General features: G+C 43.4%; 5 protein-coding genes across 16 annotated transcripts; 4 read left to right on the plus strand and 1 right to left on the minus strand.

Moving 5' to 3' along the window:
* Positions 1–315: 315 nt before the first annotated feature.
* Positions 316–15,190, minus strand: rell2 (RELT like 2). 5 transcript variants are annotated; one of them, XM_034222849.1, is made up of 7 exons: positions 15,089–15,190; positions 9,193–9,272; positions 5,471–5,683; positions 5,007–5,069; positions 4,681–4,744; positions 3,880–4,056; positions 316–3,794 (listed from the first exon to the last, which is right to left on the minus strand). In XM_034222849.1, the coding sequence occupies exons 3-7, from the start codon at positions 5,667–5,669 to the stop codon at positions 1,928–1,930; spliced, it is 2,370 nt and encodes a 789-aa protein (XP_034078740.1). In that variant the 5' UTR covers positions 5,670–5,683; positions 9,193–9,272; positions 15,089–15,190; the 3' UTR covers positions 316–1,927. The 5 variants fall into 5 exon arrangements, with proteins under 5 accessions (XP_034078740.1, XP_034078738.1, XP_034078739.1 ...); XM_034222847.1 differs by having other exon boundaries at positions 9,096–9,272; XM_034222848.1 differs by lacking the exon at positions 15,089–15,190 and adding an exon at positions 12,746–12,802 and having other exon boundaries at positions 9,096–9,272.
* A 1,614-nt stretch (positions 15,191–16,804) lies between these two features.
* Positions 16,805–35,833, plus strand: trappc11 (trafficking protein particle complex 11). The gene is made up of 30 exons (XM_034222842.1): positions 16,805–17,195; positions 17,829–18,057; positions 19,815–19,984; positions 20,349–20,419; positions 21,164–21,278; positions 21,624–21,723; positions 23,474–23,547; positions 23,901–23,997; positions 24,176–24,309; positions 25,927–26,068; positions 26,234–26,321; positions 26,399–26,478; positions 26,970–27,048; positions 27,261–27,315; positions 27,481–27,626; positions 28,236–28,297; positions 29,364–29,496; positions 29,727–29,857; positions 31,150–31,275; positions 31,348–31,541; positions 31,628–31,776; positions 32,127–32,248; positions 32,377–32,496; positions 32,586–32,651; positions 33,760–33,916; positions 34,004–34,118; positions 34,201–34,292; positions 34,928–35,061; positions 35,281–35,448; positions 35,530–35,833. Exons 2-30 carry the CDS (start codon positions 17,851–17,853, stop codon positions 35,572–35,574), a joined length of 3,372 nt encoding a protein of 1,123 aa, XP_034078733.1. The 5' UTR covers positions 16,805–17,195; positions 17,829–17,850; the 3' UTR covers positions 35,575–35,833.
* Positions 35,834–36,780: 947 nt separating this feature from the next.
* spdl1 (spindle apparatus coiled-coil protein 1) lies at positions 36,781–72,816 on the plus strand. Of its 4 annotated transcripts, none has more exons than XM_034222858.1 (15): positions 36,800–36,866; positions 40,591–40,787; positions 45,343–45,504; positions 47,366–47,542; positions 47,743–47,937; positions 49,280–49,429; positions 51,031–51,129; positions 51,846–51,956; positions 52,122–52,262; positions 53,448–53,554; positions 53,696–53,816; positions 54,690–54,756; positions 66,636–66,848; positions 66,945–67,008; positions 72,563–72,816. In XM_034222858.1, exons 3-15 carry the CDS (start codon positions 45,343–45,345, stop codon positions 72,708–72,710), a joined length of 1,755 nt encoding a protein of 584 aa, XP_034078749.1. In that variant the 5' UTR covers positions 36,800–36,866; positions 40,591–40,787; the 3' UTR covers positions 72,711–72,816. The 4 variants fall into 4 exon arrangements, with proteins under 4 accessions (XP_034078748.1, XP_034078751.1, XP_034078749.1 ...); XM_034222859.1 differs by lacking the exon at positions 40,591–40,787 and adding an exon at positions 37,942–38,048 and having other exon boundaries at positions 36,825–36,866; XM_034222857.1 differs by lacking the exon at positions 40,591–40,787 and having other exon boundaries at positions 36,781–36,866.
* Positions 72,817–77,878: 5,062 nt separating this feature from the next.
* On the plus strand, positions 77,879–87,177 carry sil1 (SIL1 nucleotide exchange factor). Of its 3 annotated transcripts, none has more exons than XM_034222862.1 (12): positions 77,879–78,102; positions 81,796–81,918; positions 82,346–82,466; positions 82,775–82,880; positions 82,977–83,070; positions 83,220–83,306; positions 83,825–83,920; positions 84,006–84,127; positions 84,993–85,089; positions 85,170–85,334; positions 86,475–86,639; positions 86,733–87,177. In XM_034222862.1, exons 2-12 carry the CDS (start codon positions 81,823–81,825, stop codon positions 86,928–86,930), a joined length of 1,347 nt encoding a protein of 448 aa, XP_034078753.1. In that variant the 5' UTR covers positions 77,879–78,102; positions 81,796–81,822; the 3' UTR covers positions 86,931–87,177. The 3 variants fall into 3 exon arrangements, with proteins under 3 accessions (XP_034078753.1, XP_034078754.1, XP_034078752.1); XM_034222863.1 differs by having other exon boundaries at positions 81,821–81,918; XM_034222861.1 differs by having other exon boundaries at positions 77,883–78,102; positions 81,810–81,918.
* Positions 87,178–92,394: 5,217 nt separating this feature from the next.
* Positions 92,395–136,370, plus strand: uvssa (UV-stimulated scaffold protein A). 3 transcript variants are annotated; one of them, XM_034222843.1, is made up of 15 exons: positions 92,395–92,579; positions 93,101–93,232; positions 93,929–94,082; positions 94,269–94,445; positions 94,959–95,079; positions 95,159–95,794; positions 96,253–96,362; positions 98,528–98,656; positions 114,705–114,825; positions 125,794–125,995; positions 127,233–127,361; positions 128,051–128,234; positions 129,186–129,297; positions 135,703–135,877; positions 136,014–136,370. In XM_034222843.1, the coding sequence occupies exons 2-15, from the start codon at positions 93,123–93,125 to the stop codon at positions 136,105–136,107; spliced, it is 2,454 nt and encodes an 817-aa protein (XP_034078734.1). In that variant the 5' UTR covers positions 92,395–92,579; positions 93,101–93,122; the 3' UTR covers positions 136,108–136,370. The 3 variants fall into 3 exon arrangements, with proteins under 3 accessions (XP_034078734.1, XP_034078735.1, XP_034078736.1); XM_034222844.1 differs by having other exon boundaries at positions 92,402–92,579; positions 93,054–93,232; XM_034222845.1 differs by having other exon boundaries at positions 92,402–92,579; positions 93,120–93,232.
* Positions 136,371–144,179: the final 7,809 nt, after the last annotated feature.

The following is a 144,179-nucleotide window of genomic DNA, read 5'->3' on the forward strand; positions in this document are numbered from 1 at the left end:
GTATTTTGAGGCTCTGAGCCCCATTTATTTTCCTCACAGACGACAAAAAAAGTCAGACATTATACGATTTAAAATAAAAACAATAATCGTGGCTTGATATTGAGTAAGAACATGTTTTTATGAACCACACAGCTTCCCGTCTACCAAGACCCGACCGGACAAAAAGACGCGGTGCAGGCACGAAACATACTACCAATACAAATACATTGCTTTTCAATTGTTCTATGTGACACGAAAAAAAGGGGAAAATCGTGTTGGTGAACACAAATCAATAGATTAAATGTCGTGACTATAACACAAAATGCAGTGAGACTGTTATTTCAGGTATGGGGCTCCCACACTGCTTTATAATAAGATATTCAGCAAAGAGTACACAGTCTGTTGCTTCAATGGTAAAACAATAGTAAAACCGATCACACAATGACATTATAACAAATAATCTTCACTGGATGTACTCATCTCAGAGTCCCATAATACTAGTTTGTGATTTGAGTGACTAGTATACGGGAAATGTGGTATATTTAGCATTGAAAATGTCTGATTAAAATAGTAAAATAACTTACTATTAATATAGTGATATTGCTGGAGTGACTTTACTATGTGGTCACTTCAATGACTGCTACGGGTTGTACATTAAATAATAAATATAATGGCAATCAAAAAATAAAATGAATTACTCTTGTTAACGACTCTAATGGAGCCATTATGTTAGCAAATCAATTAAACACCTTAGCATGAATTTGTTTTTCCACCAGCCAAGGTGTAAGCCAGTGACATATTTAACATGTTGTCAAATGTAGGAAAACACCAACTGAACACAAGGCAAACTGAAAAAATATATACAAAAAAAGATTGTAGCTGTTAGCATTTATGCTAACAGGCAACCCTTACCCTGCAATGCACTGGAAATCAGACATTAACTGAAGGACTTTATCAGCATCTACACATTTTACCTTCTTAACTACAAAACAGAAATACATTGACCATTCTCAAAATGCATTCTGTTTTAGTTTTAGATTAGATGACACTTTCATAAAATGTGTAAAACATGACAATTTATATCAAGCCCAGTAATTGACTTGTAGCTATATTGTGTCAGGGCTCTAAAAATGGCCATACGAGTCTGACTTTAACCAGACTTGAAATATCTTGAAAATATTACTTGGATTATTATTTACATTAATCTTTCAACTGATTTCCGTGAGCCTGTACATTGTCCTGTAGCTTAAAGGACAACCAGCGGCATAGCTAACCAAATTGAACGGCAACTAGCAGGTACTTTAGCCAAAAGTTAAGGTATCTGTCCATCGCTCCATAAAGCACATGATCAGTACTCTTTTCTGTCTTCAAACTGTCTATAATATCTTATGACATCTTAATTAAAACCCCAAACAGTTTCACTGGTGAAGTCTAGAGACAGTTAACTAGTTCTAATTGTACCGCTTTAGTTGAGGTCAAGGAAAATATGAATGACCCATTTATATCAATCCAATGAAAGCCAATATCAAACCCAGCCCATATAGCATTGTGATTTAATTAAAACATAAAGCCCTTAGTTCAATTTTGGTATGACAGGTTTATGGTGATGTTCTCCTGGGTGATGTGAAGTTGTCAACAAAGACATCTTAAACAATGGCAACTTTGCATTACAAATAACATAGTCGACCAAAGGACTCCTTTATGTTTAGGTGTCAATCCAACCCCATCAAAAAAGTGTTACCCAAATGGTTATGACATTAAGTATAAGTGGTTTGGGGTGGAAAGGCTAACACATCCTTTAAATGGAAGAAGAGTATCTGATGATTTTACATTAGTCAGTTAAGCATTTATCTTATTCCAACATTCCGTCTTTATAGTGCACTGTGTGGGGCCACTATTTACTTTGTTAATCACATCGATGAGCCTACATCTGTCAGTTACATTTTGACTAAATGTTTCCTATCTTCTCCAACTCCTCCTCTACCCGCTCTGCTTCTTCCTCCTGCGATACTTTGCAGTCCCTAATATCTTCCATCTCCACCATATCTTCCTTCTCTTGGACCACCCTTGGCCTAACCTCTGCTACAGGGGTCTCTCTACTTTGACTTGCAGGTTGAACAACACCTGAAACAAAGACATCTCCCCCCTGACCAAAGGCTAGACTAATTATTGCTCTTTCTGATTCAATCCTTGTTTCAGAAGTCTCTCCTTTCTGGTCTTTTATTAAGGTAGAGGATTCTACAGAAAATTCTCGGCTGCTGTCAGGGCTGGCTTTAACAACGGTCACACTACTTATTCTGCCCCCTACAGGTGAGGAGGGGGACAGAGTTGTGCTAGGGGACGGAGGCAAACTGCTCAGTCTGTCTTTAGAAAGCTGATCAGGTGGAGAGTAAAGGGCAGAACCTGGAGAATCGCCCTCGACTGGCGAGAGTTTAGCCGTTTTGAGAATCCCCACCCTCTGTAATTCTGTCTTTTCTTCAGTCGTTGGGGTTCTGGCTCCTTCCAGCACTTGTTCCTTTGGAGATAATGGGATAGAAAGCATATCCTGTTTGGTCAACGATGTTATGGACGTCAGACTTCCCGACTTTGAATTTGGACCCGGTGAACTTCTGGAGGACCGGTTTCCGTCGGCTGGAGTAGAAGAAGGGTTTTGTGGGGATACTGGAACGGTGTCAAGTCTGGGGCTACCAATCATAGCAGGTGAGGGAGTTCTGACTTGTAATGGACTAGCACTTTTTCCAAAGGATGAAGATGGAACGGGTGATTGGCTAGTCAACGCTCTGCCTGATGGGAGTTTGGGGCAGGGAGTGAGGGCAGGGGAAAGAGTTGTTTTTGCAGCCTCTGGTGGAGTATTTCTTAAACTTAGTTTAGGGCTCGCTGTGACCACGGGTGAGATATGAGTTTTTAATGAAGTGTCTGAAGAGGGGGTCTTGATTGGGAACGAAGATGGAGAGGATGAACCTAAGCTTATTAAAACTTGGCTGGCACTCAATCCTGATTCCAGATCAGCGCTGGAGCTTGGGTCCGTGGGAGTTTTTGTAACTGTAAAACCTGTGCTAGAACAGGGTTCAGGTCGAACATTAAGAAGGACAGGAGTTAAACCCGGAATGGATCCATGCATGGGGGCAATTGGAGTAGAGGTCTGTAGAGGTCCAGGATCAAATGCATCTTCATTTTTTGACATCTTATCCTCGGTCGTAGATGCTTGTCCAAAAGATGGAATGGCAAGAGAAGTGGGTGCCGAAGCTGATGTAATCCCAACGGAAGGTTTGATCCCCAGGCTCGTATGAGGTTGAGGACTAGGCTCATGTTTAGAGCCACCCTCTGGACCAGACTTGGAGCCAGGGGACTGATCCTTAGCTTTGGAATAGGGAGAATTAACAGAAGCTGAAGTTGTATTCTCATATTGAGGTGAAGCAGGCGTTTCATTCTTTAAGTTCTCCGCTTCAAGTTTGATACCAGGTTTAGTACCACGTTCAAATGCGACTTCAATGTTCTCTGCCGGCAGAAGTTCCTCTAGAACTACAGGTTGCTGCTGAATAGCAAGTCTTACAGCTGCAGTGTCCCTGCCTGTCCCCTCTCTGACTTTAATGCCGCTGGGGTCGCTGCCACGCCTCAGCCCGAATATGCTAACACTCTTCTTGCGTTTCCCCACATTCGGAGCCACCACGTTGGAGCCGTCGAACATGCTTCTTAGATTGTAAACACCCTCCTTCCGCTCCTCGCTGTCCTGGGATTGGTCCAGCTGGTCCCCTGAACTGCCCAATGGATTAGGGCCTCCATGGAGCTTCTTATCAGTGTGTATCACCCTGAACCTGAATAGATTATGATACATTCAGGATTATGAGTTTTGCTACCCCTTCCCAACATGCACTAATTACAAAGTAGTTGAATTGTTACCTTCCAACAGAGAAGACAGTCTGCTCTCCAGGTCGTTGTTTAATACGGGGGGTTCGGCTTTGTTGCCGGCCCTTTTTAGATCGGACCTGAGCACACAGGTGGCAGGAGTTGTGGCCGGTGCCTGAGTGGACTGTGTGGTGATGGGGAGGAACACCACCAAGGGACTCCTTACGTAGCCTGAGCATAAAACATCATCAGATCAGTAATATGAGATATAAGATAAGAGTTATTTTGTTGATGTACATACGTATTTATACACTCGCTTCCACATAACCATATTGTTTTCCACTGGACCAAGAGTGAAATCTGGAATAGGTGTTGGCAGTGTGTTCTCGGTCAGGGAGGTGGAGTTAGGACTTCAACAGCAATGGTCACACCAAAATAATTGGTGCACTGGACTCTTGATAGTTTATAATACAATTGTGTCATATTTGTCTGGGTAGTCATTGGTCATTTTATCATGAAAAGTGTTCCTATTATAGTGGTATGAGTATTGTTTTGGATGTGTGTAGTCTAAAGCTAGAACTAAACTCCTCCTGGTTGAATGTAAGCCAACATTTGGGTGTTGTTTGGTCCCATTGAGAATAACACTTTGGCAATGTTTAAAGTACTTCAAATGCTTTACTTACTACTTACAGGGAAATCAGTGACATTATGATTCTTTAAAAAAAAAAGACAATGTTTACATTAATTTAGGGGATTCCAGTATTTAAGGAGCTAAATTAAAAAAAACATTTTTCCCTCTGACATGCAGTAAACAGCAAATGTGTCACACTACTACAGACTGCTGGACCAGCTTACCTGGGGTCGTGGCGCACACACACCTTCTGGTTTCCAAACATCTCATTGAAGGCTTCCATGTTAGCTAGAGGTGACAAAAGGAAAATACATATGAGGGTGGTACTTACGTTTAGAAAGATTTGCTAATGGAAACCTTTTTTATCTGAATGGAATTATAATGTAGAATAAATACATGATGCATTGAAGGGTTTACGGCAGTGAAAAAGAAGAGTAAAATAGAACACAGTAAAGGAGAAGGATAAAGGACTAATGGAAAGACTTATGTTGATTCTTTGGAACTTTAACAGAAATGAATCCAAAATACTATACAGAAGTTATTTAGTCACCTTCATTTTCAATAATGCATTTGAGGATCTGCTCCACAGTGTCCTGGTTCTCCTCATCATCTTCTGAAACACAGTAGAACAAGGAAAAGGATAAACTTTTAAATATTGCAGAACATATAAAATGAACTGCTTGCAGTAGTGTGAAAAGGGCCAAGACTGAATTGAAGTTCTTTCAGTTTGTCTATCAATGCTGCAGGAAGTGTACCAGCAATCTCAAAACAAGGATTTGAGATAGAGCAATAGTATGTTTGTTTGCACTTTAGTTTGTGGGATTTGTTCCATTACTGCCACTGACGGAGATGAGTCAGATTCATGTTTTTTTCTTGATGTTAACACCAGGCCGTTGCTCAGTCCTGTGCATTAGAAGGTTGGCTTGGTCTGAGCCCTTCCATTCTGTCCATTCACAGAGCAGGTGTATTAGTGTGTGGACTTATTTAGAGGTTCCATGTCTATTCTCAACCCACCGTCTGCATTTATGCCGATCTTCTCCTCCTCCCCCTCTTCCTCATCCAATTCTCCGGTGCGGCAGCGGTAGCCCTTCTTCTTCAGGAGGTGGCAGACAAGGAAGCCAAACAGTCCGGTGAGGAAGAAGAGGAAGACCACCACAAAGATCATGTAGGGTGGGGGCTCATCCCCCCCTTCAGAGACGTCTAATTCAGTCATAACGCCGGTTTAACCTGAGACATGGAGAGACAGATAAGAATAATCATTTCTGCGTACTTTCAGCAATTTCAGTTTTATCTACTAAAGTGAAAACATGATGTTCAGCTCAGCGTGGGACAACTGGGACATTAGAGTAAAAAACACATTTGTGAGACTGTACTCTGTTGACAGTGGCGTTTTTATATGTACAAAAGTGGTGGGGCACAAAAAATGTAGATGTCTATATATAAGCTTCTGCAGTGAGGTTCATGGCTGGTGAGGCACTGGCACTGACTCTTCAGGTTTACAAATATTATATTTTGACCTAAATCAAAATATAATATTATTTTCAAAAGCTTTTTTTGTCTGATGATTCAATTAATTTTAAACAGACAGTTCAACAGAAGGATACCCAAAAAATGTAATTTTATCATTTAAATATTGAATTGTTCTCTCTTAGTAAGATCCCATTTTCAATCAAATTGCAGTCTTACCTTGACTTGAAGATTAAGTCCATTTGCCTATCCCTCTGGACAAAAATCTCTATTACTTTTTTGTAAAAGTCCTCCTTATGTTCTTGTAGTTTCAAAAGTCTATCATAAATCTAATCTAATCAATAGATTTATGATTCGAAAATGATAAAAGTAGGGTAGACATGTGGATATTATCCGGCTGAACAAAACGTGCATTTATCTAACAGCTACGTTTCCCACAGACCTTATTTGGAGCTATTTTCTAAAATCCTATGGAGAAATCTCATTGCTTTTTTGTCGAGGGAAGCCATGCGCAGCTTACTTCCGGGTTTTAGGATGCGTCACTGCAGCTCTCTCGTCTCCTCTTCACACACCACACTTTTCGCGGCACACGTACTTACAGCCAATCAGCTCTGAATTATGTGAGATGACGTATGGTGGGGATGGTAGCTATTTTTTTGCCACACACAGTAAATAGGAAAATATTCTGAGCATGCGCAGTGTAGTTTTTACAGTCACCATTGACTTAGACAGTGAGAGGGAGGGGCATGATCGGGTTTTGTCCCACATGGCTCTAAACAGCTCAATAGGCACACACTGTAGACACTAATTAGAAGAGTACAGACTAAAAGGAGTATTTGGTCATAAAGCAAAGTATAAATCCATCCATAATAATGGAGGCATTTCACTCAAAACCACATACCTCAAAGTGGAGCAAGAGTAAATATGTGATGTGTGTCTTATTAGCTTAATGCTATGTTGCTTGGCCCAGATAAAAAACATGAGAAAGACAGCCACTTACATTATACAACATCCACATAATACCCACATATTACAGACACATTATATATTATATATATATATATGTTGTCTTACCAGATAAAAGCTATAATGACAGAGTAATCAGTAAGGAATCTAGTCAGTGTGAGGACATGCTGTTGCTTAATGTGTGGAGAGTTCTACAAGCTGAATAGGAGATACCTTACTTTGAGTATCACCCCCCACACCTAGCCTCGGTTTAGAGAGTTAAACCAATCAAAAGGTACTGGCTTGGGGGTTGGTTTAAATTGCCTTATGTTGCAGAATGGTTAACATCAGGAGTCTGTCAAAAAAACTGAATTAGATCAAATTAGCCTTCTGGAAAATGTTCACAAACCAGATAGACCAGCCGTCATCAGCAGTTATTTGTCTCCTATCCTCTCTGCCAATGAGATTCTCAGCCAGAAGATACAAATGATACTCTTTTCAACCATTCTGTCCTCGGTAAGTGCCTCTTACCAAATGTGTTTATTCTAGAACCTGTACAAATATTATCAAACCAGAGAAACATAATTCTGGGGCATGGAGTGAGACAGGAGTCCTGTCTGAGACCAACACAGTTTCTTAATTACATCAAAAAACAATCCCCAGTCCTACGTCTCCTTGAGATTAACATTAAGTTCCTGCTCAACGCCAATTAAATAGTTCCAAATGTCAACAGAAGAGGGTTTACAACGACGTCATGGTAATCCAGAGGAGAGAAAAGTCTCAGTGAAATAGACACAACTGCACCCTGGGTAACACCGTGCCAGAACAGAGCTCAAACTTCTATCAGGTGGTTCCAACCTGGCCATAAAACAAAGTGTTAAAAGGCTTGGGGAGCTTTGAATGCAAATAAAAGCGATTTGGAAAAATATTTCATGAATATTGCTCAACATCTACGATTCTCTTTCCAGGCCAATTTTGTTCCCTGTTTTAAAACAAGAATTTGAAAACCAAGTCTGAAACACCCTGAGTAATGCTTGCAGAAATAGCTACCCGATAACAATTATCTTGCATGCAAAGCTCAACTGAGCAATCAGCAATCTCCAAGTGTAACCCCCTTCTGGACCAGCTGATAATACGTTAAACACCTCAGTCAGAAGCCAGAGACACCGTCCTCCATCATACCAGACTAAGCTATTGACAGACGTTTAAGCTTTATTTCTTTTTTATCTTCCACTAGTTTTCTTAGTCAGCTTAAAAAAATGAATAATTACATAAATAAAGAATATTTTTAAGCACAACAATGCAGATATACACACACGGCATAGTATTATGCCTGATATTGCTGTGATGTTCTTACTTTAAATACCTTTTTGTTATGCAATTGCTATAGCTATAATCCCCTACAAATGCAGTACATTATAAAATACAGTAACCTAGCAGTATTATTCCTCTATCTTCCTGTATGGCTGATATTGAGGAATACTACATATTTCTTACCATCTCCCTGCCGGTCCCAGTGAAAACATCGGAACATGTCAAAGTCAGCATGATCAATGTGAAATATGTGTGTTGAATAAGAAGCTAAAAGCAGCAGTGTGTGCCCCTCCTGCGTAGAAAGGGTTCCCCTCAGCCCCACCTACCTGTCTATCTACAGATGACGTGTGTGAGTACACACAAATGTACACAGACATTTAATAACAATATTTGCTCTAATTATAGGTACATAATAAATGATGTCCATCCATTTATGTATATGACCTGTTTATGTACAAAACATGAAGTTTTAATAGTGTACATGCACACACACAGTTAGAGCATGACTCAACATATAGCAGCTTATCTTGGCCCCCCCTACTGACTTATCACACACACACACACACACACACACACACACACACACACACACACACACACACACACACACACACACACACACACACACACACACACACACACACACACACACACACACACACACACACACACACACAGAGAGAAGAAACTGGGATGTTGGGGTTAATATTAAATTGAACCTCTTTTTTTCATTTAAATTAATAGTATTGCTTTCAACAATCCTAACACAGTTAATGTCATTTGTTGACATTATACATTTCATTAGAGTCAACATTTCAGTTTTTTCAGTGCACTGACAAACACACACATGCACACACACTGGATTGTTAAGCATTGATATCATTTAGGATGGGATTAGCGCAACATTAAACACCTTCAAAATGTAACTTCGTCATTTTTCTATCCATCCGTCCGTCCGTCCGTTTATCCATCCATCTTTTATGACTGTAACAGGGCACCGTATATCTCACCTGGAGCAGGCGCCCCATGAACTCCACAGAAGCCTTCACTGCGTGTCCCCCTCCCGCTTTCCTGTCTTGCTGTGCTGATCCTATCAGATAAAGGCAAAAAGACATAACCCTGTATTGAGTGAAGGAGAATAAGCTGTACCCAGCATGCCGTTCTGCAGTGTAGCAGATCATGCTTGAAACAGAGGGTGTATCAGGGTACTTCTGTGTGTACTGTCAGTCACTGTGCTCAGGTATCACACCGTCTCTGTAGGACCAGATAGCTCTGGCTCTGTGCTTTAGTTTGTGTGTTCCAGTTGGGGATGTGGTTTGGGTTCTAGTCTGTTACAATTTGGTTGAATCTTGACCTGTTGTCAGGCTGCTAGCAGAGTGAGGGGATTCTTCTCTTTGCTCAGTTCCTGGCATTGTATTTTTTTGTTGGCAATAGCAGTGGGGGTCACTGTTTCTAAGTTTGAAGCAGGTATTTTATTTCTCTTAGTTTGATTTTGAGCTGTAATGGGATTTCGCCTTATTTAGTAGGCTTTAATTGTAGTTTTTTGTGCACCTACAAGATGTTTTGAAGGACTCTGAATCCATTATGTTGTCCAATCTGGCCGACACTTGGTATGTGCCGGATTGGAATTGGTTCTTTGGCAGATTTGAGTAATGTCAGCCAGCTTTTTATAAACATTTGACAGTAAATGTGACTTTTTGTTTCATAGAATGCCCTGCATGCTTTCCTTCTCATGTACATTTACTGATGGGTTAAATATTTCCCAGTTCTGTTGTTTTTCTATTTTCTATGACTCAGAAAGTGTCTGTGGTGTCTTGTAAAAGATGCACAAAATGGCTGGAAAGAGGACAGCAGCTGTGGACTTCCAGTAAAGTGCATTATTTGATCTTTATCTGAAGGCTGGTAAACAGCACTGTTTGGTCTAGCTGCAGGCAGTGGCAAATCAATTCATGTTTCACCCTGAATACAAGTTTATTTTTGACCATTTTTCGTTATGTCAGCAGGTTTGACTGAAACACAACATCCCTTCTTGTTATATCTAATTAATGACCATGGATGTGATTTAATATAATAAAGCTACAGATGCAGGAAGAAACACAGGTCTGACACTGAGAGGAGATACTTATACACATTCTCTCTCCATTAAACACACACAGCTTAAAGAGGCAGAGAGGTGACTCAGCATAATCATGACCTCCGCAGAATGCTCTCTCAGTGACGTGTGTGTGAGTGTGTGTGTGTGTGTGTGTGTGTGTGTGTGTGTGTGTGTGTGTGTGTGTGTGTGTGTGTGTGTGTGTGTGTGTGTGTGTGTGTGTGTGTGTGTGTGTCATTGCGTCACTATAACAGTGTGCTCCAGAAGAGGGGGTGAGCTGGCTAAACTTGGTATATGAACACCATGAGCTGAAATGATGCAGCAAACCATGGCCTCTGTAAATGGTATTACGTGTAAACTTTAGGTTTAGTCAGGTGTATTATATTACATGTGCCTCTTAGGCTTAAATGAGAAGCACATACAAGCGTAAGTGGGTTTTATTTTGATTCTAAGATGTTCGAGGGCGGCACAATGATGCGTTGACAGCAACCCACCGTAGACTCCCCTGAAATCTTTTACTTCTAACCAGTGATGTAAAGTAACTCAGTACATTTACTCAAGTACTGTACTTAAGTAAAATGTTGAGGTGCTTGTACTTTACTTGAGTACTTCAATGTTTTGCTACTTTCCTTCTACTCAGAGGTACTATTTCAGAGGTAAATGGTGTACTTTTACTCCACTTATTTGATACCTTTAGTTACTTTACAGATGTGGATGAATGATGTGAAATATAATCAAGTATTAAATCAGACTTTAGTTCCACCTGGAGTAAATCCACAAGCTACCCTGCAGTATACAAAGCCATTCAAACTAGCTGCACCTTTACCAGCTTTGAGAACACTTTCATGATCAATCATTATAAAACATATCATATATATTATTCTGAAATGGACCAATCTGCACAATGACTACTTTTACTGTCGCTACTTTCACTATAATACTTTTCTACTTTTACTTGAGTAGCATTTTGAATGCAGGACTTTTACTTGTAACAGAGTATTCCTACACTCTGGTACTTCTACTTTTACTTAATGACACACTCTGAGTACTTCTTCCATCGCTGCTAGAGTTAAATGTACATTGTGAACTGACTACACTGAATGACCAGTGTTGAAGCAGTGGAAGTGACTGACTCACATTGTTGAACTTTTCTCTTAGACTTTAATTAAAATACCATGGAAATAACTAATCATGATGTGAAAGCTCTTTAGTAAATGATTGACTTTTAGTATTGTATGAAGCGGGACAGCAAGAACAGAAATCCAGTATCCATGTATTATGTGAATATTGTGTCAGACAGCTCAGAGAGGTTCCCTTGCTTTGACCACTTCCTCTGGTTTTTCACCCTAAGCTTTAACATCACCCACACTGTCAACTCCACCATATCAATCCTGACTTCATCATCACCAGCAAGCTTCTACTTTAGGGAATCCATATGTGTGTCCAACTAACACTTTTGCAGGAAATCCAACTTCGCCTTTAAATATTTTTCTGAATCCTTCACTTCACCCTTTAGAAGATAGAATGACCTCAGCTAACAGTATGTCATATGGATTTTTTTCCCCTAACTGTTTAGCACTGTCTGTTAATGGTCTGTATGAAAGTCTGACAAATCTGTCAAACAATTAAACAGGTAGCAATACTAAAGTGTAGAAATACTTTGGAAGAAGTTAAAGTACTGCATTACAATCTTACTTAACTGAAAGTACAAAAGTACGGACATCAAAATGTAGTATACATTATAGTAAAATTACTTGTTATGTTAAGGTGCACCTATCATGCTATTTTTAGGCAATAGCATAGGTCTCAGATATATACAAATATATAAAAAACATGTCTATGAAGTGTTTTTCTCAAAATACCAAACAGATCACCCATTCTAGCCATGCCTCATATCCCTCTATTTTCACTTCCTGTTTCAAAAGGGCATGCTCCCCCGGGAAGATGTTTTTTAAAATATTGAAGTTAAAAACATCAATCTGGTGCACTTTGAGAGCAACATTGAGAGATCTATGGATCAGAGTCCTGCATCGGGTCGGGTACCGCGGGTGTTATTTTTTCAAACGCTTTTTTCCGGGTTCGGTTCTGGGTAAAACAAAGATGATGCGGGTCGGGTCGCGGGTATTGCATAATAAATATATTAAAATAATAATAATTTAGTTTAATGTTTTAAATCCTCAGACCTCTCCCCCGCGGGACCGCGCATAATCATAACCTCTGCAGCGCATCAATCTGCTGCTGAGGTGAAGCTCTCTAGCGGAGAATACAGCATTTTCAATAACACTTCCTCAAGAGCGAAATCCAACGTCTGGGATGCTTTTGGTGTCATCCTTTTTATTTATGGATATTTATTATATTTATTGGGGGAGGGCAGGAATGTCAAATGGAAGGGCCCTCCCACGGTGCCGGGTCTGAGATAGATAGATGGATAGATGGGGTTATTAAGCCTACATTATTTTGTGTGACTGTACCTGCAGTTCCTCCCTGACTTCCATCACTTTCTCTCTCTCTCTGCCAAAGCTGAGCTTCGAATGACGTAGTCTTTTCATCATATCTGAGTCAGTGTAAAAAGAAAACAATACAATGTTATATCTTCAATGTTTTACTCAAATTGAAATGAAAGAAAGGCATTACAAGGTTTGTTAAAAGGTAATCCTTCTGACATTGGATGAATGTAATTAACTTTAGCTCTCTAGCTAGTTTATTCACGCAATTTAAACCAAAGTATAGCCTATAGCTGCAATATAAGTTAGTGTGCATGTTGTCGGACGTCCACTGACTAACGTAGAGCGTTCACACAGGATCTGCTGGTCATATGATGTCCTGATGAACAGAAACACAAGTAGCCCGCTGGACTCAGATCTCTAGATACCTCATCACTCCTTCGCTGCTCCGGTACAAGTCCGGGCTGCGGTGGTTTGTTGATACATGTCGTCTTCTCCTGTTTGCTTTAATCGAGGCTACATAGTTATGCAGTGCCCCCATCGTCAGTAAATGGAAGTACTACAATGAACCCCGTTTAGTGCAGTTATTTCACAAGTTTTGTTAAATACACAGCTCGGAAAAAATTATAGAGGTCCGGACCTCGGTGACCTCAATGGTGGATACGGCCCTGTGTGTATCTAATAACGTCATCACAATCGGCACATTGATATGCAAATTAGGCGTTAACTATAGTTAACGCCTAATTTGCAGTTACTAGTTTTATTTCCATTAGAGTGAAAGAAAACATGGAAGCAAACAGTAACTTCATAATTTTGATTGTTGGCTGCTCATTTAATAACTATTAATTTGACTCGTTTGTTGTCTGCTCTTGTGCATTGTGAATACTAAAGAAGACCATTGTCTCTGTGTTAGCTGATTATTTTTGTAGAATTCTGTTGAGTATTAAACAATTGCTTAAGTGTGAGGGTATTACAAATAAATTGGTCAGTAAGTCAGAGATGTGCAACTATATTTAACTTTTTGTTTTAAAACATTTTTTTATAAATGATTATGGGAAGTGCCCTTTTTCTCACTTGAACACACGCCCCCCAAAATGTCTGTGCACGTCCCTGCCGGTGACACATATGTATGTATAAAAGACATCAAAAAGTGCATTTTGCATGATAGGTCCCCTTTAAGTCTAAGATAGCCATAAGTCTATTTCTTTATTTAGAGATGAATGTGTTTGGTGTGGAAGATTTCCTTACACGTTTTTGTCATGTCAAACATCACTTTTCCACGCACAACTCCCTATCAACTAGCCGCAGTGAACAGAGACGGAGACAGTTCTAGCGAAACTTGTATGCGTGACTTCCGCTCCACGTTACTCCATCAGCACTGACATGAGCTCCATCTGATGAATATTTGAATAACGTCCCGTGGGAGGCCTGGGAACTGAGCTCTCTTCCCCCCGACTGAAGCGACTCCTCTACATTCCAGAACATGCTATTCTGTCCATGTTCTCAGTACTGAATACAAGTCCACAGTTAATGGAAGTATTTCAGTCCTCTTCACCTTGGGCCGTCCTACAGCAGCCACTCCTCTCCCAACGTGCCGCTGCTCTTTAATTATGTAAAATATTCTATCTACAGCGGCTTTACGTTCGACAGCTAACAAGGTCTAAAACAAGGTATATGAATACTTTAATTAAATCATTTGGCGCTGCTCTTGTTCGGCTCACACAAAAAGCCAATTACCACTATTCCCAAATGTAATTCACATTGCCTTTAACAAGGTAGCACGCAGTTTGTCAATGGCAAGTGAGGCGCAGTGTGTTCCGCGGCAGGAATAATCATACGAAACATTTCCAAACTTTTAACGTTGATATAAGAGGATATTATTGTATTAAATCATATCTACCTTTTTCTGAAACATTTTGGGTTTAATATTTTTGTTACATGTGCCTACCTATAGGCAGGGGCAGACTGGGACTAAAAATAATTTCACGACGGGGGTGCATAATTTGACACACCACCGGAACCCGGTCCCGATGGCCAGTCCGCCACTGCCTATAGGTAGAACCATCAAAGTGCGAGATTTTCCCAATGGAGTTTGGCTTGTCACTTTTCATGCAGGACACAGGATGGGGTTTATACACCGTATAGCACCATCACCGTAACGCTGATTCACTGCATGATCCTCCCCACCCTGTCCAACTATACCAAAACCACATCGTCATTTACATCTCTAGAACTGCGACCAGCCAAAGGGTCGCACACAGGGAGACCTTATCTAACCTTATCTGAAGGTTAAATAGCTAATCAGACAGTATATTAAAACAACTGCTACCTATTGGAGCACCAAACAGAGAGATGTAGCGTGCGACTCACCTTCAGGCAGGCAGGGGCACCGCCCGCTCCTCGGATGCTGTCCCATGCTGCAGCCTGCTCATGTCCTCTGGAGCAGGGGCTGCGCTGCTGAGCAGGGCAGGAGCACAGGAAGCTGCAGGGCATCTCTCGGGCTGCTCCATAGGATACTCCTGCTGCAGACCTACATGTAGCATTTGTTTATGCAGAGAGTCAGATGAGCTCCACGCAGCCTCATGTGCTGTTTTATTCCCTCCTTTATTCCCTCCACCCATTCTAACTATATCCAGAACACAAAACATGTATCAAGTTAATTATTTAGATAAACCCAATTAAATGGGTTTTGCACAATTTAAAAAAACCGTAAACATAACAGATAAGAAAATGTGCAAGAGGCACAAAAACCATTTACCTAAATAAAAGCTTAAAAATCACAATTTTATACAAAACACAAGGACAATATACAAACAATTGCTTGTGTAAAATGGCAAACTTTAAGAACAACATACAATACTTAAAACTTCAAGAGAACAACACTGATGTGAATATGAAAACCAGGCATCATACTGTGGTCGGATAATTGTTCAGGTGTTTTTAATGCGAGGTACAGGTATTTGCTATGATTGATATATTTGAATAATTTCAGTATATTTTTTAGTTGTTTGAAAACATATATTTTCATCAGAAGTACACTGCAAGTGTTAGGCAAAATTCAGCTGAGAACCCTATCAGTGATAGGGTTTAGTTTGAACCTGGAACCAATGTGTGCATATGCCAGAGCTGAATCTTTTTTGTTTTTAATTCTATCTATCCGTTTTTCTGTACCTCATGTAATCCTTCTTGACAAGAACTTTGAATCCCTGAAAACACTAATTCTAGATCTCAAACTGATTTCTCAACAACTATGTATTAGACCAATCTTTTTCTTCAACACACCTCCTGGATAATTTATGGTTTTTCACCGCCCTTCTTCTTCCCTGCTCAGAAGATAACACAACGTGCAGGACCTGAGTTGTTCTGCTGCACCTCAAGTAGATACAACATCTTCACCTTTTAAGGCGCTGCCCAAGGTACATGTCATCTTGGGAAATGTCTTGCATGAAGTGGTGCTCAAACATTCAGTGCAATACTCCTCCACAGGGCACCGAGCTGCAGCACAGAGCCCCACAGGAAGTCATTCCTGCCTGGGGCCAAACTGTTTCACTCCTCCCTCAGAGCATCACACTCTTAACAGACTGGCCATTGGACTCCCCCCCTCAGCAGCCATACACCCACACCAAACTGTGAAATACTGACTTTACCTACAATAACTTGTGCAATTATCAAAACTCTGCAACTATGTCATAATAATTTAAAAATAACTGATAAACATGAAACACATCTCATATGTTATCAAAACGAAATCACATAAACCATACATTGCAATAATACTGTACATATTTGTACATGCTGTTTTATATCGCAGTACAATATCCACATTTTTACTTATAGGTTATGCATGTATATTTTATTATTTATTGTTATTATATTCTCTAAGTATTTCTGGTTTAGATTGATTTGTATTCTTCATGGAAGCCGTGTCGATCTGGAGGAATATTATTTTGATCATTATTAGAGTCTTAATTATTCTCACAATTATTTTGAGTAGTTTTTCACTGCCTTCTTTGTTTAAAGATAATGTACTGAGCTGACTGTCATATGCAAATAATGACGTTTGTCAGGGAGTGCTTTATTTTGAAAAGCAGAACCGGAAGTGTTAGTAAAGGTCCGTCACCGATAGCTAACAAGCTAGTTGTTGTTGCTTCATCAACAGCTTCTAGATGAGCTAACTATTCTTTTGTGCTTCTGTCTAATGTGGCAAGTCGGTGATTGACATAGCCGTGGGACGTTGCCCAGCGCTGGGACCTGGGTGGAACTAGGCCAGGAGGCCTGAAGCTAAACGGGCATTTGCCAGTTACACTTTAACCTCGCCCACAGCTAACCTCTCTTGCTAGCGTTTACTCTGAACAACAGCACATCACAACCGCCTATGAAGTGCAGCTAGCTAACTCTACCAAGTTAGCTGTACCTAGCCCCACCAAGTTAGCTGTACCTAGCCCCGTTACCAGTCCTTCGAAGTAATGCACCTGAGGTAACGTCATGTTGTTTGATGTATCCTTTTTTTATTGCGGCTAGTAGCGTTAGCCGAGTCGGGTTATTCCACTTCCGCTTTCTTCCTAACGGCTTCTGTATTTACTTTGCCAACAAAAAAACCGTGTCACTCTAATTTTGATAAGCTAATTTAAGTATCCGTGTCATATCATTTGTAAATCCCGGTGGGCTTGGGTTTAACAGGATGTAAACAATTCACCTGTCACCATTAGCAGCTACCTAGCTCAGCTAGTGCTAAGCTTTAAGTCTTGTGACCTGCAGGGTGATCTGCTGTTCATGTTGGTGGTTCAATGACAACTTTGTTTTGAAATTCCCTTTTTGATAATTGTACCCCCCCTTTTTTTTGTAAAAAATAATATGTGTTTTCTGTATTTGGTGGAGCTGTGTGCAATTGACAATAACGCTTTTTTTTATTTGGAAAAATAAGTATATTATGTAATAACTACTTGTTATCCCTTAAATATGTAAACAGAAACACATCCCAATTATTGATAGAACATCTCTAAGCTCATTTAATAGACATGTCTAACATGCTGTAGCTTTGTATTCAGCACAGTAAGATCATCTCATAACATATGTTTCTTTTACAGTAATGTTGTTTTGTCCTGTGTAGGTGGATCCATTGATAACCCATCATGATGGCAGGTTCCCAGTGGGAGCTTCCTCCAGAGCTATGTTGTCGTCCCATGGCCTTCGTTGCTCTAACCGGTCTGGATGTGGTGTATAACGCCGTGCACCGGGCCATCTGGGACGCCTTCTGCGTCAACCGGCGAGCTGACAGAGTTCCCATCTCTTTCAAAGTCCTCCCAGGAGACCATGAATACCCCAAATGTCGCACTAAGGTGAGCAGTAGATGGAGATAAGAGAGTTTTTTCCTTCTTTTACAAACAAATTCCTCTTACTGTGTTTGTGTATGCATCGTTATATACAAAATCTAATTTATTGTATGTGTAAACGTGCTGGGCAAAAATCATGTTTTGGATTCTGTAGTCCATGTACTTAAAAAGACAATAAAATATCCCAACAAACTCAATTTACAGTATAACATTTATTTGCTTACTTGCAAATCACCTCCATCTGTGTTAAGATTAAGGGTGCAAAATACAAATTATTTCCGTTATCGAAAATACTTAAATTATTCATTTACTATACAAAATAGTTGGAGATCATTTTTGTATCAATGAACTTAGGCTGGAGTCACACGAGGACGATAACGCAAACGGACCGAAATCGATATTAGGGATGGGAACGATTAATCGAATATTCAAAATTATTCAGGTATTCGAATAATTATTCATGTATTCGAATATGAGTTATGAATATTTTTATTTATTCATTTTGTTTTTTTTGTTTTTTTGGGAGTGATGCCTAAGTTGATTACATATTATCAAATTGAATAATTCAATGTGTATATATATATATACGACAGTGCCATAGCTGAATGTGTTAGTTGACGTCTAAAGGTGTGTTTTGCTCCGCTCACCGGTCCCTCACAGCTGCAGGTGCTGATCTCTCTCTCTCTCTCGCGTCCGGTTATACTTCACTCGCGTTTATGTCCAAATCTATCAGATCTAGCTAGTTCTAGCCAATGATATGGCTGCTGCCCCTCCCTACACGCAGATCAGGCAGACTCAAACTTCATCTTAGGCCCAAATGTGGCGCAAATGCGCTCCGCAGCCGTTGCGAGGTTCCGGTGTTATGCCGTAGGTTGAAGCCCTGCCGTGGATTGAAGCCCTGTTCGCGGGGACGCGCAAGGGTGACGTCATCGCCTGTATTGAGCTTTTGCCGTTTTTTCACCCTTTTCTAAGCTTTTTTCTCTCTTTTGAATGATATATCAGATTAAACAGCAAACGGCTGAATAAATAATGTGCATACAATTGCGAGGAGGCTCGTTTTAAGGACACGTTTCTCAGATCTGTCACAATCTTCGTATTGGAATAAACTTCCGTTTTTGAGTGTATAGTCCCACTCTGTTATATTCCTCCTTCCTACAGAACAGACAATGACGGGATAATATGTGATTTGTCAATAGTCCTATTTCTTAAAAACTTCTCTGTTGTTTAAGTGTCTGATAACCACGAATAGTAAGCAATGATATAAAAAAAAAAAGTGCCGGTCAGAGGTCTTCTTTGTTATTTATTGAGCTTTAAAACAAATGAATAACGACTCTATATAATAATATAAGAATAAAAAACGGAGCCTCTCTTTTCCTCCCCCTCTTCTTCAGCCCAGCAGCTGATCTCTGAGCAGGAGAGGCGGGGCTATTTCTTCAACGTTATCAGGACATGATCGTATAGGCGTAAACACAGAGCCGTTTGGCCCCCCAGAGCGTTTCGTTTGCAGATCTACCCACCTAGGGACCCGTTATCGTTTTCTGCGTTTCCATGTCGGCCTCGAGTGGCCGAACCGTCTATCTGATAGTGAACTGTAGCAGATACGACCGTTATCGTCCTCGTGTGGCCGGGGCCTTAGTGTTTCAGTTTGAACTAAGATGTTGAAAAACACCAAATGAATCCAGTTGTGAAGTCCCCATGTGAGATAAGCGCTGCAGTCTGTTCAGTATGTATCTTTACCAGTTGTTCTCTGTCTGTCTGTGTAGCGGACATCCTATGAGTGGTACATCCCTAAAGGCATCCTGAAAACAGGATGGATGCATAAACACCTGAACCTGGTACCAGCTCTGGTTGTTCTGTTCTACGAGCTGGACTGGGACGACCCAACATGGAAAGAGAAACAATCTGAATGTGCCACTAAAGTGGAGATTGTAAGGTAGGTGAACATTATTTTAGTTTTAGAAAGGATGTTAATGGGTGACTAGGGTTAGAGTGCTGGTTGATGCCTCAGGCTTCTGTTTGATCAGGCTTACCATCATCTACTTCCACTTATTATGCTGACAAAGTAATAACTTTGGATACATGCTAGGTAATGCATCTCTGCCAGAAGACTGTTGTTGTAGCATTGTTAAAGATGTTTGTAATTCCACTTTATTCAATGACTTATAGCTTTCAAACCTGGGATATAGTGTACAAGAAAAGCATTGGGAATGGACACTATCCTGCAGGTCATCTCTTCACACCCCTAGCAGAAACATAACAGCAGCACACTTAACTGCAGTCATCTGTGTTGTCTTTAGGACCAGCCTTCAGGGCAGGAACACCAAGGTGGCTGTGGTTCTGATCCAGAAGAAAACTCCTCTACCTCCAGGTAAACATACCTACTTTTGCTCTTCTTCTCTTTCCTGCTTTAAGTCACTGCTTCTCCCTTCAGCCTCAATGCCAGCCTGCATGGCCATTCTTCAGATCAACATTGTTAGAAAGAGCAGCTAATATTGGCAACGAGAGCCTCTGCTGGTAGAGTGCAGAGCACAGGAGAGGTAGAGAGGGAAAGCAGAGAAACTAGCACAACAGCAAACACAGAATACATGGAATAGAGTGCACTTGAAATGGTTCCATTGAATATGTTGCTTTGCTTTTTCCAATGGTAGGGTAAATATTGTATTTCCCTGCTTTCCTTTCTGGCGGGAGCAGTACAATAATGTCTGGTACATTTCATTAACAAGGCTCCAATGTGTTCTGAAAAACCTCAGAAACATTTGATCAGTTCTGTAATGATCTCAAAACTCAGCAAAACCTCTTGTGAATCATATCATCATAACGGATGAAGCTTTAGACATTAGGCGGCTAATGACTGCATTTCTACGCTATATTCATAGAACACTTGTATATCTTTGAGACCACTCAAAGCTCTTTTGCACCACAAGAAAGCATTCGCCACACACTGCTAGCCATGCCTTAGGGATCTATTTGGGGTTTAGTATCTTGCCCATGCTCAAATATTAACCACAGGAGCCAGGGGTTGAACCACTGACCACTCTACTTCCTGAGCCACAGCCTGCACAGCAACTTGACAGCTTCTCATCTACGTTACACCCCTTGTGTTCCTGCCCAGGAGAGGACCTGGTGGCTTCAGAGAGAGCAGCGACTCTTTGTAACGCCTGTGATCTGTCCGGAAAGAGTCTGTTCGTGCTGCCACACACCGACCACTTAGTGGGCTACATCATAAGGTAGTTACCATCTCACTAATGCCATATGAATACATCTTTTTCAATGTATGAGAAATCATCCAAATGGCTCTCCACTTGAATTCAATGGAAATGGTGTTTTTAATTGAAGAGCTTAGCTGACAAAACCATAAGAGTGAGAAACAATGCATTCATGGATTCACACAGTGATGTAAATATATTTTCTAAATGCATTCTTATTCTTATTGTGAAACCAATAGTCCATTAACCTTTGTGCAGTCTTCACACAAGGAAATGCATGTCGAACAGGTGCAGCAAATACAAAACAGGAACATTTCTTCCAGATGATGTGTGTGTGTTAATGTAATCGTCCCTGTAATTCTGCAGGTTGGAGAATGCTTTCTATGAACATTCTCAGACATACTACTACACTGAGATCCGCCGAGTCAAATCCCATAAAGAGTTCCTCAACAAGACAACACATCAGGTAACAGTACAACCCAACTAGAGCAAATGTAACTACAGTTTCTATGTGTGCACAGACTGACGGACAACTTCTCACTTCAAAAAAGAAGAAATCTAGATCGCAAAATAATTAAACAAGCGAGTGCCTGTTTTTCCTGGCCAAGGACCGGTTCCTTTAACACAACACGAGTGTAGCGTGGTTATGTCTCGTCTGAAAGGAGTGTAGACTAGAGTGCTGACGGAGAGCACCGGAACGCCGCTCCAGCTCTTCAAATATTGCAGTACCCATAAGGAGCCGTACACATGCCGCAGTGTTTGCGTGGCTGTGTCTTTAGTTGTAAGCACAGTGGCGATCTGTTATTAGCATCTGGTTAGCTAGCTATGCTAACGAATTTAAAGAGCTTTTCTACAACCAGGTGGAAGAGAGCTCTCTCCTGAGAGGCTCAAATGACCTCAGCTCAGTGAGGTTAAGGCACACCTTGATATGATCATTATAGTTATTAATGAGACATTAGAGACTAAATCAAAAACAGGTATAAAATACTATATGACAGTAACACAAAAGTTGTTAAAAATAACAAGAATAGTTTAAAAGGGGAGTGATTTGTAAAATATCCAAAAAGAAAATCTGCTTACAGTTCTGTTTCATATGGGTGTTGAAAGATGTATCCATAGATCTCTTAATGTTGCTCTCAAAGTGTACCAGATTGATGCTTTTAACTTCAATATTTTAAAAAAAAAAATCTTCCTGGGGGAGCATGCCCCTGGACAGAGGAGGTTAGGTCCCCCCCCACCACTTAAATCATGTTCACATGGATAGGATACTAAATACATTTGCACACATCTTGTGTCCATATCTTTCTGTGTTGGTGGTCATGCCACACCGTGCACATGCATACGTGAGTCATGGTGAGATATCTGGATTCAGAGGTTGCTTTTTCTTTGCACAGCATGAAAGAAAGGCGAAATGAATGGGCTGTGATTTTAGTTTTTTTAAGCAGAGGTTGAGTTCAATCATTTGTACGGCCCTCGGAGGATGTTGTAAAAATTGAAAGGAAGAAGGTTCCCCACCCCTGCTGTAAATCATAATAAAAACCCTAGATTTATAACTTAACATCTCTGTCTCCTATTGATCTGAGTATATTATAAAGAATAGCAGTTAATTGAAGCATTATAGCACAGGCCTTTGTCAGATGGTATATTACGCTGGTTTATTTCTGCTTCCAATAGTTCTCTCTTTTTTCACCATACCTGTGTTTGCATCCCTGATAAAATACACCAGTAATTACCCGGCTGTTGTATTTTCAAAGCTTCTATATGTCTTAAAAAACGGTGGCTGCGAACAAGTGACTAAATCTGTAAGTCTGTAAGACTACTGAACGTCATCATGCCAAACATTAGCCTCCTTTAGCTTAGCATGATGTAGTTCATTTAGGACATCGCAAAAGCTTTTTACTGCTTTTTTGCTTCAAAAAGGATAAAAGTAGTATTAATATGTGGAGACTCTCCTGATGAACACTATAGGTGTACGTCTCATACAGTAAGCATGTGTCTGCCACAGAGCTTATTTTCTGCAATATACAATGGAAAAATCCCATCGCTTTGAGTCAAGGGAGCCCTTCACTTAAAGCGATGCTAACTTCTGGGTCGGACCGCAAATATACATCACTGCACCACACTGAGCTGTTTGGGATGAATGAAATACATTACTCTGAAATGCCCGCTCCTCACAGAGTCCTTGTTTCTCTTTTCTCCCCCTTTGATGTTCCCAGCTGCTGTTTGTCAGACACCAGTTTAAAATCGCCTTCTTCAGTGAGCTGAAACAGGACACCCAGAATGCTCTCAAGTAAGTCTGAGCCTATAAATGAATGATGGACTGTTCTTTGATAAGTGTGATGTCTCATCAATTCCTATCCGGAACTGATCGTAACCAACACCAAAGGCAGATTGAATTCACACAAATCCAGTTTCCCCGTTTGTTGTCTTAATTGAAAATATAAAAGGAACTGTGGCTTCCTACTTAAAATAGAATTGTAAAGGATCCTGGCTAATATATATCTTAATTGTTTGACCTGTATGGTTTACCCTAGCTGTCCCTCTTTATCTTATTAATTGTGAGGTTTATATATATATTGCACATTTAATACGACAGACTCAAAGCCCTCAAACAAAGTGTTGAATGTTTGTTTGTGTCTGTAGGTACTACAGAACTGCATACAGTCTGGTTCATGAGCTCCGGGCCCACGAGACCAACATGTTGGAGATCAAAACTATGGCTGGATTCATCAACTACAAGGTACATTTTGGACTGTCTGTAGGAAAATGTTCTTTACTAAGTGATTTGACACAAAGAATGTGATTCAAGTTGGGGGCTTAGTGTCTGATGATTGGAACAGTTAAGGATTCAGCCCAAACCGGCAGTTGGAAGTCTTTAGTTACTGAGCGTTAATCACCTTTTTTGTCTCTCTCTTCAGATCTGCCGTCTGTGTTTCCAGCACAACACTCCTCTAGACGCCATCGCTCAGTTCAGGAAGCACATCGACCTGTGCAAGAAGAAGATCGGCAGCGCTGAGCTGGCCTTCGAGCACTCTGCATGGATGTCTAAACAGTGAGGATACATACTGGAATATACTTTATTAGAAATGATAGAGACTAAAAATGGAATAAATAGGTTCTATCTACCTTGCTGCATTTAAAACAAATCTTAGTTAAAGGTCCCATGACATTTCTACTGATCATAATTCCATTGTTGAGGTCTACTAGAATAGATTGACATTGTTCAATGTTCCAAACTCACATTGGCTTCCCATACAGCATCTCTGTAAAGTATGTGTATTCACTCTCTGTCCTACACGGCTTGTTGGAGCTCCTGCAGACCGTTTACATGCAGAACAAGCTACATAACACACAAGGGGACGGGTAATAACCGGGAAAGCATGACATGGGACCTTTTAAACAAGAAAGCAGGAGTTATGCACATTGCTGAGGATGCAGCTTGTTGTTGAATTATGAGTGTGTGAGAAAGTGTCTGTCATGTCAGAGGAGTCATTTTGTACCAGAACATAACGGGTGGAATGTAATACAGTACAGTTACTCAAGTACCTAACTTTACTTTAACTTTGAGTATTTTCATTTTAAGATACTTCTTATACTATAAGCCAATATTATACTTTCTCTATTACAATTATTTGAGAACTTTAGTTACTTTACAGGTTTAGATTATTTGCTAATGCAAAATATATGTCAGTTGATAAATAATATTGACAAAACCAGCAGCTATAGGCGCTTTCACACCGGAGTACTTTTCCCAGTATAGTTCCGATAGTTCTTGAAATGTTGCGTTCACACCAAAAAATCCGGAACTAGAACTTAGTTCATGAGAACCTTTCCACCCCCTTTTTAGTCCCTGCTAGAGAGCAGGTACTTTCATGGGAGGAAAAGGTTCCCATTTCTGATTGGCTGGAAGGATTGCAAACCACGCCCCGTAAAACTCGGGAAAGTTTTGTGAAGCCGCCATTTTATTTGCTGGCATTAGCCATATTAGCATTATTAGCATTAGCCCAGCGCAGAAACGCAGAGAGACTAACTTATGGCAACACAAAATAAAACATGGGAGTGGTGGAGATGAGGAGGTGTCGGCATTCTGGCGATTTACTCGGAAGGCTTCAGTAGAAGCTGCTGGGAGTCCCAGCAGCTTCTACTGAAGCCAGTCCCCAACTCCGGGGACTTCCGGCCGGGGACTTTGGGCGGCAGTATACGCCGTGAAGTGGTTTGCGGCCTGCCAGTAAACCCAAAGCAGCAGAAGAAGAAGAAGTGACGTCAGCGGCTTCATTTGCCTAATCCTCCCCCAGGAATCTGCTCTTTAGTTCTGATGAACTAAGTACGGCAAAGTACTTGGTGTGAACGCGCCTATTAAGTAATTAACATTAGCTCCACATTTCCCAGCTGTGATGAACAGGTTAATGCACCAGTAATCATTATCCAGTCATTTAATATGATTCTGAAATGGGTCATTATGTATAAGATACTTTTACTTCTGTACTTTCACTTACATTTTGATTGTAGGACATCAACTTGTAACAGTCTTCGTAACATTTGGTATGGGTACTTACTTTCACTGAAGTAAAACATCTGAGTAGTCTCTCTCCACTGGGAGCTGACTTTTGCCTGTATGTCTTTACGTCTTAACCCTAAACCTGTCTGTGTTCCTTTTTGCTTTCCACAGGTTCCAGTCGTTTGGCGAGCTCTTTGATGAAGCCATAAAGCTGGGTCTGACAGCAATCCAGACCCAGAACCCTGGCTTCTACTACCAGCAGGCGGCCTGTTACAGCCAGGACCGCAAACAGCTGGCCCAGCAGCTCTGTCAGGTGAGACAGCTGCTGTGACTGCCCATCAGAGGGTTCATACCTGCTGCACACAGCCAGCTGTCATGGATACATCATGTTCAGAAATAGTTGTGTGAAGATTGAGATTAAGATTTGAATTGCTTATGACAATAAAGTTTTCTTGAAACTTGAATCTGGTTGTTCCAGGCGAGTCTTCCCAGCCCTGAACCAGTGGACACCCAGAGTGGGGGACTGGACTTCTACGGCCAGAGAGCATGGAGACAAGGACACCAGAGTACGTACACACACACACCACACACACACACTGTTAGAATTGTACGGCTAATGGCTCCTGCTTTTTTGTATCTCCAGGTATCGATCCTCCAGATGCCGAGAAGGAGAAGACGGGGATTCTGGCCCAGCAGATGAAAGAGAGAGATGTGCCACACTCTGTAAGAGCACACAGCTGTGGCCATAATGTAGCTCACTGCTTCGTGCTTTCAGTTAGAACATTTCAAACCACTGGCACTATCAAGTTAGCTTCTTCTGATGGTGTTTCAATCCCTGTGAAACGGGTGCACTTTCTGCAACAATGTTAGTTCAAAAGCATCTTGTTTCTTTTTTACCACTGGGGAGCGCCAAACGGAACATTTCTGAAATCCTGCACACAGTGGCTTTTTATACCAATACACAGAATTCTTCAAACAAAATTTGAAATACTGTTGTGTGTGAGTTACTAAGTTTAAAATGATTGAAAGATGGTCAGTGTTGTGCTTTGATTGTAGAAAGTATGGTGGTAGCAATGTTTTCATTAGGAGAAACCTGGCAAAGGCTCCTCTGTCTTCAGAACGACGCCCCTGCTGTCAAATATTGTATCTTTGTCGCCACAGCCCAGATTCATTATGTGCTATTGAAGATGCTCCTCCATGTCTCTGCCCAATAGGAGCTGATTATAGCACTCCTCAGTAATGCTGTCGCCCAGTTTAAGAAGTACAAGTGCCCCCGGATGAAGAGTCATCTCAGTGAGTATCATGGAGCCTCCCTCAGTCATTGAAGTGTCTTCATTTGACTGCTGGTATCATCAGGTAGACATGTCGATGCTTTAGTGTAGCATGTGAACATTTTTCACATTATGTGGATGCAGTCTGATAAAGTGAGCTCATCAAAGCATCCTTTTTGATCATTACATTGTTGCCCTGGTTTTGTTTTAACCTTAACTTTGTTTATTTTGTAGTGGTGCAGATGGGAGAGGAATACTACCATGCTAAAGACTACACCAAATCCCTAAAGTAAGAGCTTACAGTGACGCTACGCCTGAAGTATAACCATGCATGCACGTGTGGATGGTTTTAAGCGATGAGCCAGTCTGGAGACGTATTTAGCAAACAGCACTAGGTAGGCTGTTTCCTTAACGTGTGTTTGTGAGCAAGATATCTGGGTGTGTTGTGTTGCAGGCTGCTGGACTATGTGATGTGTGACTACCGCACAGAGCGGTGGTGGGCCCTCCTGAGCGCCATCCTGACCACAGCGCTGCGCTGTGCTTATCTGATGGCCAGTGTTAAAGACTACATCATATACTGCATGGAGCTGCTGGGCCGGGGTGAGGCGTTGTTCACCTCTGCTGCCATGGAGCTAATGCACATGTTTTGATCACAATCATTAGTAAAGAAGATAGAGGAGATAGGATACAGGAGAGCATTCAAATGAAACTGTAAAACCACAGGTACAATGTGGGACATACAAGCACAGACATGATGGCATTGTTCTGAAACATTCAAACATGCCATGTCATCAGTGGAAAAACAGAAGAACAAGTCAATGACAAAAAAAAGTCATTCTTGGTCCTGTGAAATAATGAACGATTGATTTAGTTAATCAGAAGAAGTTGAGATCTCTAAAAATATAAACAAAGAATACACATGTATTTAGTTCAAAAGAATCCCATCACCTCATTTTAATTTATATTCAACTCATTATTTTCTAATACAACTGATATTTAAGTGGACCACAAGCCAGTGGAAGAACATGCCACTCACACAATGTTGTACTGTGTACGGTAAAGCTTGTTTTCATCTGCCAGTGCCTGAGGCAAATGTCCATTTGATGTACATTTCATGGACGATAAAGTATTCTGAGTCTGAAAAGCACCTGACAGCAATGTAATAGCATTAGGTGGAAGAGGTCATGGTTAAGTCATTCTCTCTTGCAGCTTCAACCTTGAAGGAGGAACAGAAGTTGAGGATTGAGAAGAACCTCCTCAAAGTCCTGAAGGTGAGTAGAAGAGCTCAACACAACATGCTCAGCGAAGCAAACACTGTGGCCGTTTCTCAATGTCGAGTATACCTGCTGCCGAGCCACTATTTCAAGTATACTACGTCATCGAGTGGCGCCGAATGCCCAGCAGCTTCTCCTGAAGCCTTCCGAGTAAATCGCCAGAACGCCGACACCTCCTCATCTCCACCGCTCCCATGTTTTATTTTGTGTTGCCATAAATTAGTCTCTCTGCGTTTCTGCGCTGGGCTAATGCTAATAATGCTAATATGGCTAATGCCAGCAAATAAAATGGCGGCTTCACAAAACTTTCCCGAGTTTTACGGGGCGTGGTTTGCAATCCTTCCAGCCAATCAGAAATGGGAACCTTTTCCTCCCATGTAAGTACCTGCTCTCTAGCAGGGGGTGGAAAGGTTCTCATGAGAGGATTCAGGCACTGAGACACGACACCATGTTGCTGTGGGGGGGAGGCTGTGAGCATGCAGGAACTGTGGACCTCATTCAAGCATTACGCTTCTATTTAGATCTCTCTGTCTGTACACACAAACGGAAAGATTGACAATAAAGTTGACTTTGAAGTTAGCCGTTACAGGAATATCAAGTGAAACCGTCATGCAAGTTATTGTAAAGTTAAATTGTCACTTATTGAATCATTGTAGCTATTTCCTACCAATAGGTATGTGCGTATGTAAAGCCTTAAACTGTTTACATGTCTCTAAAAAAGAACCTAAAGAATGGAGACTGGCAGAGTATCTAGTATGCGAGGTTAAGGAGATGGAAAGTCCGAGACAGTGCTCTTACTGATTGATTGATAGGATCTGTGGAGCCATCTAACTAGTTAAAGTGGTTTATTACTTGCTCTGTTTAGGATCAAAGCAACTGAGAATGGATGCAGAATACATGGTGTCAGACAGTGTGGCTGAACTCTCGTATACACTTGTGATTTCTGTTTTCCTTGCCTTTGAAATAAGCCCCCGTTTATCACCCTTGTTTACCAGTACTCATTGAATCAGCTGTTCCACCGGCCACACAGCAGAGCACTTGTTGATCCTAGTCTTTGTTCCAGAACGAGGTCCCTGAGGCTGAGCCGGAGTGTGACCCCTCCTCCGTCACTGCAGCCCGCTCGCTGTGGAACGACCGCATGGCCCTGGCCGGATCCAATGAATTAACTATCGAAGTGCAGGATTATATCCCATTCAGTGAGTACACTCACAGGAGCCCCACATGTCTGCTATTGCTTACGAAACCACAGCTTTAAGATCATTATAATGTAATACAGACTGCAAACAATTGCCTGAGGTCGATAATAAATGTCCTAAAACAATTTGAGTGTGGCACACACTCCCAACAAGTAGTGCGACATCTTTTCTTTCCAAACATCTGGTATAATTGTGCTGAGAGGATGTTGTCTCTCTCCTCCTGACTCCAGTCCAGTGTAAGGCCAGGTTCCACTCTCCCAGTTTCCACGTGGACCAGCCCGTCCAGCTGAAGGTGTTCCTCCGAGCCGACTGTCCTCACCCTGTGTCCTTCAACAAGCTGTCTGTCAGCCTCAGTAACCAGGTACGCTCCACACATGGAAGGTCTGATCAAAACAAACGTTTACTACACCAGCAGGTTACACGGTATCACAAAGGAAGAAGCTCCAAATGACTTTGAATCTAATAATAGCTACAACCGCTGTGATCCACCTCATATATCCAGCAATTCATGAAGATGATGTTTGGGTAAACACATTGAAGATGAAAGTTAAATGCAGCTTTTTGTTATCATACATTTTGTATTGCAACACCATCAACCAACAAATCACAACATAATACAAAACGGGTTGCAAAAAACATTTAGATTGATCCTATCCTACCCTCCATCTAACATGAACAATGAGGCTCAGGTACCAATCCCATTCTATCTGCTCTATGACCATTTCAGACATATCCAGAGTACTGATGTGTTGGGTTTTTGGAAGCACCGTAACTTTAACCCAAAGTGCATCCCAATCCGATTCTTGTCCCAAATTGGATATTTCCCTATCCCATGCTTTCATGCCTTTATGTAGGCATACCTTTCTGAGAGTTAAGATTGTTGTATATATAAATGACACTATTCGTTAAGGAGCACTCTGCACCCAACTCAGAATAGGATGGTCTTTCAAATATGACCCTCATGGAACCCCATAGGCTTCACAGGCAGACCTTATGTTAAAGTCAAAGAAAAGAGAATCAACATTGTGTTGAGAGAGCCGTTTCTGAAAGCCAAGCATATCATCGTCCCCATGAATGTCCTGAAGAGTTGGATTACCTTTGTCCTCCCAGGCTTGGTTGGTAAATGGTTTGCCCACAGTTAGAGGAGATTATTGTTCCATAAAGGAGATGACCTACACCACACACTCTTAACGTTTAGGAATCTGAACACTTTAGATAGATAGATACATACTTTTATTGATCCCATCCATCGTCTCCCGCTTATCCGTGGTCGGGTCGCGGGGGTATCAGTTCAGCAGAGAGCCCCAAACGTTCCCCTCATCAACCAGCTCTGACTGGGGCGTCCCAAGGCGCTCCCAGGACAGCGAAGAGATATAATCCCTCCACCTGGTCCTAGGTCCACCCCTCGGTCTCCTCCCAGCTGGATGTGCCTATTTATAATATTTACTTCATTGATCCCAATTTCAGAATATCTTTCAATCTTTAGATCTTTAATCCTATGAGTTAAAATTGGACCGTTAAGTAAACCAAATGTTTTGGGGGATATACTGGGAAGGGATTCATTTTCACCCTGACCAACTAGAATATCACACACATCATGTCCTAGGAATTCAAACCAGTTAAAGGTTGTGTGTTGGTGGTGTTTGTGTGTAGGAGTACAACCAGTGGTGTGTGGTGGAGTCTGCAGGGGAGGAGAGTATGAGCCTGGTGCCTGGGAAAACCCAGTGCTACAACTTCAGCTTTGTAGCAAAGACTGAAGACGTCGGCAAGAAGATTGAGGTGAGATGCGTGTGTGTGTTTGTCTTTGAGACAGAGGTGGAGAGAGAGTTGGTAGTGACAGTGTGTGTTCAGATGACAGGTGTTGAAGTGATGCTGGGCAGTGACAGTGGCCGCTGTGTGTTCCTGAGCTGGAGGGGGGCGGGTGGAGATGTGGCCTCTACCCATGAGGCCTTGCAGGCTAGCAGGTCATCTCGGCGATGGGGGCGGGGGGTGCAGGCACGGCAGGAGCCGGACTGGGACAGCCTGACCCTGCAGCCCAGCACCATGTGAGTCTTTGTTCAGTTCTCCACCATACTGCAGCTTCTACTGTCTCAACTGCAATGTGAAGTGTTTGTTCCTTTCTGTTGCTCAGGGTCATCTCACGAGTACCCAAGGTCTCTGTTCAGCTGAGCCACCAGCCTCCTGCACTCAACAATGAAATGTACTGCATCAACCTCACTGTCCAATCACAGGAGGAGGGCGTGGCAAAGGATGTCAAACTGACAGCTGGCCTCAAACCAGGTGCACTGATACAAGAGTTACTACACCAAAGTCACGCTATAACACAAATATTACAGATGAATCAAAAGAGAGCGTTTTGAGGCTTTAGGAGTTTCACTATTTTATATTTCTTTGCTGAGTCAGGCTAGCTGTTTCCCCATGCTTCCAGTCTTTATGCTAATCTAGGCTACGCACAGCTTGGAGTAAACACACTAACATTAGATTACTATCAATCTCCTCATGTCTATCTCAAATACTCGTACTTCAGTCATTAAATTCTGAAGTACAAATGACCTTTTGGAAATGTATTTAACATATTTTCCATCAAACCAATGTTTATGTTATGGTTTTGTGTTGATTGGTGTATCTAGGTCAGGATGCCACTCTGGGTCAGACCACACATGTGACCCTGGACGGCTCAAAGGTCTGTGACGACAGTGCCCCTGCCCTGCTGCCGGACCTGCCTCTAGGAGATCTGCATCCAGGCCAGAAGGTGCGCACACATTCTAAAGCAGTCTGTTGGAGGAGAGACTTGCATTCTCTGCCACTTCCTCATACACACAGCTGCCGACAGCTTCCACAGCAGTAATTCCAGTATCTATGCCAAATGTGCTTTTTTAGTTGGAGATTTCCGTACATGTGAAGTGTGTGTCAACTGGACCGAGGGTCTTCCTCTTCCACGTGGCCTACAGCATCGATACCTCAGTGGAAGGACGTCAGATTGTCTGCAAATGCCACAAAGTAAAGACCTTCCTCACAGCTGACAGTTCGCACAGGGGTCTTTTTCAGGTTTCCATTCTATGACTCATTCCTCTGTTGTTCTCTTTCAGGATGAGACGGTTACCATAGAGACGGTTGTCCCATTTGAGGTGTCTGCGAAGTTTGTGTCCACCAAGGTCTGTAACTGCTACTTTGGCTAGCTAAGTTCCTACTTTTAGGCTACATCCACTCTAACTCTCTGTGATCCCAGTGCACGAGTGTTGAGCACCGTTTCCAAACAAAAGTTGGTCCATATTAACGAGCCTGAGAGCAAAGATGACACTTCACTAACACTGTCGCACACATACTAGTGTCAACAGGAAGCAGATTGTCACACAATATTCTCTTTTGTATTTCCATACAGTGTTTCCCAAACCTTTTTCTGCATTTAGCGTTACAAAAGCAAAGTCCCCCTTCACTGCAACATGTTTTGAAAAGGGCAGGCCCTTGGCAGGGGATTCGATGAACCATCTGTCAATCACACTCTTGCTTCCAGACCGGGAGAAACACTTGTTTTCCTTTGAGGGAATTCTACAGTTCTTGTCTTGCTCTTCCGTCAGTTAAGACTCTCATATTGTTGGCAAAATGACCCAACATCAGTAGTCCTGCTGCTCATCTGCTGTGGCATGCTTTCAGACTTTCTCCCGTGTATTGATAGGAATAGAAAAAAAGTCAAATGAAGTCACGCTGTATCTTCAGACAATAAAAGTGTCCAGAAAAGCTCAGAGGAGGTTCCATAAGGATCACATCCAATTAGCCATACTTTTTCTGCATGCCTTTTCTGTTCTAGCTGAGGAATTACATTAGTGTTGAAAAGCGTTAGCTTTAGGTTATGGCTCAAGAAATTCGGTTCAAAATGTCTCTCGTGTCTTCTCGGTTTTGCTGTCTGTCTTAAAAACAGCTGTTTGGTAGCAAAGAAAATCCCCCAGCATCCATGATGCACAACACCACCCAGACTGTGTGCTGATACCTGTTGTCCAAAGACCAAAGAAAGTGTTGCTACTCCTGGACAGAAAGAGCCCAAATGTGTCTGATGAACTTAATTTGAGTTTCTTTTCACTGATACACGTTACTCCGCCGCCGTCTCTCTCTGGCTGGGTCAAGAGGAAATTGTGGATCAACTTAGTGATACACCAAGATTATTTCTAGATAACCGTGCTTTCAGAGTTGATCAATTTGGTCTAATGTTATGTATTCTTTCCCAGTGACTGACTTATTTGTCTTGTTATTATCCGTGTGTTGCAGTTTGAACAACTGGACCGGCTGGCCGTGGACATCCCCTTCCTGTTGATGACAGACATCCTGTCTACGTCCCCCTGGCCTCTGCTGCTGGCCTCCTCCTCCCTGCAGCTGCTCACTATGACCTCAAACACACCACAGCTCCAGTCACAGCTACAGGAAGGTACCTGGCACCTTCTTACCTTTGCATTCATAGCTGTGAATACAAAAGCTGATTGGACTTTGACTGACGTATTGTGTGTGTGATCAGTTGTTTTGCAGACTGACGAGTCTGCCAGTGAGTGTTTCTGTCTGCGGGTTCCCCCAATGAACAACAACAACAACAACACTGTAGCTACAGGACAGTACCTGATATCATGGAGAAGGTACACAGACAGACATGTGATCAGAGCCTTTGAACAGGTGTGTGTGTGCAGCTCCTAACTCTGTTTGATCTCTGTTGTACAGGAAGTCCTCCGGTGTGGACAGTCCACTCATCCAAACCACAGTCACTCTATCTCACGTCATCCTGGAGACGGTCCCTCTCTACATCCACGCTGGTCAGTCAAGTCAATACACACATCACATGCATTGTATAATGAACTGTTCAAACTGACTGTTAAAGGGGCTGAATACTAAATCCAGAACACAGCTAGGGTTGAGGGATTGTCTCAACATGGTGACGGCTGAAACCACGACAAGCTAACTGTTAACAGCTTTAACATTGAAAACACGGAGCTGTTCACTTCTGTTAGTGAACTGCTATTTCCTTCACTGCCAACAACTTGTACTAATTTGCGTGGTTCGTGAATTTTGATAGTGTAATGTTGTCGCAAATGACACAGGGCTACAGTCCTCTCAATGTCTAATCAATGCTGCTAGTTAGTTAGCTAGGTAGCAATGTTGTCTTTCGTGGTGCAAAATCCTTAGACTGCTCAATTGACCCAATAAAAACAACAATGGCTTCTAACAGTTCAGTCATACTTGCACATAACTCCACTATATCCTACAACAGTTGCCTGCTGCTGTTAATGCTCTGAATGCGGTTCATAGACCCTTTAATGTCTCTGATCTCGGAACTCCTTTTTTATACACATTTTGAATTTTGTCCTAATTTTCAGTCATTTCTTTTTCTGATGGGATATATTTCTACTGTGTGTTGTATGTCGGCATTCAAATGTGTGTCTTGGTTCAGATTTACCATCCTTTGGGCGAGTCCGAGAGTCCCTTTCAGTGCGCTACCACATCGAGAACAGAACGTCTCTGGTGCAGGAGGTGGAGATGGCTGTGGAGCCGTCAGATGCCTTCATGTTCTCTGGACTCAAGCAGGTACAACAGGGCTCACTCTTAAATTCCATTTGATGTGAACGTGCACACAGCTTGGAGAGGAAAGCCTAGATTCACAAAGACAGTTTGAACCTGTTATCTCTGATCAGGAAGTTTAGTTTAGTCAGAGAAATCCTGGTTTTCTGCTCACTTCACTGTATACCCCCCTGGAGTGCTACAATGCTGACTCAATTCTGGGTTTTGTTGTGTGTGTGTGTGCAGGTGCGTCTGCGCATCCTCCCTGGCTCGGAGCAGCAGATGCTCTATAACTATTACCCTCTGATGGCTGGTTACCAAACACTACCACAGCTCAACATCAGCCTGCCGCGCTGCCTGACCGCCAACACACACTCTCTGAGACGCTTCCTTCCCCAACGCATCTTCGTCAAGGTAACACACTCACAGAAACCAATCGGCCTCACTCAGAAAGCAGTCATTGTTATCTATTAAAAACTATTATTTCCCCCTCAGCCTCAGGGTCGGCAGCTGGATGAGGCCTCCATCGCTGCAGCTTGACGAGAACACAGACGTTTCCTGTAAATATGAGAACAAAGCAACATTGTGTTGGATGTTCAACAATAATGATTCCACACGGATGACAATATTAACACTATTTGTTTGTTTTGATTATTCTCTGAGTCAATATAATGAATTGATCCACTGATGTTCACTTAACTGCAAAATCATGTATGAATCTGATGTGAACTATATTGACATTTGGTGTGTTATACATGAAATGTATTGAAAGTTTAATTAAAAGAAAGCTATGTGAACAGTTGTGTCCCATGTGCATTTCAATGTTTTACTGTGTAACCCTAACATCATTCATTTAAATCTCAACACACATCTGTAAAGTTTAGTGACTGCATGTTGCGTAGTTGTGAAGCTATGTGGTAATAAATGATGTCCACACACACACACACACACACACACACCAATACCTGTGTTGTGGTTGGTCAAAAAGAAAGGGAAAAAAGAGTTCACAATGCATTGCAAAACTGGAATGTAGAAGTTACACGTGGGTGAAATAGTGCAGCAAATCCTGGTTCAGTTCCATAAACACAAATCTTACCAGTAAATAAAGTTGATATTGAGCATGTTGCCAAATTGCTGTGTAGAAGGTAATACTGCTATGTTGAGAAGCAGCATGGTTCCATGTTAAGGATCTTTTTACACAATTTGAGTTTTTGTGTGTATCCGTGCTGTTTCCAAAATGCAAAGTAAATGTATTTTAGCAACCCATTACACTAAATGTTTTCTTACATCATTTATTGACTAAAAAGAACAAAACACTTGGAAGCATCAATACGTAATAATTGTGTCGAAATTGCCAATTGGAATGAACTGAATGGCTAGAGCTCTCTATTAAAGGTCTTTTACATCTATGGAGCCAGCCATTAAACCGAAGATCGCTCTTCTATAGATGCTCCACTACTATCCAGCTCCATGAATGGATCATTGTCAATGTCTTATATGTCTTAAATGACATGATGAATTGGAAATGGGGGACCCTGATGTAAACAAGACGAAAGTCTTTCTCTGGTCTGCATCCCCTTAACAATTGTATGTTTTGTACTGTACTGTACCCAATATACAAGCTGTTAATACACTTTTCAATCAATCAACAGAAACACACACAAACAGCTTTTCCACCTTCCACGACTCTGGCCCTCCCTGGCCAATCAGAAACAACTCTCGTTTAGGCAAGCTATCGTGTTGTGTCGCGATAGTTAGTGGGACTCGGATTCAAACTGTGGCGGCTTGACAACATAACCTGTAAATACAACAGACGACTGATCACAGTCAAGGTAACTACATTTACCGTCATAAAGTGTTAACTGTATGCCATTGTTAACATGAACTCAGTAATGCTATCTAAAGTACCCTGGACGACCAACTAAAGCACATTTCACGAGTGGATGCTGTTCGTCTGATGAAAAAAATATCTGTAGACATAGCTTGCTAGTTCAGAAGCCATTGTTGTGTGTTGTGGTCTAATAGTAACGTTAAACGCTACTTTAACGTTAAATGTAGTGGACTTTGCACTCTATGTGTCAAGCAGTTGGTCAATGGACCGTTTCTATGTGTTTCTAAGTGATTTGAATATCAATGCTGAAACGGTAGTCCTAAGCTCTGTATCGAACTCCATTTTGAAAAGTTGCATGTTGTTTTGTTTGTTGGTCTATTACACACTCGTGCTCCGTGCTAAAGTCTTCGCCATCTTTAATCAAAAGCTCTTGTTCAGGTATTTTTACCTTACAAGTGGATTTAAACATAGATCACAACTATGTGGCGACACCTTGTGGTAGGAGCGTGTATCTATCTAATCAACACATCCGCCTTTCTTTGAGGTAATATAAACAAATAGTGCAACATCAATTTTAATCAAACATTTAGATTTCTCTACCATGCCATAACAAATAAACTTCTGGTCTACATTTACTCAGAATGCTAACTAGCACAAACTTGGAAATTGTCTAAACATTTACACCATTTTAACATCCATTAAACCAGTCTCTCAATTACAGATTCAGTCTATCTGGTTTTCTGATTTCCCTTGTAGATCTTCTGACCACATGTTCACTTGGAGTGTTAGTATCACAGTGTGTCTGTGGTGAAGGTGTGAACTCAGACTCAATGATGGATTCACTGAGCTGTTGACCAGCCTCTTTTGTTTTCATAAGACTGCGACGATTGCGTCAGAAGATTTGTCCTTCCTCTGTCCTCACAGTGAAAGATCGCGGTGCTACTTCCTGAAGAACAGTGGCTTTAGTTCTCCATCCATCAGGACCCTCAATCCTGACTGTCATTACTTGATAGCAATGGAAGCTGCTTAGCTGTTTTGTCATACCATGTTTTCTGCTTCATCTTTTGTTGTTGTAGTTGGTGTTGCAGCTTTGGGTGTCTCTTTTGCTTTGAATAGCTTGGCAGTGTGGTGCGCAACTTAGGATTCATCAGAAGTTCAGCAGGTGACAGTCCACACTCCAGAGGTGAGGCTCTGTAGCTGAGTAAAGCGAGGTATGGGTCTGAGCCACTCATCAGCTTTCTTTAGAAGTTGCTTGAGAATGTGAACTCCCTTTTCAGCTTTCCCATTTGACTGTGGATAATGAGGACTTGAGGTCACATGCTTAAAGTCATACTGTTCTGCAAATTCTTGCCACTCTGCTGTTGAAACACGGTCCGTTGTCACTCACTACTGTGTTAGGTATGCCATGTCTGGCAAAAATGGATTTTGAATGTGTTATGACACATGTTGATGATGAGTTTGATAGTAGTGCCATTTCAGGAAAGCTTGAGTAATAGTCAATGACCACTAAATAGTCTTTACCTTTGAGATGAAACCAATCCATTCTAACGTTATCCCATGGTGCTGTTGGCACATCAGTCACCATCATGGGCTCTTTAGTCTGTTTGTTTCTGTGTGTCTGGCATGTGTCACACGTACCAATCAGTCTCTCCATGTCTTTATTTACTCCAGGCCAGAAAACACTGTCTCTCACCCGTCTTTTGCATTTTTCAACACCCAGATGACCTTCATGTATTCTTTGTAGTACTTCCTGTCTCAATGTTTTCATTAAGATCTTTTGGGTCCATACACACTCTTAAATCACCACTTTTCTTCTTTACACAGACCATCGAGTTAACCCAGTCTGTTGGCTCCTCAACCTTTGTTATCACTCCGAGCATTGTCATTCTGTCGAGCTCTTTCTTGAAGCGATCTCTGAGTGGCGCTGGAACTCTTCTTGCAGCATGCACAACTGGCTGTGCATTTTCTTTGAGCTGAATGTTGTATGTGAAGGGCAACACACCAAAACCCTTAAACACATCTGCATAACTCTGTATTATACAATCAATAGAGTCATTTGGTGCACTCACAGTTGTGTTGATGCAATACACTCTCTTGACAAGTTCCAAATCTTCACATGCTTTATCACTCAGCAGTGAATCAAGTCCATCAGCCACAACAGAGAAAAGTAGGTGGTGCACTTTACCTTTTGAGGTTACCTTTTAAAGGTGGGGTAGGTAAGTTTGAGAAACCGGCTCGAGATACACTTTTTGTTATATTCCATGGAATGCTCTTAACATCCCGATAGCAATGAATATCTGAAGTGCTTTGACAAAAAATCCATACAAAAATGTCATCTGAAAAAAAGCCGTAGCGCTTTAAAAAGCACGACCAATCATCTGAGCCGGCCCGGCTAAAGTAACTGGATGGCCTACCTGCCTGTCAGCCTTCCATCTGTGCACAAACTTATCTCGTGCCCTCATTGGTCATGTGCGCGTTCGTGTGTGTTGGAGGAGGGGCTCTGGAAGGAAGTGGCAGATTTTTTCCGGCTGTGTATTTTCAAATTCTAACGCACTCGAGCCGGTTTCTCCAAAATGACCTATCCCACCTTTAAGAAAAAACACGTGACTTATCAGTAGCTTTAGACATTGTAAAACTATTTTTTATCAATATTTTATTGTAGATTATACATTTAACTTACACCATCTATAAAATATGTACCTTGTTCATAAAAAAAAAAAGGTATAAAATAAAAATATTTTGTAATGACAATCTAGAATGTGGGAAGAGGTGGCGCCCCTATGTGCCGCCCGCCACTGGCTTGAGATTATTCCACGTGTGTCACGCTTCTTTTAAACACCAGTTTCCGAATAAACGTCCATACAGAATTCACCAGTGTATTTTTGCTCATAGCTCCTTCAGTGTGCCTCGTCGATCCTCGATACTCACGGTGCATTTTAGGATTTTGGATTTCCTTCAAAGTGGCAAATGATTTAATTTCTGGGTCATAAGCCAGAGGATCATGGAGACTATGGCGCTTTTCCACTGCAGCACGTAGCACGGTTTAAGTGGGCCGGGCCAAACCAGGCCCGCTTTTTTATGCTTTTCCACTAGGGGTAGTTCTGGCTCAGGGCTACTTTTTCCCCTTTTTTCTGGCCCTCCAAAATCGAGGTTCTTACCGTGCCAACAACCGGGCTACAACTACAACAAAATGAACATATTTTACCATGATTTAACTGTAATGCACGTTTCAAAATGATGCCGAAGTAAGAACATACTGATACCGGTCTGCAGACAGACGGCAGGCGAAAAACCTTTTTATAATGCGTGTTTTCTGAATGGAGATTGGCTAAGCTAACGTTGTATATGCTCCGTCCACACTCACAACAACGGCCTACAGACATAAATAAACCAGCGACTGTTTTCGCCATGACACAGACAGTCTGTGGTTCTATTTCGTATATGACTTCGCCCTCTAAGGCTATCGCTATTGGGTAATCCCCCTGCGCACCTGCGCAGCACTGAAACACTTGTAGTCCACGCCCACCCACAAGGTGGGCCCCACCCTCGGGCTCCCTTCCGGTATAAATAGGAAGGAGGCCCGACAATCTGCTCCCTCTTTTCTTCAGCACCCCGTTACTGAAGCACAAGAGACACTTCAATTGCAGAGTAAACATGAGTAACAATTGTGTGAGAGATTGTCCCTCATGTGGCTCTGGGTTCATAATGACTTTTCGCGGGTGCAGACGGTCAGGAGTGACCCGATCTGGCCACGCTTCCCAGCCATCAGGAGGTTCCAGGAGGGGGGCGGCGGCGGCGAACCCGAGGACCCTGAAGGCTCCGGTGGCCACATTTGTTCCCCTCACCAAGGTGGAGGGGTTCACAGATGCTGGTTTCCCAGCCGCCCCTTCTCTGGAGCCGAGCCTGACGGCGTTTTTTTGGGGTAAGACAGGCCAACATAATCGCCAGACGGTGCCCTACATTGAGCGCCCCCAGAGAGTAGTGCTGGGGGGAAACGATTATTTTGAAAACGATTAATCGGGCGATTATTTGATCGATTAGTCGACTAATCTAACGATTATTTTTCTGTTGTTCAATTCATAAAAAACGTAATGTAAAAAAAAACGTAATGTAAACATTTTTTTTCACGATACTGTGTCTCAGGGGATCTTAATATTTAAGAACCTATTAATGTGTTATACCAGATTAACGGAAATAATCTCAGCTAACTGACGATACAAACCATGTTTACCAAAACAAAACACAAGTCTCATAAGAAGCATCTAAATGACCCCTGAGCGAAAAATGCTAACGGACATTGGCACAGAACTCAAGATAAAAGTACCCTTATTACTTATCGTAGCTGCACATACAATATATCCGATTAAAGCTGAGACTCCACAGATTATGTAGGTATATAGTATCATCACTGAGTGATCCGGACTCGCGACAGGGGAAGCAAATACAGTCATCACAACACGTACCTTCACAGAGCTTCTCGGGAGATCGTCTCACCACCGTAATCTGATCAAAAGACGTGTTCAATGGCATTACAATGAGAAAAAACGCGGCTGAATCGGTTAATCCATAGGTTTTTAACGTCTATGTATAAAAAAATGATTGAATTTATAATCCATAATTCCATTTTATGTAAAAATCGGAGAGCAAATGCTAGCTGCTAATGGTAGCCACCACAGCTAGCTGCTGCTTCTGCTAGGCTATGCAGCAGTCTCAGTGAGATATAAATATATAAATATCTTTGCGTTTTGGACTAACTTTAAAATATTCCCATGCTTTTGAAGACCTAGGGCGAGATGTTTTCGTTTGGGGGCTTCGTGCGCAATCCTGTGAGGAGGAGGTGGTAGCCGTTTCAGTCTCCATTGTGTTTGAAGTGCGATTGCGAACTGCTTGTTGCTTTGGGTGACCCACGTGTGTGTAGTGACGCGTCGACGCGGAAATATGTCGTCGACGATATTTTGAAGTCGACGCGTCGCTACAGCACTACCAGAGAGAGAAAAAGAACGTCTGCAGCAGCCGCAGCGTCCACACCGGCCACAGCCGCAGCAGAGGCCGCAAGCGGAGAGACGCCCACAGCAACCGCCTCGGCGTCAGGCTCGCCCTTCGGCGGCTGCAGGGGCTCCGTCCCACGTCTCCGCTCCCCCGCCACCCCAAAGACAGGGTCTCCCGGCGGCGAGTCAAAGGGGAGTGAGGCTCCCCCGCTCCTGGTCTGCTCCACGAGAGCCTCCGAGGAAGCAGAGCCGGTTCTGACGTTCTGGGGGTTGTGAGTAAAGTAAAGTGTGTTCATAAAATAAATCTGCAGAGCTCGTGGCATTCCTCTGTCCGAGATACGCCTCCTACACACGGTCATAATAAACCCATGAGCGCCGTTATAACGCCTCACGTGAACAGCACTGCACACACCTCCATCCATCCCCTGAGCGCAGAGGTCGCGTTAACCGAATATATTCCGTCTATGACGGAATTCTTTTGACAATGATGGAAAAATCTGAAAGCAGTCCGTCATTTTGACGGATTAGAACAAACTCAGAACAGCGCCAAAGTTTCCCCGCAGCAGGGCTCCGGTGTTATGCCCTTATGTCGTTTCCAGACCTAACTATGCCGTACAAATCATTGAAATGTCTGGGAGTTTATGCTTTACGCTGTGGCGCCCTACCCGCGAGGTGCAGTGGGCATGCACAACACGGCATAACACCGGCGCTAATCCCCCCCCCCCCCCCCCCCCCCCGTTGACAGTTCATGAGTGTGCTCTTCTGCCCCCCCCCCCCCCCCCCATCAGTTGTGTACAGACCGACGGGTAATAATGGATTTTTACGGACATTTTATGATCCTGTCCGTCAAAATGACGGGCAGCGAAAAAGTCTAGCGCAACCTCTGCCTGAGCGTGTACACGCTTCATGATTGAGAGCCGGAGTGAAACGCAGCGTGTGGAGGCTCCCTCGCAGCCCTTTCGCCTCACGGACAGCGGTGGCGAGGGCAATGGCGTGGCTCGTCACCATGACCACCATTACAGCACATCACAGAGAAGCCAGAACGGGGGAATGAGACCCATCCTTGATCTGTCAGTATTCCAGGCTGAGCACCCCCAGCGGCAGCGCCCGCAGCGCCACGGCATCAGGGCTCGCAACAGAAGCCTGCTGGTTTTAACCTGTCGGTTAAACTGCAGAGCTCGCTAACTAAGCCAGCTGTCACTAACCTGTCGTTAGCAGGGCTCGCTCCAGAAGCATGCTGGTTTTAACCTGTCGGTTAATAAACTGCAGAGCTCGCTAACTAAGCCAGCTGTCACCAATCTGTTGATTAGTAGACAGCAGGGCTCGCTGCAGAAGCCTGGTTTCAACCTGTTGGTTAATAAACTACAGAGCTCGCGGCATTCCTCTGTCCGAGATACGCCTCGTACAGCAGGGGCTCCGTCCCACGTCTCCGCTCCCCCGCCACCCCAGAGACAGGGTCTTCCGGCGGTGAGTAGAAGGGGAGTGAGGCACCCCCGCTCCTGGTCTGCTCCACGAGAGCCACCAAGGAAGCAGAGCCGTTTGTGACGTTTTGGGGGGGGATTGTGAGGAGAATAAAAGCTGTTTATTTTCCAACTTTTTGTCTGAGTCATCAGTATCAAGTGGTTCTCACTCTGTCCGAGATACGCCTCCTACACACGGCCATAATAAACCCATGAGCGCCGTTATAACGCCTCATGTGGGCAGCACTGCACACACCTCCATCCATCCCCTGAGCGTGTACGCGCCTCATGATGAGAGTCGGAGTGAGACGCAGCGTGTGGAGGCCCCCGCGCAGCCCGGGTCACAAACCCGCACAGCCCTCTCCGTGACGCAGCTGCTCCGCATTGGCGTCAGCTGGTCACGTGGGGATCCCCCTGGGTCTCCTCCACAGGTGGAGTCTCCAGAGGTGGTTCATTCGCTGCAGAAGCCTGCTGTTTTAACCTATTGGTTTATAAACTGCAGAGCTCGCGGCATTCCTCTGTCCCAGATATGCCTTACACACGGTCATAATAAATCCACGAGTACCGTGTGGAGTGGACAGCATACACACACCTCTCATCCCCTGGGCGTGTACACACCTCATGATGAGAGCCGGAGTGAAATGCAGCGTGTGGAAACTCCCTCGCAGCCCTTTCGCATCAAGAAGCACGAGCGGGGAGGGTGTGGCTCGTCACCATGACGACCATTACAGCATATCTCAGAGAAGCCTCTCCCCCCCACAGTTCCATGGGATACATGAAACACTCCTGTCATCCTAGGAACAGTGTCTTGCGCTCCATTCAGCGCTGCAGGAACTCCTGTTGAAAAAGGCATTTTTTCCAAAAGGGAGGAAAATCAGGGTTTTTTACTCCCGTTATTTTCTAAAAAACGGGGGAGTGAGACCCAGCCATGATCTGTCAAGTGTTCCACATGCTGACGATCAAACAGATGCTGGAATGTGTTCGCCAGGATGTGGTTTTATCTGGACGACCTGCTATTGCTGGCTCGCTCCAGGGAGGAAGTCGCTTTACAGACGGTACATCTCGTATCGCATCTGTCAAAGCCTGGGTTTCATAATAAATTGGAAGAAGAGCTGTCCTCTTCCCTCTCAGACAAACGTTATCTGGGAGTTGAATTAAACTCAACCAGCAGAGCGCGGCTCTCCCACCTAGCGGGTGGGCGTGGACTACAAGTGTTTCAGTGCTGCGCGGGGGCGCAGGGGGATTACCCAATAGCGATAGCCTTAGAGGGCTACGCCAATACTCATAGAAGCTGGAGTTACAGTAGGTAACTTCAGTTTGTACTTGTTTAACTTTTGTCCAGTTTCTGAACAGATATGGTGAGCTGTGAGCTCTGAGTGCTAACGGCTGATGTTTTGGTTTTGTGGTTCGCATTGAAGATGACGTCACGGCAGTTTTACGCAGCGTCGCTCCGCCCGCCGAACAGCCGATTGCCCCGCCTACACTGCGTTACTATAGTAACTACCCCAGTTACTAAACTGTAATGGAAATGCAGCTTAAAGTGAGCCTGGCCTACCAAGGCCAAACTAAGCTGTGCTAAGCCGTGCGAGGTCCTGCAGTGGAAAAGCGCCATAAGAAACACAAAATAAGAAAGGAGAAAAGCCTATTATCTTGCGGTTATTTTGTCTACCTGCCCAGTGAAGAAATATGCAACTTAGCGTAACATTTAACTATTACTTTTATTTTAGCACAAATCTGGTTTGTATTTTCAAAAATACAAACCAGATATTGCTGATCTGTCAAATAATGTGTCATTTACAAACTGTGATACTTGGAACGACTTTAGCACGCTTGCAGAGAAGAATACAAAGCTAACAAAATGTTAGTTGTTTTGGGGAGATGTTGTGTGGGGAGATATGTTGTTACGGCCATTACCAACATGAATAGAAACAAGTCTTTAAAGAAATATAAAGACAGCAAGACAGCATTGAACTCCTGGCAAACAACTTGAATGTGCATGCTTGACTTGAAGGTTTTCTATTCCTTCCAGATGGCAGCAGAAGAGGAGACCCAGCGCCTGAGGAGCCAGCTGAGGGAGCGGGATGAGCAGGTCCACCAGGCTGCTCAGGCCGGGCTGGACCTCCTCAACCAGCAGATGGAGCTGCAGAGCCGACTGGACGAGCAGAGGGTGGAGATGACCAACGCTCTGGAGGTGTGACTCCGCACCATCTGTACTGCAGTACACTCCTCACGGTTTACATCGAATCATAATGACCATTAAAGGGCATGCTTGATTTGATTTAAGAAATACATTTCTGCATGTCTTTATTAAAGGAGCAGTGTGTAATTGCAGGTCACCTGCTCAAAAAGAGGGGTAGCATTACACCTCTTGTTCCGATGTCAGTACAATCTCAATTTATAATCATCAGATATGAAAAAAAAGCCAACAAATAAGTAGCAATGTCAAGATGTTGGTGGATTCCCAAATTCTGAAAACCAGAATCAAAATGCTTTATTTCTCCAGGGGTAAATAGGTTTTGTGACAGTTCATCCACAGAACAAAATAGTGAAAGATGAAAAAACATTAATATTAGGGCTGTCAAACGATTACATGTTTAATCAGATTAATCACAGCTTAAAAATTAATGAATCATGATTAATCACCATGTCCAAAATATGCCATTTCTTTATGTATATTGTTGTGGGAATGGAAAGATAAATGAAAGAAGGCGGATATATCCATTTAACATACGTTATGTATGTGTTTATTATAAAAAATGTCTGTGTGTCAAAATGAAAGACAGCCCACACACACACCTATCAATCATCAAACCGTGGGGTCTTAATTCATTACGTGTTGATTTCTATCAACGGGGGAGTACTTCAGGAAAGTCGACGGGGGGGGGCTAGTGGAGTACTTCGTGACCACAGAGCGTGAACGTTGTGATCAGCTGTTTTAGCGCAGTTCTCCAGTGAAGGGGGGGGGGGGGGGGAGTCTCCCTCCGCAGCCGGTTGGCGTAGTTTTGGCACAATTCCGTTGTACAGACCGACGTTAACAGCAGCCCTGTCTGTGCACACGGAGACCGACTCTGTCGTCCGGTGATCTAACCGCCTTCTGGAAAAGCTTCACAAGTACGTCGGTACGCAAATGCTCTTTGTGACACAAGTGACGGTACGCATTTCAGATTACGCACATAACCTGCGTACCAGTTATGTGCACCCCTGTACTACAGCAAAAGTATTCTCCGTCGGGACTTCCTGCAACAACACAGCGCCGTTATCTTGATTCTGATTGGCCAGAAGACATTATAAAAGATGTTCTATTGAGAAGACGATCACTACGTGACAAAAGTTTTCAAAACCGTTTCTAGTCTTCAGTATTTCCAGACAAGTGGCTACTGAAATCAATCTTACTAACTGCTGTCTGTGCAATTCTCGGCGCGAGTTGGCGGGCTTTATCTTGCTCATTTTTCATGGTGGGGGTAAGCCATTTTCTGCCACTGGTGGGATGTATGGGGCGGGCCATTCTGCACATAAGTTAAATGCGTTAAATATTTTAACGCAATTAATTCAAAAAATTAATTACCGCCGTTAACGCGATAATTTTTACAGCATTAATTAAAAATATTTGTATTAACATAAGAATATATGGGAAGTGTGCAATTTTTAAATTAACGTGTATATAATAATAATAATAATAATAGTAATAAGTAAAAATGTGGACATTGTACTACGTTAATATGTATGTCACTATATAGTGATGAAATAAAACATGGTTTAACTTTTTTTTAAAGTAATTATAATAGGTGCTTGAGCATAACTTCATCTAGTGCATCTAAATGCGTTTGGGAGGAACACAGATCCTCTGGGCATTCCCTTACATTTTAAAACATGACATTGTAGATAAAACGATGCATGTTGCAGGAGAGCTAATAACGTTAGCAGTTACATGTTAGCCGTTAGCAGCCCGTGGGCTAACAGCAAGTGTGCAGCACAAATGACAGTGGCCCTGGGGATTATTCTGAATTGTTTCCAACTCAAACTCCTGTCTTTGTGTGATGCGTGTCTGAAAGGTGCTGGAGCAAGAGAAGTACTCCCTTCAGAAGGAAGTGGTGCTGAAGACTCGGATGTTTGAGTCCCTGCAGTCAGACATCGAGTGTTTGAAGAGTCAGCAGAGGAGGCAGCTGGAGGAGCAGCAGGAACATCTGGAGAGGAGCCGCACATCAGCCCTCACTGAGCTCAACAACAAGGTACAGCTTAGCATGTCAGCAGGACACGCACACACAATCAGACATGCTCAATGATGCTCAAAACATTGGTGAGACTTTTACGAGAATATCCCTTCCTTTTATGCTTTACTATAATAACAACAAAAGCTTTGATTGTCAAGTAAACATCTTCCTGCATGTTCCTAAGTACTGATGTAAATGTTTTGGTTGGCATTACCCAGTTGCTGGCGCTGCAGTCGGCTCTGGAGGAATCCCAGCTGAGTAAGAAGCAGCTGGAGCACAAACTGGAGGTGCAGACGGAGACTCTGAACAACAAGATGGAGGAGCTGCGAGCTCTGAATGAGAACACGCAGAGCTCCATGACCTCTGAGATGATGGAGGTGCAGCTGAAGATCATGGAGCTGGAGACCTTAAAGGTGAGCAGAGCTCCCAGTATCTATGGTGGAGTCAGTCTGTGTCTACTCTTTATTCACAGAGAAGGTTTACACTTTTCTGTAATGTGGTGGAAATGTACTGAGACAAACCAGTAAATAATAATAAAATGGGGAGGAAACCTTTCCGTTATACTGAAATGAAGATTCTTGGAATAATGGGGCTTTCACACCAACGCGGTTCCAGGGCCGGTTCGGAGCTAGAGCTTGAAAAGCACAATTTTTTCCTGTTCACACCGCAGTGGAGCCGCCTCTAAGCTCCGGAATCCGGTTCGTTTCAAGCACCTAAAAATTGTCGGTGTAGAAGCAAGAACCGCATGCGTCACGCTTACGTCGGAGGGTGGCGAGATTAACCTGAGCTAACAGTTAAAGGCGAGTACGGCAAATACAAGTTGTAACAAGCAGTAGTGCTGAGCAAAGTGACTAGAACGCGACCACACACTTGTAAAAAAAAAACACACTTTATAAAGTCAGGCAACACTAACAAGGCTTCGTGTGGTTCTGTTTATTTGTACCTTACTTTGACCGTTCACTGTCATTGATCATTGTGGAGAGCAGGCAGACATTTTGTTTTGTATTATAGCAGCTATCGGGAATCAATACATGGGCTGCACAGGTTGTCATGACAATCACAAGTAGAATCATAATAAAAATACGCTGCTAGTGGAGCGTCGCAGCGGCAAAACTGTGCCGCGCCACAACTGAGCCGCATTTGAGGCCCCCTTCGCAAGGTGAGGCCCCACGCAGTCTGCGTGATCGGCCTGCAGGGAGGGACGGCCCTGAGTGAGCACCGCTGGGGAGAAAATCAGTGACGTAAACGGCGACGTCATGACGCAGCAGCGGCAGCACCAGTCGGGCTCTGGGCGATGTGAACAAAACGGGGGCTGAAAAGAAAAACCGGTTCCGAACCAGAAAATCTCTAGCACGGAGCTAGAACGGGAACCGCGTTGTGAAAAGACAGTATTTTAGGGAGTTTATTCTTGCAAGAAGGTAAATCGTTACAGAGTCAAGCAGTCTGCAGCGAAGTACAAAAGTCAGGAGGTCTGCAGAGGGTCCAAGAATAGAAGAGGAGGGGCTGAGACAAACAGAAAAGATAAACATTCTTTTAAACACATCTGCTAGCAAATGGAGAAACATCATGTCGACACTCCACGAAAGGACAAGACCATTAACCTTACAACAGCTCTAACACCATTTAGGACATTTGCTGCTACCTGTTGTGAGAAATAGCTTGTCAAAGAAGAACATATGGTGAACTTGAAATGCTCCCTCAGCATGATACCATTGTCAGTTGTATTAACCAGTCTGGTGGATGTTTCTGTCTCAGGTGGAGCTGGAGCAGACGCTGCAGGAGGGTCAGTACAGGGAGCAGCAGCTGGAGCTGACCAACAGCACCCTGCAGCGCCACCTACAGCGCATCACGGAGGACAAGGAGGAGCGCGAGAGGGAGGCCGTGTCCTGCTTCAATACGTTAGAGGTAGGGGTGTAACGGTTCACAGAAGTCACGGTTCGGTTCGTACCTCGGTTTGGGGGTCACGGTTTGGTACGGGTTCGGTACAACAAGGAAAAGCAAAAAAAAAGTCCCAAATGCAGATTTTTTTTTGCTGTTATTTATTTGTAACAGTAGTGCAAGTTTAGGTATGAAAATAAGGAACTCTAACATTTGGAATCATTAACTGTATTACACAGTTAAAAACAAACCACAAACAGTAACACACACAAATGGCCATATTATCTATAATGGCTGATGTCAAACTAAAAGGTTACATAAGCTGTACAACTAAAAGGCAATACAGAACTGTATAACATCTCCTGATGTCTAAATATAAAATAAATACAATAATATAAAACAAAATAAAATCTGTACCTTTAGGAGCAATGTCTAACATGTGTAATTCACTTGTGAGTGTGTGAGGCCATTATCCTAAATAAAGGTACTCAAGCTTTACTCTATTTTCAAGTTGTTCTTCAGAAAGATGAGTTTGTCTATGTTGTCAGTAGTGAGGGCAGATCTGTTGGCGGTAACTATCAACTATGTCACCTGCCGTCGAGAAAACCCTCTCGCTGGGACTGAGACTGACTCGGAGGTGATTGAGCATGTTTGACGTGTTACCACTAGCATACCGCATCACTGTCGAACAACGCCGACACACCGTCCTCGTCCGATCCACAACTCGCACCCCATCATTGTTGTAGTCCACAGGGAACCCGAAATGTTCCCACACAGCTGATTTAAAAGAAGCAGGTGGGTCTTCTAGCTCCTGTGTGTTATGTGAACTCGCCATAGCTACTAACTGTTCTTCTTCATATATTGTGTTCGTTTTGTTGTGTTTTGTTCTTGTTCTTCATTTGTTATTTACGGGCGGCTGGCTTTTAGGCGCAATACCGCCCCCTGGACTATATATAGTGTAATACTGCCCTGAGAGACTTTTTTCCCACTCGTAAAGGCGTATTCGCCGTGTGACTGCATGTGCCGAACCGTGACGGTACGGGACAAATACGGATACCGTTACACCCCTAGTTAGAGGTGAACCTCCACTCAACCGCCCACTGTGTGTGCATTAATACGCTGTTCATAAAACAGGCCGTAACAGTCTGCTTGATTGTGAATCAGGTCTAGAGAGGTGCAGTGTGAAGGGGCCATGCGTTATAGAAGCTTCTCTCAACAGCATGCATGTGTTACTAAGAGCTTTTACCTATGGCTGGCTGATATGAGGTATATCAAATATATTTGGATTTTGTGTTGATATTTTAGGGTTGACTATTGGTGTAATTTATTGACACAATTTTGATAAATAATCATCAGAAATGTGGATAAAATGAATTGGTGATTAAAGAATTCAAATGACTTTACTGAAATGAAGCCCATTAAACTGTTATTTCAGATCATAATACTAGATCTAGACTTGTTTAGAATATTTTGATAATATGAATATGTAGCCCAGTCGTAGCTATATTCTGACTTTAGTAGAGGATAATAAGTTGCATTGTTACTTGAAAGGAATACGCCCGCAGCACCATATCTACTGTCAGCGCATGTAAACACTTCTCATGATGTTTTTGTCTCTGTCTCTTCAGAAAGCTCGTGAGGCCAACAGAGACCTGCAGGTTGAGCTGGACCTGGTTCTGCAGCAGGCCCAGGACCCCAGCAGCAGAGGGAACTCTCTGTTTGCTGAGGTCAGAAACAGAGAAAGGCTCTTCCATCAAGGAGAACACTCAATAGTTTAAAGCATGCTCATTTTCCAGTCTCAAAAAGTCCAAATTAAGGACAGTCATCTGTAATGCAAGCATATCTTTGATCTGTGTTTCATAAACCTTTAATGAAGGCCGGTAAAACTTAAACAAGGGTTTATTTGAAGTCAAATACAGCGTCACAGCAGGTGATGCCCACTTCATGATTCAGTAGTATAGAACTAGAACATGTTACCATGCCATCCAAACTTCCAGCATCTTACTAGCATACCAAAGGTAAAGAACTATTTGTGGCTATGTGCACTGAAGGCTGTTACAGCATTACCTGTCCTAACTAATAACACAGAGCACTTCAATAAAGAAGAAAAGTAAACAGAACTGTAACCTTACAATAAGTCACCTAAATCAATATGTACACAAATGGACAAAGACGGTGGCATTCATTTAGATGTGATTCAACAACTGTGTGTGTGTGTGTGTGTGTGTGTGTGTGTGTGTGTGTGTGTGTGTGTGTGTGTGTGTGTGTGTGTGTGTGTGTGTGTGTGTGTGTGTGTGTGTGTGTGTGTGTGTGTGTGTGTGTGTGTGTGTGTGTGTGTGTGTGTGTGTGTGTGTGTGTGTGTGTGTGTGTGTGTGTGTGTGTGTGTGTGTGTGTGTGTGTGTGTGTGTGTGTGTGTGTGTGTGTGTGTGTGTGTGTGTGTCAGCTGGAGGATAAGCGTGCAGCGATGGAGAGGCAGCTCATCAGCATGAAGGTCCAGAACTTGTCGCTGCAGAAGCAGCACGCCTTCAGCAAGCAGCAGCTGCAGCGCATGAAGGTACGTGCTGTACACGTGCTGTACACGTGCTGTACACGTGCTGTACACGTGCTGTACACGTGCTGTACACGTGCTGTACACGTGCTGTACACGTGCTGTACACGTGCTGTACACGTGCTGTACCGGTGCACTGTTGATGGGTGCTAACTGTTATCCCTGCTGCAGGTGCAGATAGCCACTCTGATGCAGCTGCAGGGCTCCCGGGCGGACCCCGCTCAGCTGGAGAGGCTGCAGTCCATGCTCTCTGAGAAGAACGGAGAGATCCAGAACCTCATGATGAAGCTGCAGAGGCTGGAGAAGGTGGAGGTGAGTGCTTCATCTACACTTCTTAATTTCATACTACTGCACACCATTTTGATGTTCATCCATTTTATGGGAGGCGTGTGGTGCAGTGGGTTGTGCGTTGGGATTAACCAGTGACATGTAATGTAATGTAATGTAATGTAATGTAATATACATGCTTCCAACAGGTCCTTTGAATCCTTGATGTTTTTTAATTTAAAGGGACAAACACGATTATTAACTTTTACCAATGTTTAAACTATTGGGTGATAGTATCTTCAACCAGAGGGAAATTGGACTGAAACCTACTGAAAAGTAATGTTTGAAAAGGTGGAGGAACCCTGCATCCACAGGAAATCCACTAATGTGTGAGGCGGAGCGTGTGAGGGAAGCACCAGCTGATCTTTCTCAAATCATTGCCTGCCGCTCCATCCATGAGTGCTGCGCTGGTTTCTTCTTCATTTCATTTCAAACCTTTATTTAACCAGATTGGTCCCATTGAGATCATAGATCTCTTTTTCAAGGGAGACCTGCAATCATGTGTTGATTGTGTGTAACTTAGCCAGCAGTGTCAGATAAAGACAAAGCTACACTAATTATATTAGTATTATATTATCACAAGAATGATATTCCAACACCGGGCGTCCCCTACCTGGCAGTAAACAGTGTGGTGCCTTTATGGCAGCGTGAAGCAGGTACAATTATAGCAACCTGAACGAAGAATGTGTAATATATCTATATGATATATGTTGTATCGGGAAATGAGGCTAGATATCTGAGATTTAGGATATTGTAAAAGTGTTGTCTTTGCCTGCTTTTAGAGACTGCATTACAGTAAAGTCATGCCATTTTCTGAATTTACATTTTTCATTGTGTTAATATTTGTGAAAGCATTAATGGTGAACCATATAATATTGTCACAATATGGATATTGTGGAGTATCATAACAAATATTTCGATACAGGATTCTCTTGATATCAACTAGTCCTAACTTGAATACATGTAGAAGTGATGCGATTTGTAGTGACGTGGTGACACAGAGAAAATCAGACATGAAGATATTCCCTCTCATCCAAAACATCAGTGACACCAAACAGAGGGTGGATTCACCTGGAGGGCAGATGATAAGCACAACACTACATTATACAAGTTTGTTGAATCATGCATTTGATTTGTCTCTTTGTCTAAAGACAATGTTTGTTTGTTCAGATGTTGCAGAAGTCTCAGCCAGCCAATCCTGGTCCAGCAGAAGGTGGAGAGGGCCAGGATGAGACCTACTACACCGACCTGCTGAAGATGCAGCTCAGCAACACTGTGTGAGTCATGCTGAGGAACTGTCTGCTCCTGCTGCAGTGCAGGGAATATGTACTGCTTCAAGACTGCCTGATGTCTGAAACATGAGTATTTGTCTTTGTGCTTGATTGGTTATAAAACTGTGTGTGTTGTGTGTGTGTCAGTAAGGATGCAGAGCGTCTGGGAGACGACCTCTCGCTGCAGAGGATGAAATCTCTGTCAGAGAGTCAGAGAGCTTTGGAGCTGGAGAGGAAGCTCTACTCATCTGAACGGCTGCTCAAACAGGTAACAGCTCTGTGGAGCACCACCACCCAATGCATTCTGGGTAAAGAACAGGCTCAGGGAGTAAAGTGCAGAGAGAGCATTGTGGTGTAGGGAACTGAAACATGTTTATCTGTGTGTTCTAACTGCCTGATATATGAAGTAGAACCCAATGATCCATGGTGTTATGGTGCGTTCACACAGGAAGTGAAAGATGCCAATAGATGCACATAAACATAGGTGACGAGAGTAAAGCAAATGCCTCAGCGCGAATGAAGCAAGAGACAATGCGTGTGACGCTGTCTTGCAACAGCCAATCAGCGTTGAGATTCCCCTCCTTCAGTCACTGACGTGCTGACGTTGAATCAGAAAACATCAGACAACCCAGAGCTCTACATCACCTGATATTTGTACAGAGGCCGGCTGAAAATCGATGTTTATAAATGAATGTGTACCATAGACTGTCTGGCAGGAGAAAACAAGTGGCTGGGTTAATATTTTACGCATGGAAGGAGCAGCTATAACAATAGTTTAGCCTAAACCTGATTGATCGGATCTCTTATCAGAAAACAAACAGTTTGCTTGCCGTCATGCGGACAGACCTATTACTATGCACCATTCTAAATCATTTTGATAAGTTTACTGCAAGAACATCTGCCACTTGAAACAGTGATGAAATGTTGTTGGTATCGAGTTGGCCATGGCGATAAGCCCCACCTCCTCTCTGGTGTAGATACGGGGGGCTTATTAGTTAGTTAGTTAGTTAGCTAACTATTAGTTAGTTTGAGTGACGCAATAATCACAAATGTTGCGAGGCGTAATTTCGCTTTGCGTCCTTTGTGAATGTTATAGTGTCAGAGATACAACCTAACACTGGGTCACTGCTCTCTGCCACAGACGCAGAGTGAAAAGATCAAACTGCAGCTCAGAGTGGAGGAGCTGCAACACAAGTATGAGCCTAAAGGTAAGAGGGGGCTCAGTGTGAGGCAGGCTGCCTGTAACGGGAGGTTACGTATTGTAACCCTAGTTATATAAGCACAGACGGAGCCCTCTACTGGACTCTATGGGTACTACCTCTTAACCTCACTATGCGAGCATTCACCTACTGAGATATCTATAAACGTAGCTGGCCCCGGGGGCGGGCCTACCTGAATGCGTGCGCAAGCCCACCGTATATAAGGCGGCCACGCCTCCTGACTGTCATCCTACACCCTCTTCAGCGAGCGGCATAGGACAGACAGGGCCCCAGGTAGAGGGCTCCGCCTGTGCTTATATAACGAGGGTTACAATACCTAACCCCCCGTTATATATCACACAGGCTCCGCCCTCTACTGGACTCTATGGGTACAGTGGGTGGAGCCCTGATGGATAAACGCCCTGTCGTCCAACAACATCGACCCATCACACTGCCCCTGACCGGCTTTTGGTTAACAGCCACTGCACCGCAACCTCTTCTCCTCCGGTTGACTGTGGAGAAGTCGGGCCGCAGCTTACTTGGCTGGTAGAGCACACTCACACACGCTTACCTCGTGAAGAGTGTGCATGGAAAATAGTGAGGGAGAGTCCTCCAGCCCTGCATGGGGCTTACTGCGCACCATGTTTCCCGGGTCCCTAAGGAGCATGGGAGAACACAAGTGCATTATGTCCAGGGGGGTGTCAGACATAGGCGGAGTTTGACATTTGCGCTTGGGGGGGCAAACCTTTTTTACTGACGTCAGTATACAGTCCCAACTATTGCGTGGGGTGCTAGGATACAGTAGCAATAAAGCCAGCGTTCACCGCACTGAGTATGACTTTTCCACATACGAACACAACTCGTCTCGTCATGCACGCCTTATGCCCGTCGTACACACACACTCATATGGAAGGGGCGGTATCTCCCCTCAACAACAGTGCATTACAACTGTAAAACGTATCATAACTGTGCACATCTTATACTTATTTGATAACTACTATATCCCTTGGTTACTTGAACACGCTACAATATTATTAACCAGTGTCCTACTTAGTGCAGAACTAGACCCCTTTTTGTACGTTCCGCATATATGTCCACTAGTCCCCTCAGGACGACATGACCGCACAGCTGTGCGGTCATGTCGTCCTCAATGTGAAGAACCGCAAGTGAGGAAAATCTTGTTCCTCCCATCGTTGACCGCAGCCAGTTCCGAATTCTCCTCATTGCAGAAAAACTTCTCTGAGGTGGCAGATCCGATTGGCAGAGTCAGTGCCAACTGGAGCATCTTGTATATTCTTGTAATACAATAGCTGAATGACTTATATGCAAAAAAAAAAGGGAGGGAACTTGTGTCCTTACACACACACACACACACACGTCACAACATGCAATGCCCCCCCCCCCCCCCGCAAAATCCGCCTATGGTGTCAGATACCTACTGACTAGGGATGGGAACGATTAATCGAATATTCAAATGTATTCAGGTATTAGAATATGAGAATATGAGTTATGAATATATTTATTGTAATTTTTTTTTTTTTGGGAAGGGTGCCTAAGTTGATTACATATGATCAAATGGAATAATTCAATGTATACGACAGTGCCATAGCTAAATGTGTTAGGTCTAAAGATGTGTTTTGCTCCGCTCACCGGTCCCTCACGGCGGGCAGAGCTGCAGGTGCTGATCTCTCTCTCGCGTCCGGTTATAGTTCACTCGTGTTTATGTCCAAATCCATCAGATCTAGCTAGTTGTAGCTAATGATATGGCTGCTGCCCCTCCCTACACGCAGATCACGCAGACTCAAACCTCATCTTATGCCCAGATTCCAGCTGAGAGGGTCTTCTCTACAGCTGGCCTGATTGTGAATCGTCTCCGCACCCGCCTCTCCCCTGAGTAGACATGCTCATATTCTTAAAGAAGAATGAGTATTGAATAGCTGCATTCTGTGCATAGGCCCTGTTACAGGTTGATCTCTGTTGTAATAGGGTTACGTTAGCCTAACCCGTTATGTTGTTCGTGTATGATCCCTCTTTCATTTAAAAACCAAGTTAAGTTTTAAGCATGAAAGCTGTAGGCCTATAGTTGTTGACTGTTCAAACTGTGATCACCAGTTCAATACATTTGACAAATTCGACTTGGTTTCTATACTTATTTGAACATTTATTTATTTATTTTTTGAAAATAATTTTTTTTTTTTGTAATTTATTTTCCCACATTTCTTCTTTTTTTTTTTTATAGGATATGTACATTTCGGTTAACCGTTTTTTGGGGTTCGAATATTCGAATATACATTTGTTTTCAAATTCCCATCCCTTCTACTGACCCAAAGCCCCCCCCCCCCCCTCACCAGTCCTGTGTTGCCCCAGCAAGCACAGACGATGAAAAGGAGCCAGACATGTCCAAAAAATAAAACCTTATGACGGGACCTGGCGTAGACCAAGACACCGCCGTGCATATGCCCTCCACACTCATGGCGTCGAACAAGTCTGTTGATACAGCCATACCACGTGTAGAGTGTACATGGATGGACCCCAGTGGAGAAGGCTCTCCCCGGCTGTCCATAGGCATGTGAAATGCACTCGCAGAGCCATCCTGTCTGGCGTTTCTTGGACAGAGCTTTACCGGCCACACCATCCCCAAAGCACACAAACAGCTGTTCAGTGCGCCTAATGGAAGCCGTGCGCCCTACATAACATGCCAGCGCACGCACCGGGCAGAGGAGGCGCAGTTTAGCCTCCCTGTCCCCAATATGGAGTGGAAGACTAAAGCCGTTTAACTGAATAGCCCTCGACCTGAACAAACTCCTTAGGTTCTTGGGAACAAAGGAGGGGTTCGGTCTGAGTGTCGCCCCGCTACGGTCACCCCAGATCAAAAGGCAACTCGGGTGCACCGACAGAGCGGCCAGCTCGGACACTCCCCTGGCCGAAGTCAGGGCAAACAGCAAAGCTGTTTCCAATGACAGTGCTTTCAGGGAGGAGAGCTCCAGAGGCTTCAATTAAATTCAAAACCTTTATTTATCCAGGTGAAATCCCATTGAGATCATTGATCTCTTTTTCAAGGGAGACCTGCAACAGTAGGTTCCACATGAAGACATAAAAACATAAACAACAGAACCACAAAAGGACATCATACAGCAAAAATTACAGGGATTACAATTTACATATCTATCCACATGTACAGGTACCAACAGCATCTGATTGTGTAGCATCCAACCGAGCTTTAAAAACATGTAGTGGTACCAGATTGGTAATTTTCCATTCTTTTTGCAAACTATTCCAAGTTAGTGGAGCTGCACAAATGGTTCTGTGACCAGAGCCTCGAGCACCAACGGCAGGTCCCATTGCGGGAAGGAGGAGTGCACCACTGGGCGCTGTCTCCTGACCCCCTGCAAAAGCCGCGTCATAAATGGCCGACTGAAGGCTGACCTGCCGTCAAATCTCTCATGGCAGGACGAGATGGCTGCTGCATACACTTTAATTGTGGAATGAGCAAGCTCCCTGTCCACCAGTATCTGTAAATAGGACAGAATAGAGCCCAATGTACATGATAGAGGCTCTAGACTCCTTTCTTCACACCACCGCTGGAATACCAACCACTTCGTCCTGTAACAGGCTGTGGTGGATCCTGCTCCTGCCTGGATAGTCTGTATAACTTTGTCAAACAGTCCCTCCCGTCTCAGCCAGTTCCTCTCAGGAGCCAAGCCTGGAGAGGTTGGCCCAGAGTGGGTAACGCCCCTATTGCACCTGCTTTCTGAGACAACGCCCCCCAGACCTGAGAAACCGTCCAGGGCTGGCCCACCATTATCTGTGTCACCTCGGCGTACCACGGCGCCAAGTGGCGACCTGGGGCCACTGATGACGGATAGACGTTCTCATCTCACCCTCCCCAGGAGGGGGAGAATGAGACGCAGCGGTGGAAAGGCGTAGAGCAGCTATCTTGGCCATGGCTCGTGTGCAAACGTGTCCACCCCCCAGGGTGGATTGTCCTGCCGAGCCAGTGAGAACCACCATTCGTCTGGCAGGGGCCCGCCTCTTAACATGAGGCCGGCCCCCCTGTTCTCCAGTCCCGGAATGTGGGGGGCCTTCAGAGATAAACACATTCTCTGAGGCCCACAACCACAGGTTCTCCGCTTTGCTAAACAAGGCGGCGGAGCTGACTCCTTCCTGCCTGTTGATGTAAGCCACTGTGGTGCGGTTGACGCTCCTCACCAGCACATGTGTGCCCTGTAGTAAGGGTTTGCAGTGCTGTAGGAGCAGTACTACTGCCCGTAGCTCTAGAAGATTGATGTGCCGAGTTTCTGTCAGAGGCAAGCCACCACCTATAGCTCTCTCTAGGCAGGTCCCCCCCCCATCCTGTCACGGATGCATCTTGAACACCGTGACGTAGGCGGTCACCCGCCCCAGGGGGGGGGGGGATGGTCACCAGACGTCGTTTGTGCCTCTTGGGATCTAAACGAAGGCCGGAAAACCACCTCTGCAGGCGAGTAAGTAACCCCAGCGGTACCACGAGGTCAGCAGCCGCCATGAGACCCAGAGTCTGCATGATGGTCAAAGCTGTCACCGTTGCCCCCTGTCGCAGTCTGCAAACTGCCTGCATCGTAGTCTGCCTGCATCGAGCAAAAATCCCCAGATACCCCACCTGCTGGTGAGGTATGGGACTGCTCTTCTTCCAATTGACCGGATCAATTGGGCTGTGTTTGCCTCTTCCCTGGACCTGGCCATGACTATGAGGTCGTATTATAAAACCCTCATGCCATGGTCGCGAAGCGGCTGAAGCGCTGTGGCCACACATTTGCTAAACGTGCGTGGGGATGGGGAGTAGCCGAACGGTAATCTGTTGTACTCGTAGGCTACCCCCCTGGAAGGCAAAACGCAAATACTTTCTGTGCTTTGGAGCAATTTTCGACATGAAAGTAAGCGTCCTTCAGGTCGATGGTTGTGAACCGCCCGGCTGCCCTAGTTCCAGTAATTGGTTTACATATGGAATTTTTTGCAACCTTTTTTTGCAACAGGGCCTGAGCTTCCATTCCCCATAAGACTGTGCTAGGGGACCTGCAAGCAGCTGTGGAGTCGCAGCTAAGAAACTGTAGCACTCTCTGGCGGCCCACTCCGCTGCCAAACCTTCCATAAAAGGAAGATTGGCAATGGGGGGCTGACACAGAAAGGGCCGATTTTCTACAGAGGTCCTTGAATGCACCGCGGCACGCCCTCTGGGGGACGCGTGCCCCGTCATAACGCCGGTGAAACGCATTAATCGGAGCTATTATACCAGGCAAGGTATGTTTTCTGACAACAGCACGCCGGCAATAGCGTCTCTTGAACCCGCACAGCGCTTTGACAGCATTTTCTGCGGTTTATTCCACTCACGCCCGCTATTAAAGGTCCCATGTCATGGCCATTTCCACTGATCATAATTCCATTGTTGAGGTCTACTAGCATATATTTATATTACATTACATTACATTACATTGCATTTAGCTGACGCTTTTATCCAAAGCGACTTACAATAAGTGCGTTCGACCAACAAAATACAACTTGAAGAAAACAGAATCATATAAGTACATCAGGCTTCATAGAGCCAAAACATTTCAAGTGCTACTCAACTGGCTTTAGATAAGCCAGTCCTTTATTAGTATAAAAGTGCTTCGTTAATAGTTCTATCGCTCGAAGTGGAGTCGAAAGAGATGAGTTTTCAGTTTGCGCCGGAAGATGTGCAAGCTATCTGCCGTCCTGATGTCAATGGGGAGCTCATTCCACCATCCTGGAGCCAGGACAGCAAACCCACGTGTTTTCGCCGATGGGAACTTGGGTCCCCCTCGCAGCGAGGGCGCAGCGAGTCGTTTGGCTGATGCAGAGCGTAGTGCACGCGCTGGGGTGTACGGTTTAACCATGTCCTGGATGTACGAAGGGCCAGATCCACTCGCAGCATGGTAAGCAAGTACCAGTGTCTTGAAGTGGATTCTAGCAGTTACCGGAAGCCAGTGAAGGGAGCGGAGGAGCGGAGTGGTGTGGGAGAATTTAGGAAGGTTGAAGACCAGACGAGCCGCTGCATTCTGGATGAGCTGCAGAGGTCGGATGGCACATGCAGGTAGACCAGCCAGGAGGGAGTTGCAGTAGTCTAGGCGTGAGATGACGAGAGCCTGGACCAGAACCTGAGTCGCTTTCTGTGTCAGCTGGGGACGTATCTTCCTGATGTTGTAAAGCGTGTATCTGCAGCAACGGGTTGTAGCAGCGATGTTTGCAGTGAAGGACAGGTTGTTATCTAGGGTCACACCCAGATTCCTTGCAGTCTGAGTCGGGGAAACAACTGAGGTGCCGATGTTGATTGTCAGGTCAAGAGTGGGACAATCTTTTCCCGGAAGGAAGAGCAGCTCAGTCTTGTCAAGGTTGAGCTTGAGGTGATGAGCAGACATCCACTGAGAGATGTCAGCTAGACGAGCAGAGATGCGTGCGACGACCTGGGTCTCTGAGCGGGGAAAGGACAGAATTAATTGGGTGTCGTCAGCGTAGCAGTGGTAAGAAAAACCATGCGGGCTAATGACTGATCCGAGCGAGTTTGTGTACAGGGAGAAGAGGAGGGGACCAAGAACAGAGCCCTGAGGGACCCCTGTAGTTAATTGACAAGGGTCGGACTCAGACCCTCTCCAAGTCACCCTGTAGGTACGGTCTTTCAGGTATGAGGTGAGGAGGGAAAGTGCTGAGCCTGAAACTCCAAGTTTTTGGAGAGTGCGAAGGAGGATCTGATGATTCACCGTGTCGAATGCAGCAGACAGGTCCAACAGGATGATGACAGAGGAGAGGGATGCAGTTTTGGCAGTGTGCAGTTCCTCCGTGACAGCAATGAGAGCAGTTTCTGTGGAGTGACCTGCCTTGAAACCAGACTGGTGCGGATCCAGAAGGTTGTTCTGATGGAGATAACAGGAGAGTTGTTTAAAGACAGCGCGTTCAAGTGATTTAGACAGGAACGGGAGGAGAGAGACAGGCCTGTAGTTTATAACATCAGACGGGTTGAGAGTGGGTTTCTTTAGGAGAGGGTTTACTCTTGCCTCCTTGAGACTGTTTGGAAAGTGACCAGAAGTTAGAGAAGTGTTGATGAAATGGGTGAGAAACGGTAGAATATCAGGAGCGATAGTCTGAAGGAGGTTTGAAGGGATAGGGTCCAGAGGACAGGTGGTAGGGCGGGCAGAGGTAATGAGGGTAAGAACCTCACTTGGAGAGAGAGGGGAAAAGGAGGTTAGTGTGTTGGTGGAAGGAGGGTCTGGTGACCCAGCGGTGAGTAAAGGTGAGTCAGAAAAAGAAGAGCGAATATCATCAACCTTTTTTTCAAAGTGGGTAACAAAGTCGCTTGACAGAAGTGAGGAGGGGGAGGGGCTTTTGGAGGGTCCAAGAGGGTGGAGAAGATGGAGAATAGTTTTTTAGGATTGGAAAAGGAAGATTGGATCTTATCTTGAAAGAAAGTGCTTTTTTTTCTGAGAGATCGAAGCAGAGAAAGAGGAGAGGAGAGCCTGATAGGTTAGGAGGTCGTCACGGTGTTTGGATTTCCACCGTTTCCGCGCTGCTGCCCTAAGGACGGTTCTATTAGCACGCAGTGCATCATTTAGCCAGGGAGCAGGAGGGGACTGACGAGCCTGCCGAGATGTGAGAGGACAGAGAGAGTCCAGAGAGGATGAGAGAGTAGAGAGGAGAGTTTCTGCAGCAGAGTTTGGAGGCAGGAGTTGGAACGAGTCAGAGGAAGGGAGGGCTGAGAGCACCGACGAGGCAAAGGTAGAGGGAGAGAGGGAGCGAAGGTTACGGCGGACAAGTGCAGGATGAGAAGAGATTAGTTTGTTATGTTTGGAAAGGGGTAGAGAGAATGAAATGAAGAAGTGATCGGATGTGTGGAGTGGGTTTACAGAGAGGTTAGAAGTAGCGCAGTTCCTTGAGAATATGAGATCAAGGACATTGCCAGCTTTATGAGTCGGTGGGGACGGAGACAGTGAGAAAGCAAAGGCGGTTAACAGAGATGTTAGTTCGTCTATCTTCCCCGTCTGGAGGTTGAAGTCTCCGAGAAGTACAGCGGGAGGGCCAGTTTCAGGGATGTGTGAGAGGAGATTATCTAATTCCTCCAAGAAGTCCCCCAAGGCGCCTGGTGGACGGTAGAGAACAACAATGGTTAACTGTATAGGATGGGTTACTGTGACGTCATGGAACTCAAAGGTGGAAGGAGTAAAGTTAGGTAGCTTGAAGAGGGAAAAGCTCCATTTGGGAGAGAGCAGGAGACCAGTGCCACCTCCTCTGCTAGTTGGTCTGGGTGTATGGGAGAAGGAATATGCAGTGGAGAGAGCTGCTGGGGTGGATGTGTTGGATGGAGTAATCCAGGTCTCAGTGAGAGTAAGGAAATCCAGAGACTGCAGGGAGGCGTAGCCAGAGATGAAGTCAGCCTTAGGAACAGCTGACTGGCAGTTCCACAGGCCACCTGAAACTAGATGTTGGATGTCAGTGGAGCATGTGGGATAGACGAGAGCAGGCCGGTTATATCGATTACGAGATATACGGGGCCAGTGATAATTGCGAGAAGACACATGAACAGGAATGGAGAAAATACACATGATTATAGCATGAGGGGCTAAACAACCAAATAAAATAAAACAAAATAAAAACACCAGCGATACTTAGCTCAATCAAAGTAAGATTTGCCTCCTCTTTGCCTCCCTCGTGACTCCTGTAGGACTCTAATGTCTTAGCCTGTCTGACGCTGAAGCTGATGCTCCAGGAAAGTGCTACCTAAAATGGACACCTGATTGCTGAGTTCTCACAGCTGTGGGGCAATGTCCTTTTAATTAGTTAACTCTGCAGCTGGTGGCCCTCAAAAGGAAATCTAGACTGGCTTCCTCCTGATGTGTTATTGTCTTTTAAGTCAATTACATTAAACCCTAAGTTATAAAGTTATGAGTTTAACCCTTAATACAGTTACACCTACTCAATAAAGCTCTTAGTATTCTACAAATGTTTAAATCAAAGTTAACCCTAGTAGTCAGTTAGTTCACTTTTAAGGTTTCAGTCAAATGACTTTTCCCAAGTTTCTGTCTGACAGATGCTGTAGCGGTTTTGAGTTTTAAAAACACAATTCCAGTCAGATCAACTACAGAGCATTGATACAGAGTACACACACTGAAACAGAGAAGTCTAAAAACACAATGTTACTCACACAATTCTAGAAGTCTCCAGTAGCTTTCTTGTCAAAAACGAGTTGCACACATATTGTGCAATTTTCCAAACTCACATTGGTTTCTCATACAGCATTTCTGTAAACTACGTGTATTCACTGAATTTCACTCTGCCTTTAACGGCTCGTTGTAGCTCCAATAGCTCCAGCCCCCACCCTCCCTGTGAGCACAGTGTGCTCTGATTGGTCGGGACGTTGTGAATCGCGCTGAGCTCTGTGGAGGTGTGGTTTCCTTGTTTAGCGATACACAGCGAAACACAGCCAAACTCATCCTGAGCACACACAAAGTCACAGCCGAAGTAAAAACAATAAGTGTGGCTTGATATTGAGTAAGAAAAAGGTTGATAAACGCTGTGAGAATGGGTCTGCAGAGAGAATGGGTCTGCAGAGAGAATGGGTCTGCAGAGAGAATGGGTCTGCAGTGAGAATGGGTCTGCAGAGAGAATTTCGCCGCGATCCCAACTGTCTGTTATCAGCCTGCAGCCCGGGAGGAGAAATCAGCAGAGCTGCCTGCACTGAGTGTGTGTGAGGAAGTCCGTGGATTGGTCAATTTGGACCAATCAGCGGGGGCTTAACGTAACGGCTCCGCGGCATGGATGTATGCTCCGCGGACGTAACGTAACGGCTCCACGGATTGGTCCATTTGGTTCCGGGTAACGCATGAACGTATCGTGTCATAGCTCTGGGCGCGGTTACTGGCCATTCCTACATCACAATACCCAGGAAGTAAACAATGGACAATGACGTATCTTCAACGAGGCGTTTTGGGGAGGTATTTTCTAGAGTTTTACTCGCTACAGGGTGTACTTTGAGGATTTTGACTCTGCAGACCGTTTACATGCATAAAAACCTTCATAACACACAAGGGGACGGGTAATAACCGGAAAAGCATGACATGGGACCTTTCAGCCAGGACAGGAAGGACAGGCCCGGGTCTCTAGAAGTGGCGACTCCATGAAGGTATGATAACTCTTTCTTCTTCTTTCAAACGTTTTACTGTCTCTGCTTCAGTTGTTGCTCGCTTGCTGAAGAGAAAAGGATGACAGCCAGGAGGCGTGGCCGCCTTACAGTGTGAGAAAAAGTTTTTAGAGAGTAGTTGGACAAGTGAGTTTGGCAATTTACTTGTCCGAATACATTTTTCACTTGTCCAGAATGGACAAAAATTGGGGCCACTGGAATCTTCTTCTTCGTCATCGTATTTAAACATTTTCCCACGGTTTTTACGACACCGCTAACGTACGTGAGCGGTAAGATTTTACTGCATCACACATAGGGTTGGGTATCGTTTGGATTTTAACGATTCCGGTTCTGCTTTTCGATTCCGGTTATTTTCGGTTCTCGATTCCGGTTCTTTGAGAGGGTAAAAATAAGTCAAACTGGGAGAAAAATATATTTATGAAAACATTAAGTCAAATCTGTATTCCTATTTACAAATCACTTCATACTGTTGAATTTCTTACGGTTATTGAATACAATTATATAAAAATAATCTCTGCATTGTTTAGTTAGTTCTAAGTGGTGCAGTTTGAGAATGTACAATTGGCCCAGTCTCCTCTGATGTTACACTGCAACCTGCCTGTGAGACAGAGTCCAACCACACATGTCCAACACATAGGCCTAATAATAATAATACATTATATGTATAGCCTATAGGCCTAGCGCTTTTCTACAACTCAAAGACGCTTGCACGCTTACACATGTCCTGCAATACACATGCTGCCCAGCTGTTTGTAAAAGTAAATAAATAGTATTTTAATTTCAATAATGTACTTTCTATACCCTGCTTCATAAACAATACTGACATCCCTGTGCTCCTCCGAGTCTGGGGGTCCGGGGAGGTGAGGACAGCGCGAGGACACAGACAGGGAGGCTGCTTTACTTCATAAAGGAAATGGCGGTCAATATTAACAACACAGGAGCTAAAACGCTTAATAACCTTCATTACGTGTTAGAGAAAGAACATAAGAAAGGTTGACAAAGATGAGGCTGTTAAACGGGCAGCGGATCCGCTGTGTGTAGAAAGAGAGAGAGAGAGATGCTGAGCTGCACCGTGCAGCGATCAGCTGATACGGAGCATAGAAAGAGAGAGCTGCAGTCCGCGGGGCTCGGCCTCGCTTCCTGTCCTCACAACTCTTATTAATCCCGGTACCGGACAATTGTTATTTGTTCCTACTCGGAACCGAGTTTTTACTTCCCAACCCGGCCACTGTGCTGCACTTCCCGCCCGCCCCCGTCTAACTGTACAGAAAGCGGCGACATGCATTTCCTTATGAATCGACAAGCAGAACCGAAACTAACATTTCTAAACGAACAATGGCGGACACGTACAATTTGCGAATGAGTTCTGCCTTTTGTAAACTGAATGTATCAATAATTTGTCAATAAACGTCACTTGTCCGCCGGACAAGTCAATTGACAGATCTACTTGTCCGATATTGTAAATAACACGTCCCGGACGGTGGGACGTGTACTTTTTCGCACACTGCCTTATGTACGGTGGGCTTGTGCGCGCATTCAGGTAGGCCTGCCCCGAGGGGCCGGCTACGTTTATAGATATCTCAGAAGGTGAATGCTCGCATTGTATGGTTAAGAGGTAGTACACATAGAGTCCAGTAGACGCCGGTGTGGGTGTGTGTGGGTGGGTGGGTGTCGCTGCCTCTGCTCATCTGTTCTCTGTCTGAAGCAAAACATAATCAGATCCAGAAGAGGAAGAAAGAGAAGCTTCCTTTCGACATCACGCCCCCCTCTGAGGAAACCATGCTGCACAAGGGGGAGCAGGTTGTTGCCGTGGCGATAGACGTCTCAAATGTAAACAATTCTGACGCTGAAGCAGACAGTACAGCTGAGCCAAGTACAGCTGAGACAGAGAGCTCCACAAAGACTGAGCACACTGGAGGTTAGTAGGGCTGATTATTGAAATTGTTTTACATTAAGAAATACACACATCAGCAAAATGGAGGTAAAGTAATAAGGACACGTTTTGTTTGTTCAGAGCCACGACCTGCCAAGTGTGTGAAGATCAGTGACGATAAGCCTACTGAGATTCCAAACCCCAGGTCAGTATGTGTGCACTACGAGAACAAATACATGCAACCTGTACAGGAAGTTAGTCAGTCCAACAGCACGCTCTGTTGCTGTGTCGTGATATTGTTTTATTGCATGTTTGCAGTGGTGTAATATAGTGAAGTACATTCACTCAAGTATTGTACTTATTTGGGGTACTTGTACTGTACTCAAGTATCTTTATGTTATGCTACTTTATACTTTTGCTCCACTACAATTTGGAAGCTAATATTGTACTTTTTACTTCACTATGTTTATTTCACACTTTAGTTACTTTAGTTACTAGATAGCAGAGGTGTGGACTCGAGTCACATGACTTGGACTCGAGTCACCAATTTGATGACTTTGGACTCGACTTGACAAAATCACAAAACACTTGCGACTCGACTTGGACTTGAACACCAATGACTCGGGACTTGACTTGGACTTGAGCCTTCTGACTTGAGGTGACTTGATAATTTCATTCAGAGGTCTCCAACACGCCGATCGCGAGCTGCCGCTAGAAGAGCAGACTCCCGTCGGGGAGAGCAGAATCTTCAGCCTCTCCAACTCTTTCTGTGAATCCATGCAGGCAGGGGCGGGACGTTATTTTGCTGAGCCACCATGCGGCCAATCATATGCGAGGACACATTAGGATCATACCATTATGTGAAAGAAGGGTAGGGGGCAGACACTCCAAAGACAGCAAGTGTAGTGGTACAGGCCAGCTACAGAGCGACGGGGAGCCGGATTTAAATGCAAGCGCGTCGGAAAAAGTCAAGAAATTAGCAAAAACCGAAAAAAGAAGCAGCATCTGGCTGCATTTGAATGATATTGGAGAAAGCAAAGCTGAGTGCTTTTTTTTTGGTAACCACTCAGGACTTATTGTCAGAGGTGGGTGAAGTTCAGATCTTGTACTTGAGTAAAAGTACCAGAGTGTAGGAATACTCGGTTACAATAAAAAGTCCTGCATTCAAAATGTTACAAGTAAAAGTAGAAAAGTATTAGCATCAAAATATAGTTAAAGTACCACCTGCAGAGGGATCTAGATGCAGGTGTTCTCTTCCCCATAGAGTCTGCCTCGCTGCACATTATTCCTTGCATAAAGATAGATTGTGGGTCCCTTACATGTTGTACACAGTGGAAATACACATTCTGGTTACCTCAACATCAGGGAATCTTATACATTAAACTCCTTCTGAATCAAACCGTCACGGTTAGTGCTGCGTACCGGTACGCCGAACCGGTACTGGACTTGTAAAAAGTTTCGGTTCAAGTCCGGTTAAAACCGGAACGTCGGGAACCGGTACTTGGACTCGCAAAAAAACTAGCGCTTACGTATATTCTCCTTTTTGTTCTAAACCATCTAAAACCTTCCATAGATCGAGATATTTGCGCTGAGAAAAGACGACAAACATCGTGTCGGCTTCTGATATGGCGGCCATTACTGAACTCACGAAGTCTCGCAAAATATCTCAACTGCTCGCGAGATCTGTGTGACGTCAAGGGAAGCTAGCGATGTGATGATATGGCTTAGACATAGTGGACAGCGTGGGCTGCTGGTCGCCATATTGGATATTTGGTAGTGTAACTAACTCCTTTGTTTGGTCTACGGCGTCACGGCCCGGGTCATGTAAATACAATGCCGCAGGGATTTAAATCCAGTAAGGTGTGGGACCATGTGACGAAACTGCCGCTAGATACTGCGAAGTGTAACCTGTGCGGGAACGTGAACGTATCACTGCTGGTGATATAGTGTCTGCCGAAAGAGCAACACTTCACCCAGACAATGTCAATATGCTGTTGTTCTTGAACAAGAACACATAGACTTGTACTCTTGCATATTGAGTCTTGACAGTCCACAGTCTCCTCACTGTCCGAGTGACATAGATGATAGATGCTTAAGTTAACTATATATGACATTTGTATCAAAATTGTATGTATGTACATCACTATGTATGTAGTATAATGTACACATGTAGAGTTGTAGAAAAGACATGGTGTACAGACAGTACAGTACACTCTGACTGTACAGTCACTACAGTGTATACTGTATAGTAGGTGTGTAATAGTGTAATGCGTATAGTCTTCTCTACACTCTACATTTGAGCAACAGTTTTAGGGATTTAGGCTCAGTCAGCTCAGGGACTGTTTGGTTACTTTAGTTTGATAAATGAAATAAATGTTTGAACTTTGTAGTAGTTGCTGTCATAAGTCATTTGTAGACTAAGTGGCAAAAAGTTTTTTTTTTACATTTGTACTTTGTAGAGAAATGTAGACACAAGTTGGAAGGGAGCGCAATAAACCTGATGAGTTTGAATTTGAGTTGATTATGAGTTTATTTTCAATTGATAATTAGCTCACAATAAGTTGACTTTAGTTACTCACACAACTTGACACAAGCCATGGGTTCAGGTCCGGACTTATAAGTCCGGACCTGAACCTGAACCTCTGGACTTAAGTCCGGACCTGAACCTGAATGTGAGTCCAGGTACGCAGCATTAGTCATGGTAGCCATGGCCGTATCTACCATTGAGGTCACCGAGGTCCGGACCTCGGTCATTTTTTCCGAGCTGTGTATTTAACAAAACTTGTGAAATAACTGCACTAAACGGGGTTCTTTGTAGTACTTCCATTTACTGACAATGGGGGCGCTGCATAACTACGTAGCCTCGATTAAAGCAAACAGAAGAAGACGACATGTATCAACAAACCACCGCAGCCCGGACTTGTACCGGAGCAGCGGAGGAGTGATGAGGTATCTAGAGATCTGAGTCCAGCGGGCTGCTTGTGTTTCTGTTCATCAGGACATCATATGACCAGCAGATCCTGTGTGAACGCTCTACGTTAGTCAGTGGACGTCCGACAACATGCACACTAACTAACACTAACAGCTATAGGCTATACTTTGGTTTAAATTGCGTGAATAAACTAGCTAGAGAGCTAAAGTTAATTACATTCATCCAATGTCAGAAGGATTATCTTTTAACAAACGTTGTAATGCTTTTCTTTTATTTCAATTTGAGTAAAACATTGAAGATATAACATTGTATTGTTTTCTTTTTACACTTACTCAGATATAATGAAAAGACTACGTCAGTCGAAGCTCAGCTTTGGTAAGGAAGAGACGGGACAGGCAGAGAGAAAGAGAGAGAGAGAAAGTGATGGAAGTCAGGGAGGAACTGCAGGATACAGTCACACAAAAGAATGTAGTCTTAATAACCCCATCTATCTATCTATACATCTATCTATCTAATCTATACATCTATAACAATAGTCTTTGGATAAAAGCGTCAGCTAAATGCAATGTAATGTAATGTCTTCATTTACAATAGGCATAATTTTTAAACAACATACATCTATTGCAGTTATGATGTCATAATAACATACAATTGTATAAAACACAATTTGATTACATCTTTGTTCACTTTTGAGAATTAACAAAACAGATTTAAATAAAAAAAATAATGCAAACTAACAAGTGAAATGAACTAAATTGCTGAATTGCTTTTAATTCACTGGCAGGAGCGACAAGTGAGGAGGAGCAACAAGTGAACAACGAGGGAGAGATTGAACACAGAGAAAGAGTAGAGGACAGAGAGAGTAATGAACAGGAAGAAGACAGAGAGACTCAAGAAGATGGAAGAGAGGCTGCAGGTTATGGAAAGGAGAGAGACATGGAAAATGAATGTTGACAATGCTTTTGTGATCATTTTAGCCTCTTCTGCATGTCCAGATCATTAATAGCAACAATCAACTGATTCTTATGTATTACACTTTCAAAAATAATTGATGCTGACATTGTCAGCCCACTGATATGGTTTGAAATAGATATATTATCCAATGTGTGACCCCCCACAGGACTTGAAAAGCACCTAACTAGATCATGAAAATCCCAAAAATCTCGGGGGGTATCCCCCGAACCCCCCTAGCATGTTTGGACCTCGGTATTTAGGAAATCCTGGATACGGCCCTGACGGTAGCCTTACCTTACTGATCCCTCTTAAAATAGAAAAAAACACGTTACTTTACCATCAGAGAGAACATGGATTATTAAATTATTAATGTGACTAATAAAGAGCAGTTCGATTATTAAGTATTATTCTGTTGATGGATGTCATTACATTTGTTGAAAAGCACATAATGACTTGTTTAAGACTCGTTTTGTCAAAGTTTAGGACTTGGACTTGAACTTGCCCATCCTGACTTGAGACTTGACTCTGACTTGAGCGCAAAGACTTGAGACTTGACTCGGACTTGCAAAACAATGACTTGGTCCCACCTCTGCTAGATAGTAACTACGCTTATCAGTTTATTGGCCAAAACAAAATCTAAGTAAACGAATAAATAAACTACGATATATAATTATACGTTAAGATACCCAGCAGCCGTATATACATTCATTAAAGTAGCTCCACCTTTACCAGCTGTGATGAACACATTAATGCATCAAAAAAAGAATCCACTAATTTAAAGGAGACATGTCATGCTTTTCCGGTTATTACCCGTCCCCTTGTGTGTTATGAAGGTTTTTATGCATGTAAACGGGCTGCAGAGTCAAAACCCTCAAAGTGCACCCTGTTGGGAGTAAAGCCCCAACACAGAAAATACCTCCCCAAAACGCCTCGTTGGAACTATTTGACCTTCTTCCATGTTCTTCCTGGACATTGTGACGTGTGAACACCCAGTAGCCACGCCCAGAATTATGACGCGATACGGTCATGCGTTAGCCGGAACCAAATGGGCCAATCCGTGGAGCCGTTACGTTACGTCCGCGGAGCCGTTACGTTAAGCCCCCGCTGATTGGTCCAAATTGACCAATCCACGGACTTCCTCACACACTCAGTGCAGGCAGCTCTGCTGATCTCTCCTCCCTGGCTGCAGGCTGATAACAGACAGTTGGGATCGCGGCGAAATTCTCTCTGCAGACCCATTCTCTCTGCAGACCCATTCTCTCTGCAGACCCATTCTCACAGCGTTTACCAACCTTTTTCTTACTCAATATCAAGCCACACTTATTGTTTTTACTTCGGCTGTGACTTTGTGTGTGCTCAGGGTGAGTTTGGCTGTGTTTCAATGTGTATCGCTAAACAAGGAAATCACACCTCAGAGCTTAGCGCGATTCACAACGTCCCAACTGGTCCCGACCAATCGGAGCACACTGTGCTCAAAGGGAGGGGGGGCAAGAGCTGCAGCGAGCCGTTTAGTGGAGAGAGTGAATACTGCTGAATACACATACTATACAGAGATGCTGTATGCGAAACCAATGTGAGTTTGGAACATTGCACAGTATTTTTCTATTCTAGTAGACCTCAACAATGGAATTATGATCAGTGGAAATGGCCATGACACCTCTCCTTTAATATATAGGATTCTGAAATGGGACATTACGTACACGTACTTCTACTTTTGGTACTTTAAGTATATTTTGATGCCAATACTTTTGTACTAAGATTTGAAATGCAGGACTTTTACTTGTAACACAGCATGTTTACACTGTTAAATGTCTACTTTGACTTATATCTGAGTTCTTCTTCCACCTGTGGATGTCTGTGGTTCTGCCCTCAGCTCTCCTGGCAGCGACTGTAAGGAGGTGCAGAGAGAGGAGAACCAGCAGCAGAACAAGAGAGAGGAGAGGAGAAAGAAACCAAGGACAGTGGAGGTGATTCACGTGGGCTCCACCAGCACCATGGAGAACCAGTGTGCTCAGCAGTAGCACTCGTACAGATATTGGTTATATCTATATTTCTATTTGTATTCTCTGGACTACAATGTATTTTTCTATATACTATAAATGTATTAAAATGTTACCGTATTCAATATGTTTTGCAAAATACAAGGTTCTTTATTTGTCATACGAACATAGCTACAGAGTAGTTATGTCGATGAAAATCTTAGGTCACAGGCTACACAACACAACGGTGCAACACAATAATACAGTGCAAGTGAATATTAAAAAGTAAATACAAAAAGAAAAATAGTTTAAAAAAAGTGAAATAGTGAAATAAGAGTCTATATGCAAGCTATTGGAATATGATATATTAGATAAATAATTCCTAAGTAGCAGATGAATGTTATGTATGATATGTTGTTTCAAGTTCAGGTGTTTAGCAGTCTTATGGCCTGTGGGATGAAACTGTCCCTGAGTCTGGTGGTTTTAGTCCTGATGCTGTGGTAACGCCTGCCAGACGGCAGCAGACAGAACAGTTTGTGGCTGGGGGGATGGGGGTCTTTGATAATCCTGGGGGCTTTCTTCCTGAGCCGCTGGGAGTAGAGGTCCTCCATGGATGGCAGCTCCGTCCTGGTGATGTGCTCTGCAGCTTTCACCACTCTCTGTAAAGCCTTACGATTGAGGGCGGTGCAGCTGCTGAACCAGGCCGTGATGCAGCCAGTCAGGATGCTCTCTATGGAGCACCTGTAGAAGGTCAGGATACTCTCTATGGTGCACCTGTAGAAGGTCAGGATCCTCTCTATGGTGCACCTGTAGAAGGTCAGGATGCTCTCTATGGTGCACCTGTAGAAGGTCAGGATCCTCTCTATGGTGCACCTGTAGGAGGTCAGGATCCTCTCTATGGTGCACCTGTAGGAGGTCAGGATCCTCTCTATGGTGCACCTGTAGAAGGTCAGGATCCTCTTTATGGAGCACCTGTAGAAGGTCAGGATGCTCTCTATGGTGCACCTGTAGAAGGTCAGGATCCTCTCTATGGTGCACCTGTAGGAGGTCAGGATCCTCTCTATGGTGCACCTGTAGAAGGTCAGGATGCTCTCTATGGAGCACCTGTAGAAGGTCAGGATCCTCTCTATGGTGCACCTGTAGAAGGTCAGGATCCTCTCTATGGTGCACCTGTAGAAGGTCAGGATCCTCTTTATGGAGCACCTGTAGAAGGTCAGGATCCTCTCTATGGTGCACCTGTAGGAGGTCAGGATCCTCTCTATGGTGCACCTGTAGAAGGTCAGGATCCTCTTTATGGAGCACCTGTAGAAGGTCAGGATGCTCTCTATGGTGCACCTGTAGAAGGTCAGGATGCTCTCTATGGTGCACCTGTAGAAGGTCAGGATGCTCTCTATGGTGCACCTGTAGAAGGTCAGGATCCTCTCTATGGAGCACCTGTAGAAGGTCAGGATCCTCTCTATGGAGCACCTGTAGAAGGTCAGGATCCTCTTTATGGAGCACCTGTAGAAGGTCAGGATCCTCTCTATGGTGCACCTGTAGAAGGTCAGGATCCTCTTTATGGAGCACCTGTAGAAGGTCAGGATCCTCTCTATGGAGCACCTGTAGAAGGTCAGGATCCTCTTTATGGAGCACCTGTAGAAGGTCAGGATGCTCTCTATGGTGCACCTGTAGAAGGTCAGGATCCTCTCTATGGAGCACCTGTAGAAGGTCAGGATCCTCTCTATGGAGCACCTGTAGAAGGTCAGGATCCTCTTTATGGAGCACCTGTAGAAGGTCAGGATCCTCTCTATGGTGCACCTGTAGAAGGTCAGGATACTCTCTATGGTGCACCTGTAGAAGGTCAGGATGCTCTCTATGGTGCACCTGTAGAAGGTCAGGATCCTCTTTATGGAGCACCTGTAGAAGGTCAGGATCCTCTCTATGGTGCACCTGTAGAAGGTCAGGATGCTCTCTATGGAGCACCTGTAGAAGGTCAGGATCCTCTCTATGGAGCACCTGTAGAAGGTCAGGATGCTCTCTATGGTGCACCTGTAGAAGGTCAGGATCCTCTCTATGGTGCACCTGTAGAAGGTCAGGATGCTCTTTATGGTGCACCTGTAGAAGGTCAGGATGCTCTCTATGGTGCACCTGTAGAAGGTCAGGATCCTCTCTATGGTGCACCTGTAGAAGGTCAGGATGCTCTCTATGGTGCACCTGTAGAAGGTCAGGATCCTCTCTATGTTGCACTTGTAGAAGGTCAGGATCCTCTCTATGGTGCACCTGTAGAAGGTCAGGATCCTCTCTATGGAGCACCTGTAGAAGGTCAGGATGCTCTATATGGAGCACCTGCAGAAGGTCAGGATGCTCTCTATGGAGCACCTGTAGAAGGTCAGGATCCTCTCTATGGAGCACCTGTAGAAGGTCAGGATCCTCTCTATGGTGCACCTGTAGAAGGTCAGGATCCTCTCTATGGTGCCCCTGTAGAAGGTCAGGATCCTCTCTATGGTGCACCTGTAGAAGGTCAGGATCCTCTCTATGGTGCACCTGTAGAAGGTCAGGATCCTCTCTATGGTGCACCTGTAGAAGGTCAGGATCCTCTCTATGGTGCACCTGTAGGAGGTCAGGATCCTCTCTATGGTGCACCTGTAGAAGGTCAGGATGCTCTCTATGGTGCACCTGTAGGAGGTCAGGATCCTCTCTATGGTGCACCTGTAGAAGGTCAGGATCCTCTCTATGGTGCACCTGTAGGAGGTCAGGATCCTCTCTATGGTGCACCTGTAGGAGGTCAGGATCCTCTCTATGGTGCACCTGTAGAAGGTCAGGATCCTCTCTATCGTGCACCTGTAGGAGGTCAGGATCCTCTCTATCGTGCACCTGTAGAAGTAGCAGAGTATCCTGGAGTCCATGTCTTCCTCCTCAGCCAGCGGAGGAAGAAGAAGAGCCGCTGTGATGGTGTTTGTGTGAAGAGTCCATGTCAGGTCCTCAGTGATGAGTCCATGTCAGGTCCTCACTGATGAGTCCATGTCAGGTCTTCAGTGATGAGTCCATGTCAGGTCCTCAGTGATGAGTCCATGTCAGGTCCTCACTGATGAGTCCATGTCAGGTCCTCAGTGATGAGTCCATGTCAGGTCCTCAGTGATGAGTCCATGTCAGGTCCTCAGTGAAGAGTCCATGTCAGGTCCTCAGTGATGAGTCCATGTCAGGTCCTCAGTGATGAGTCCATGTCAGGTCCTCAGTGATGAGTCCATGTCAGGTCCTCACTGATGAGTCCATGTCAGGTCCTCAGTGATGAGTCCACGTCAGGTCCTCAGTGATGAGTCCATGTCAGGTCCTCAGTGATGAGTCCATGTCAGGTCCTCAGTGATGAGTCCATATCAGGTCCTCAGTGATTTGGACACCAAGAAACCTGAAGCTGCTGACTCTCCACCGTAGTCCCATTGATGGCGATGGGGGCGTGTCCCTCTCTCTGCTACTTCCTGTAATCCACAATCAGCTCCTTTGTTTTGCTGACGTTGAGATGGATGTTGTTATCCTGGCACCAAGATGTCAGGTTTTCGACCTCCTCTCTGTACGCCGTCTCGTCGGTGATCAGGCCGATGACGGTCGTGTCGTCAGCAAACTTCACGATGGTGTTGGAGCTGTGTGTGGCCACGCAGTCGTGAGTGAACAGGGAGTAGAGGAGAGGGCTGAGCACGCAGCCTTGAGGGGCACCAGTGTTGAGGATCAGGGTGGAGGATGTGATTTTTTCCCACCCGCACTGCCTGGGGTCTGCTCGTCAGGAAGTTCAGGATCCAGTCACAGAGGGTGCTGTTGAGCCTGAGGTCTCTGAGCTTGATGGCCAGCTTGGTGGGCACAATGGTATTGAAGGCTGAACTGTAATCAATGAACAGCATTCTCACATATGTGTTCCTCTGGTCCAGGTGTGAGAGGGCAGTGTGGATGGTGTGGGTTATGGTGTCGTCTGTGGGCTATGGTGTCGTCTGTGGGCTATGGTGTCGTCTGTGGACGACAGAATTCTGTGATCAGTTTTAGAAGAAAAAAAAACGTTTAGCGTCAATTCTCTGTTAGTGTTGCAACAATAAATTATATGATGTGTAACTTGCCCTGCTTGAAATTTCTAAACGATAATTCTTTCATAATGGTGGCTGTAATCTGAAACATATCTGGGTCTGGCTGGCCTAATTAGTTTTGTTACCAGCATAGTGAACCTGGAAATGTTGAGTACCCCAAAGTTTTATGTTAGAAATGTATAGTACAGGTCCCCAGCACATAGAAACTGCCGGATGCTAACCTGCATATGTTGGTCAATTTGCACAATTTGCATTAAGTTGTGTTAATTAAAATGAGTGGACAATGGTTAAAACTATTTTGGTGGTTTTAGGGGTTATTGAGGATGCATGGAGGAGTCCATTTCTGACATATGCAGGTTAGCATCCTGCAGTTTCTATGTACTGGAGACCCTTACTATACATTTCTAACATAAAACTTTGGTGTACTCAACATTTCCAGGTTCACAATGCTGGCAACTAGACGTTGAGGTCATGTTGAACTGGATGATTTACTGTGTCCCTCCTGAGAGCAGAAAGCTTACAATGTGTTGGTGTACAGAGCTTTTAATACAAACAAGGTGAGCTTGAAATATTAGCTCTGATAAAGGTAGAACAAAGTCAACAGTTCATGTTGTGCTGTACATGTACACGCATTTAAACATACATTCTGTATTAAATCTTATTCTGGCATAGTAATACTAATTAGTACATTACTAAATTGTATTGGGTATTGGAACACACTTTATTTGTTCCTCTAGCATAATGATTAGTGGTACTAAACAGAACGGTTCTTTAAAAATGGAACACAATACATCTTCTCTAGCATAGGCCTACTAAGCAATAAAGTACAGCGGTATAGATATCGGAACGCAGTTCAAATTAAATGTATCACTTTATTTCGGCAGTATGCTTGGTGGAACACATAGTATATCTTTCTCTGGCATACTAACCTATAAGGTAGGCCTACTTAATAGTACATGGGAATCGGGAAAGCATAATAAGTGTTTCCCTGGTATTCTAAATAGTACGGTAGGTATTGGAACGCTATGCTTGTTGTCACTATCAGTTAAATGTCCAGTAGTAGAGCCATATGGAATAATAACCGCTCCCTAACAGCAGGTGGTAGTAGTGCTCAGTGTAGCTTTAGAGCGGCTGTATGGTTTTTAAAGTATAAGAAGAAGACCGGCGTGGACCAATCCGTTCCTATTATACATCCATGGGACCAATTGCAAAGCGCCAGTACATCACAAAGAAGAAGAAGAACGTGGACCAATGAGAGCTAATCAGTGTGAGGATGCGGGAAGCACAGTGTTCGGCAGGTCTCTAGATACATCTTTACGTCCATGAGATGAGGTGACAGCGCGTTTCTGACTTCTTTCTGCGTCTCTTCTGTTTCAGTCAAACAGGTGAGCTGTTGTTAAAGTTACTGCTGCTGTTTTTTCTTCTAATAATGCGGTAGTTCTCTAAAATGCTACTGGGTTAGCTCTCCTCTCAGCTGTCAGACACGAAGGCAGGCTGTCAACAAAGTGTCACTATCTGTACTGTATGTCATGTTACTACACGTGCTGGTCGCACACAGAGGCGGGGGAGCGCACAGGATGAGAATACACGCATACTGTAAGAGCATCCTATCTTTATGTTCTAATACATGTAGGCCATGCTGAGGCCAGATATTTAATGAGGGACACATTTAATTTTGGACAAAGGAGAAAAAGATAGTGTTCAATATTTCAAAATGTTGGTTCAGTTTAAAGTCCTAGCAAGCAAAACAACATGAAATACCATGATTGATGTTTGTGTTTTTGTGACAGAATGAAAAAAAACATTCACTCAGCACTATCACAAATCAGGGACGTGCACAGGTGCGGGCTATTGTTGCCCGGGCAACGGCCCGTTTGGCCTTTTTGGCTGACCTGCCCCTCTGGAGAGAGCGAGAGTTTGTTTTTATTTGTTCTGTTGTGGCCGAATCAACATGATAAGCCCACAATTAGTATCGTAGCGTCTCGCTGCGGGAAACGCACTTTGTCAGCGCTGTCATCTGCCGGTGTTCCGGATTAACTGGTTCCCCGATCAACTGGTTGACAGATGTGGAGGCGTGGCCTTCGACTGAAATACACATTTCGATCGCTTCTTCTGTCGTTTACATAAATCTTTTGGTATATTTGGCTGGATAGGAACACTTTGATGCACATTCAGTACCAGTGTGTGAGGTTGTGGTTACGATGGCGATATCTGGACGCGAACAGCGAGGACTACAAAAAGAAAAACGAGTTGACTGGGGATGTCTGTTCAAAACATTGCGAGCTCCAATAAATAATTTAAACCAGCTATTGTTGCCAGACTTATTACTGAATATCGGTCTTAATGTGATACCAAGTCCACCTGAGACCTGTGTACACCTTCAGACAGCCTCCCAGTGAAGCACACGTTGTTTACTCAGAGTTTGAAAGCAGCGTGGAGAAGTCTTCAGCTGTGTTAAACTGTGATCCTCTCAGGTAAACTGTGATTCGCCCATGGGAAAATGGGATCCGCCCAGATTAAACTGTGTTACGACTTCTGTAGCTATCTACCAGCGATCATGTTTAATATGAAAGACACACACATGTATCCCTTATAAAAACAGTATTCTTCAGCACTCATCCAGATAACATGTGACTGTTAACTCGTTTTGCAAAGATAGCAGCAGAAATGTCATTTCTGCATGTGCAGGGATATTAGACTTTAAAATGCTGATGGGTCATTAATGTTGGTCTCGGCAAACAATATTAGGAATCCTCTATTCAAACCACATAATATTCAGTGTCCATCGACATGAAAATAACAAAAAAGTTCATGCTTGACTCAAACCCGAGTCCCAACAGCAAAAGTCACTCCAGCCCTGCGCGTTATGAGTGCGCCACGGATCAACATGACGTATCGAACCACCACACTATAATATTTTACATTAACCTTGACACACTTATATGTAAAACTAACACTTATCACAACATAATGTGGGCTCGCAGGCTGATAAACTAGGATATCTGATCTCGGTGGGTCTTAATGAGGCTTGATACAGACCTCAGTCAGTATACTATATTATAATATGTATATTATATGGCTTAAAGTGTACATTCGCTCACATTATAAATGATGGTCGGGTTGCATTTTTCTGGAACTTTTTAACAAGGTTAATCTAAAATATTATAGTGTGGTGGTTCGATACGTCGTGTTGATCCGTGGCGCACTCATAATGCGCAGGGCTGGAGTGACTTTTGCTGTTGGGACTCGGGTTTGAGTCAAGCATGAACTTTTTTGTTATTTTCATGTCGATGGACACTGAATATTATGTGGTTTGAATAGAGGATTCCTAATATTGTTTGCCGAGACCAACATTAATGACCCATCAGCATTTTAAAGTCTAATATCCCTGCACATGCAGCAATGACATTTCTGCTGCTATCTTTGCAAAACGTGTTAACAGTCACATGTTATCTGGATGAGTGCTGAAGAATGCCGTTTTTATAAGGGATGTATATGTGTGTGTCTTTCATATTAAACATGATCGCTGGTAGATAGCTACAGAAGTCGTAACACAGTTTAATCTGGGCGGATCCCATTTCCCCATGGGTGGATCACAGTTTACCTGAGAGGATAAACCTCCACATCTGTCAACCAGTTGATCGGGGAACCAGTTAATCCGGAACACCGGCGCGTTAAGACCACCTCGGTGTCGGATTTGGGAAACTTGATTTTGAGTTGTCTCATGGCAGTTGGGGTATAAGGGACAAACCAGGGGACTTTACTTCCTCTTGATACCGGCGGTTATTTACAAAAAAAGACCTAAATATAGCTACTTGTTGTTATTGTGCTTCTGTCTTTCTGTGTCTTTTCATCTGTAAACTCGCTCAATGCGCCGCTCGCTCTCTTTTCTTGATCGCCCTCTCACGGGTGAACAGTTCACTGTCCCGCTTCATTGTAGGATTTCTGCCATGTCTACCACTTTAGTTTGACCATCTCTGTTACTAAGTTATGGAATACTAAATAAATAAGTAATTAGATACTTTACCGTTACTGCGCTCATAAAGAATGATAAGAATAATGCGTATTGAACTGGTTTAATTAATTAGTGCGTTTATTTAAGGTAATTAGTTAGAGGCTCTATTTTATCAGTATGTCTGGACTGCACAGCAGTTACAAAGGGCACACTACATTAGAACAGAATTGTCCTCATTTTGTCTTTAATAGTTACTAACATTACATATTTTAATGAGATATGGACCACAAAACAAAAAATGTCCCTGGTTTTCATTTTTAAAAACAAGTTACCGAATGCAAGTAGTCACCTTAGCTTATTTTGTTATGGGATGTGAATCACTGTTCAATTTAGTTGATGTAATAATAGTTTGGTTTCTTTTACATTAAAAACAAGTTACAATTTTTAAAAGGTCTTTTTATCGGGGGGGAGGCCCTTTTTCCAGTTTAGAGCAATAGCCCCTCCAAATGTCTGCACGTCCCTGTCACAAATGGTATTATCATAACATGTCTGTTTGGAGGGGGGGGGGGGTCAACCTCAGTGTTCAGGTGTCCCCCCCCAGTGTTTGTAAAGAATATATATATATATATTAAATGTGTTTTAACTACAGGGAGGTAGGGTTGAATAATGTCATACTTTTTCAATACTATTATTGTACTTTATTTACAGAAACGTATAGTTAAGTGTGCACCTAGGGAGAACTTGCTTTTGTTAGCATCCTTCCCAAGGACACTTTATCAGGCAGATTGTAGGAAATACAGATTTAAATATAGTTATTTAAAAGTTCACTGCTTGTAAAAGTACTTTTAATTACTTCTAATGATGTACATTTTAATAAAGAAAACTAACCAAAATTATACTTTAAAACAAATTCTTGCCACTAAAAGTATTTTCAAATGACCTCTAAAAGCACTCTATGGATACAATTTACAATCAAATTCTATTTCTATGTTCACTTAATATCTGTATTTATTTATTTGTACCTTTTTTGAAATAGACTTTTAAAAGTACATTTGAAATATACTTGAAATCAGGAACATCAGTTAGGTATACTTGTGGTAACATTTGAATCCTTAAATGATAGTTCTTCACATCCAGGTGTGTTTCAGTCATGCAGCTGATCCCCAGCCGCTCTGCAGCTCCTCTCAGCTCTCTGGCTCTCTTCCTGCTGCTCTGCTGTCACATGACCAGCACTCTCAGCCAGAAGGTGAGTTATACTGGACTATACCGCTTTTTCTCCTGATGTGTTATGTTGGAATTACACTTTTTACTGATGGAAAATGAGTGATATTATCAGTCAGGAAGCGGGTCTTCCCAGATCTCCGAGGTTAATTGACTAATATTGAATATTCTATGAAAGCTGTGAATCTTACCAGCTTTCAGCAACAGTACATACTGTTAGGGTACACACATGTTGGTGTATGCAGCTCAAGGGCCAGTAAGATGTCAAACAAGGTGATGGAAGCTAGGTCTCTGATCCAAGACAGTCCAGGGGCAAGTAGTACAGTTGCAAGCTAGCCTGAGGATGACTATAGTGTCATTTAAAGCAAACTGGTTGTTTTTTCATCATATCTTTAAAAAGGTTGTTGGCCAGTACACCAGAGAATACATGATCTAGTTGTGTGTGTTTGCAGTCTGACTCTGCCCTAGCTGTGGTGGAGAATACTGAAGGAGAAGTGGAGGTGATGGATGAAGGAGATGAAGGAGACTTCGAGGTGGTCCAGCCTACAGAGGAGTGGCAAACACTCAAACCAGGTAAAATACTGAAGGACTGTAGAGGTACATTGTTTGATCTAAAACGTGTGTGTGTGTGTCTCCTAGCATTACCATCCTTGTGGGGACCTACATCTGTTTACACAGTCACTTGTGGCGACTCGCCCCCCTTATGGGGACATAATGGAGGTCCCCATAAGGGGAATCATTAATTTTAGGGTGAAGACTTGGTTAGGGTTAGGCATGTGTTGGTTATGGTTAAGGTTAGGATAAGTCTCCAGGAAATGCATGTAAGTCAATGTAAGTCCCCTGAAGTGATGTATAAATGGTATGTGTGTGTGTGTGTGTAGGTCAGGCGGTGCCCGCAGGCTCTCATGTACGGCTGAACCTGCAGACGGGTCAGAGGGAGGTGCGGCTGGGAGAGGAGCAGCTCAAATACCTGGACCAGGAGCACAGGTAGGTCCAGAGTCTCTACCTGCAGGACTTCCTGTCCAGCTGATCTGAGGTCTACTGCTGTGAGAGAGTGACTGTGAATGTGTTGTATGTGAGCAGAGAGACAGAAGAGACCTCCATCAGTCCGGAGGAGCTCAAACGGGTCATGAAGAAGATAAAGGAGGACATGAAGCCGGAGAGCGCAGAGCACCAGGTAACCGCACAGTGCATGTTGCATATTTAATTACTCTAGCAACACACTGTGCACTGAGTGGAAAAGCTGCCATAAATGTGTTATGGCCTCTATAGAATGGTATATTTGTTCTACTATAATGTATTAATGTTCTTATTGGTGTGTGTCAGGACTCGGTGGCGTCCCGGTTCCGTCCCATGGAGGAGTTGAAGAGAGAGATGGCTGAGCTGGACCTGCTGGTGCAGACGGATGATCAGGTACATCACACATTAGAGAAATGTCATTTCTTTAGGGACAAAGCGATGTGATTCAGGACAAACTGAGAGGTTCTTTTTTTATGAGAGCTATCTGGGAAAATGTCCTTGGGTCAAATAAAATCTGTTATCCATAAATTGAATTTCTAGCTGTAAACTGTTGTGTTGTAAACTGTCACAGGCGCTTTTCTAAAAAAGAAAATAGCTGTGCGACCGCTCCAAACCAAGACGCTGGGCGCAGTGTGCATGTGACGGCATGGGCTCTCTTCTCAATGGGAACAGTTAAAAAGAGAGGCACATAGTGAACACAGACCATCAGGTCTAATCAAAGCATTATTAGTGCTTGAGTTGAACCATTACTGAAGTGGAGACAGCTTCCAGCAAGCAGAGAGCTCAGGTTTCACATAAAGACACCTCCTGCTCAAAGTGGCCATGCTCCAAATGAAATCAAAATGTTGAAGCCTGGTTATGACCAGCTGTCCTTCAGTCTGCAGTTGAGCTGAATGACTGTTGTTGTGCAGATAATGAGGCGTCTGCTGGAGCAGTTTAACAGCAGCAGCAGCACCACGGAGCAGAGGCTGAGCATCCTGCTGGAGCTGGAGTACTTGGTGCATCAGGTCACACACACACTCACACACATTAACACCTACACACACTGACGCATGCATTCTGAGATTGACCTTTTCTTCCTCTGCTCGTTAGGTGGACAACGCTCAGAACCTGTGCTCCATGGGGGGGCTGCAGCTGGTGGTGGAGACCCTGAACAGCTCTGACTTCAGGCTGCAGGAGAGCTCCGCTTTCGTCCTGGGATCAGCTGTGTCCAGGTACCGCTGCCCCGCTCTGACCTGAGGATGTCTTTACCCAGAAAATAAGAAACACAACTGGAGGGCAAACGCCTTGTTTAAGAAGTTGATGTTGTAAAACTGGAAATATAAGGAAGCACGTGGTAAATGACATTTGATTTGAACATTGAAACAACAATGTCAGTAGAGAGTAATAAAGGAAAACAATTCCACTAAATATGGAACACAATTAACAAAGCTCTGTAGATGGATATTTTTGAATGAGTGGGGATGCATTTTGCATCAACCTTGTTATTCTTTAGTTCATGTATTTATCATTTGTTTTCATATATATTTGTTATATATATATTTATATATTTTGTTTTATGTATTATTTATTTTTTGTTGGAAGAAGTGACATTTTGTGTGGTGTTGAATTTGTGAATGTAGTGTATTCAAACCCCCACTCATTCAGTACAAATATAATTAAACAAAAGACGTTAACACTGCCTACAACCCTCCTCGTCTCTGACTACAAGTCCCGTCTCTGCCTCATAACAAACAGCTGGTTCAGGGTTACACACAGGTTGGACACTTTGCCTTGTGTGCTGTCTATGGACTGTATTAAGCTATGTTATGTTTCAGTGGAAATGCTCTGGTACTATTATTTAACACTTGCCTGATATTTCTTCATCTATTTTGATATCATTTGCATAAATAATGAATAAAAATACAGCATATTTTGTCAGCGAAACTGCTTTTACACTACATGTCCCCCTTTAAAAAAAAGAAAAGAAAACCAAATTGGTTGACTTCATTACCCTCTCCCAAAGGTTGCCTCTTGTAAGCTATGCTCACACTCAGAGAGGATGTAATGGTGGTGACTGACGGATGTTTTGTCCTGCAGTAACCCGGAGGTCCAGGTGAAGGCCATGGAGGGGGGGGCTCTGCAGACGCTGCTCACCATGCTGGCCACAGATCAGCCGCTGTGGGTCAAGAAGAAGGTGCTCACACACAGCTGCTCTTCAGTGAGATGTTGTGAAGGAGAGCTGTAATATTTAATGTGGGATATTCTTCTTTCCAGGTTCTCTTTGCAGTGGCCTCCCTCTTACGCAACTTCCCCTTCGCCCAGCGCCACTTCCTGTCCCGGGGAGGGCTGCAGGTGCTGTCGGAGCTGTTCAGGGGGGACCGAGGGGGGGTCCTGCGCACTCGTATCGTCACCATGCTCTACGACATGATCAGTGAGAAGGTACCTGTCGTCGCAATATAAAAACTGCTGTCTTCAGACATGAAAGGAAAGCAATGCACAGAAACACACTCTTTGTATTTGTGGCCCCCAGTTACACACGGCGTCTAAAAGGGTTACATCGCTTACAGGTCACAAGTTCTCAGATGATACACTCGGTAGAAACACATACTTGTTTAGTGCAATAGCTAATTTCAGAATCATATATGTTCAATTACTGGATTGTGATTATTGGCATTAATGTATTCATTCCAGCTGGTAAGTGTGGAGCTAGTTTAATACAATGTGTATACAGCAGCTGGATGTATTTACCTATTGGTCAATGTTTATTTATTGGTGTATTTACATTTCGTATTAGCTAGCAATCTGATTAAGACATCCTATATTCGTCCCACAGAGGGAACATGTACAGTCACAGCAAAGGGGACAATGCAGATAAACGGCATTTAGACATTTGAAAGCTGACTAAAGCTGTCAGATAAATGTAGTGAAGTAAAAAGTGCAATATGTGCTTCAATAATGTAGTGCAGTATAAAGTAGTCAAAATGATACAGTACTTGAGTTACTGCACTTGAATACATCCCACCACTACATCTAGGACAGGGGCTTGTTCTTAGCCATTAACCCCGATACTCATACTCAGTTGTAAGGAGGCTTTTCCAACCTGACCAAGCACTGTTCCTCTAAAGTCACAGAAACACCTACATGACCATTGACCTGCTGTTCACTCATAGGCACATTTAGTATGCTATTGCTTAGGAGTCATTGCAGGTCAAACACCAACATCCCCTTCACACACGCATTCCATTTTGTGAGTAATATTGTTGTTTTTACTGTATGTTGTTCCTACGTTTGCCATCACTATTGAATCCATGTGATTTTGGAAACTTGTCTTCTCTAAAACATTGTGAATTGTATTATTATTGAGGTAGAGGCTTCCAATAAGTGTAGTGGGTTTTCTGCCTCATCCTTCCCAGCTTATTATTTGTTAACAGTTATATTTCTGTATCTTTTCAATTGTATTGAAATAATAATAATAATAATACAAGTACATTTGAATGAATACATCATTGCCATCACACACACAGACAGTGTTCTGGTGGCAGTGAGTCAGTGTGTGACGCTGCTCTCCTCCCGCTCCAGGAGCTGATCTCCCAGGCCGGTCTGGACCCGGGGCTGCATGCCTCCCACCAGGAGCTTCTGCGGCAGTACTCTCTGGTGTCTCTGAGGGAGGGGCTGCTGGAGGAGGGGTGGTGCAGTCTGATCCCAGAGCTGCTGGACTCCACCGAGCACGACTTCAGAGAGAAGGTGCAGTGCTGAGAAAATGTCATGATTAACAGAGAGGCTGGAAGGCTTCAGTGTTTGCTTCAGTCAAATAAATAGTGTGTGTGTGTGTCCCAGGCTCTGCGGGCCATGCTGGCGCTGGCTCCGGTGTGTGTGGATCAGTACCGCTCTCACAGCTCCCTGAAGGCCTCGCTGCTCCTGCTCAGAGAACAGTACCAGGACATGATCCAGTCCCAGATGATCCTAGGAGAGGAGAACGAATACTTTGAAGAGATGATGGACCTTATAAACGCTCTACACGTTAAACTCCGATGAGCAGAGGAGCGCTCAGTGGCCTTGAACTCAGCTCTACATACAGATAGTAGTGCACAGACTTCTGAAGTAACCATGAACACAAGGACAAACTCCCGAGACTTCATCTACCAGTTCAAAACCAGGATGGACCTGTGGCATCAGATTGTGGGTTTGGGATCAGAGTAACCTTTTCTCTTTTTGGTGTTGTCATTGTAAAATGTTTGACTCTGTTTTCAGAGTTTAAGAATAAATTATTATTTAAAAATGATGGTGTTATGTTTATGGATCTCCTGCCTGGAATGTCACCTACAAAACAAACCAGAAATGATTGAGAAGAAGATGAAGCTTTAATCCATGAAGCCATGTGATTCAGGAATGTGTGTGTGCTGTGCGTCATTTATACTGGGGACGCTGGGGACATGTCCCCTCCACTTTTGGAAGTGGCCAATTGTGTCCCCACCACTTTGCATTGGGATCATTTGTTTAAATCAGGGGTGTCAAACTCACGGCCCGGGGGCCAAATCCGGCCTCGACTTCATTTGATGTGGCCCCGCAAGAGCTTGCAAATAATATACGTTTATTATACGGTTACATGCCACTTTACAGAAGCACGTTGCCCATAAACTACATGTCCCACAATGCATCTCCTTTTGTGAAATGCGCACTGAAGAGACTTGCAATTATTTGCCCTAGACTTCTGCTTTCAGACGTAGTTAATTACGAAGTTATTACCCTATCCGATAATAATCCAATTCAGAGGCAATAATGTAATATAATACATTATTTTATATATGTATATTTATATAGTTACAACCGGCCCTTTGAGTGCAACCTTAACGCTAATGTGGCCCACCGATGAAATTGAGTTTGACACCCCTGGTTTAAATGTTCTGAAAATAACGTGCACACTTTGGACCTGCGACACGTTTTATATTAGTAATAAGCAATAGTTGCCCCTGCTTTTCAGCAGCGTAGTATAGTTACTGCACTAGTTGTCAAAAAGTAGTGTAAGCATATTAGTAGAGGAACTAAGGCCCCTAAAAGTTGAGATACCCCTGCCAAGAATAGTGAAAATGTAGGCTCCTCTGAAGGGGGCCTTATCCAATGCATCTCTGGAAATAATGATCAGAATGTCACCAAATGTGGACTAGATTTTTTGCAGAGCATACGATAAAGCAATGATAATATCAATATATTTTTACCATCTTTGTAATATTAACACCTTAAACACACATGAATCATAGGCAGAAATGGAGTAGGACATTCAAAATGTATGTGTTAATATACTTTTTGCAGATGTTTATCTGTAACTGTTATTAGACAGTCAGTAGGCTACTCATTTTACACTTCACTTCAGGACAAGCGACAAGAAGAATCAAAACAGGGGAAAGACACAACACATCACGCAGAAAACCATGAAGAAGTATCACTGCACCCGCCTGAGGAATGTTTTGATTATGGGAGACCTATGAGGCAAATGGAGGAGTCTCCACCGCCCTTCACCCCCGCTATCAACACCATTGAGGATACTCTTCCTTCATCCCCCAGCGCTCTCTTCTCTCCGCCCCCCCTTTCATCCTCGCCCCCCCCCCTGGAGTTAAATGACCACATGAAGGAGATACATTACATGTAATTTGTTAGACGATTTTATCCAAAGCGACTTACATACATTCCGTACTGTGGACAATCCCCACAGGAGCAATTTGGGGTGAAGTGTCTTGCCCAGGGACACAACGACATGCTGACTGCAGTGGGACTCAAACTTGCTATCCTCTGATTCGAAGTCCAGCACACTCTCCACTGAGCCACAGATACACAGGGCTGCCACCAATTCCTTCCTGGAGTTCACTGAAAACATGAAGGCGATACACAGGGTTGGCAGCATGTCCTTTACCCCCGCCCCTCAACGACGCCCACCACAATCACCGAAGCAGAGACACGCACCATCTCCCCCGTCTTCATCACCATGCCTACCACAATCATCCAAACCAAAACCCCCACCACCTCCCCCCTCCTTCAAGACAGCATCTGCTGTCTCCGAAGCCTGATAAGGATGTGTGTGTACAAAACGCAGCAAACTCTAACTGATATGTGCTGGGTCCAGGCTCAAGGGCGTATGGCACTCTCAACTCTTTCCAGGACATGTCGGGGCCCTGCCTGCCAGTAGCTTTGCCTATATCTGTGTTGATAGGTAATAGATTGAGAGCGGTGAATCATCTTAGAAACAGGAAGCGCTCAAACGTTTGTGTGAGTTTATCTAATTTAGCAGTGATTCCATGTCAGCCACAGCTTATCACAAAACATCTTACTGATAGTGTATCTAACAAACTTAAACTAGCTTTATTAATGTCAGGTCTTTGGCAGGAAAAACATTTTTAATCAATGATTTAATCACTGAGCACAATCTCGATTTTAGGTTTTTAACGGAAACTTGGATTGAACAAAATAACAGTGCAGCTGTTCTTATCGAATCAACCCCTCCCAACTTTAGTTTTATGAGTCAGGAAAGAATGCATAAGAAAGGGGGTGGAGTTGCTATTCTGTTCAATGATTCCCTTCAATGCAGGAAGACATCTTATGGGAACTTTGCTTCTTTTGAATATGTGGCCCTTCAGCTGAAATGCTCCTCTCGAGCTCTGTTCCTAAATATCTATAGACCACCCAAATACTGTGCAAGCTTTTTTGATGACTTTACTGAACTGCTGTCTATAGTGTGTATTGACTTTGACCGTCTAGTCATTGTTGGTGATTTTAACATCCATGTTGACAACCCCCAGGACAGAGGGGCTAAAGAACTGTTTTGTGTTCTTGATAACTATGGACTGACTCAGCATGTGACGTTGCCCACGCACAACAAGGTATCGGGTACAGCAAATGTGTTGTCCCTGTGTCCACCTAAAATCAATTCAAACACCATGACATAATTCCATCAGATTAATGAAAAAAACCTAGAGGACATTATACAACTTCTGAAATCCTCCTCCTGCTGCCTTGATATTATTCCAACAGGATTTTTTTTCAAACATGTTTTTCCTTGCATGGCCTCAGATCTACTTCATATAGTAAACAAGTCTCTTCACTTAGGTGTTTTTCCACAGGCCCTGAAAACTGCAGTCATTAAACCGCTCTTAAAAAAGAATAATCTAGATGCTTCAGTAATGAACAATTACAGGCCCATATCAAACCTCCCATTTCTAGGTAAAATCATTGAAAAAGTTGTTTTTCAACAGTTGAGTAATTTCTTGCATTTAAATAACTGTTTCGATGTGTTCCAGTTAGGCTTTCGTCCAAACCACAGCACTGAGACTGCTCTTGTAAAGGTCTTTAATGACATCCACTTAAAGAAAGACAGTGGCAGAACTTCAGTGTTAGTATTATTAGATCTCAGTGCTGCGTTTGACACTGTTGACCACAGCATATTACTAGACTGACTGGAAAACTGGGTGGGACTTTCGGCAACAGTTATAAATTGGTTTGAATCCTACTCAAAGGACAGAAAAAACTTTGTTTCTATAGGTAAATACACATCTGAGTTGACAAATATGACATGTGGGGTACCTCAAGGCTCCATATTGGGGCCTCTTCTCTTTAACATCTACATGCTACCACTGGCTCAGATAATGAAAAACAACTAAAGAAGTTACCATAGCTATGCGGATGACACCTATATTTACATAACCATTTCACCAAGGGGACTATGCTCCAATTCAAACACTGAGTAAGTGCATTGAACAAATCAATGACTGGATGTGTCAGAACTTTCTCCAATTAAACAAAGATAAAACTGAGGTAATGGTTTTTGGAGCCAAAGCAGAACGTATAAAAGTTAGCGCTGAGCTTCAGTCTGCAATGTTCAAAACAACAGATAAAGCCAGAAATCTAGGTGTAGTCATGGACTCTGACCTGAGTTTCAACAGTCACATTAAAACAGTTACTAAATCAACCTACTATCACTTAAAGAACATATCTAGGATTAAATGACTAATGTCACAGCAGGATTTGGAAAAACACTAACACTAAGAAAGTGGATCAGTCCAGTTCTGAAGTCTTTACACTGGTTCCTCACTAACACTAAGAAAGTGGATCAGTCCTGTTCTGAAGTCTTTACACTGGTTCCTCACTAACACTAAGAAAGTGGATCAGTCCAGTTCTGAAGTCTTTACACTGATTCCTCACTAACACTAAGAAAGTGGATAAGTCCAGTTCTGAAGTCTTTACACTGGTTCCTCACTAACACTAAGAAAGTGGATCAGTCCAGTTCTGAAGTCTTTACACTGGTTCCTCACTAACACTAAGAAAGTGGATCAGTCCAGTTCTGAAGTCTTTACACTGATTCCTCACTAACACTAAGAAAGTGGATAAGTCCAGTTCTGAAGTCTTTACACTGGTTCCTCACTAACACTAAGAAAGTGGATCAGTCCAGTTCTGAAGTCTTTACACTGGTTCCTCACTAACACTAAGAAAGAGGATCAGTCCAGTTCTGAGGTCTTTACACTGGTTCCTCACTGACACTAAGAAAGTGGATCAGTCCAGTTCTGAAGTCTTTACACTGGTTCCTCACTAACACTAAGAAAGTGGATCAGTCCAGTTCTGAAGTCTTTACACTGGTTCCTCACTAACACTAAGAAAGTGGATCAGTCCCTGTTCTGAGGTCTTTACACTGGTTCCTCACTAACACTAAGAAAGTGGATCAGTCCAGTTCTGAAGTCTTTACACTGGTTCCTCACTGACACTAAGAAGGTGGATCAGTCCAGTTCTGGAGCCTTTACACTGGCTTCCTGTTTGTCAAAGAACTGATTTCAAAATACTGTTGCTGGTTTCTAAAGCACTGAATGGTTTAGGACCAAAATACATTTCTGACCTCCTGCTAAATTATGAACCATCCAGATCTCTCAGGTCTTCAGGGACTGGTCAGCTTTCTGTCCCCAGAGTCAGAACTAAACATGGTAAAGCAGCGTTCAGTTATTATTATGCTCCAAATATCTGGAACAAACTCCCAGAAACCTGCAGGTCCGCTGCAACTCTGACTACTTTTAAATCCAGGCTGAAGACTTTTCTTTTTGCCGCTGCTTTTAATTGAACTATTCACATCTTAAACTGCACTGTAGCTTTTATCCATGTATTTCTTCTTTTAATGTTTATTTTATTATCTTTGCTTTTTAATGACTGTTTTTAAATGCCATTTTCTTAATGTCTTTCATTGTTGTAAAGCACTTTGAATTGACTTGTGTTGAAAGGTGCTATAAATAAACTTGCCTTGCATTGCCTTCATACTATATTAAACACATTTTATTCCGACCTCTTGATCCATTATGATGTGACTACATGTTAATATGGAAAACTGTTTTATCAGCTTCAGTACCATTTCAGAGTCGAATAACGGTAACAACAACGATTCTATTGATATGTATTGCATTTGATTATTCTGCAAACTGCAGGTAGTGTTATCTTATCGGTGCTTTTATTCTGAAAGTGGAACCGGTAGTGAAGCGGCCAGCTGAAGTAGCAGTATTGTGAAAAAGGAGAAAGACAGAGCTATCACAGGCTGTTCATTTTCTCATATAATAATCTGTTTAATATTTGTAACCTTAAACAAAACCACTTGTCATGAATGGACTTCCGGTCTGTGTGGTCCCCTGGAGATAACGGCTGACACCCTGCTGAGCTCCAGTGAGTTTTGGAAGAGAGCAGCTGTGTTTACATCTGTTAGCATTGTAGCAGCTAATGTAGCTCAATGCTACACATGAATTAACTAACGCACCCTGGACTTTAACCGTTTATCCTGGTGCGGAAGGATATTATTTTGTTATATATGGCGTGTGTGTGTATTTATGACAGTCTAGTGTTATACCTTTAATAGGTGATACATATATACTGCATTATGTAGGCCTACTATTTATATTGTAGTGTAATATACTATGGTTGTTTTCAAGCGTCAGCGTTATTGAGTGATGTTAGAGGAATTGGACACCTTCTATTAAACTGTAATAATGTTTAAATATTTTCTTTTCATAAACCATGTCATTCTTCAATATCCAAAGTTCTTGATATTGTGCACATCATCTGTTCTGTGTGAACCTACCATCACTCCACTGTCTGATCCTGGTTTGATATGTGATGAGGATACATGTCCCCCTCTCTCAGACCTGTTGATGTCCAGATGTTTGTGCTGTGTATCTGCTGTCTCTCAGGTAGACTGCTGTCTTTCAGGCGATGGAGTTGTCTCAGAGGGACCGGCTGTCGGAGCTGGTGGAGGAGCTGACCACATCTGGACAGCCTCAGCTCCACCCGGAGCGGATGAAGGAGGTGAAGAGGATCTGCAGGTGGGTCCTGAGGAGAGAGCTGAAAGCAGCGTTACAGCTGCTCTCAGCTCTCTCCTCTCTGTTTCTGATATTATTATTATTATTATCATTATTATTATTATTATTATTATTCATAAACAGACACAGAAGTGTGAAGCTTTGTTTAATGCTGTTCTGAGTCATCTTTCATTAATACTGAGAAAAATGCCAACAAATGAAAAAGCGGGCAACTGCACCAAAACCCTAGAACGGATGAATAATAATGATGATAATAAAAAATACAAATAATTGTAGTAATTCTTCTACTACGACTACTACTACTACTACTACTAATAATAATAATTATAATTATAATTTATGCTCACTAAAATAATGTAAAAAACATAAACATCACTGCATTGATTTTTTTAAACCCGGATTCCTCCATTGTTGGAGAAACATTTCCTATTGAAAATATGAATGCAAAAAATGAAAATGCACAATGTAAGCCTTATAAGGGCTATGTTTTAAAACAATTGATAAAAAAACTCAAGCTATTGTGTCCTGATGTTTAGTCTAAGTGTTAACATTGACTTTTGAACAACCTTTCTGTAGACAGTTTTGAGACATGGTAGGTTAGAATCCACAGGAGAATAAGAACATCAGTTATATATAAGACGTTATGAATGTTATGGCATTGAATGCAAATGGTTCCTAACTGTGTGTCTCCTCCTGCAGAGCGTCTAATGACTGCATCGAGCACGTGTACAACTCTGTGATGTCTCAGCTGAACCAGGAACACGCTGAGGTGCGACTGTCCGCCTTCCAGATCGCCATGGAGCTCTTCTCCAGGTCTCACCACTTCAGGACGCTGCTGGTGGACAACTTCCAGGTACCAGCTTCATGTACCAGGGCTCACCAACACATAGATACCTTCAAAACTATTTATATCTGGATTTCAAAACCTAAAAAGAAACCGTATTGTGTACATTAACATTGTTACCTTTGTACCTTCTTGGAGCTTTTGCATATGTGAGCTGTGTCTTGTTCCCACCCTCTGTTCTCCATCGTCCTGCAGGAGTTCCTGGAGTTGACTGTGGAGACGGACTCGGAGCAGCCCCTCCCCCCTCCTAAGGAAGTAGCCAGGAAGTTGAGGGCACAGGCCATCCAGGCTGTCCAATCATGGCAGGACTCCTATGGGACAGCCTATAAGAAGTTAGCATTAGGCTTCCACTTCCTCAAACAGGTGAAGAAGGTGAGTGGGCCCAACTTTCCCTTTGTTGCTGCCAGACACACGCCCAAGATTTAGGGTCAGAAGGTCTAACAACACCTAGATAGACATAGAGTATATCTACCAACTGTATGCTTCTAAGCGACTATACCTGTATCTTTTTCTTAGATGAGCCCAAGATGCACAAAAAAAGAAAAGCCTCTTTTGAAGGCTTATGAAAATACATCTACACACTTATGTAAATATATTTAACATGTTCATTCAAATGCTCAAGGTTTTACTGTGATGTCTTGTTTCAACAGTTATTTTACCACTTTATTTTTTATTTTCTTTGTATTATTATTTAAATGTTAAAGGGGATAAATAAAGTTCCATCTTATCACTTATCTTATCTAAATGAATGATTCAGAATCACTTAAAATGAGTTAGAGTTTACAGGTAGTTTGAACAACATTGAAAATCATGCAATGTGTTTAACATTACAGTAAAGCTTCACCGTCCTCTGCTGTGAGTAAAGTGAGGCGTCTGTGTCCTCAGGTGGACTTCCAGGATGCTGAGGCCCGGACCGTATCAGAGAGGAGGAGGGAGGAGGAGACGCAGAGGAAAAGGGAGAGGATCTACAAGGAGAGAGTGGAGGCAGCCTGCACAGACATGGAGGGTAAAGCCCCCCCCCCCTGTGATGATGAACAGCAGATTCCCTCACGAAGCACAGACTAACAAGGTTGTTTCTCCGTCAGAGTCTTATCAGGAGATCGAGGCCACACTCACAGAGATGGAGTCCTGTATGAGCCTGCTCATCCCCGGGTTCCACTTCACAGAGAGCCACACAGCCAATAGCAGCCCTCCACACTCCCAACCAGCCAATGAGCCGTCAGCAGTGGAGGACGAGCCCTGCTGCAGCAAAGACCTGCAGGAGGAGCGGACGGAAGGGAGGGTACAGGAGGAGGAGGAGGAGGAGAAGAACAATGACTCAGAGGGAACGATAGGAGACATGAAGGAAGGAAGGATACAGGAGGAGGAGGAGGAGAAGAACAATGACTCAGAGGGAACGATAGGAGACATGAAGGAAGGAAGGATACAGGAGGAGGAGGAGGAGGAGGAGGAGGAGAAGAACAATGACTCAGAGGGAACGATAGGAGACATGAAGGAACGGAGGACAGAGGAGAGGGATTTAGAGGGGAGGGGTGTGGATGAGCAGGAGAAGGAGAAGGGAAAGGAGGAGGAGGAGGAGGAGGAGGAGGAGGAGGAGGAGGAGGAGGAGGAGGAGGAAAGTAGTGTGGAAGAGAAGGAGGGGCCTCGTGATGAAAATGCGTTCATCCGGAGCTCTGGGCTGATATCTCACTCCTACAACCTGGACCTGAACCTCAGCCCTGGTGGGTCCACACACGCACACACACACACACACACACACACACACACACACACACACACACACACACGCACACACACACACACACACACACACACACACACACACACACACACCACACACACACACACACACACACACACACACACACACACACACACACACACACACACACACACACACACACACACACACACACACACACACACACACGTATACATCAAATACTGACTGTCAATCAACATTTTTAAACTTCCAGACTAGTTTCTTTAGGCTGCGTCCTTATGTGTCTGGCATTGTGATTGTTTGCTCAGAAAACCTTTGATGTCCCCTTCCTACTATCTCCTACCTAACAAAGACAACATCATCATTAGGATGTATCATGTGAGAACTCTGTCATATTTGGTAGAAATACAATCTGATATTCTCCATGTAAGGTTTTAGTTTCCTTCTCTTTTCCAGGTCTTCATGTCAGGGAGACGGAGGATAATGAGGCAGTGGTTACCACGGTGATAGACCTCCATCGGCTGATAATGAGCAAACACCTACCAGCTGTGCAGAGCTGGGTTCAGGTCAGTACACACACACACACACACACACACACACACACACACACACACACACACACACACACACACACACACACACACACACACACACACACACACACACACACACCCACACACACACACCCTAACCCTAACCCTGGAGACTTATCCTAACCTTAACCATAACCAACACATGCCTAACCCTAACCCTAACCCTTTCATTTCAAACCTTTATTTAAGCAGGTGAATCCCATTCAGATCATTGATCTCTTTTTCAAGGGTGACCTGCTGCAAGTAGGTTCCACATGAATACATATAAACATAACAGAAAAACAAAAAGGACAGCATATTTACAGCGACTACAGTTTACATAGCTAGTAACATTTACAGGTTCCAACAGCTTCCGATTGAGTAGCATCCAACCGAGCTTTAAAAACATTTAGTGGCACCAAATTGCTCAGTTTCCATTCCTTTTGCAGACTATTCCAAGACAGAGGCGCTGCACATCTAAAAGCTGTCTTCCCTAAGACAGTCCTAGCAGTTGGCACATTTAATAAAACTACAGCATTCGATCTCAGGCAGTAGCCGCTTACAATTTTCCGTGAGATCAGGGAGCAGATATAAGATGGAAGTTTCCCTAACATGGCTTTGTATATAAAAATGTACCAGTGACTGAGCCTCCGTACAGTTAGTGAAAGCAAACCAGCCCTTGCATACAGGGTACAGTGATGGGTTAATGCTTTACAGTTTGTTACAAATCTCAGTGCGCTGTGATATGCAGCATCTAACTTGACCAGGCAATTGGCAGGTGCATTCATATACATCAGATCACCATAGTCCAGCACAGGTAAAAAGGTCACAGTGACTAGCCTTTTCCTGGCCTCAAGCGAGAAACAGGACTTGTTCCTGTAGAAGAAGGAACAGCCTAACCCTCAGCTTTTTAAGCAGGTTATTGACATGAAGTTTAAAAGTGAGACAATCATCAAGCCAGATACCAAGGTATTTGTAACAGGTAACCACTTCAAGTTGTATTCCTTGCGTAGTTACAATATCTAAAACAGGCTCTGGTGTCTTTTTAGCTTTAGAAAAGAGCATTACCTTGGTTTTCTCAACATTTAAAAGAAGCTTTAGTTCAGAGAGCTGAGTCTGAATAATGTTAAAAACAGCCTGTAATTTAACACCAGCCTCCTTATTGGAGGGACCTGCACAGTACATCATGGTATCATCCGCATACAAATGTAAAGTAGCTTCATCCACATTTTGACCTAAACTGTTGATGTAGATAGAGAATAAAAGTGGACCTAAAACAGAACCTTGAGGAACACCATTAGCAATGTTCAACCACTCAGAAGACAGCCCATCAAAGTGAACACATTGGGACCTTTCAGAGAGGTAGTTCACAAACCAACCCACTGCATGGCTGGACATGCCAATACTGACTAGCCTCTGCTTTAAGATGCGATGATCGACGGTATCAAAAGCTTTGGATAGGTCAACAAATAGAGCTGCACAACTCTGCTTATTATCTAAAATACTCGCCACATCATTCACCACTTTCATTGTGGCAGTGATGGTGCTATGTTGTTTTCTGAAGCCTGACTGATGTTTAGACAGGATGTCATTGTTACATAAAAACTCCTTTACCTGTTCACTCACTAGGCGTTCAAGAACCTTAGCCAGAACTGACAACTTAGAAATGGGTCTATAGTTGTTTAATAAGGTGGCCTCCCCTCCTTTTAGTAGTGGCAGGACATAAGCTGACTTGTGCTGAGGGAGAGGTTAAAAAGAGTAGTGAGAGGTGGAGCAATAAAATCTGCAGCTAACTTTAAAAAGAAAGGTTCTACGTTGTCCGGGCCAGCCGGTTTCTTAGGATCTAACTTAGATAAGGCTTCATGAACAACATCAACAGTAAAAGGAGTAAAACTGAAAGGGTTTTCCAACACACGTTTTTCAGAGTCACGGATTGGGGTGTTCACAGCAGCAGAGTTAGTCACAGAATCAAACAGTGTGTGTGTGTGTGTGTGTGTGTGTGTGTGTGTGTGTGTGTGTGTGTGTGTGTGTGTGTGTGTGTGTGTGTGTGTGTGTGTGTGTGTGTGTGTGTGTGTGTGTGTGTGTGTGTGTGTGTGTGTGTGTGTGTGTGTGTGTGTGTGTGTGTGTGTGTGTGTGTGTGTGTGTGTGTGTGTGTGCAGGTGTTCACTAAGTCCTGTGCTGAGCAGCGTCTCCTGCAGAGGGCTCTGGATCTGAAGAGGAGTTTGGAAACTGCGCTGCAGAAACACAAAGAGCTGCACATCGACTACAAGACCAGACAGCGCAGAGTGGTGAGTGCCCCCCCCCCCCCCCCCCCTGCAGTGTGGTGAGTGCCCCCCAGCTACATCTGTCTGGGGGCTGAGCTTAAGGACATCACGTCATGTCCTTAGACTGGTCAGGTTAATAACTCATCACTCGCATATGAACTAATCTAAAATCAATTCATAAAGAAAGCTCCCAACTTGTGGCTTTTGAGTTTCGCTGATTGCACTTATGTGGAGAGACTTGGGATAAAAGTGATGTATGTAAAAATGTAATGACAAATTGAGGAGGAGGGACCAACTAGTGGAAACCTGTAGGAATGTGTTATTTCCCTAAATAGCAGCGGCACTTCAGAGGGGAGAAGAAATGGGAACGGGTGTCGTCAATTTGACTTTAAAACAAGGTGTTACAGATAAACTACTTTAATTATATTTCAAATACAAGGGCTAAGGTTAGCTGATAGCTTCTGTATTACATTATACCTGCACTCAGTGATGAGGGGAAACATCTATGATGAGCAGGGACATAAATGACGAGACACTTCAGATGAACACATTGACATTTTGAAGACAAGCCTACAGGCAGAGGATTTAGAAACACATCTTTCTATATACAGTGTTTTGTTAAGAAAGAGCATGGCCAGCAGAGGGCAGCATGCTACTGCAAATGAGACAACATCGGCACTACACACACTATACTACACACGCTATACACTACACACAGGCCACACACTATACACTACACACAGGCCACACGCTATACACTACACACAGGCCACACACTATACACTACACACAGGCCACATGATGCTTCACACGGGGGGATCTAGTGAGTAAGGCCAGATGCAGAGGCGTGATGAGCCTGGATGAGCTACACCAGAAACCTCTCCACACAGTGAGGTTTATTGCTAAACACATACAGGAATAAGTGAAGCTACTCGTCATATTTTTGCTCGGTATTTGGAGAAAGAAACTTGGTGTGAATCCTGCATCACATCAGTTCTATCTCTCAAACTTGAATTGTCATCGGCTCACCATTCATTACATTGAGAGACTTTAGAGATACTAAGTCCAAATTGAAGCTTTCTCAGGCTCAGAGTTACCAACCCCATGGAGTGTTTCTAACCTTAACCTCGCAGGTGATCACCTACAACCTACTGGGCATGTGCACTCCTCCAAGTGTGACTATTATCACTAGTACTCATAAACACACTTTGTCCAGTGTGCATAGCAGAGCCTCAGCAGCACCATCTGGTGGCTGCTGACAGGACTGCAGCTCCAGATGCTTGTCACCACTACGGTCAACACAGCTCTCTGTTTTTTAGAAACAGCCAGTCTTTGAACTGTGGAAAACACAATCATGAAGGACCCGCACCAGACACACCTTAACATACAGCCCACTTCTGCTTTCAGTCATATTAAGTGTTCAGGCGGACAGCAATTAAGAACAACAAACCAAGTCTGTGTTGGCTTTAGACATAAGATGGATACAAAGCATATGCCAGTTAAATGAACACATTTCCTTTTGATGATGAGATGTGCATCCTCTGTTGTCGTGTTTCCATGTGCATGCCTCTGAACGTGTCCTCTTGATGTTTTGTTTTCAAACGTCTCTCCTGCATGCTCCCAGAGGGAAGCACCACGATAAAGACAGAGAGCGGGAGGATGGAAATATGAATAGAGAGGTGAGATAGCAAAGCACAGCCATAATGCATAACGCATCAGAGACAGAGAGGAGAAATTGGGGAGCAAGGGGGAAGATGTACCCATTCATTCCCTTCAGAAGCACTAATGTGCCCCGGCTGACAGCTGATACGTCTGTCTGGCTCCTCTTCACCACGCTCAGTCGGGCTGCTGGAGCCGGCACAGAGAACCTGCCATTGGGAAGCTCTCCTTCCTCACCAACTGCTGCTTTGAGAGGGTTGCATTACTCTGTGCTTCAGAGCTGGGCTAACCCTAACACACCTGCAGTGGGGAGACAGAAGCAAGAGAGGGAGAGAGCAATGAACAGCAGGCGGCTGATTCAGGTTTTAAAGGTCCAATGAGTGCTTTGTGCGTTTGAAGGAATAAAAGTTGTGTAGTGTGAATCCATCGCAGAAGAGTGACAGTGACAGAGCGCCGGGCGCCTCGCTCCGCCTGCTTATCACTGTCAGGAGCAGTCTGCTGCTCCACAGCCCAGCCCCGCGATAACCACACAACTTACAGCCCCTTTATCATAATTAGCTTTTCCTTTTTAGCCTTAAAAGGCCTTCCATTACCGGGTCCTTCTCTATCGGCCCGCTGACACGCCGCGCGATTGGTTTCTCTCTCAGCGGGCCTCTCAATACAGTCTCCCATAACGGTGAGCAGGGCAGAGGAGAGGGGGTTAGGGAGGCAGATAGAGAGGCTTGTTATTCAATAAGACAATGAGACGGGCTGGAGACACATCTGCATCATGCAGGGGATTACTGCTGGAAACAGAGATGTCACCATTCATGGCTGACGGCTCTGTGCGTGGGATATTGGAGTTTCACAAAGCTAAGAAGAAAACATACTTTATTAATCCAATCCAATTTTCACTATGTCATTATTTTAAAGAACACACCTAGGCCTGAAATACACCCTAGCACACATGGTTGGGGTTAGCAGTTAGCACACTTTGTATTTGCTCCAGCCTCCAGTTCATGCCATGTCCTGACAGAGCTAACACTGTAGCATGTGACTGTTGAGGTCCACTCTGGTGTGCTAATGCTAATTTAGCATGCAGGGTCTTGAAGCTGGTCCAATTATCTAGATAGAGACTTGAATTCTCTTCATGTTGTTGTTTTGAGCCGAGGAATGGTGAAGCCAACCTGATGGCAGGACCTCTGCACTGTGTGCTCAGTGTGTGTGAAGGCAGCTGAACTCAAACACAAGCCCCTGCTGTTCTGGAGTCTCTATATTTGGAGTTACCTCCTATACTCCTCTCCGGAGCTGCACAATTCATCACATTTCTCGATGGAAATATGTAATATTGAATCTGCAGGAAGCACATTATTTGATAAAGGCTAAATGTGTGTTCAAATATTATTTTGGTTAAATTGTGGAGCTTGAATTCTACATCATTTAACAAAACATATTTGTGTGGAACAGATCCTCTTCAAAAAGTCACAACAGAATAATTGTGATATCTTTGTAATGATAATAAGAATTCCAAAGCAAACGTAATACATTTCCACAATAAGTATCATTTTTATCATAATTGAAACACCAGTCCAAATAATCACGATTAGTTATTTTTCCAAATCATGCAGCCCTTCATGGTTCTATCCAGCTTCTCCCTATCATAGACAGGTTGTTAGAGGTGGTGTTAAGCTCCGCTAAGCCCCTCTGGAGACGGTGTTCTGAGAGAATGCGAGCTGAAGCCAGGACTGAACTGTGGAGAGTCGATCTGATCCATAGCCTCTTTGCTCTAGTTTGACCTCCAGGACTTTCAGGTCCCTTCAGGTAGGAATAAAGAAGCCTGGCGTTGTCTCTGTTTGCTGAGCACTCGTTTGACACCAGTCGAGTCTTTTTCCCAGTTGTAAAGCCTGTCTATTGTCATCTCTGTTTTGAAGTCCTTGGGATGGTTTTTATATCAGGAGATAACACGAGGCCAGAGACTGCTGGGACACATGTAACCTATAGCTGATGCCAGCTGATGAAGAAACCGTGGTTACTGGGTCAGTTTCAATGTGGAGAGCAGTAGATCTAATGAGATATCCATGTGTACGTTCCACACACATACTGTAGTGATACAGTGATGATGTGTTGTTGTAGGGAAAGCTAGCATCACGTTAGCATTGTAAGGATACAATGGGATCTTTCCTTTGGATTTCAGAATATTGTAGAAAATAAGATCTTTGGCAAACGCACGTTTATCATAATTATACATATTGTTCAACAGGATCATCTACACATAACATTTTCAAGCGTTAATGCAATTGCCAGAAGTCAAAAGCTAACGTTGGGCTACAAACAAACTACTGCACAGTCACATGACTTCACATCCCCAGCGCTAAGCTAAAGGCAGCTGATGTTGGGCATGTTAGTCTCATTGTTAGCAACTGCCGTTTGTATTGCCCTCAGAGGCTTCAGACATTCGCCAGTGGGGTTTTAACTGATGTGTTTTGACGTTAAAACAGCTAACGCCTGTGTGACCACACCTTATTTCAGGCATCTAACTGTTAAAACACGCCCACAAAACATTGGCTTTAAAATGAGGGAACAGGAATTGTCAAATGTGAACTCATTTGTGAATTGTAGGACTCATTCCTGCCACTCCATTGATTTTGTTGCAGTGGTGTCATGAGGTCTTCTTTCCCTTCAGTTCTTTGTGTGGACAATAGACACCACGAATGTGTTCACAGAGACAGACTCATCGTGTCTCTCATTGATGACAGGGGTCTCTCTGGACTGTTCTGAGTTGGAAGCATACTGAGAGCTTTACGTAATCAAAGTAGTTTGTGTGTATAGAAAAACACTTGTGATGGAACACAGTGTGGGGAACGGGCAGCTCTCAGTGCTTCCTGCAGCTGTTTCTGAGACACTATGTATGTTTGAAGGCAGTTTTCACGATGAGCTATGAGCAGGAGGAAGCTGCAAACTGAAAACATGGGCTTGTGTTTAGGAAAGGATAAGACATGCAGAGTTATTTGAACATATCTGTTTTTTAAGAGTGTATTCAGTCACTTCGGGCTGCTTTCATACAGGCCCAGGCCTTGTTTACTGCTGATAACCCATCTTATCACAGTGCAATGGATGTGGCCGCCTGTTTCTCACTGGAGATAAACAAAGAAAGACTATCCCTCTATTTCTCCCTCCTTTTCTTTCCTACATCCATTCTCTGAATGCGTCTCGTTCTCTCGCTGTACACCAGTAATATGTTTCTCTCCAACTCTCTTTGCCACTATTCCTCATTATGTGTTACCTTCATAGGGAGTCCTGGGCTTCTGTTATTGCAGCTTGGATGGGTTGATCTGTTACTCTATCATGAATGGAGTAAAAGAGGGAGTGTGTAGTGAAGACCACTTCAAAGTAACTGCAAGGAGTAAAGCATTTACCTCAAGGGCTGAAAAAGAGCATTCATATGTATAGTGTGCCCGGGCTAAAGGAAGGCTTACTGCCTGGACTTAGAAAGAACACCTTTGGTAACCCTGGTTAGCCATAACGCTCAGTAAGGAAGTGCTTAGTTCCATGCAGTGATGACCATGATGATAAAACACCAGTGGTTGAAGGGCAGTGCGGACATAAGATTCAATTTGAGTCCATGAAGACGAGGAGAAACATGCCTTTACGTTTTGACGTAGGTGCAAAGACAACAAGTTTGATGATCAGGAGTCATTTGGTACACAAAGCTTATTAAGTTGTATTGTAATTTGAGCCACTCAGGTCCATGAAGTGTCATCTTGTGGCTTCATCAGTGTTCTGAGGAACATTTAAGAATCACTTTGGACCCAGTCTACTTCCATCAGGGTCTCTGATGAAGGGAGAGGAGAGGGTTTGCAAAGTGGAGCTGATGGATCCTGTGGGACTCCAGTGCTATGGGGGGGGGGGGCAGTCTCCTATCACTGACCACAGGGCCTCCCAGGGGTCTCTGACGGGCCCCTGCACCATCTCCACAGTGTAGGTGTGTTCCCAGGGCTTTCAGAGGTCCTCAGTGAAATGAGGAATAGCAGTGTGTAATGTCGGCGAGGATGTATAATAATGACTGTTTTGATCACAGATTGAGACATGTGGGGGGGGGGAAGTGGATCCGACAGCTGGGAATAAGCCGGCTGACAGGGAGAGGTTTGGGAAGCTCTGGACTGGCTAATAGACCTGCCAGCCTAGGTTAGTGAAATAAAGATGTCACCCTATACATCATATGAGCTGACTGCTCCCCGGGGACAAAGGGAGCATCTCTGCGTGTGTGTGCTTGGGGGTGTCGGGCTGGGGGAGTATGATGGGGTAAAGCAGCGGAGAAGGAGCTCTGGAGCGAGAGCGAGGGGAGTGGAGAGCCTTTTTCTCATTAGCGTCCGATCCCATGGGATCCTCTCCGGGTCGTAATGAACAGGAGAGCAAGGTGGTAATAGAGATGTGGGATGTTGGGCAAATCAGGCCTGGAACAGGTCAGACTCCACGGCAAGCTTTAGGCCTGATTACTTTGTAAATATGTTGGAATCAATCAGTGGCACTGGCAGTGGACTTCCTTTAGAGCCGGGCAGACCCTCACACACTTATCACTGATCTGCATTCACACCCATCACCAGCTGGAAGATGTGCTGGACTTTCACCGTCATTCATAGTTTTGAATTGAAATGAAGTCAGATTCAGGGTTGGACATACTGGTATTTATATGTTGATCCATGCTTTGATGTGTGTCTTCTTGTGTCAGTGTGATGGAGACTATTTCATGTTGTAATTGTGTGTTGCTGATGGGAATGAGCTAATAGCTAAATCAGGCCAAATGTCGATGTATGTTTGTACCAGTGAACGATGGGAAGTAGGGTCAGATTGTTAAGTAACTCAAATAACAAGTGCAGGAAGTGGATAGCTTCACCCAAACTAGATGTTGGTCCACAACCTGCAGTAAAGATGATCAGAATATTCAAACGGACTCCTTATTGCTACAGCTACCTGCTTTTATTAGGAGTTTTAATCATTTCATTATTTATTTTTAACCAAGAACAGAGCAACACTAAAAATGGCAGCTTTTGACACCTAAGACAGTTGGACCTAAGATGTGCCTTGTAACAAAGACACATATCTATTGTTAACAGGAAAAGACAGCACAAAGGGGCAGCATCAATAATATATAATAATAAGATAGCAATCCTGTAAGAACTAACTCAGTCACCATGACGACAGCATGATGCTGGTGGAAATGAGTCCCATCAGGATCCATCGGAGGCTCTGCCTTGCTGACTCCAGAGGTACAGAGGTGGTCAGCTGTATCAATAGGCAGCACAGAAGGCCACTTAGAAGAGTTCCCAAAGTAAGTTCATTTCAAATGTTTAATATTGACCTGTTCTTCTATTCATAGTGAAAGATGTGAATGTTAAAAAAGAATAATACTTTATTATACACACATTACATATACTATCGCATTTGCATTTGTGTGTGTAACATTTGAATTGCAGTCAGTATACATTTGCAGGTGACAGGACCTTGAATTTTTTGATCAACATTTTCACATATTTGTTACCAAATTCAGAGACAAGATTATGAGTCTGTCCGGATATTGTATGCCATGTGATAATAATAGTATGAGCACTATGTCCATAACCCAGCTACACCTGAACTCCTCATATCATGTGAGAGAGTGTGTCTCATGTGTGTGTAATATTCTCACTGTGTTTATACATGCGCATAACTGTTAGTCACTTGTTCTCTTAAGAAAATGTCTTGTGATAATGATGGCACAGCCTATGTCAGAGTGTGTGTGTGTGTGTGTGTGTGTGTGTGTGTGTGTGTGTGTGTGTGTGTGTGTGTGTGTGTGTGTGTGTGTGTGTGTGTGTGGCTACCTGTCAGAAGACAATGGAGACGTCTCTTGCAGCTTTTCCACCTCCTTGCTCTCTCCCCCCTCCCTCCCCCCTCTGCTTCCCTCCCTCCTCCTCTCTCTGTGTGAGTGTGTGATGCTTAACCTGCCCCCCCCCCCCTCTCTGCCATACACCTGACTTATGGCTGTGCAGTAATCATTTGCCAGACCTTGGCAGGCTGAGTGTACATTAGCATATAAATAGCAGATGCACTGAGTGCCCATCACAGTCGACTACATTTAATTTTTGGTTTATAAGATTGAATGGGTTTTTAAACGCAGCGCCATCAAACTTGCCAAGAGACAAATGAAGTCAGGGGAGCAGTTGTCCGAGGCAGCGCCCTCACATCATTTTTATAAAGGATAAGAGTCTTATTTAATGGAGGGGAGGGGGAAAGAGAGGAGATGCTATAGAGGCTGAATAATGAAGACACCTGTGGAAGCAGCACCATAGTTCCTAATCCTGTTCACACACTCACTTCTGCTGTCAGTCCTTCTCAGTGTCAGTGTGTGGACATCCAATAATCCCATCTGTGTATCAGCGTGCATATGCCATTCAAACAATGGTGGGCTAAATGTGCTGCTATGCACGACGGTCCTCCACAGCAAACTGGGACCCTTTCATGGAGCTGGCTTCTTGCATGGGGGTCCTCTTGTTAATAAAACTACCTTAATATGTTGCCGTGCTGAAAGATGGCAACATAGGATGTTGTGAAGCAATGAGGAAGAGAATTGTGATGTTTAGTCTAACACTTTGCGTCAAACTGGCTGTGGAACCAGACCCGGCGCCAGAGCAAATCTAAAGGGAGGGCATATGATTTTCATGGGAGGGCACACAAAACCGTCACGTGCTGCGGGCCTGAGGCACAATATCAAACAGCAAGGCCAACAGCATTGCGTAAAGACGCACACTTAACGCAAACATACACAAATAAAGGTCAACGTAGCAACCACTTTGAAACATTGTGTGCGTGGCAGCACAGACACTGGTAAATCACGAGCAAGGCACACTGGTTACGGATGGCAGCTTCCTCATCGTTGCACTCGGAGAGAAATAGTAGAGACGGAGACGATGAACTGTTTAGCCCGCCTTGGGCATGGTTTATGTTCCGATGCACTGCACTCAGACATGCTGTGGAGTGAATCGTGGTCACCTCTGAGAGGGAGTTGGTTGACAGCTAAAAAAGCTACAATATCAACGACAGCTGACACGTAATAACGGCTCCGTGCCAGCTGATCTGCACCAAAGTTCTAATTTCCTTATTTGTTTCCTCGCGTATATATCTCTCTCTCTCCACAAACACTCACATGAAATGTGTTCTTTTGATGCGGCATGTCTTAGCAGTCCTTTATCAGTCTGTAATGCGTGTTTCCAGTCGCAAAAACCTTTGACAGTAAAAGCCGAATGAACATTTTTAGAGTGGCCTTTTATTGTGGCCAGCCTAAGGCACACCTGTGCAATAATCATGCTGTCTAATCAGCATCTTGATATGCCACACCTGTGAGGTGGGATTCAGATGAAGACGTATTCACTTTAAATTGTCTACAGGGGAAACAAAAGGCTGCGTCTGCTTTTAACGAATCTTCAAGCCATGGTCTGTTGTTGTACCATGCAGCGGCAAAAATGCGCTTCTTTCCTGAAAACAATCTCCCTGGATAACGATCCAGTTTCACCTGGTTGGGTTTATTAACCCCAAGATCGTCTGGGGCTGTTGGTCTTTGAGCGGTTGCTGGCCCAATATTACCGGTTGATGTGCTGCGAGGTAGCGTCTGTAGTGGAGGCACCGGCACGGAGCAGGAGGAGGATGCTGGCGGGTGTGGTACAGGGTGTGGCAACGCAGGTGGTGATGGTAGGGGCACAAGGAGCTGTGCCTCAGAGGACAGCGTTGGTGGCGGCCGCCTTGATGAGTCAAGGATTGGGCTCGCTAACTCAGCCCCGGGGTTTGCCGAGGTCAAGCTTGTGACATTAAGACGTGCTGCTGCAACGGCAGGTGCAGGGTCGCCAGCAGCTGCATCGGCTGCAGTTCTTTCATCGCTATTTCGTTTTAATAAATCCTTAGACCTTTTGAGCCAATTTCTGATGTCCATTTTGTAATTCAAACAGAAATGGGAGTCTACAGAATGCACAATAAACAATAAACAAATCCAGAATAGGCGGCAGAGTGTGACGCTGTGATTGGTCTAAATGGGGACGAATCACAAATCACAACAGACACATGCATTTATTTGACGTAGCCTGCGATTTTTTGTTTTGTTCTGACATCACATACATCGTAGCATAAAAGTTCACAGTTTATTCATAATTAAAAAAATAAAATATATTTATTTTATTTTTATAAATAATAAAAAACGTGTTTATTGGGGGAGGGCAGGAATGTCAAATGGGAGGGCCTGGCCCTCCCTGGCCCTCCCACGGCGCCGGGCATGTGTGGAACCGACTGGTTTTGAGACTTCAGTTAGTTGGCTCTGAATATTTCTATTGATTTGTGAATGTCAAATAAAACGGAAAAAACCTACGTTTACGGAAAATATGCGCCAGGGGACGTTACTAGTTTACCGCTGGCGAACCATAGTAGCATAGCATTAGCCACGTCACTGTCGAAGAGTGCACATCAACATGGCTTAGTACGTTGCATAGCAACACGAGCCCAGCTTCAACGTGTTTGGTTACAAACCAAACTGGAATGGAACTCATTTCACGCCCATGTCATGTTGAAATGGGAAAGGGCACACATTTGCCTTCTAAAGTAGATTGTTCAAAGACACAGCCCTACTCACATGGACAGCAGCATACAGAATGCTTTGGTGTTGCGTTGGGATTGGGAGCACCCTACATGTGGTGATGCCTTGCCATCTGACACACACACTTGATTTAGTGTTTAGTTTTAAACCGATGTACCGCAATATAACAACATGGTGCTTGGTTGGAAACCAAAGAATCCCCAAATAGGTGCATTAGCATTATATTTTCCAACAATACCTTCCAGCTGGAGTTACAAGGGTTACAGTACAGTGTCAGAGTATGATTGCAAACGTTTGTATTTATTACAACGCCGTGGCAAAGCATATACAAAGCAAAGGGAAAAGAGACACTGAGACACTTCATAACAGGAAGTGAATGTAGTTCTCTTATCATTTGAGGTCCATCATGCTGGTTTATCAATATCGTTGTGAGCGATAATCTCATCATGGCGTCCAGGTCTACAGCAGACTGTGGTTTTCACTGTCCATTTGGTCCTGGAATAATACTTCTAACGTTTGGTAAGGCAGCAGAAAAAGAATAAAAAATATGTTATTATCTTTTACTGCGTTCATTGGAATTTATTTTCCAATTTTATCGCAATTATAACAAACAGTCTTATAATGGGATACATATTTGACAATGAAAATACTTTTTAATTACATACAGCCTCAACCAAGTACCACGGCTGTCTTTGAAGAAAACTTTGAAGCTGTATAGTTCTAATAAATGACCTTTCATTTAGCAACCGCTGCCACAATCCTCCTCTCCATCCAGTTGCTAAATAACTATTTATTTTCCTTTCTTGCCCATTTTCCCTTTAGGAACCTCCTTTATGTTATCTTAGAGTAAACATCTCCATTACAGTAACACATAGCCCAGCTTTACATTACTTTTTTATTTATTCTGCTTTGTTCCGGAACTATTTTAATTTCTATCTGGGCCTGTTTTATTGTTAAAGTTAGCAATATCTTTGTAGTCTTTTTCCTATTACAGTGACACATGGCCCTGCTTCTCTCTAACCATCCCTTCTAATTTGTCTGCTAAATCTTGGGTTCGGGTTTTATCTTCTGTGGGATCTCTGCGCTGCTGTGTGATTTTCTCCTCGTGTGTCCCGGAGAATAAACCAAAGCTCTGTTAAAATGCAAAGCATCCCCCGTCTCAGCCATGTTGGGGAATTGAGGCCATATTTTAGCCGCGCTCGCCGTCAGCAAAATGTTTCTGGAGGAAAGCTAATTCTGCGGTGAGACTTACAGCGCTGCCAGGCTGGGGACAGCACTCGATGCTATCAGGATTAAATTAAGGTGAATTAGAGACAAAGAGGCTGAAAGAGGGGGAAAAGGGATGATGTTAGGGCAGGGTTTTCCTCCAGCTGGGTGATCACTTCTTAGTCTCAGGTCATTGATCAGAGCAGAATAAACCAGCCGGGATTAAAGCAGACAAGCACAAAACCTATAGAGACTATATCTGTGCGGGTGTGTGTGGGGGGGATGAATAAGTGTAGCAGTGGACTGGAGTAATGGAGAAAGTTTGGTTTGCTCTGTAAAACGCTCTGTTCTGTTTCATAGCATCCTCTCTTCTCTTTTCTCTGGTTGATAAATAACGTCAGGTCTCAGTATCTCACTCCTCAGGTCGGTCTGTGCAACCCCTTATTTAGTGGAATGCTGATACAGCATTCCAACTATCTGTTCTTCGACGCACGAAATTCTTTATTATTCTGCCGGGGTATTTTGCGCCTCTTCTGCTCCCACATTCCACATCGCAGAAACTCTGTTCAAACATCAAAACGTTCAGCTCGGTCGGGAATCTATGGTTATTACTTTTCTCATTCATAGCTTTCATAATTCCAGAGATACATCCCATATCATCACATTTTTAACATGGAAGTCCATGGAGAAACTCTTCAGACTTGAAAAATCTTCATGCGACTTCAACTGCTAACTGCTCCTTCTTCAACTGCTAACTGTTCCTTCATACTTTCACTCAGAAACCTCATTCCAACTTTAAAATGTTACACATCTATCTGACATTATTTGTGTAACACAACGTTTAAATCTGATTCGTACTTTTAGAGATATTAAACATTGTTCAGAGACCTTGGTAAAGAGGCCTTCTTCAGATTTTAGAGTGCGTGATGTCACAGCTAGAGTGGAGGACAGATTTCATTTTGCCTTCATATTTTCTTTTAAACCTGTCATAATTCCCAAACCCTACATTCCTGAGACATAATTTTTCATGACAAACGTAGGAAAACATCTCGTAGCTTGAATAATAAAAAAAATTAAGCAAAATGCCTCTTGAGGGCATGAAGTGACAAAAACGTTCAACATGTCTCCATTAAACCCCATTGTAAGTTCAGCCTCATCTTTCCCCACCACAGCAGCTGCACACCTTTTACACAAAAAGTACACTTCAGATGCTCAAGGTCCTTGACATGCTTCACGCTTTGAAATTTCACTGATATCTGTTACGGTTCTTCAACAAAACGTTCACATGTAAGAGGTTCATCTCTCATTCAGAACAATGCAAAGGCTCTCCTCTCACTGATTACTGCACATCACCATGGAAACCTTTGATCTCTGGACACGTCGTTAGCTCAAATATAAACACCTGTCGTGTAGTGGAACACGATGATGTCATAACTCCAACTGACATGCTCAGAGCAGCAGACTTCAGATAATGGTTAACACAGCTCTACATCAAATCTGATGTTACGTAATGTGGTGTTACTATGGCAACGCATCCCTCGCCATAAAACAGCAGCAGACTTCAGATAATGGTTAATGTTCCTGCCCTCAACAGCTCTACGTCAATTATGGGGTGTCTTCATATGCTGTTTCCATGGAAACGCATCCCTCACCATAAAACACGATGTCGCTCAAACTTCACATGTGTGCTAACAGTCCAGCCGGGAAGACATCTACGGGACAGTTTTGAGATTTCTTCATTTGCCGTTGCCATGGCAACACAATGCTCACCATGAAACACGGTGTTCTCATAACTTCAGTGAAAATGCTCCAAACGGCCCAAAACTTCACAGGTTTGGTAACAATGCAGCCATCATTGCATCTAAGCGTATTATGGGATGCCATCAAATGCCGTTGGCATGGCGACAGATAATTCGTCATCAAGTTAGTTCAAAAGTTTGCACTTCAAATATTCTGTTGCTTTTCCAAGCCTTTTGACTTTCTTTTCTTCTCTCATCACACATTCAAGCCCCCGGTGTTCATGTTTCATTTCAATCTAAATTCTTCACTTTCTTCTTACACATTACATTTCAGCATAGCAGTTTAGCATCAGATTTTCAGCATAAAGCATTCCCACTAGCCATTTCTCCAGGAATTGTATTCTCCAGTTTATATTAAAGTATCATTTGCAGTAATAACGGCTGTGTTTATAACAGTCAGGGGAAGGCTACATTATTACCTTTGGCTTTCTGTCGCGCTGCTTTTCTCACCGCCAAATATCACTAAACATTTTTTTTAGAATATCGGGACTTCATTTTAATTTAACTACTGCTTAATGAGGGATAGAATGAGTGTACGGACACACATCTGTACTATTGACATTTGAGTAACTTTGACTGCACCTTGGAACTCACTTTTTTATCATGTTCACCGTTGACACTCATCATTCCCACTAGTGTTAGTCAGTATGCCTGCAGATTTTGATACTTCTTGTATTATTACATTGCCATACTGGACTAACATTCACATACATTTGTCCATGCCAAAGCATTTTAAGGCATCCCTGGGTTCATACATTTCAGACAACATGCAGAGTTCTGTAAAGCTGATGGTCCAGATTCATCTCAGGTCAGCGTTTTTTTAACGTGTTTTTGGTAAGATGCCTGAAATAAGATCTGTGTTTTTTCTTTAAGGACAAAATACATCAATTAATACCCCACTGGTGAATCATCATGCCAAACATTAGCCGCCTATTGCTTAGCGGTTGTGACGTGAAGTCATGTGACTGACTATCATGTGGACCGTTCATAGCTTTAGCTTTTTACTTTTGTAGATTTAATTTACACTTAAACTATTATAAAATCATTGTTGATATGTGGAGATTATCCTACTGGACAAAACATGGAAGTGTCATAAACGTGTGTTTTCCACAGAGGATAGACTGCTGCACCAATTCCTAAATATAAGTGGGTCCACAGAAGAGGTGGTTAAATAGTGGTGCGTTAGATGGAAGCATTCGCTACAACGTCCTATAATCTGCATGATATGGCCCAGTTGTTGCTTTTATTTTATTGGTATCTGACCAGTTTGTTGAACCATAATTAAAAATCAGTCAGTCAGTTGCTGCTCACCAGCACTCAAGACCTTTAGATCCCGGGGCCTAAAAACAGAAAGAAATTTGAAAAATGATTCACTTCTTTCATTGCCATTTACTTTTTATGTTTAACATCAAATCTGAGCCCAATTCCTCTCAGACCACCCACCAGTATACATGGCTGCATTAACAACAGCTAATTATGCTTTAATTGTTTAGTTGCTGCTTAATGAGTAGTGAGTGCTGTAATATGAAGTTGTTTTATTGGTGTGTGTGTGCCGGATGGAGAGGTGTGTTCAGGGCTGTGACACGGTTAACTGACGCCGTCTTATGGTTCACTTGTGCTTTAGTAATCATACGGAGACTCATCATTTGTAAACTAATTCAAACATTCTAATGGGCTTTATCAGCAGCAGCACACTCACAACTACACACAGCGTTATTACACACTAATGAAAAAGAGACCCTTGAGAATAAGGGGTTAGCTTAACGTTTTTACTGCTCCCCATAACCCTAATCACTGTGATTATTATGCTGCTTGACTGAAGTGTATGTGTCCTCGGCTGTTAAAGACATAGCAGCCACCACACACACACACACACACACACACACACACACACACACACACACACACACACACACACACACACACACACACACACACACACACATACACATACACATACACATACACATACACATACACACACACACACACACACACACACATCTGTGTTATGGAAATGACCCCTGTGTGTATGGTGTGTTGTGTTCTACATTGTAGCCCAGTCAATGGCTAACAACCTCACCAGGAAATTAAAAACCATAAATTCTGCTTAGCGCTGATAGCAGCTCATCACACACACACACACACACACACACACACACACACACACACACACACACACACACACACACACACACACACACACACACACACACACACACACACACACACACACACACACACACACACACACACACACACACACACACACACACACACACACACTATATGCCTTCCCTTCTCCCTTAAAATATAGGACATCATGTATGTCCTCATATATGATTTTGATATACTATATTATTTAAAACAACATGAATGACGAACAAGTGTTGTGTGTTTGTCCAAAATCCAATCATTTGACAGCTGTGTCCATGAGTCAAGTGGATTTAATACTGTGTAATCACAGTGTAATATGGGTATTACATGGGTGTAATATAGGTCTAATAACAGTGTACTATTGCTCTAATAACAGTGAATTATAGGTCTAATTACATTGTATTATGGGTCTAGTAACAGTGTAACCTGGGTATAATATGGGTGTAACAATAGTGTGGCATGGGTGTAATAACAGAGTAATACGGGTATAATATGGCTGTAATATTGGTGTACGGTGTTATGGGTGTTTTAATCTCTATTATTAGTGTAATAACAGTATAATATGGGTGTGATGTTGAAAAAACCTATAAACTAATGTTACATAATATGTATATGTGATTGCCCATCGAAGTGTAAAACCATACGTAATCTTCCTTAGATGAAGGCTACAGACGGAGAGGAAGACGACGATGATGATGATGACGATGAAGACTTCGATGAGGTTCCAGAGAAGGAGGGATATGAGCCACACATTCCAGAGCACCTACGAGCTGAGTATGGTACGTTCAACACACACACACACACACACACACACACACACACACACACACACACACACACACACACACACACACACTGCACACCTCCAACCTTAAGCCTACAGACACGTGCATAAATAGTGAGGTTAAGCTACAAAAGAAGACCTGCTGCTGCCCTAATCTTTTAAGTTTCACACACACACTTAACAAACAAACACACACACACACACACACACACACACACACACACACACACACACACACACACACACACACACACACACACACACACACACACACACACACACTTCAAAGAGCAGCCCTCAGCAGCTGGTAGTGTGCAGGTGAAGGGCTTCTGAAGTGGGTTTATTTATACAACCAAGTGTGTGTGTGCCACAGACTCCCATTGGATGATTGTGGTTGTAAGACCAGCATTTCATAGTTGTTGACTACAGTTGGGGAGATAACCGTGGAGGAGGACCAGTTAATCAACTCGTATGACTCTTAATCTCACTTCTAAAGTGAATTAAATAGGGAAAATGAACTATCCCCCATTTATTCTGTGGACCCTCTCCCTCCAGATCACTGGGGGTCCCTGGACCACTGGTTGAGTAATGCTGGTCTATGTCAAACTCATAACCTGAATACAGCGAGTCCAAATCACACAGAATCGCACAATCTGATAGGGCTGCCACTTTGTATTTCAAATCATTTAACTACACAGCCATTTGAGAGATGGTTCATGGTAATGTATTGATTGTTGCAGCTTTAAAAACCTGAAGCAAGATCCGAGCATAGCCTCAATGTGTTATCCGCTCAGGTTGATGTGAAAGCAAACTGTCAACAGTCAGCTGCAAAGTCATTGGTGAATACGCAGAACAAATCTAATTACCAGAAGCAACAGGTACTCTGGTTAGTATTGGCCAATCACATTTGAGCAAGCTCCCCGGGGGTTTGGCCGCTTTTGAAGCCAATTCTTGTAGTGGCCACTAGGTGGTACTATACTTCTGTTCTCGTCCGTGACGTCACTGGGCCGAAAAATACTTTTTCCCATTGACTTACATTGCGAAAGACACGTATGTCAATCAGCACAGAGGTTATTTAAAAAAAAAAGCAAGCAGAAACTCCAGAGTTATTTTCACTCTCCATTCATTAGACTGAGCTGAGGACGTGAAATTGGAGGCGGAGCTTCAGGAAAACACACAAGCTCCATCGCCTGAAGTCCCCCATTTATCCGGATTCTTTTTAATCTAGTCGATCAATTTCTGTCTTGCTCAGCGAATTGCAACTTTCATAGGAATGAACAGGGCCCTGCCTCCAACACTGTTTCAGTTCTCTTTATACCTCCATGTGTTAGCGCAGCTAAACAGTACTTCTGAGGGCCATTAGTCCCAATGCAACCTGGGAACCCATTGGCTTTTGATGATTCAGATTGTATTCGCTTAAGATAAGCTTTTAAACTGCCTAATGGAAAACAATCCTGTCATAGACGTCGCCTCTCAACGTCTGTAGTTTCTAATCAGGAACAGGAAGTCTTGGCCCAAGTATCTGCTCACCAGAACCCCTGAGTACTGCCCTGAGACTGACCCCGGGAGGACATAAATGCTAAATGCCCTAACAAGCTCACAATGGGTGAGCTAATGGTTTGCATTGTCCCACACGCTGAATGCTAACCGTGAGCTCTCTGATTTGGAATGCAGGACGCTCTTGTAATGGAGACAGATGTTTCTTTTCCACAAGTATTTCCCCCCGTGTGTCTTTGATGGATATCGTGCTGTCAACACATCCATTCCCCTTCACCCTGAGTCATCAGTAGCTGCATATGAGTGCAGTTATGTTCTTGTTGCTCTGTGGTTTCATTGCTCCTGTATGGATCATGTCTAGCCTCCAGGCAGCATGCTAGGTTAGAGGTCAAATGTTCAGGTCATTAACCAACTGCCTGCTCATCTCAACGCAGCGTCAGCTTTACAACGACACGCTTTTTGTCCTAAATATTAGATTTGCTGTTAATATCATTTTCACCAGGCTCCAGGCAACAGTAAAAGTCTCTCACTGCTCCGTCAGCCACATTCAGCCCCCCCCCCCATCACTCATATCTGCCAGCATTACTTTCTTTACTGTATGTGTGTCTTTGTTAATGACACCATAGCAGACAGTGGTGTTATTGCGTGTTCAGCTGTGAGGCGACCTTTGACCTCCCAGCAGCCTCCTGAGTCATTACATTCACACTGAGCCTCCTCTTTACCTGAGAGCCTGCTCCACTCCCACCTCCCTCCATTACTAATCAATTAGACGCTAAAGTAATTAGATTGTATCTGATGTGCCCAAACAGCTGTGTGTGTGTGTGTGTGTGTGTGTGTGTGTGTGTGTGTGTGTGTGTGTGTGTGTGTGTGTGTGTGTGTGTGTGTGTGTGTGTGTGTGTGTGTGTGTGTGTGTGTGTGTGTGTGTGTGTGTGTGTGTGTGTGTGTGTGTGTGTGTCAGGGTGATTAGTGGGTTAGGTAATGATCTGCAGGGGCCATACCACATTAACAATGCAACCTCCTTAATGAGCCCCTATTAGCCCTGCACCTAGGTTTTACCCCCCACACACACATACAGTACACACAAACACAGCAGCAACCAAGCCAGAGCACCTTGCATAGTCATCCATCGTCTACTTGTTTTATTCTGATATGTGTTTATCTATTTGTAAACTTGTTAATGAATGAATCTGTGCTGGCTCCTGAAGGGTGGACTGAGCCAGGACAGCAGGAAGTCTATATTCCACTGCACACTGAAACACACCTGCTTCCTCTGCACCTTGGCCAATGAAAATACAATTAGTAATAACTAATAATCATTTGAATTTCTGTATGTATCACTTCCAAGGTTCAGCCCCTTTTTAAAGCCGTTACAGGATTCTAGCTGTCCTGATTTAGTATCCTCTTGGTTAATTGCACTTATTGTAAGTTACAAAGCAAATGTAATGTGATGTCAATTATAAAGCTGTTGTCAGGAAATGCAATAGAAAAACAAAACCAAAGCAGCAACTACCTAGTTAGCTTCTGAATCTTTGCACTCTCCAACCGATTACTAACGACCAGCAAATATATGGTTTCATAAAAAAAATGGTTCTGGCACTGCAGGTTCTGGCAAACATTACACAAACAGGAATAAAGAGTTTTTGTTGGTGCTGGTTTCAGCTTGTTGTCAAAGCTGAAACCATTTGTGCATCTTCAGAAAAAAAAAGGTAAGGGTCAGAAGCCTGATCACTTCTTGAGGAGCTGCTGTGGCTGGACAGCGAACGGGAACGTGTTTTTGGTTAGCAGCCTGTAATTGGTCACACACAATTGGTGTGATTATGAAATGTACAGCACCAGGACAGTGGACACATTTAGGTCCAAATGTGTCCACGTCCACTGTGTGGGTGTTTAATGAAGCTTCAACTTTGGACATGCTTTTTTCTTTGGTGTTGACAGACAGCAAACGGTCGTGGCAGTGATAACTTTTAAGGGATGCATCATAGAGTGGTTCAGTACTAACATATATTTGAATGCCGACCTGGAAGTTAGCATTCAAAAAGCTCCTTCGACAAAAAGCAATCGGATTTATTCATTGGATCTTTGAATATTGCAGAAAATAAGCTCTTCCGCAAAACGTTTATGACACTTACACGTTTTGTTCAGCAGGATCATCTCCACGTATTCACATCGCTTTATGATTTCTTTAGCGTAAATAAAACAACCAAAATTAAACAACAGTTAGAGCAGGGGTCACCAACCTTTTTTAGGAGGAGGGCTACTTTCAAAAAAGAAAACATGTCGTGAGCTACTTTTACTCCTCTTTTTGTTGTTTTTTGCAGTGTATATATTTAGCACATTTTAACATTATGATATTCTTACCTTTAACCTTTGTGTGCTGTTTGGGTCTGTGGGACCCGTTTGCAGTGTTTACTAAAATAACATGTATGCAATTTCATTATTTTAACCTGCTTTATTTGGGGGGGGTCCTCACATCCTCTAGGGGGGTCCTCACATCCTCCAGGGGGGACCTCACCTCCTCTAGGGGGGTCCTCACATCCTCTAGGGCAGTGTTTCTCAAACTTTTTCATACCAAGGACCACTTAACCAATAATAAAACACTCGCGGACCACCTAACTCCACAAATATCCCAAAACACATCGTTTTTCTAGAACAGATTATAAATCGCCTGAAAATGGTACAAACAAGTGGCAACATGTGTGACGAAGGTGTTTCCCTGGGCTTTATCATGCAATATAAAGTGAAACTTAAGCTCCTTCCATTGCGGAGATATTCCCGCGAGAGTGCGGAAAACTTAAATGTATTTATTTATTTCAAATGTGAAATGTTACCAATATACTCACGGACCACTAGGGGGCGCTCACGGACCACCAGTGGTCCGCGGACCACACTTTGAGAAGCACTGCTCTAGGGGGGTCCTCACATCCTCTAGGGGGGTCCGTGGGCATGCACCCCGGGAAGATTTATTTTTTAAATGTTGAAGTGAAATGCATCAATCTGCTGCACTTTGAGCACAACATGAATGTATGGATACAGCTCTCAACACTCAGATGAAAGAGAGCTGTATACTTTTCAATAATCCAAACATCTTTAGAATATGATCACAACCAATAACAAATCATTTAAACTTGTTTATTCTTATCTTGTGTTACCTAGTTAGCATTCTTTCTTTTTATTTATGCATATTTTACTAATCACTCTCTTTTTAAACTTTTAGTTTTGTTTACTGTCCTATAGTACTTTTCCCAGTATAGTTCCGATATAGTTCCGAAAATGTGCGTTCACAGTTCACACCAAAAACAAATCCGGAACTAGAACTTAGTTCATGAGACCCTTTTCAGTCCCTGCTAGAGAGCAGGTACTTTCATGGGAGAAAAAGGTTCCCATTTCTGATAGGCTGGGAGGATTGTAAACCACGCCCCGTAGGCAAGGCAAGTTTATTTATATAGCACTTTTCTGTACGCGACAATTCAAAGTGCTTTACAAAACAAATTAAAAGACTTTTTGGGAATAAATACAGTAAAAACACATTATATAATGGCATTTTACAACAGGCATTACAAAGCAAAGATAATAAAATAATAAAAAGTTTTGTGAAGCCGCCATTTTATTTGCTCGCATTAGCATTATTAGCATTAGCCCAGCACACAAACGCAGAGAGACTAACTTATGGCAACACAAAAGAAAACATGGGAGCGGTGGAGATGAGGAGGTGTCGGCATTCTGGCGATTTACTCGGAAGGCTTCAGTCGAAGCTGCTGGGACTCCCAGCAGCTTCGACTGAAGCCAGTCCCCAACTCCGGGGACTTCCGGTCGGGGACTTCGGGTGGCAGTATACGCCGTGAAGTGGTTTGCAGCCTGCCAGTAAACCCAAATATAACCACCTATATCTACCTGTTAGATAGACATAGAGTTGTAGTAGAAAGAGTTCGCTATGATTGAGGTTTCGTTTATGCATAGGGTCGATTATTTTAGTTACATTTCCTTTTTTGCTTTGTGTATTTTTTACATTTTGGATTTGCTTGGCGAGCTATTTTTTAGAACATGCCCATTCATACATATTTGTTCTTTGTTTAGCAAACTAGCTTGCTAGATTTGTGGCACGATAGCACCTGTATTTCTGCTGGTTAGCTGTCCAGCCACAGCAGCTCCTCAAGTAGTGATCAGGCTTCTGACCCTTACCTTTTTTTTCTGAAGATGCACAAATGGTTTCAGCTTTGACACTTGCTGGTGGCTCATTTATTAGCTTCAAGTGACAATGCAAGTAAGACCCTGAAGGTAGAATGTGTTCATCTGCTAGAATGTTTCCTGTTGCTAACATAATATATAATCCATCATATATTTGATGTAATTTGGACGAGGATAACCTGTCTCAAAGGTATATCTAAGATTTCAAAAGGTGTTCTGTAGTCCGTCTGTTCTCTTCCGATTCCAAACGTCTTCCCATCCCTGCTCTCTGTGCTCCTCTTCCTCTCAGCAGTAGATCACATTTATCATTTCTCTCTCTTTCTTTTCTTCTCATTCCTTCCAGTGTTCATTCATTGAGAAAGCCTGCCTCTGATCTCTCCTCCTTCTCTCTCTTTCTCCATCGATATCTCTTGCTCTCTCTTTCTTCCCCTCCGTCCTGTTCTGTCATTCTGATTATCAATCCTCTTATCCCCCGCTCTGCTGTCAGGACACTATCTCTCTCTTTCTCAAATTAACATTTTAATTACAGGCCCTGCTTAACCCGAGAAAATCAATACCTCTTTCCGCCTTTCCTCTCTCGCTTTCTCCCTCCCTGTCTTCTCCTCAAACCCCCTTAACCCCCGTTTTCTCTCTCTTTCTCTAACAACCCCCCTCACACTCACACACACACACACACACACACACACACACACACACACACACACACACACACACACACACACACACACACACACACACACACACACACACACACACACACACACACACACACACACACACACACACACACACACACACACACACTACTATACACATTTCCTCCCATTGATCTGTGCGTCTTAACTTCCACAACATCCAGACAAACCTTTGAAAAGAGCAGATTGAGTCCGACAAAGAGAGGAAGGGATCACAGAGGGGGGTGGGGGGGTTAGCCTGACTGTTGACTTGGTTTTAGGTTTTTAAAAAGCACCTTGCTTTGAAAATGCACAGCCGTGCAAGAATGACTGTGACCATCAAGAAACGATTTCAAGTTATAATGCTTTTCTGGTGTTCCCTCTCCTGTAGTGTGTTCTATAGGTTTTAATGGTCTGCAAAGGCTAAAATCCCCCCCCGCCTGAAGACGCCTCTTTTCTTCCCTAACATAGTGACATCAATATGTAACACTCACACTGCTATTGGCCAGCACTCCAACACATCGGACGTGATAAGCTAAAGGGCGGGACATCTCTAAGCGGTTGACCAATCCCAACAGAGCCGGACAGCTAACCAATAAGAGCAGACTGGGCTCTGGTTTCAGACAGAGGGTGAAAAGAGGTGCTGCAGCACAGGCAGTATGAGAAAAATAAAGAGCTTTCTGAACATTAAAGCATGGAGACATGTCACAGGAGAGACACTACATACTTGAAGCATCATAAGGCTGCTTTAAAGTGCACATATCATCTCAATCTCAATCTTTATTTATTTATATAGCACATTTAAAACAACCTTCAGTTGACCAAAGTGCTGTACAGGCAATAACTACAATATTAAATAACACAATGGGAGTACAATAATAAAACAATAATTAAAAACATGATAAAAAGCACAATAACTAGAAACATATATATATATATAAATATTAAAACAAACACATACAAATATAAAAATGTAATGTTCAACTAGTATTAAAAGCCAGTGTAAAGAGGTGAGTTTTTAGCTGAGATTTAAAAAGTTCAATAGACTCAGCAGTCCGGATATGTGCTGGGAGGCTGTTCCACAGTCTGGGAGCTGTAACACTGAAGGCCCGGTCACCTCTGGTTTTTTCCCTGCTCCGAGGAACCACCAATATATTTTTGCTGAGCTGAGCGCAATGCTCTAGCTGGAGCATGGGGGTGCAACAACTCAGACAGGTAATGTGGTGCCAGTCCATGCAATGATTTAAAAACAACAAGTAAGTACTTGAACTGGATCCTGTATCATGCTATTTTTAGGCATATATTATGGGTCTCAGACAGTGGCGGCGCCAGGGTATGGCTGGGGTAGGCTACAGTCATACCAAGAAATGGCTTAGCCCCACCATGAAAAATAATGTTAAAGTAAGCAAAATAAATTAAATAATAAGCAAAATGCTAAATGTGGAGAACACGGCTTGCGAAGATATACGGGTCGTGTCCACAACACACAAACTGATCCTGCTGTAACAACAAGTGCACGTTACTGATGCATTATGGTTGAGACCATTCGGGCTTATGCTAGAAGAGGGGTGCAAGGAATAGTCTAAGTAGTGGGGGAGTTTTATACACTAAAAGTGTGGAAATTCTCTGGCGTTATAATATCAGCATGGCCGCGGTCAGATTAAAATCCCTCCGAATGCAATTTGAATAGACCTACAGCCAATCAGAGCAACGAAACGTTGGGTCTGCTGCGTCATGTATTACTGATGAGATCAGTCGGAACCGCCATTCAGTATCCCCATTGGATCTTCAACGTGTACTATCATACGTCACGTTCACAGTGATCCCTTTTTATCTACTACAAGACAAGTGTACCGTTTTATTTCATACAGTTCCATTTGGATTGAGACAGGGAAATAATCTAAACCTCACGCGTGGCGTTTCACTGTCAAGGGGGGCGATGTAGCGTGTACGTAATTACATTGCAAATACAGAATTGAGCCCCACCACTGTATGGGTTAGCCCTACCATAGATTACCCAACAAAAATACTCTGGTGCCGCCACTGGTCTTAGATATATACAAATATATAAAAACATGTCTATGATGTGTTTTTCACAAAATTCAAACAGATTATGCATTTTAGACATCCCTCATATCCCTCTATTCCAGCCCTGTTTAGAGAAACCATGGATGTATAATAAGAACTGGATACAGCGTGGGAGGCGGGGTCTCGTTCTTTCCTATGAGAGCTGCTCATTGCTTCATTGCATGAAGGCAAAATGGCCCAACTTTTGAGAGAGCGAAACGTCACAGATTACCCATCATGCCTAGCTGTCAGAGCAGAAGTACCCGTATGTGCGCTCATAGAGCATGCGCAGTTGAGTTGCCCCGAGCTCCCACTCTCGGCTCACTAGAATGAATGGAGAGAGAAAATAAATCTAGATTCGGCTTTTAGTGCATTTTATAACTTTAAGGACCTAATGATTCTAATAAGGGCTATAAAGGTGTTCGTGCTGGGTAGTTTATTTAGTTAAAAAAAAATGATCCGCTGATTTACAGACGTCTCTTTCCCCATGTTAGTCAATGGGGAAAAGTCTTTCTGGGCCCAGTGACGTCACAGACTCATACGGAAATTGTAGTACCGCCGTTTGAACACAACGAATTTTGGGCGCAGAGTCCGCCGCACTTCCTGGGGGCTTGAGAGAAATGCGGATTTTGGGTCCTTAGCTTAAAAAAAAAAAAAGAGGAGGCGGAGCAAATGCCTGATCAGAGATATTAGGCGCATTCACACCGCAGTACTTTTCCCACAAAGGTTCATCAGAACTTAGTTCATGAGAACTCTTTAGTTCTCATGAACTAAGTTCAAATCGTGTTCACACCGTAATAAATCCCTGGGGGAGGATTGGGCAAATAAAGCCGCTGACGTCACTTCTTCTGCTTTGGGTTTACTGGCAGGCCGCAAACAACTTCACGGCGTGTACTGCCACCCAAAGTCCCCGACCGGAAGTCCCCGGAGTTGGGTCCCAGCAGCTTCTACTGAAGCCTTCCGAGTGCATCGCCAGAATGCCGACACCTCCTCATCTCCACCGCTCCCATGTTTTATTTTGTGTTGCCATAAGTTAGTCTCTCTGCGTTTCTGCGCTGGGCTAATGATAATAATGCTAATGCGAGGATATGGCGGCTTCACAAAACTTTTTGGGAGTTTTACGGGGCGTGGTTTGCATTCCGCCCATCCAATCAGACATAGGAACCTTTTTCTCCCACGAAAGTACCTGCTCTCTATCAGAGACAGAAAAGGGTGTAAAAAGGTTCTGATGAACTCATTTTAGTTCCGGCTCTTTTTGGTGTGAACGCGACATTTCGGAACTATATCGGAACTAAAGGGGGAAAAGTACTGCGGTGTGAACGCGCCTAAAGTTAAATTCTGCTGTGATAAAATGCCATCCTGTTCTAAACCACATCAAGGATTATTTCTGAAACAGTTTGGAGCTCAAATAATTGTTCTCTTGCGTTTTTTTTTGGTGTGAACGCGAAATAACGCAAAAACTGAAATAAAAAAAGGTGAGTTCCTTTTTTTATTTCCTGCTTTTTAAACACATATGCTCTCCATTACAGGTTAGCTCTGAGTGTTAGCGAGGCTTGCTAATGTAAACAAAGACGAGATTACGTCCAAAACATGTCAGGCATTGTTTCTGATAGCAACTCTCTGTGTGTCCACCATCGGAAATTACGTAATATCGACAGCAAATGTGTATCCGCTCGTTGTACCCCCGTTTTTAAAAGATGTGGGTACGGAGGAAAAGAGAAAGGGTTTTATTTTCTGACGCTACGTGAGTTCCCCAACGCACCGGGGACACATATTTATGTATAAAAGACATCAAAAGTGCACTTTACATGATTGTCCCCTTTAAGGTATTACATATATTGTAACAGTATGTAGGCAGGGTCATTACCAGGGTTCACTATCCTAGGGCTGCAACTGCCGCTTATTCTCATTATCTGTTAATCTGCAGATCAGTAATCAATACCGCTTTGTTCCATATAAAGGGAACAGAGAAAATGTACCTTCACACATTATCAAATGTCTTGTTTTGTACAGAACCCAGACTATTCAGTATGCTATATTGTAGGGCAACGAATCCTCACTCTTGTACATTTTAGTTACAGTTAAGAGTCATTTGTTTTACATTTGTAAAAATAAATTACTAATTATTCATTTGTTTTACATTTGTAAAAACAAATTACTAATTATTCATTTGTTTTACATTTGTAAAAACAAATTACTCTTAATAGATATGAAAATAGTTTTTTTCTTGCCATTAACATAACACAAATCATCCTAACATCTTGAACAATTCATCTCATCTAATCTGATTTTTTTTTTAAAACAACACTCAATACATTTTTTAACTTCGGAACAAAAATGTAAAATATATATATTGTTTTTTACTTGAATTCTGATTTGTTTCAATCTATTTTTCGATAATGATAATTATGGTAAATGATGAACTCCTTCTAGGATGCTAATTACTCGTAAAGAAATAAAACAAAGTGTAATAAAGTAAGGAGATAATGTGTGTGTAACAAAGCACTGCAGTGACCCTAACTTCCTGTTCCTGTTGGCAGGTTTGGACCCTGTTCCCTCCACCTCTACAGCTCCAGCCCCAAAGAGAGCTCCAGCTAAAGCCCCCGCAGCCCCCCCTCCCCCCTCCTTCTCCTCCATCAGGCGGCTGAAGCGTCTCATGGATGATGAGGAGCAGGATCCCACCTGTGCAGCAGCCACCCAGCGCCGCCTCACCCAGACCCTCCCCCTGCCTGCAGAGCCCAGGTACACCTGGTGATGTCCTCACTCCCCCTCCTAACTACCCTCCTCTCCCCTCCTCTCACATCCTCTCTACTCAGCTCATTGAAGTTGCTACAGAAATCCTTTTACATCCCTAAGAGTGAAATGAACAGAAATGGACATCTGTCTTCTTCTGCTGTTCCCGTTAGTATTTACTTCCTGTCTGTGTTCTTCTGCTGTTCCCGTTAGTGTTTACTTCCTGTCTGTGTTCTTCTGCTGTTCCCGTTAGTGTTTACTTCCTATCTGTCTTCTTATGTTGTTCCCGTTAGTGTTTACTTCCTGTCTGTGTTCTTCTGCTGTTCCCGTTAGTGTTTACTTCCTGTCTGTCTTCTTATGTTGTTCCCGTTAGTGTTTACTTCCTGTCTGTGTTCTTCTGCTGTTCCCGTTAGTGTTTACTTCCTATCTGTCTTCTTATGTTGTTCCCGTTAGTGTTTACTTCCTGTCTGTGTTCTTCTGCTGTTCCCGTTAGTGTTTACTTCCTATCTGTCTTCTTATGTTGTTCCCGTTAGTGTTTACTTCCTGTCTGTCTTCTTCTGTTGTTCCCGTTAGTGTTTACTTCCTGTCTGTGTTCTTCTGCTGTTCCCGTTAGTGTTTACTTCCTGTCTGTCTTCTTATGTTGTTCCCGTTAGTGTTTACTTCCTGTCTGTCTTCTTCTGTTGTTCCCGTTAGTGTTTACTTCCTATCTGTGTTCTTCTGCTGTTCCCGTTAGTGTTTACTTCCTATCTGTCTTCTTATGTTGTTCCCGTTAGTGTTTACTTCCTGTCTGTCTTCTTCTGTTGTTCCCGTTAGTGTTTACTTCCTGTCTGTGTTCTTCTGCTGTTCCCGTTAGTGTTTACTTATGTCTGTCTTCTTCTGTAGATTTTTCTGATGTTCAGCGCTCTATCTTTTAACATCTTTACTTTTTCTCCCTTGATCGTCCTTAGCGACGGTCATTATTATGCTTAGCAGCGGTGTGTTCAACAGTCTCAGTAACATCTGAAATGTCCAAATTGAATCGAGTATTCAGCTGAGCCGGATAATGATTAGAGATATAGCATATTGCCCCTTAATACCAAAACTCCTCCTGCCTCTCAGTGCAGCACTAATGTATGAACTCCCCCCTAAGGACAGGCCTAATTAGATCAGTCTTAGTTCCCTACAGACTCCCACAGTGTGAACTCAGTGCGGCATGTAGCTGATTGTGAAACGGTTCCCTAATGATGCTGTTACTTTCCTGCAGCAGCTCCTCGGGGCCCGGCTCCTCCTCGGGGCCCGGCTCCTCTCAGAAGGCTACTGATGCTCCTGTGGTTCCGTTTGGTCTGGACCTCTACTACTGGGGCCAGGAGCAGCCCAACGCTGGCAAGATCATCAAGTAACCAAGACTCTCTCACACACACACACATACACACACACACACACACACACACACACACACACACACACACACCACACACACACACACACACACACACACACACACACACACACACACACACACACACACACACACACACACACACACACACACACACACACACACACACACACACACACACACACACACACACACACACACACACACACACACACACACACACACACACACACACACGTGCACAGTGCTTCATTTTTATCCTGAGAATACCGGTATAATTCTCTTAAAGTTTTTTTTATTTATCATCACAACACTCCTCTTCCTTTGCATTTATGTATAGAAATGTGTTGATTTTTAAAGAATGATTTGTAACATTCAATTTCATTTAAATACATTTAAATTCTGAATCTTTGAGAACAGGGGCCCAGATTCTAAACAGAAAGTATTCGAAGTATATCTTACCAACACTTCGAGAGTTTTAAATAGTTTATTTATCATACAGAAACATTTACAATTAACTAAAAGTATCCAACCCTAACTACTAAGTGGTCCCAAATGATTTATTTGATCAGACCACACATACAAAAATAGATAAGATATAATAAAAAAAACATATAACAAATTTCATAATACCATACAGCAACAGGAGAGTCTTCGTCATGCTCTGCTGTGCGGTCCCTGTGCAGGTCGGCCTCCCAGCATCAGTTCTGGGTTCCCATCGATGTGGACGAGGAGGTGGAGAACAAGGAGCTGCTGGCAGAGAGCCGCAGCAGATACATCTCCTTCCCTGGGAGCTTCACCCCGGTCAGCCATCACTGCAGAGCTCCTCTGGGGGGCGGGAAGCTGTGCCAGAGACAGGACCGCCTCAAGGTACGGGACACAAAGACTGCCCCCCTTTCTCATTGTAGTCCTTCTCCATCCAGCTGCTTCCAGAGCTGTTTGGAGCCGGGCCCCGATTCCAAACCAGTTTTTTGTGTTTCCACTGCATTAGTGCCGGCTCTGGGCCTCAAACTGGTCCAACTGCGGCATTTATAATCCTGGCGCGCTCCAATAACAGAGAAACACTTGCTGTAGGTCAGAAGCTTGAGGGGAACAACAGCAGGCCAAGGAGAGCGTAGAACGTTGTTGAAGAATCAGTAGCGCAGAGTTCGCACATTGGCTAAAACGCCCACACACATATAAATGGTATTGACACGCCACGCAACATTAACCAGGCATATGTGTGACTTATTATTTATGATTCAACACACATTCAACCTGTTTCTGATATTGTGTTAACCACAAGGACCTCTTCCTTCAAAGCATTTATGGAGAATCATTATTTAGTTGTTCCTTTAAACACACACAAATGTAATGCAATACATATTTAGTGTATCTTGGTCTTTCTTGAGTCCAACTGGCTTTGCTGGCCAGGCTAACATCATCCATGTAGAAACTTTATACATTCCTTGATGTACAGTGCTATGTGCCAAACTTTTTCAGTTAAGGCCAAACGCCGTGGTCAGCAAATGCTAAACCATAGTAGCATACCGTTAGCAACGTCACTCTGGAGAAAAGTATAACGTTGGAGAAGTCGTTTCTGAATCTCAATCTGGCTTCGTGAGTTTAACAGCAACATGAGCACAAACGCAGTCCAACATTGTCCTTATTATGAGGGATATCTCCGCTGGCGTTAGAGCGACTAAGCCATGATGTCTTGTTGTGGCTCCTACTGGGCTGAGGTCAGTTTTGAAGCAACCAAACCAGCCCCACAGACTGAATGGCACTTGTTTCATTGAGAGATGTATCGGAGTGTGTGTGAGCTGTCCCTCTGTCCTCCAGTGTCCTTTCCATGGAGGCATCGTCCCTCGGGACCAGGAAGGGAGACCCTGCAGACTGGAGGACCGGCTGAGGGAGGAGAAGGAGGAGAGGAAGAGGAGGGAGGAACACCCGGGTAAGGAGCACACATCCCTGCACATTGTTCACAAAATGTTCCTCACACCACAGGGAGAAGAAGAAGAAGATCTTTTCTACAATCAACACTAAACAGTAAAAATACTGTATTACCAGAAAGGAAAATATTGCTTAACTAAAAGTACAAAAGTGTTAGCATCAAGTTATACCTCCGTACCAAAAGTAAAAGTACTCAATATGTGTAATGTCCCATTTCATCACATACTTTAAATTAGTGGACTATGATTATTGATTTAATAATAGGTTCATCACAGCTGGTTTGAATATCATTAAGCCACAAGACAACACGCGAAGAACTGGAGTGGTTTAAGCTATCATCATTTCCCCCGGAGGTTATTTTGGTCTGATGATGTTGGTGCTACAATTGTATCAACCAACAGACCAAATAATACAAAAAAATACTATTATTAACATTCCTTTCCTCTTTCTATCGGACATGGGAATTAAAAACACAGTAAACAGATCACTTATTGTGATTGACAGCTAGTTATATACAAAACCACTATGAACTGGACATGAAGCTAAAAGACGACTGAACAAAGCGAAACAAACAATAAGTAAAAAAAGAATCCAAATGTTGTCATAGGTATTGTGTTTAGTTATAATTTTGTGCTGTGGCTACTGTTTGTTAGGGTTAGGGGTTACAGTTTGCTTTCCCACCAACCAGAGCCATGTATGACCTGATCATTGACCTCGCTGCAACACAAGCGTCAATATTCCTCCACAGAACAGCCATGGTGGATGCTGCTGTGCTCTTGCTGCTTTTACACCGACAAAGGAAAAATCATATGCAAGTACGACTTCTCCTGAACTTCCTCCTGGTTCTACATGCGACACACACACACACACACACACACACACACACACACACACACACACACACACACACACACACACACAACACACACACACACCCACACACACACACACACACACACCACACCACACACACACACTCACACACACACACACACATCACTCACACATCACACACACACACACACACACCACACAAACACACACACCACACACACCACACACACACACCACACACACACACACTCACCACACACATACACTCACACAACACACACACACACACACACACACTCACACACACACTCAAACACAGCACACTCCACACACACACACACACGACACACACACACACACCACTCACACTCACACACCACACACACGCACCACACACACACACACACCACACCACCACAACCAAACACACACACACAAACACACACACACACCACCGCACACTCACACACCCACTCACACACTCACATCACACCACGCACACTCACTCCACACACACCACACACACACACACACACCCACACACACACACCACACACACACACACACACCAAACACACACACACACACACACACACACACAACCACTCACCACACACTCACACACACACACGCACACACACACACACACACACAACAACACACACACACACACACACACACACACACACACACCCCACACTCACGCACACCACGCACTCACACACTCACACACACACTCACACACACACCGCACACACCCACTCACCACACACTCAACACACACACGCACACTCACACACACACACACACACACACACACACACACACACCACGCAACACACACGCACACTCACACGCACACGCACACTCACACACACACACACACACGCACACACACACACACACACACAACACACACACCTCACACGCACTCAACCACGCACGCACACACACACACACACACCCACACACACACACACACACGCACGCACCCACACTACACACTCACACACACACTGCGACACACACACACACACACCACACTACACACACACACACACCACTCACACACACTCACACCCACACACACACACACTCACACAACGCCTCACACACACGCACATCACGCAACACACACACACACTCACACTACACACACATCACACACCACACACCACACACACACACACACACACACCACACACACACACACACACACTCAACACACACAACACACACCACCACACACTTACGCAACACACACACACACCACACACACACACACACACACACACCACACACTCACACACACACACCACACCACACACACACACCACACACCACACACGCACACACACACACACACACACACACACCACACTCACACACCACCACACCACACAACACACCACACACACACACCACACACACACACACACACACCCACACACACACACACACACACACACACACACACACACACACACACACACACACACACACACACAGAGGTGATGACAGAGCACAGAGCCCTGCTGCAGCTCTGATCACTCTCAGGCTCTCAGTGTCTCTCAACATCTCTGATTTATTTTCTGTCTTTAACTTTTCTTAGTCTCTATTCTGTCGTCCGCTATCTTTAGTGCGAATGCGCACTAAAGATAGTTCTTCAAATCTTTAATCTTCTTCTTATTATTATTGTTATTTCAACCAATACTTTGGCTCTCAATAACTTCAGCATACTTTCAGCTACAGAAACCATCCAAATATCAAACTATTCAGCCTTTTCAGCACATGATGGGAAACGTTATACTTTTTGAAATATTCAGCTCTTTTTTTAACATGGAAGTCAATGGGAGGAACCTTCAAATCCTCTTTTAACTACACCGTGCACCAAATGCTTCTCCTTCCACATACTTTCAGCTAGAGACTTCATTCCAACTTTAAAATGATCACAATACATTCAGCAATTCAAATTATATTCAGATTTTTGATATCTTTTACACTTTTTGAGATATTTAACTTAGTTTGGAGCTAAATATAGAGGCTTTCTTCAGATTTGAACATTAGTGTGTATTGCGCAGCTCTTTAAGTCTAGAGTGCTTTGATCTCAAAACAGAGTGGAGGAGAGCTTGAAATTTGCCCAACATTTTTTTTTTTTAAACCTGCAGTAATTCCCAAACCCTACACTCCTTGGACATCATTTTTCATGAAAAACATAGGAAAAGCAAAATAATTAAACAAAATACCTCTTGAGGGCATGAAGTGACAAACACGTTCAACATGTCTCCATTAAGGCCCATTGTAAATACAGCCTGATCTTTCCTCACAGCAGCAGCCGCACACCTTTAGTTAATCTGCCAAAAAGGCCACATTATTGACCCGAAAGTACATAAAAGCAGACTCAGACGCTCGTCAGGGTCCTGACATGCTTCACGCATTGAAATTTCACCGATATCTGTTACGGTTCTTCAATAAAACATTCACATGTAAGAGGTTTATTTCTCATTCAGAACAATGGAAAGGCTCTCCTCTCACTGATTACTGCACATCACCATGGAAACCTTTGATCTCTGGGCTCAAAAGCACAGGTGTTTCATAACGTTGTTAGCTCAAACATAAACACCTGTGTGATGGAACACGATGATGTCATAACTCTAACTGACATGCTCAGAACGCCACCAAACATCACATGATGGTTAACACTGTGGCCCTGAACAGCTCTACATCAAATCTGATGTTACATAATGTGGTGTTACCATGGCAACGCATCCCTCGCCATAAAACATGATGTCGCTGTAACTCCAATGGACACAGTCCGATCATCCCCCAATCTTCACTTGTATATCACCGGTCCATGCCTCAACAGCTCTACACCAAATCTGAGATCTCACCATATGCCGTTTCCATGGAAACGCATCCCTCGCCAAAAAACACGATGTTGTCATAACGCCTATGAAAAGGGTAAAAACAGCACCAGACTTCAGATAATGGTTAATAGTCCAGCCCTCAACATGTCTATGTGCCAATAGTGAGTTTTCCTCAAAAGCTATTGCCATGGCAACGCATCCCTCGCCGTAAAACACGATATTGCTATAACTCCTATGAAATTGGTCAAAAAGTGCTCAAACTTCACATGTGTGCTAACAGTCCAGCCGTGAAGACATCTACGTGACAGTTTTGAGATTTCTTCAAATGCCGTTGCCATGGCAACCCAATGCTCACCATCATAACTTCAGTGAAAATGCTCCAAACGGCCCAAAACTTCACAGGTTCGGTAACGATGCAGCCATCAACGCATCTAAGCGTATTATAGGGTTTCATCAAATGCCGTTGCCATGGCGACAGATCACTCGCCATCAAGTTAGTTCAAAAGTTTGCAGTTAAAATATTCTGATGCTTTTCAAAGCGTTTTTACTTTCTTTTCTCTTCTTAATACACATTCATTCACTACTACTTACATCTGATATGTAACTCCTTCAGCCTATTTTCAGCTGCAGAAACCATTCAACTATTACATTATTCAGCTATTTCAGGACATTGAGGCTATACATTTTGTTGTTTATACCCTTTTTAAACCTTTTCTTTTAAATATTAAGCTTCTTCAATAATTGTCCTACCCTTCCAGTTTAACATTTCACTTTGAAGTTTTCAACAAAGTCATTGCAATGCATTTGAGCTGTAAGAATTTGATTCAAATCTTTTAACTTTTCTGCATTTCTCCGCTAAGTTCAGCAACACACTTACTTGGTTTCTGTAGCTAAAAACAGCTACCATTCAGCTAATAACATTCAGCTTTTTCTGCATTTTCAGCTAAATTCAGCCACAAATGTTCATAGTTTACAGCATTCGCACATTTTCTGCAGGAAATGCATTTTCTAGTTGTTTGTTACTCTTCATTACCTTTATTCAGTTATTTTCTTCTATTCTCAAACTCCTCTAACTTCACAACAACAAAGTGATAGAGGACACACACACACACACACACACACACACACACACACACACACACACACACACACACACACACACACACACACAATGTAAATATGCAGCTGCTCCCCTTTTAGCAGTAATGACTCTCCTAAATACACCAGCTGCTTTTCAATTACTGCTCCTCTGTGTGTGTGGGTCTGTGTTTGTGTTGCATGCGTGTGTGTGTGTGTGTGTGTGTGTGTGTGTGTGTGTGTGTGTGTGTGTGTGTGTGTGTGTGTGTGTGTGTGTGTGTGTGTGTGTGTGTGTGTGTGTGTGTGTGTGTGTGTGTGTGTGTGTGTGTGTGTGTGTGTGTGTGTGTGTGTGTGTGTGTGTGTGTGTGTGTGTGTGTGTGTGTGTGTGTGTGTGTGTGTGTGTGTGTGTGTGTGTGTATAATGAGGGATAGTTGAAGGTCCAGTCAGACCCAGGGTCAGACCGGCTGATTAATAACCCCCCCCACACACACACACACACACACACACAGAGCGGGGGATCAGTGTTTTGACAGAGTGGATCCCATCACAATCACAGTGTAATTACTTTGCATTACTGCAGGTTTATCTCTAATTCCCCCGCAGTCCGTCATTAAGCAGAAGTGTCTGTTCGTTTAGCCTGTCATTACTCTGCGTTACTTTATCAGGCAGAATTATGACATTACACTTTTCATTAACACCACAATTGGATCCAAATGGGCCAGGCCGACACTGTTTACTGCTCAGTGAGAGGAGAGTGCAGCACGGCTTCTCTTATCAGCTCTAATGACTTCATTACAGACTTTGTTCAACTTTCAGTGGGGGGGCAGACTGCAGGCAGGTCGCTTCTTCTTCAACATATAAAGTCTGATCTGAGATCTGTCTGAATAGAACTGATGCAACACTTAAAATAAAGATGGCCAAACTTGAGCTTTTTTCGGTACATGGCTAAGTTTCTTAGACAGTGGTTGAATTAATACTCAATTCTGATTTGCCAATTTTGACATTCAGCAGACTGTTGCTATAGATGCTCTGATCAATGGACTGTCCGCTGAAAAAAGTCTGGTCAATTTAACAACAGCTGTGGCCAAAAACACACATTTGTTATCCTCCATGCTTTTTGAATATTTATTTTTTCAATTTGTGGAGGCATGAACGTTTGGATTCCTGATGGCTAAACTGTCCCCAGGGCTGAAAAAGAGAGACAGGAAGTCATCACTAAAGGGAACACGGGTTGGGCTCTGGCAGTGTTTAAAGACTGGAAGAAAAAAAAGAAAATGTGAACAGACTTGGACAGTTACATAAAACCTCGATCCTTGCTGCCGTCATTTTAAGTTTTTTGAACGTTGTTTAATAAAACCATGTTCAATATGTTATGTTAAATGATTGATTGGCCAGTAGGTAACCGTGTAATAAGGGGGATAATGTGCAGTGGTCCTTATAGGGAAAATAACCCAGATAAGGGGAACAGGACCCTGAAGGGTGACTCCTGCACATCATCCCTACCTGTAGCACGTGCTCAGACTCTGGATACATTACCATGACAACCCTGTTAAGTGTGTTGATGCCATGTATGAAATGTGGAGATGTCCTCCTCTCTTCACCCTGCTGATGACTCCTCTCTGTTGCAGACTGGAAGGATGCAGATCTGATGCGGGACATCGAGGCGGCCACAGGAGAAGACCTGGGCTCTGACAGGCTGGGGAAGAAAAGGAAAGGGAAGAAGAAGAAGTACCCGAACCTCAGCGACCTGAAGCAGAGCGCCAACACGTCCCGCTCCAGGCTGGAGAAGAAAGTCCTCAACAAGTACGTCACTTCCTGTTTCTGAACGATCTGATAGGTTTACAATGTTTCAGTGGGTCTTCAGCTTTATGATTTTCCATTCATGTTAAATCTTCAACATGTTCTGAATCCACCCCTTCCTGTCCCCCCCCCCTTGCAGGAGCGCCATGCGCAGAGTAGCGGAGGTGATGAGTAAAGCTGACAGCAGGAAACATGACAAGTTCTCCAACCAGTTCAACTACGCCATCCACTGACCTGCATTCACATTGTGACTCTGAAGAAGAGAGGAACGTGATTCTCGTAGTAATAATAATGAGATTCAAAGAACTTCTGACACACCTAATGAGTATCAATTATTCAGCCTTTATACGCATAGTTTACATTTGGTATAGCTGATTGAATTTAATGTTTAACTGCTCTTTGAATTTGTTTTTAAATACATTTTGTTCAAGATTATGTGTGTGTGTGTATGTGTTTTCCAAGTCCATATTTGTATTTATAAATGTTTCATTTGGTACATTTGTAAGTAAATGTTTTGTTGTTATTGTGATCGGTTCATTGAAATTGATATTTTGGTTATGAAGTGAGTGAACATATCTGTACATTTGAGTTCTTACTCTTTTCCCTCACTGATGGTAAGGATGTAATTTGGTTGTGTTTGTAGACGGTGGAAGCAGGGAGAGGAATATACGTGCCTTGATCCCTGCCGAGTCCACGCACAACTGTTGATTGGTGTCAGTGCCAAAAAACTTTTTAGGAGCAATGCGCTCATGGTATAGATGTGGCGCATACATCTTAGTTCCTACTCTTTTCCCTCACCCTATCCTAAGGGAGTGCATGTACGTAGACACGCTAGTTTTGCTGCTATAGGCTTGGACTGTCGGGGGACACCTTACTTCCTCCTTCTGTCTGTCTGTATCTGTGTTCTCTCATGTTCCGACTGATCCTGTTGGATCAAGGACGGGCCGTTACGCATCCGACCTGGAAAATTTTGCAGCCAATCTTATTTGTTGCAGTGTACCGTGCACCAGGTCCTTATTCAGAATTCTTATCTGAATTCTCTGAGTTTTTATCAACTTTGGTACTTAAAACAGATAAAGTAATTATCGTAGGTGACTTTAATATTCATGTTGACGACGATAAAAATAGCCTTACTGTTGCATTTAACTCTATATTAGATTCTGTTGGTTTCCGTCAGAGTGTAAATAAACCAACCCACTGCTATAATCACACTCTCGACCTTGTTCTGACTTATGGTATTGAAATTGAGCAACTATTAGTCGAACCGCATAATCCTGCTTTATCCGACCATTTCTTAGTAACTTTTGAAGTACTGTTACTAGCAGCGACGTGCAGTCAAGGGAGGCAGGGGAGGCAGAGCCTCACCTGTCATACTCCAATGTAACGGAAAAACTAAATAGTAATAATAATAAAATGTCTCGACTGATCTGTGTTGTTAATGCGATTTATGTATGATTCCAATCGTCTTTTATAGTCAAACTCAGCAAATTTGCCGAGCTCCGCTACAACTACGGATAGCGATGAGAAGTGAGGCAGGGACGAGCTCTGCCTCTCGTAAGCCCACAGTAACTGGCTGGAGCGCGGGCACTAATTTAGCGCGGCCACTTATTTTGTGAGCGCGCTCAAGCCAGTTACTGTGTGGTGAGGTGAGGCACAGATGAGATCTGCCTCACCTCAGAATGCGTCACCCCACAGAAACTGGCTGGAAAGCGGGCCCTAAGCGCATGCCTGCACCATCTCACTGTATGTCACCAATGTAATGTTTGTAGATCCCTTTATTACATTTATCCTCGCCATCCATAGTCTCTAAATTTCATATATATATTTCACGTATATATGATATTTTGGCCCGCTGGTCTCATCATACAACGGCAATGAAAAAAGCACCAGGGGAGGCAGCCATAACCTCTGCCGCACTGAAGGGGGCGCAAGTGAGCCCACAGGTTCTTGTTGCTACTGTTATTCTACGCAGAGACGGTAGACACAAACAACAAACTAGACTTTTGAAACTACAGGAAGATAAGGAGGACTTTTACAAAGAAGTAATAGAGATTGTTGTCCAGAAGGATAGCATGGACTTCATCTTCAAGTCAAGGTAAGACCACATTGGTAATGAACATGGGATCTTACTAAGAAAGAACAATCCAATATTTAAATTGTGGGTAGGCCTATCCTTTTGTTGAACGGTCTGTTTAAAATGAATTGAAGCATCAGACTAAAAAAGCTTTTGAAAATAAGCGAATATTTCGATTAAGGTCAAAATTTAATATTTGTAAATCTGTCTCTGAAAGAGTCAGTGCCTCACCAGCCATGAACCTCACCGCACGTTACTGGTTACTGGACTACAAAGCATTAGTCAAAAGCTCCTGCAGCATAAACCTATCTGTTAGTGCTATAGCCAAATTTAAGGAAGAGATTCCACCAATACTTAACTCGATAGCATGTCTGCATGTAGGGGAGGAAACTTATACAAAATGTACACCCCCCCAAATTGATCATGTTGTTAATAGTGCTACAGATGCGCTGCGAATAAAATTAGACTCTGTTGCTCCTTTGAAAAAGAAGAAAATAAAACAACATACATTAGCTCCATGGCATAATGCCGAAACCCGCAAAATAAAGCAAAAGTCGAGACAACTTGAAAGGATATGGCGTTCCACTAAACTTGAAGAATCTCGTTTAATTTGGCATATTACTCTCAATGAATTTAAGAAAGCACTGCGTAAAGCGAGAGCAGCCTACTACTCTTCATTAATAGATGAGAATAAGAATAATGCAAGATTTCTTTTCAGCACTGTAGCCAGGCTGACAGAAAGCCACAGCTCGATTGAGCCTTCTATTCCCATAGCACTCAGTAGCAATGATTTTATGTGCTTTTTTAATGATAAAATTGTTACTCTTAGAAACAAAATTAATGACCTCTTGCCTTTGACCAGTATAGTGTTATCAACAGCTCCCGGAAACGTAAGTTCTAATATTACACTAGATAGTAAACTAGAATGCTTTTCAGCGATAAACCTTGAACAATTAAATTCAATGATTCTCTCTTCTAAACCATCAACGTGTATGTTAGACCCAATTCCAACTAAGCTGTTCAAATACGTTTTTTCATTAATTAGCACTTCTTTATTAAATATTATGAATATGTCTTTATTATCAGGCTATGTTCCACAATCATTCAAAGTAGCAGTGATAAAACCGCTTCTTAAAAAGCACAACCTCGATCCAGAGGTTTTAGCCAATTATAGACCTATCTCTAATCTCCCGTTCCTCTCAAAAATTCTTGAGAAAGCAGTCTCAAAACAGTTGTGTGATTACTTAAAAAACAATGATTTATTTGAAGATTTTCAGTCTGGCTTTAGAACACATCATAGCACAGAGACAGCTCTGGTTAAAGTCACAAATGACATTCTAATAGCCTCTGACAAGGGACGTGTCTCTATTCTTGTCTTGCTCGATCTCAGTGCTGCATTTGATACTATCGACCATGATATCCTATTGCAAAGACTAGAGCACTTAGTTGGCATACAGGGAACTGCTTTAGACTGGTTTAGGTCCTATCTATCTGAACGCTCTCAGTTTGTACGTGTCAACGATGAATCTTCCATGCAAACCAAAGTTAGCCATGGAGTGCCACAGGGCTCAGTGCTCGGACCTATTTTGTTCACACTATATATGCTTCCAATCCATTAGGCAATATTATAAGGAATCATTCTGTAAATTTCCACTGTTATGCGGATGATACTCAACTATATTCATCCATCAAGCCTGATGAAACCTAAATAAAATTCAAGACTGCCTCAAGGACTTGGATGACCTTAAACATTTTGATGTTAAACACGGCTAAAACTGAAGTTATTGTACTCGGCCCAAAGAATCTATGAAACAAACTATCTAAAGATAAACTAACTATGGATGGCATTAATTTGGCCTCCAGTGAACTGTAACGAATCTTGGTGTTATATTTGATCAGGATTTATCTTTTAACGCCCACATAAAATCAATCTCAAGGACCGCCTTCTTTCATCTACGCAACATTGCCAAAATTAGGCATATCTTGCCTCAAAACGATGCAGAGAAATTATCCATGCATTTGTTACTTCAAGGCTGGATTATTGTAACTCCTTATTATCAGGGTGTACCAAGAAGTCAGTTAAGTCGCTTCAGCTGATTCAAAATGCTGCAGCTCGTGCAGCAGCAGAGTTAGGAAAAGGGACCACATTACTCCTGTTCTGGCTGCCTTACACTGGCTCCCTATAGAACACAGGATATCATTTACAATTCTTCTTCTCGCCTACAAAGCCCTTAATGGGCAGGCGCCATCTTACCTTAAAGAACTCATTATACCCTACTGTCCTACTAGGGCATTGCGTTCCAAGAATGCAGGGTTGTTGGTTGTTCCTAGAGTCTCTAAAAGTACAATGGGAGCCAGAGCCTTTTCTTATCAAGCTCCACATTTGTGGAATCAGCTTCCAGTTTGTGTTCGGGCGGCAGACACCCTATCCGTTTTTAAGAGTGCGCTTAAGACCTTCCTTTTTGATAAAGCTCATAGTGATAAAATAAAATAATCTAATAAGAGTGCATTGACGTAGATACGTTGTGCCTCTTCACCTATACATTTTAGTTCTTACTCTTTCACTTAAATCCTAAAAACTTAGATCTTATATTTAAAACTTTATCCAAAACCTTTCCCCTCTCTGACCTCTTGAGGTTCTATTAGAGGGTTATAACAGGTTGCAGAGAAGGCCTAGCCCGGCCGGGGAGTGTGGAACGTAGTCACAGACCTACTCCTCACCTCTCACCTCTCACCTCTCACCAATTCCAATTAAGGTTCCAGTGGGTGCCTCTCCGCCTCTGTTTCTTACTTCTGATTTGCTACCCTTTTCCCTCAACCTATCCTAAGGGAGTGCATGTATGTAGACACGTTAGTTTAGCTGCTATAGGTTGGACTGTTGGGGGGACACCTTACTTTTGCTTTCTGTCTGTTTGTACCTATGTACTCTCATGTTCCGATTAACCCAGCTTCCCCCAAATCTTTTGTGTCCATATATACGCCGGCATCCTGAGTCGAGGCTAATCCTGTTGCTGTGGTCGTGTGTCCTGGATCCTCTATCCTGATCACTGGATCTGAGTCCTGGACTTCGATTCGTGGCTGAACCTGTCTCTGCGGTCCTGCCTGACTCTCACCATACTACTTCCCTGATGGCTCCCACAGGATTGCTGACATCCTCGTGGATTCATCTTCTTATTATAGACACATGCATTTCCAAACATTTGGTCTTTCCAAACATTTGGTCTACCTTCGCTGTAAAATGTATTATCTCTTCAATTTACACACGGCATCTATTGCACGTCTGTCCGTCCTGGGAGAGGGATCCCTCCTCTGTTGCTCTCCCTGAGGTTTCTCCCATTTTTCCCTTTAAACTGTGGGTTTTCTCCGGAAGTTTTTCCTTGTACGATGTGAGGGTCTAAGGACAGAGGGTGTCGTATTGTCATACTGATATTCTGTACAAACTGTGAAGACAAATGTAACATTTGTGATATTGGGCTATATAAATAAACATTGATTGATTGATTGATGGTCACATGACTACACATGCACAGTTTCCTGACATGCTCCTCCCTCCTACTTGTCACCTGTTTCTTTAAGTCAACAGTCAACTTGCATTGTGGGTAATGTAGGCGCAGAGTTGGGGATATTCTAGTTTAATGTGAAGGCTTAACATAACAATTACAAAATAAATGTCATGGTAATCAGTTGGAAGTGTAGGTACTGAACAAATGTTAGCAGTTACAGAATGGTTACATCCCAGTGTATGATCTTAAAGCTCTTAAATACTTTATACATTAATTCTGATGAATCTGAAAGTTATATTGAAGAAGTTTGACAAAATGAATACTCATTTCAAACTATAGCACGTTTTATACATGATTAGCAATACAAATTCATTTAGATAATGTTGAAGGAGTTTTAGTAAAGGTTTTGACAAGGAAGAAGAAAGTGGAATATAAAGATAATTGTTGTGTCTCAAATTGTGTGTTTCTGTACTTACGTTTGCTGTTTCGAGTGCATATGTGTTACAGTGTGAAGTATGGCACTATAATGCACTACGAGTACTTAGATAATCCATTAAAAATGGTCAACAAGTTGACTTCTCACCCGTGGCGTAGCCACCATAGGGCCAGGGTGGGCCCAGGCCCACACAGTTTACTCATTGGCCCCCCCTTAGAAAGCTTCGGTGTGATTTAAAACATTTTTTTATTTTTTATTATTTGAGTATTATTATAAAAAAAGTATTCACCCATTGAGAATATCGAAGAATTCAAAGTGAAATTCAAGTGAACAAATATCGAGTTTAATTAATGTTGTATGTGTTTTGTCCTCTGAACCAAACTCATTTACGGTAAAACTGATTGTTGGTTCCGGCGCGCGCCATAATAACGTGAGATAGGCAGAGAGCTGCCTGCAAAATAAATGATGGCTCAAAGTTCACTAATGAACTTTTTTTTTTTTTTTAAAAAGCCAGACTCCAAGAAGAGCCCCCACTGCCCTCATCTAGCAGCGATCTATACGATCATTTTCTGATGACGACGAAATAGTTTTATGTGCAGATGAGAGAGCTGTCCAGAATGACACCAAGATGTTGTGTTTGTGCTCTTGATAAGCCATTAAAACAGTAAAATACGTGTCTCCTGTTCACCAAAACATACCCATCTGTTATGGAAAAAGAAAGTATTCTAAAAGTAATCTGCCACCGGTACCGGCGGGGATTGTTGTTAGCTTCTGATGCGCAGAAGAAAAATCTGGCCCACCCTATTTTTTACAGGCCCACCCTAAAGTACATTTCTGCCTATGCTACTGTTTCTCACACTTAATGACCGCCATCTTGCCTACGTGTCGAAAGTTAACTACGCAATTGCAGTTCTGCATGTGTTTTTTAGTAACATTTGCATAGTGACCACATAGTAGTAACATTCCATTATATTGGTTTAAAAAGAAACCACATACATTTTATTAGGTTATTTGAGCAGTTTATAATCATCTGGTACCGCAAATTATCGCAGCTAGCTAGCTAACTAGCTAACAGCTGCCATCATCACTTCCTGTGAGGGCCCAGCAGTCTTGTGCTATCCAACACAACACTACAGGGTGGAAATGAACACGCTGTCTACGTCAGAGCATGACATGGCCCTACAGGCCGATCACGCCGACTGCGTGGTGCCTCACCTTGCGGAGGGGGCCTCATCTTGCGGAGGGGGCCTCATCTTGCGGAGGAAGCCTCAACTGAGCCGCAAATGCGGCGCACCTATGCGCTTATGCGGCTCAATTAGTATGGCGCGGCACGGTTTCGCCGCTGCGATGCTCCACTAGCACCACGACCCCCCCCCCCCCCGTCGACGCTCGCAAAACAGAGGGCCTCATCATATAACTTTGCGTGGGGCCTCAAATTTGCCAGGGACGGCCCTGCATGGCAGTATTCTAAAGGAAGTATCAAGTGACTGGCAGATGTCTCGGTTCATGCTGCATACATTTTCAACCCTTTCGTTTGGGACAGTCTGCATGAGCGTTACAGTGATAGACAGCTGAGTCAGCATTAACACTGCTGAAAGTCACACTTTCTCTCTGGAATACCAGCTAAATTGAACTGAAGTGAATGAAGCCTAATGTTTTGCTGAGTCATTAAGGGACATATCTTCTAACATTACCTGCTCTCACTCATTAATGTGTCCACTGTCGTGGAGTGGTGTGGGAAGATGCATTCTGATTGGTCGACTGTTTCTCCAAGCAGGACGTCCCGCTGCCAATGAGCACCCCCACACAGTGAAAGCATCTCTGCTGTGATTGTGAGTGGTGAAGCTGAACTGAATCACATCCATCTGACCCAAGACCAGCTGCTGAAAACCCATCAGCCTGTACTTTGTTTGTCCAGACTGTAAAACCCCAACCAATATTGGATGGACTGTTCCGTCCAACTATTCCCCTCAGGAGGAATCTGCCTGGCTCTAGTGATACTTTGACCATCATCAGGTCAACATTTTAACATGTCCCATACTATAGTTTATGACCTAACACCTGCAGAACTGATGACATTGACAATTTCCTCATCACTTTGTTTTATACAAATGCGCAAATGTTAGTATGCTAACATGCTACACTGAACAGATAATACCAAAGCATCGTCACTGTTGGCATGCATGTGGACATTAGAAAGGCTCTTGTTATTTTTAATTGTACCTGTTCAGGGTATAAGTTGGGGACCCCCAGAAACTAGGTCCGTCCTGCTGTCCCGCTCCATCACAAAGA

This window comes from Gymnodraco acuticeps, unplaced genomic scaffold (genome assembly GCF_902827175.1).
Source record: "Gymnodraco acuticeps unplaced genomic scaffold, fGymAcu1.1, whole genome shotgun sequence".
NCBI lineage: Eukaryota > Metazoa > Chordata > Actinopteri > Perciformes > Bathydraconidae > Gymnodraco > Gymnodraco acuticeps.

Excerpts from the sequence above, each read along its gene's own strand:
- spdl1 (XM_034222857.1), top strand. The coding sequence starts at position 45,343 with ATGGCAGCAGAAGAGGAGACCCAGCGCCTGAGGAGCCAGCTGAGGGAG. Across the intron at positions 52,263-53,447 it reads AGAGGCTGGAGAAGGTGGAG|ATGTTGCAGAAGTCTCAGCC; the intron begins GTGAGTGCTTCA and ends TTGTTTGTTCAG. Across the intron at positions 54,757-66,635 it reads ACACAAGTATGAGCCTAAAG|CAAAACATAATCAGATCCAG; the intron begins GTAAGAGGGGGC and ends CTCTGTCTGAAG.
- sil1 (XM_034222862.1), top strand. The coding sequence starts at position 81,823 with ATGCAGCTGATCCCCAGCCGCTCTGCAGCTCCTCTCAGCTCTCTGGCT. Across the intron at positions 82,881-82,976 it reads TACCTGGACCAGGAGCACAG|AGAGACAGAAGAGACCTCCA; the intron begins GTAGGTCCAGAG and ends GTATGTGAGCAG. Across the intron at positions 83,921-84,005 it reads TGGAGTACTTGGTGCATCAG|GTGGACAACGCTCAGAACCT; the intron begins GTCACACACACA and ends TCTGCTCGTTAG.
- trappc11 (XM_034222842.1), top strand. The coding sequence starts at position 17,851 with ATGATGGCAGGTTCCCAGTGGGAGCTTCCTCCAGAGCTATGTTGTCGT. Across the intron at positions 27,049-27,260 it reads CCGGATGAAGAGTCATCTCA|TGGTGCAGATGGGAGAGGAA; the intron begins GTGAGTATCATG and ends TTTATTTTGTAG. Across the intron at positions 31,276-31,347 it reads ACGTCGGCAAGAAGATTGAG|ATGACAGGTGTTGAAGTGAT; the intron begins GTGAGATGCGTG and ends GTGTGTGTTCAG.
- rell2 (XM_034222849.1), bottom strand. The coding sequence starts at position 5,669 with ATGACTGAATTAGACGTCTCTGAAGGGGGGGATGAGCCCCCACCCTAC. Across the intron at positions 4,745-5,006 it reads ATGCATTATTGAAAATGAAG|CTAACATGGAAGCCTTCAAT; the intron begins GTGACTAAATAA and ends TGTCACCTCTAG. Across the intron at positions 3,795-3,879 it reads ACTGTCTTCTCTGTTGGAAG|GTTCAGGGTGATACACACTG; the intron begins GTAACAATTCAA and ends TAATCTATTCAG.
- uvssa (XM_034222843.1), top strand. The coding sequence starts at position 93,123 with ATGGAGTTGTCTCAGAGGGACCGGCTGTCGGAGCTGGTGGAGGAGCTG. Across the intron at positions 94,446-94,958 it reads TCCTCAAACAGGTGAAGAAG|GTGGACTTCCAGGATGCTGA; the intron begins GTGAGTGGGCCC and ends CTGTGTCCTCAG. Across the intron at positions 95,080-95,158 it reads AGCCTGCACAGACATGGAGG|AGTCTTATCAGGAGATCGAG; the intron begins GTAAAGCCCCCC and ends TTTCTCCGTCAG.